Below are 140,348 nucleotides of genomic sequence, written 5' to 3'. Positions count from 1 at the left end.
TTAGCTATCATTTCCCTCATAAAGGAAAGCAAGGTGGCTCTGACACTGAACCTGCTCTTTGTGATGACTTATTTAGCTTCCTTGAAGAATTTGCTTTTAGTTGTTGTTTTGTCTATGCACAAAGAAGGCCATATGGAAAGTGGTTCCTCTTTCCTAACACACAGTGCGTTAACAGTGGTAAGTACCTGTGTCTGTGCCCAGCAGGGTCCAGCAGAGAAGAGGAAAAGGCTAGAGAATAAAAATGATGGAAGAAACCTAGGCTTGGGGTGGTTTCGGTCCTGCTATGAATTAGTGCTCCTGTATGCGACTTTGTATTGATGTATCTGTCAGTCTGCCTTCAATGACACATCTTTCTGTGTCACAGGAAGTGGTGTCATTTGCAAATTCAGTTCCTTTTATGTCCATAAAGATTTTAATAAATGAATTTGGAACCAGGAGGAGATGAAACTCAGGCAGAAGTTGTGAGTTGTGATTCTGTCCCCAGCATTTTTCTAGACAGTAGCCAGAGACAAGTAACAGAGAGCCGCCCTTATTTCCCAAGACCTCAGCCTTCCCAAGGCTCCAGAAGAACCAGCGTGGCATACGCCCAAACCAAGCTGCGTGGCATACTCAGGGGACACAAGACTGTAAAGGAGAGCTTCAATTCCTAGGCTCAGCAGAGTGGCCTAGGTCTCAGTTGATATAGCTCCAAAAATCTAAGACCTAGATTCCATTCAGATAAGTAGCAGCCAGAGGCTGTAAGTTCAGAATTTGAACAGTCTTGGGGGCGGGGAGTCAGAGTATATTGACGCTATTGCTTCTGGGCAAATAGATTTCAGTATCAGGTTCACACCTTCCTTATTTAGAACCCGGAGAGAGCACGATACAGTGACAAATACGTGGTCGTGGTATCAGGCAAACCTTGGTTCAGATCATGTCTCTGCTGCCTGCCAGCCTTGTGACCTTGGGAAAATCATTTAACCTCTCTGAACTTCAGATTTCTCGTTTAGAGCAGTAGTTCTCCACTAGGAGGGATTTTGCCCCCACCCCCACCCCGGGAACATTTGGTGACATTTAGGACAAGGGGTGAGAAGTGCTTAGTGGGAACGGCAGAGGATACTGTTCAACATCCTACAATGCACAGATAGCACCCCCACAGCAAAGAACTATCTGGCCCCAAATGTCGATAGAGCTGAGGTTGAGAAAATCTTAGTTTAGAGATAACATATGCAAAATGTCTGGCATAAAACAGGTAGGCGCTGCCTCAGGCATTACCAAATCATGCATTCAGTGTGGCTAATTGAAAACCAAATTGTAGGGAAGCAAGGATCATGCAAGTCTATCTGAGGTTCAGGAAAAGTCCCCAGTGGTGGTACCAGAGGCCCACTGAACCAGTTACGGCCGTTGTGGCAAACAGGTTCAAAGTGGGGGCTCTGGAGCCAGTCTGCCCACGTCCAAACTCTGCCTCTGCCATGCACTGCACGTATAACCTTGGGCAAGTCACTTAACCACAGTCTTATCCCCACTTAACCGGGGATAATAACGATATACCGGCCTCACAAAGGATGGGTCTGCATAGATAGCAACCTGCTCACCTAATATTTTCTCTTGTTACAAGGGGAATAAATACAGAGCCAGTGCCCAGAGGAGCCCTGGTTTTAATAAGAAACTCTGAATTTTTTGATAGGAAGTATGGAGAGGAAAATAAACCAAACATAAAATGGGTAATTGACACAGCAATAGAAAGTTCATCAACCCACTAAGGACCCACTATGAGCGGCTGGGCAAGGTGCCAGATGTTTATAAATATCATCTCACTGAATCCCCTCGACAGCTCTTTGAAACGGCTTCTATTAACCTATTTTGATCTTTTTTTACCGACATGGAAATAGGCTCTAAGCAATTAAAGTACTTTGCCCAAACTCTCCCAGCCATAGGGGTAGAGCTGGGGTTTGGAATCTAGGGATGACTCCAGCCTGTGTTTTGGTGAGCCGAAATTCACAAACACTTAACTCGGGGCAATTCCAGGATGTACAACATTCAACCAGCTGGGATTCTCTGTATACAGGAAAGGAAGCAAAATGTAAAGCCAGGCATCTATCTCTAGTACTGGCTGGGACTGATGGCCCAGGGCATGTAGGGACGAGGAAAGAGGAGCAGGACACCAGTGACAGGTGCAGTCCTTGCTTTTCTCCAGGGATAACTGCTACATCCAGAGAGCCACCTTGCATCACCACTGCAGCCTGAAGCCGCTTCTGGGAACATTTCCTGGTAACGGCTTAGGTCTGGCAGGTTGGGTTACTCAGCGTTGGTGCTTTCTGCCACGAGGAGATATTTTCTAGAGGATTCCTGAGATGCTCCTCCCCTCACTAAATGTTTCATGAGGCTAGTGCTGTGTGTGTGTGTGTGTGTGTGTGTGTGTGCATGAGTGCATGTGTGCGTTTTATGTGTGTGTAGTGGGATGACAGGATAGCCTGGGACTGAGGAGCCAGCAGAACCAGGAAAAGGTTCCCGGTAGAAGCTGTGGCCCTTCCTCTAAACAAACAGCTGTGTTTGGAGAAAGATGGAAATAGTGCCTAAAAATAGCCAAGAGGCCTGAGTATATCCCAAGACTGGCAGTACTAAGGGGTCTCACACACTGACGCTCAGGACCGAGGCTGTGAAGTAGGTGTTGTTTTGTGGATCTCTGCTTTTCCTGAGGGTCCCCTTCACTCTGTCTGGTGCTGGAAGGCATCGCACCTGCTCGCGTCCAGAGAGCCATCTGGGCAGACCTCCCCAGCCGCTCGCCAAACTCTGGGCCCCGTTCACCCAGCAGAAACTGAGGAGGAGCAAAGCACAGGACACAGGGCCTCATATCATCCTGTGCCCTGTGTGTTCTGTGGAGGGCTGTGTTCTTCCCCTGGGCAGAAATGCTCTCCCAAGTTCACTAACCTGGTTGTTTAAATATAGGAGAGGAAACAGATGCTGGCTGGGCGGAAGTCTCTTGAAGACGGGGTTTTGGCGGTGGCTTGCTAGAGCTGATAAGGACACGGGGTGTGCTCCCAGATGGGCCTCTGCCAATTCGCTTTTGGGTCTTTCTGAGGCTGCCCTGAGCCACCACCATCAGAACATGGCTCCTCTCCAAGCTCCTCCTCATGGCTGACATGGAGAGGAGGGTTATTTTTAAACTGGTCTTTGTGACTTCCTCTTGGCCTTCCTCCTTGCTCTCCTCTCTCCAAGGCCCTAAGAGCAGCTTCCTGGCCAAGCCAACTAGAACTCCAGTGATGGGGATGTGTGCAGGGTCCTGGGAGGCAAGGGCTGGCTGTGCAGGGCAGGGACCCAGCCCAGGGGGGTGCCAGGGCAGGCGGGAATACTGGGGGTACAGGATACACCCAGCAGGGGTCATGTGGAACCCACAGTTCCTGGACTCTCCAGGGCCACGTAGATGGGTACCAATGCCCTGAGCCAGGGCATCACCCCGCTGATCCCACCAGGGGACTAACCCTTCCTGGTCTGGGCTGGGCTGGGCTGACCAGGCCAGCGCACCCCTGCAGTCTGCAGGGAATGCCCCTCCAGCGGCCCTTGGCTCGCAGAGTTCTGGCAGAGCACGTCTGGCCGGCTGTACCACCAGCATCCTCAAATTGTGTCGTGGCTGAGTCATAGTGACAGCCCCACCCCAGCACCCCCCGTGGAAAAGGAGGGGAGCTCTGCTGCTAGCATGGGGACCTCTGGGGGCTGCTTGGGAACCACATCCCTGCACAGAGGCCCTGGGGCTCTGTGGCTGCTGCCCCTGGCTCCCTCTAGCTCCCACACCCACAGCCAGGCAGCCCAGGTACAGCCACGGAGCCCAGCAGCTGCCCCACAGTGGGCCTGTTGCCTCTGGCCCAAGCCACAGTTCCTCCCAGGGGGCTCCTTCCTCATGTCTGCTGGGAGGAGACTGACAGCACTCTCAGCTGCCCCCAGGAAACCCACAGCACCTGTCCTCTCCCCACTTCTTGGCCTGGCCGCACAGCCAGGACCTGAAAACACCTCTCAGCTGGTGACTCCTTCATCCAAGAAGCAGGGCTGAGGACAGGCATGTAACAGTTTGGGAAACTGATGGTTCCTCTCCAAGACACAGGGGAGCCGAGGCTCAGTCCTTCCTCTCGGGGACTGCTGGTTCTGCAGCCCCTTGTGAAACCAGGCGGGAAGAGCCAGGCTGTGTCCCATGGGCCAGCATCCATGTGATGCTCAGAAAGGCCTTTCCAGGTGAGAGTCTGGGTCGAGAACTAGGCCTTCACTCTGGGTTAGAGTCTGGGTCAAGAACTAGGCCTTGACTCTGGAGATTCCCTCTTTCGGGGAAGAGGGGCCCCCGGGGGCATCTGTCTGTTGAATTCAGAATTCTAGACGCTCAACCTCTGTCACTCATCTGTGGAGACTGGCAAAACCCAGCCCCCGGGGCTGAGGCGGGCCGGGCAGCATGGTGGCTGGGCCAGTGACCACCGAGGGGGACGCTGGCTCCGCGTTCACAAACAGGGCCATCCTGGGAAAGATGCTTCACCTTCCTAAATATCAACTTCCCCACCCTGCGAACAACAGATGTGATGAAAATGATGGGCGCTATGATACGGCCATGGCAAGGGTCAAGCGAGGTAACTAGGCGTCGTGCCCAGAGAAGCCCACAGGAGGGCTGTCGTACCGCTGCACAGGAAAGCCCCCAGCGTGGCTCCTGGCACACGGTCCGTGATGGATACTTGTTACTGTTTTCCCTTCCTTTCTTCCTCCTCAACCTGACCTGAGGGGAGGTGACATGGAAAAGTGTGTGTGTGTGTGTGTGTGTGTGTGTGTGTGTGTGCACGCGCGTGCCCGCCCACACTGCACACACACTCGCGGTGTGTGGGGCCGGTGGCGGGTGCTCGTCACTTATCACACCTGCTGCCTCTGTGGGCCCTTGGTGTCACCTGTGGAACAGGGAGTTGGACCCACTGGTTTCCAAGATCCATCCACGAAAGGGTGGATCCACGAAAGGGTGGGCATGTGGTCTCTTCATTCCGTTACCACCCAGCAGAGTCGGGGCCTTCCTTCCACCACGGCCTGGTGGCCTGTTTGCCCTTCTCTGATGCGTGTGCCCTCAAGTCCATGCATCTTCCTCCCACGGCCTCTCCTCCCGTGTCCCCACACCCCCACCCCAGCCAGCAGCTGCCCTGGCCTCCCTGCAGATGTTTCCAGTTTACAGATTGCATGGAGGGCACGTTGGTCATTTGTTCCATTTGCTCAGAAACAACAGCCAGCATTATTGGCAGGAAATGCAGAGGTCGTGCCAAACTGCAGGATGACACAAAATGCCCTAGTCATGGGCACTGGGCGCGCTGGGGGTGGGGGGAGGGAAGGAGCGCAAGCTGGATTGTCTCGCCGTGACCTGGAGCTCTGTTGTCGCGGTCACTGAAGCAAGGTCCGGCTCCCCTCCGGGAATGGCCCGAGCGGCCCGTTGACTCATCGTGGAGGGACAAGGACAGAGCGAGATGCTATCTTGGATGCTGGGAGCAATCGGGGCTCGGCTCCACAGCCCGGCCCTGAGGCTGAACCTCGACCAAGAACAAATTCTATTTCTTTGTTCCTGCGAAATCAGGAAAGATTGCAGGGGTAATGAAAGATTAGATGATGTTTGGTGTTGAAGGTCGAGAGCAAACACAAATAAATGTAATGCAAACTAAATTGTGGGCCTCACGGGCCCCGGATGTTTGCCATGCAGCTATTCTGGCCAGAGCCGGCTGTGTGTTCAGCAACCCTCACACCCTGCTCAGGCGGGGGCCCCTTCATAGCAGCAAGTAGTGCCAGAATGAATGGCACACGAGAAATGGGCACTATGATTATTGCTCAGCGTCATCTGGCTCTCCAGACCCAGGCTGGAAGAGTTTCGCTTGCAGCAAATTGGGAGCCCAAGCGGCTTTCAGGGGGTAGTGAGCTGGCAGGCTGCCTTTCCCCAGGCCCAGAGGAGTCATGGGTGGGACTGCTGGTGAACCCACCGGGCAGGCCTACTGATGCTTTCCTGGGTAAGCAGGTGCCACCTCCAGTGTAGACAAACCACTCAGAATGGCATAAGCAAGGGACTTCCTGGCAAGTGTGAAGAAGGGAGAGAGAGGTGTTGTAGCCTCTGGAAATCTCCTTTGCACACTTCTCATTTCTGAAGCCTGGGACACATCAGGCGGAATTGGAACGGAGAAGAGCCCCTTCAGTGAGATACTGAGCATCCGCACTGGAGAAACACAGGATCCACGGGGCACATCCTTAATGGATTCCCAATAACCCTGTATCTCACAGTTTGTGGCAGGGTGGTAGGTATGGAATGTGGGGTTTTTTTAATGTTTTTTTTTTTTTTTTTTTTTTTTTGAGAGAGAGACAGAGAGACAGAGCACGAGCTGGGGGAGGGCAGAGAAAGAGGGAGACACAGAATCCGAAGCAGGATCCAGGCTCTGAGCCGTCAGCACAGAGCCCGACATGGGGCTCGAACCCATGAACTGTGAGATCATGACCTGAGCCGAAGTCAGATGCTTAACTGACTGAGCCACCCAGGCACCCCAGTAGGTATGGAATGTTCTAATTCAGTGTTTACCAGGTACCTCCTAAGTGGAGCTCCCGTCTGGGTGCTGGAGAGGCCCTGACAGTAAAACAGCTCCCCCCACCCCACGTCCCGGAGTCCTCACGCACACTGGGCAGAGAGTGGAGAGCCAGCACCATGGACCAGTTTCCGTGACACCTGCTGTGCCTATGTCACTTCACTTGGTCTTCACTCAAGTGTCTTTGTTACCTATCAAAGGGGCAATTGGAGACACAGAGAATAAACAATTTGTGCAACATCATCCATGTAGAAACAGAACTGACAACAAGAAAGACGGGTGTAGTTTGAAGCACATGGCTGGCACTGATAGCATGCAGGCAGGAGCGCGGCGGAAAGGGCCTGCCCCTGTGTGAAGAGGTGTCTGGCTGTGGCTGAACACCCATTGGGTGCATCTGGGGTGCTCTGGTGTGGAAAGGCACTGTCAGTGTGGGACAATGTAACTTACAGCACCCACTATTCCCCCGCTGGCGAGGACTGACAGGAAGACCGTCAGGAGTCAAGCACAGTGAAAGACCAACCCACCCGTGGGCTTGGTTGGAGGCTCCCAGGCTGTGTGGCTGGGGATTCGGAGAGTTGTGGACCAGGATGACCGAAGAGCCAGCAAAACGGAACAGGCATACAGCCCCTCCAACAAGTCACTGAGAGAATCAGCCCTGAAGAATCACAGGAACTGGGGAGGGCATTTTTATGGATTCCCAACCGTAAAGGTCCCTAACCATTTCCTGGCTGCTTCTCCAGGTCTGACCTTGAACTAGCCACTCCGGGCATCAGTTTCCCACAGTGCTCCATCCCTCCCCAAATCCCCGTGTCCTGGGACCCCTACACTGAGCACAGCGATCCGGGGCCCGTCCCCCGACTTCCTGAGTCCTGTTACATCATGTGTCAGAATGAAGTGGCCAGCCAGGGCCAGAGGGGGCTCTGGGTCCTGCAGACAGAGCAGTGACAAGTAAGGAGGGGATGAACTAGTTCTGATGTGAAGGGGAAATGAGCAGAGTGAGACAATGAAAAACACGTGTGTGAGCTTGTGTGTACGTGTGTGTGTGTGTGTGTGAGAGGACACACCTTAGATCTACCACAGAGATGAGAGAATGACACAGGCCGTTGCACGTACAAATGCAGAAACCACAAAACGCAATGCAAATATCAGACATTCTCTCCGAAGGTCCCTTTCACTAGAGCTAACTGGTCACACTCTATTTTCTATCTGTACTGGTTTGAGACTGAAGTTAGATGCCAAGAAAACTATTTCTGCTGAGGAGGAGGGCTCCCTGTGTGCCTCCTGATTCCTCACTGGACGTTGAGAGGTGCGGTCAGCACTCTTGCAGGGCGAGGAGAAGACAGGCTCGAGACTAACACGTTCTATGTGCCGCGAGGATTTATCCCAGGTCTCGTTTGGGCCAGGTTCTATTTTAGGCTCTTGGTACTTTGGGGGGAAGGGGAGTGGGAAGGAGATCTAAAGATGAGGAAGGCATCATTTCTTACAGAGTTTGCTTAAGGAGTTCACTAGCTAGTGGGAGAAGCAGTCATGTAAATGAAATAACTACAAATGGTGTGATACAGGCTCGAATAGAGAAACGTGTCAGCTGGCTTGAGCGTACAGAGGAGGAAGCTATTAACTCAGTCTGGTAGTGACTTCAATCCTTTGTGGAAGTGGGTGGGGTGTACATAAATAAAAAAAAAGTCTACCTGGGAGAATCATAATATTAGACCCTGTACAGCACCATTCCTAAGGGAGTGTTTACTAGATAGCATTTGCTGGAGAGCGATGCTTCAAGAGTTGTACTGAAACCTTTTCTCCAAGAGCTCAACTAACCCCAGGGAGCATTTTCAGCCCCATCATTTTTTTTTCCCTTTTGTCCAAACCGATCATCTAAAATAATTGCGGGGGCGCCTGGGTGGCTCAGTCAGTTAAGTGTCTGACTTCTGCTCAGGTCATGATCTCGTGGTTCACGAGTTCGACCCCCACGTCGGGCTCTGTGCTGACAGCTCAGAGGGTGGAGCCTGTTTCAGATCCTCTGTCTCTCTCTCTCTCTGTCCATCCATCCATCCATCCATCCCTCTCTCTCTCACACACAAAATATAAATAGACATTAAAAAAGTAAGTGAAAATAAACTAGGATTGTGGACCACTTGTTGAGGAAAAGAACCTCACTCCAAAGTCACGGAGGGACTGGCGAGCATCTTTGTACAACAGCCCGGAATAATCACCCTGCAGACCTGCCTCCGAAATGAACGCCAGTGCTCCTTCTAATGTTCTACGTGTTTATTATTAATACTTAGCCTACTTCCAAACAGGATGGGAGGTCGCTCCCAGTAAACGAACAGGGTGTGACAGAATCACTCCCACACGGGGAGCCCAGGGATGACGTGGAACCTCAAGATGCCCCGGGAAACCACAGCAAAGCATGGTCATGGAGACAATACCAGCTCCAGCCTCTTCGCTGCCCCTGCACACCTGAGTTACACAAAGCTCCCCCAGTGGGCAGTTACACAAAGCAAGCTAGTTTATTAAGAAAAGCCCCCTCCAGGGGCGCCTGGGTGGCTCAGTCGGTTGAGCGGCTGACTTCAGCTCAGGTCATGATCTTGCGGTCCGTGAGTTCGAGCCCCGCGTCGGGCTCTGTGCTGACAGCTCAGAGCCTGGAGCCTGTTTCAGATTCTGTGTCTCCCTCTCTCTGACCCTGCCCCATTCATGCTCTGTCTCTCTCTGTCTCAAAAATAAATAAACGTTAAAAAAAAATTAAAAAAAAAAAAAAAGAAAGAAAAGCCCCCTCCTGGCTAGCACTCAACTCCTCAGGGAAATTTACCCTAAGAAACTTTCTACAAGGAACAGGGCAGCAGACCATCCCCCTCAGTCATGACGAAATGCTGAGACATACTTCTTATGACAGCTTTCTATATTTACCTTTAATAAGCAGCGGAGAGAATCAGGTTATCTGGGAAGGCGTTTAGCAAGGAACGAACGTAATATGGTTTCACGACGCTGCTGTCTGATCGTGGGCTGGGTGCAAGAGAGGCACACGGAGAACGCAGAGGAAGAGAGGTCGGCTGACCACAGCGGTCCCGAACCACCGTCTTCTAAGCGGAGCTGGCGGGGGGTGGGAGCCAGACGGTTGGTGTGATAACACACTGCCCCTGATAGCTGTCCTGACCTAGGACACGAGACTTACCCCATTGGGACACTGAAGAATTTCTGCCTCAGATGACAAACTGGGTTTTGGCATAACTGATACGGTATTCTTCTCGTGGGGTTCACTGGGAAGAGCCAAGGCTTTGAAGCCAAGACAGACTTGGGTCCGGGCCATGGCCCTGTCGTTCACTGGCTTTGCTGCTCAGGTGGCTCACTGGCCAAGTCACTCAGGTGTCACTGCGCCTTAGTTTCCTCCTCTGTGCAATGGATCGAACAGTACTTACCTCCAGGACGGCTATAGAATCGTCAGCGACACCTGGCAAAGTGCCCAGCCCATGGTGGTTGGCGTTGTCTCCATGGCAGCTGTCATGAGAATAAATACGAAAGGCCTTGTGGAGTAGGAGGGGGAAGACACACGTCAGCAGGAAAGGGAGGTTGCTCATCTCCTGCCATGGCAGGAGGGTTTGCACCCGATTCGTTAAGGAGTGGCGCCACATTTGTTCGGTGGAAGGTTAAAAAAAAAAAAAAAAGAGAGGGGTGGGGGGCAGGATACGGCCCCTCTGTAAACATTTAGGATCAGAGTTCGTTCCTGCACGTTCTGGTGTGTAGATAAAGGGCTTAGGGGTTGACACCAGGATGTACAGTTGGCTTCTGAGTCCTGCCCGCTTTGGGACTTGGGGGTGACATCCTGCGTGGGTGATTAGAAGAAGCCGGGGGCTGAGTTGCGAAGACACCCAGAATGTTTTGAGAAGTCACGGGACAGGAGGCTCACCAGCAAAGGCCAGCAAAACTGCCCACAGAAGGGAGACGACTGGTCAGAGCCTGGCAGGTGCCAAGGGAGGGACCAGTGATATAGGTATGGCGGGGAGCAAAACATCCCAGCGGGACCTCACCTAACAAGCCCTCTCCCAGTCTTCACTGTCCTCTCCTGAGGTGAGGAGGCTGGTGAGAGGCTCCTGTCCCTGAGTCCCCTCTGATGTTGGTACAGGGACAGTCCTGAGCAGACCTCTCCAGCCTCCGGGCCTCAGTTTCTTCTGCTGTGGGCAGAGATGAGTAAGATGGGCCTCTCGGGTGGTGGTTTTGCTAACTGAGTGAAGCAGAGTGTGTGAGCGGCGTCGTGCACTCTACAGAAAAACACAGATACTGTTTTTCTTGGAATACTCACAAGCTTGAATAAGTGAGTCAAGAGCATTGAATTTAGTGCGGCCCAGAAATATTCCATGGGATCAGGTTGAACTTAGGCAGTTGGCAATCTATCCCTGTCTCCTTTGCCCTTCATTCTCGATTCCTTCGTGTTCGGCACCATCTGAGGTCGCTCTAAGCAGCGCTGAAAGGGGGTGCCACCAACTCCTCCCAGCTTCTCGCTCAGCCTGCGGTCTGGGAGGCAGTGGGAACGTGCTGCCACCTGGTGGTCACTGCTGAGCACAGAGCCCCTGCCGACGCTCGGGAATAAGCCTTGTGGACACTTGAAACTGGTGCGGGGAAGCCTCTGCCCTCGCTAAGACTCTTGTAGTATGAGCATCTCCTTGCTTTCTGAGAGCCTAGAATCTGGAACAAGTTTAGAGTTAGCTGAACCCTTCCCTGGACTCTCCATTAGGGCCTGGAGGCCTCCTGACACACGAGGTGCGGTGGGGTGTCTGGAGGGTGGGGCGTGCACCCCCAAGGAGTTTCCCTTTGTTGAGCAGGATTTCCTGTTGCTCAGAGTGAAGGGACCTTGACCTCCCTCTGCCCCTTGTACTGGTTCTGAGTATCCCGAACTCGGGCCACAGTTCTGGCTCCTTGGCCAAGCCGGTGTGGCTCAGGTCAATGGGCCCTAGTAGGAAGCCCCCTGGGGACAGTGCCTCCAGATCAGCCCCTAGAGGAAGGCTTCTGGAAAGGCCCAGTCTCCTCCTCCTGTGCTGACCGAGAGCAGGGAAGGGAGGGGTGCTGGGAGAGGCCACCTTCTTGGCCACCTCACTCTTTTTAAGCCTCCACTGATGGCTAGCAAGCAAGAAGCTTTATAAAAATATAAGGTTTTGGGGAAGTGGTGATGGGGCCAAGAGGAAGCGGACAAACTGATTTTGTGCAATTCTGCAGGCAGCAGTGGAGTCCATGTGAGCCAACCCCAGGCGCCTCCCAGCTGCTTGACATCCTGTCTCAGCAGCCTCCTGGACCAGTTTCTAGGACTCCAGAGGGTCCCCCCCACCCCCGGGCTCCTGCTCAGACAGCATCTTGCTGTGAGTGCAGGGTGGTTGCTGGGGCTTCTCAGGCTTGTCTAGGAAGCTGCAAAGGAGCAGATGAACATCTGTCTGACCAGCCTCTCCTGACATTAAACAGAACCCCAAAGGCAAGGTTGCAGCCCTGTGGCTGAGCTGTGTCCAGGGGTGTCAGGCCAGGGTTTGGGACAGGTGAGGCCTTTCCCTAGGACTCAGATGCTTTTCCTGTGGTTCAGGTTGATGGATTCCCTCCCCGATCCTTGCCTCCTCCATGGAGTCCATGTTCTTTTAATAAAACCAAAACAGACATGGCCCTTCTTTTAGATGGGGAGATTCCCTGAGCCACATCTCACTTATAATTTATTATTTAAAAAAATTTTGGTCGGGGGGGGGGAAATGGGTGGCTCAGTCAGTTAGATGTCTGACTTCAGCTCATGTCATGACCGGTTTGTGAGTTCGAGCCCCACATCAGGCTCAGAACCTGGAGTCTGCTTCAGATTCTGTGTCTCCCTCTCTCTCTGTCCCTCCCCTGCTCACACTCTGTCTCTCACTCTTTCTCAAAAATAACTATTAAAAAATGTAAAAAAAAAATTTTTTTTTGGCACTCTGGTCCAACAAAAGGTTTTCTTTCTATTCCAGATCTCCCCCTGAAGCCCTGCCAAGTGCCCTGCTCATTCTTTCAGAGCAGGTACCAGACCTACACTATGTTGGTGCTCTGTTCCCATGATCTTGGTCGCCTCTTTCTTCTCTGACGCGGGGCTTGAATTCGCGAATCACGAGATCACGACCTGAACCAAAGTGGGACGCTTAACCTACTGAGCCACCCAGACCCCCCAAATTACTTCTCCTTTCTGAGCCTCAGTTTGTTCAGCTGTGATTATAGTCAACATTTCATCAGAGAGCATTGAATGAGACCATGAAAGTAAAACCCTCACCGTGGCAGGTGGTATGAGGGAACATGCTCAACCGGTCCTAGCTGATTCTATGCTTAGTGCCAAGCTGATGCCCCCCGGTTCACTGAGGAGCTTTCCTATTCATTCATTTATCAGAAATATACTTGAGCACCTGCAACCTGCCAGCCGTGGTGGTGGGGCTAGAAATGATGAGTGGAGACCCCTATGCTCCAGGGGCGTAGATAGCAGGGGAGGGGCTTATAAACACAGCATGGTGAGGGGATGTCTGGGAAATTCTCTTTAGGGTCCTGTTCGAGAATAGTCTTGAAGGAAAAGTGCTTGTGTTCTAGGTGGACACAGGGAGAAGGGCTTTCTAAGCTGGGCACACGTGGGGGAGGAAGAGAAATCATGGCGGTGCTTGTGGTTTTGGAGAAGAGGGGGATCCAGGCACCAGGAGGCTGCAGGGGGCTGGGAGACCCCACCTCGAAGGGTCTCGTTTGTCATTCCAAAGGGGCCGGACTTGATCCTGAGGGCTGCATAGAGGCTGTGGGGAGACTTGCTTCTGGAGATGGCTCAGGGGGCTGAGACGGCGTGTCCATGAGAGATGAGGGAAGTTACCCAAGAGCAGCTGTGGGGCGTGTGGGGGGAGGGGGGACAAGATGACCATCTGTCCTGGCCTCTCTGTCTTCTTTTCCAGCCTGCTCTCTCTTCTTTTCCAGGTTGCCTTCTGGCACTCGGTCTGGAGTGAGAAGTTGGCTCAGGACCCAATACTAGGCAAAAATGCTAAGTAATGTGGAAACCTCTCTCCTCATCCCTCCAGTCACCCCCCTGAGCACGGATGGGTTCAGCCTTCCCTTGGTTCCTGGACAGGAAATGTCCAGAGAATTCAGGAGACACAATTCCCAGGTGGGAAAAGGGGTCTAGGTCAAGGTGTCTCAGGTGCGGCCCCAGCCTCTCCTTTTCCCCCTAGATTATTCTCTCCCAGGCTATTCTGCACCCACCACACTGCTCTTGTTACAGGTGCAGGGACACAAAGCCCTCTCCGTGGCTTCTCTAACACGGCCGAGATGGGCTGGTTAGAAAAGGACTCACTCAGGTCCTAAGGGAGGATGAAAGGGGTAAAGATCAGGTTTCCAGCTCTAGCTGTGGAATCCATCCCCAAAACCTTGCTCCACTTTCTGTGGCTGGATCCGTGGCTCAGGTACTTTCCTGGCCTCTGCCACCTTCTCCCTCCCCCAGCTTCTGGCTCATAATGACACAGCCCCCCTCACACCTCTCTCTCTAAATGTGGAAGCTGTCTGTTGCCTGACCAGCTCTCGAACGTGGAGCAAGGCAGACCTGGGTGGCCAAGCACCTCCCTGGAAACCGCTCCCTTACTATACATTCGCCCCAATGTAGCAATATGACTGGTCCCTACCCCAGAGTGTCTTGCTCTCACATATTGGCTGTTTGGTCCTACCGGGTGGCAAGGGGCTAGCAGAGAGGGTACTTTTTTTTTTTTTTTTTTTTTTTTACACCCTGTCACCAAAATTCAACCATTGCTTTAGGGCAAGAGCGACTTCTTTCGGTAGCACGCAGCCTCCTAGAACTTGCTGTCTGTGACTTCCTCCCCTGAAGCAGAGATAAAGAAAGCAGTTGCAGTAGATACTCTTGTGAGAAGCTGCGCTGGAGGCTGGCGAAGCTTCTCAAGTTCCCACGGTGCAGGGATGTGGGCATGGTTAACACTGGAAAACGTTGGAAAGGCGGCGGGCGATGCTGCTGGAGAGGGCTGCTGCCCCTTAATGTCTGGGGGGTTGGGCCAGGGTGAAGTGGCAAGTCCAGGAGGCATGGGCAAGGTTATTCAGACTTGGGCCAACTTGAGATGGGGGGAGGGGGTGTGGGGGGAGCAGAGGGTCACATGGAAATGCCACGGCCCCGAGGCGTCTCACCGGTGCCCTGGAAAGGATGTGAGCAACACTGTTGTCGGTGTTGAATTTTAGTTCTGGCTGCGTGTAGATTGGGGTTACTTAAAGCAAATATTATAAACCTTCCGATCCACTGTGTGAGCTCGGGTCCACCCATCCCTTCTTGCTGTGTCTCTAAATAACCCCAGTGGGCAGGACTGGACCTTAAATAACAATTGCATTTAAGTGTCTGATTTCCAGAAGCTTCAGACCAGGTGATGAGCAACTTCCAGGGAAGCAGTTTGGTTCCTCTTTTCATGCAGGTGGAGGTGGGCGAGTGGGAGAGGTATGCTGTGTGATTATGTACACGTGTGGCCCTTTCTCTCCTTTCTGCCTGGCCGGTCATCCTGTTGTCCTGTTGTTCCTCAAAGAGATTTGTCACAGGGGTGGTTGCTGGTGTGAGGGCATGTGAGACATTGGTGGGCATGTGGGCTGACAGGGGGAAATGTGGAGTCAGCAGATGTGATGCTTGTGGGAGGTGCTGAGTGTTTTTGCCCTTCTGAGCAGGGGATCTTAGCTTGTCTTCTGGCAACGGGTCTCTCTCTCTCTCTCATATGAGGGAGACCGACAGTGCAAGTGGGGGAGGGACAGAGAGAGAGGGAGACACAGAATCCGAAACAGGCTCCAGGCTCCGAGCTGGCAGCACAGAGCCCGACGCGGGGCTCCAACTCACCGACTGCAAGATCATGACCTAAGCTAAAGTCAGACGCTTAACCCACTGAGCCAGGAGCCTGGGCAAAGGATCTTTGATACAAAAGCTGGGTCCCAGCTGGCCTCAGTGCTTGCTGTCTGCACTGTCTTAGTCTGTTCAAGCTACTGTAACAGAATACTGCAGACTGGGTGGCTTATAAGCCATAGAAATTCTGCTCTGGAGGCTGGGAGGTTCAAGATCAAGACACCGGCAGATTTGGTGTCCGGCGAGAGCTAGCTTCCTGGTTCATGAATGGCAGAGGGAGTGAAGGAGCTCTTTGGGGTGTCTCTTATAAGACACTGATCCCATGCCTGAGGGCTCTATCCCCAAGACCTAGGCACCTCCTAAAGACCCCACCTCCTAATACCATCACTTTGAAGATCAGATCTCAACATATACATTTTGCAGGGACACAAACAGTCAGTCTATAGCATACGCTAATAAAAACCCAAAACAATAAATTCTGGCTAAGGCTGCCACCACAATCTATTTCTTGTTCCCCTGTGGCTCTCGTTTGCTTCCTTGTCACGGGATCTTTCTGCTAAGTCAGCAGAAAGCCAGAATAGAAGAGTCTGTGTTTCCACTGCTCTCCCACCCGGCACTACACTCCTATCCGGTCCCCCAGTGAATGAATTCAGAGCCTTCTCCCAGCCATTCACACCCCTCCTCTTCTCTTTCTATCTTCTGGCTGAACGTCCCTGGTCTCTGCTTCCTCTTGGCCCATCTTACTTCCTGAAACACCCCTGAAGAGGGCTGCTTATCTCGATGGAGCTCAAGTGGCCCCCTGGGGGCAGGAGGCAGAGGTCTTGAGCGTGTCTGTCTGGGGAACTAAGAGCCGCAGCACTTTCAGATTCAGCCCACAGAGAACTGTCCTCCACGCTTCCGGGAGCCCAGGGATGTGTGGCCCACAAAGAGGCAAGAAGTGATTGCCCCTAGATGGGCTCTCTCTAAGAAAAGGTGGGGGCGTCTCCAAGGGAGTGTCCCATCGGAGAAGAGAAGGAATGAGCGAGTTGTGAGTTTCAGACTGCTGCTGCTGCCCCTGAACCTCAAGTGAGGTGCCTGGCAAGAGCTCGACTCACCGGGCTGCACGGATCCCGTCAGCACGCCTGCTACTAGGGAGGCTCCTTGGCGAGAGCAAGATGGCTGTCAACAGCACTGCCCTGTTGTTGGCCAACGTGACCTACATCACCGTGGAGATTCTCATCGGGCTCTGTGCCATAGTGGGCAATGTGCTGGTCATCTGGGTGGTCAAGCTGAACCCCAGCCTGCAGACCACCACCTTCTATTTCATCGTCTCCCTGGCCCTGGCTGACATTGCCGTTGGGGTGCTGGTCATGCCTTTGGCCATTGTCATCAGCCTGGGTATCACAATCCACTTTTATAACTGCCTCTTCATGACCTGCCTACTGCTGATCTTCACCCATGCCTCCATCATGTCCTTGCTAGCCATTGCTGTGGACCGATACCTGCGGGTCAAGCTCACAGTCAGGTAAGAGGGGAGGTGTGATGGAGGCGCCTGGGACATGGGGCTACAAAATTCAGATCCCAGACGAGTTGTCAGTGAAAACAAATCCAGACTGGCCTCTGAACTTGAAAGAGGGCACTACATTTCTTTGCACCATTTGATGTGTGAGGGGCTTAACGACGCTGAGCTGGGACTCTGGAACAGAGAGGAATGCTCGATCTTTCTCCACTGACTGTGGGCGTGTATGCTCGGGCCCCCGGGCCAGCTAAGGATGATGAAAGCTTGATGCGTCTTTAATTAGTAAAAACTGTTCTTGAGTTTTAGAAATGTTGGAAACCTACCAGATAAAATAAGGAGCGAACAGAAAAGAATAGGCGGGGATAAATGGATGGTTCTGTTCTTTGCAGATGTAGGTTATTTTAAAGTTACTTTAACTTTGCTTCCTCTTCCATGTAGAGACGGGGATCAAAACGTTCTCCACTGCAGAAAGCAGTAACAACCTTTCCTGTGACCATGTGAATAGAATAGGCCCACCAGTGGAGACATCTCATTCCCCAAGAGTCCTGAATAGCAATTGTCTCATATTCCTCCTGTCTGGTCTTGGGGAAGAGACGTGGGGAGAAACCTGCAAATCTGCAAACAAGCCAGGGGTCAAAGCCCAGATCTTGAGCTCTGAGCTGGGGCAAGTTGTTTAACTTTCTCAGCTTTGGTTCCTCGTCTTTCCACGGTGGTTAACTTTGGAACTCTGAACTCAGACTTACCTCGTTTCCATTTTTACCTCTGCCGCTTTCAGCTCGTGCAGGTTACTTGCCCGTTTCTTGTTTTCACCTATAAAGTGGGGACAGTGACTACAACTTCCTCATGAAATCCCATAGGTCAGGGTGCCCTGGGTGGCTCAGTCGGTTAAGCATCTGACTCTTGGTTTTGTCTCAGGTCATGATCTCACAGTTTGTGAGTCAGAGCCCCCATCAGGCTCTGTGCTGCCAGATGCGGAGCCGGCTTGGGATTCTCTGTCTCCCTCTCTCTCTGCTCCTCCTTCGCTTGCACTCTTTCTCTCTCAAAATAAATAAACTTAAAAAAAATATATCTTTCTAAAAAAACGAAATGCCTGCCCAGTCCGTGCTCGATCAATGGTAGTTCAAACGACTGTTATCCTCACCCGTCACCAGCAATGAAATGGACATTATCATAGAGATAGCTTTTATTTGTTGTGAGGTTTTTTTCATTTTATTTTTTTAATGTTTATTTATCTTTGAGAGAGACACAAAGCACAAGTGGGGGAAGGGTCAGAGAGAGAGGGAGACACAGAATCCGAAGCAGGCTCCAGGCTCCGAGCTGTCAGCACAGTCCGACGCGGGGCTCTAACCCACGAACTGTTGAGATCATGACCTTAGCCAAAGTCGGACGCTTAACTGACTAAGCCACCCAGGTGCCCCTGTTGTGAAATTTAATTGAGCTAAAGTCTCCTGAGGACACAGTCAGTGCTTAACACAATCAGTTTCCTTCTCATAGTCTGTGTGGAATGTTGTCAGGAAGGATGCTGGAAGGAGAGATGGTGACTCTTGTTGGATGAGTCGTTTTAGGTCCTGGAAGCACTTGAACCTGAACTCCACAACTCCACAGACCCATGTGACTCAAACACCAAGTGTGGATGCCATTGCAAAGAGAGAAGCAGGGGCAGGCACGGATGGGGGGGAGTGTGGGAGAGGCAAAGTGTAATTCCTGGACCAAACAAAACATGGCCGGAAACGCGCTTTGAGGAGATAATTTCTCACCAAGTAGGCGATGCCAGGAGACTTAGAAAACTCTTATCCTCCCAGGAATCAAAGAGTTCTTGAGCTGCGAGTGTGGCAACATATTTCTAATCCATTCTAGATGGTATTTCTTTTTTTTTTAATTTTTTTAAACATTTTATTATTTATTTTTGAGACAGAGAGAGAGCATGAACAGGGAGGGTCAGAGAAAGAGGGAGACACAGAACCTGAAACAGGCTTCAGGCTCTGAGCTGTCAGCACAGAGCCCGACGTGGGGCTCGAACCCACAGACCATGAGATCATGACCTGAGCCGAAGTCGGACGCTTAACCGACTGAGCCACCCAGGCGCCCCGTGGTATTTCTTGAAAAAAACAAAAAACAAAAAAGAAGTCCCTGGAGAAATTTGCAGGAATGCCAGCACTCTCCAGCCTCATCTTCCCCTCCCCCACTCCGTTAGCAATTCCTACCGTGAACTCACCCATTCTCTTCCATTCAAACAGATACAGGAGGATCACCACTCAAAGAAGAATCTGGTTGGCCCTGGGCCTTTGCTGGCTGGTGTCATTCCTGGTGGGACTGACCCCCATGTTTGGCTGGAACATGAAACTGACCTCCGAGGACTACAGAAATGTCACCTCCCTTTCATGCCAGTTCCGTTCTGTCATGACGATGGACTACATGGTCTACTTCAGCTTCTTCACGTGGATTTTAATCCCCCTGGTTATTATGTGCGCCATCTATCTTGACATATTCTATGTCATTCGGAACAAACTCAATCAGAGCTTCTCGAGCTCCAAAGAGACAGGCACGTTTTACGGACGGGAGTTCAAGACGGCCAAGTCTCTGTTTCTGGTTCTCTTCCTGTTTGCTTTGTCCTGGCTGCCTTTATCCATCATCAACTGTATCACCTACTTCCATGGTGAGGTGCCGCAAATTATACTTTACTTGGGCATTTTGCTCTCCCATGCTAACTCCATGATGAACCCTATTGTCTATGCTTACAAAATAAAGAAGTTCAAGGAAACCTATGTTTTGATCTTCAAAACCTGTATGATCTGCCAGTCCTCTGATTCCTTGGACCCAAGCACTGATCAGACTTCTGAGTAGTTATCCGTGAAAGACCCCTCTTCACCCCATTGACCTTCGGATTCGGCATCAGTAAACACTTGAAGAACCACCCATCTGAGCCAAAGGCTTTCATGTCCTTAATTCCTTCTACTGAGTGGGGAGCATTTGACTGGCTGCCCCCAGTGGTACCTCCCCTAACACCCCCTTTCTATTATCCAATTTTTTCCTTGTCTTTCTTTGATTCTATGTTCTGGACGACTGACTTGAAGAAAGCGTTCTACTGTTACTACTGCCTCCTGTTTGGGAAGGAGGAGAAGTCAAGGTATCTGAAGGATGCTTTGTTGACTTACTGATGAAAGGTCCCGATCTGGATGTGTGTGGTGGTGACTCAGTTCCTTTCTGTCGTGGAACCAAGCAGAGACACCTACACCATCAGATGCCAGGGAGATGGTGGGAGCAGAGTTTAACAAACGGGGATTTAAACTGCTGAATTCACCAGTATTTGAGTAAATGTATTTGAGTAAATAAAAGATGACGGCTAACTGTTGTGTAGCTCTCTGCTGGGGGTCAGGGTCACTTGGGGTTGCAGACCCCAGCTGGCTGCTCATGGCGCTCAACCTGCTTGCCATGTTCACCTGTTTGGACTCTGGGGCCCTCACTTCTTGCCTAGAATACCCTGTTCCTTTTTCCTGGGCTGATTGGAGCATTTGCCAACTTTATGAACCATTCATCAATTGTTAGAGAAGGGTCAAAAGAGGCAAAAAGAGAGAGAGAGAGAGAGAGAGAGAGAGAGAGAGAGACAGGATAGCTATTCTTTGCTGAGCACTTTCTATGCACTACGTACTTTGCATACATTTGTCCGGACTCCCTCTGGGGTAGGTCCCACCATTACTATAATCTAAACTGTGCAGAAGAAAATGGAAGAACAGAGAGGTTAAATAACTTGTCTATAGTCAAACAGTTAACAAGTAGTAGAGCCAGGATTGAAACTCAGCCCTGCCTTCTGGGAGATCCCAAGCTCCTCTCCACCTATTCTCAGACACGAAGAGGGGCTTGTAACTTCTCCAAAGTCCAAACTTTCAAGTTCATCTAAGGTACAATCAGCAGACACATGGATACAAACTACAGCTTGAATGCTTGAGCACGGCCGTACTCAGGTACGCCAGGCGGGGACAGAGTTCCAGCCACACCTTTCAAACACTGAGCGTGGCTCTGGAGATTCAAGGGCACATCTCTGGTGTGGTCCGTGCACACTTGCAGCTGTGGACTTTCCCCAGACAATGAATATATAAACTTGATGAGAGCAGCAAGATGGGATTTCAATAAACCACTTCCAAGAGAATAAGTATACTGAAAATGGTTTATTATTATCATCATTATTATTAGTTCTTAGCCGATTCTGTAAGTTTATCCCGACCGCAATCTTGGGCCAGGGCACGATAACCATATTTATCTAGTTAACATTTCATTTCAGTAAAGGTCCCCGCTTGTCTCCCCCTATCACCCCAGGAAGAAGAACACTGTCTGGGAAGTTGAAAAACTTCCGTCTACTTTCCTACTAGCCCCAAACTGAGCTGGTCACCCACCCACCCACTTCCCTGCACCGCTCACAATCTATCTTAAAGGCAAATGGCTGGACCGCGGCGCCACTGTCCCCGGAAGTGTGGGAGGCTACCTTCAGCCCAGCAGCCTCCCCTTCAACATTTGGGGATCTATTTTCTTTAAAAATCCAAGCGCCAGCCCCAAAACTTCCACCAAATTTCCCCCTAAATGGCGTCCCCTTGTTTGATTTAAGGCTTTGCCCCCTGAATTAGTTTTTGTGCTGAGTTAAAACGCCCCTCCAGGATGAGGCCCCGGGTTTACTGTGGGATTTTCTGGTGACCCTGTTGCATTCTGCTGGCCAGAAACCACCTCCGCCCCGTCGGACCCTTGAGGGAAGGGCTGATCAGTTTTCAGTCCCAGACACAGGTGCTTCCTAATTTACAAACAATCTGTAACATTGTAGTAGCAACACTTCACACCTACTGTTTTTGAAACTTGAGGGGTGCCTGGGTGGCTCAGTCGGTTAAGTGGCCGGCTTCGGCTCAGGTCATGATCTCGCGGTCCGTGAGTTCGAGCCCCGCGTCAGGCTCTGTGCTGACAGCTCAGAGCCTGGAGCCTGTTTCAGATTCTGTGTCTCCCTCTCTCTGACCCTCCCCGTTCATGCTCTGTCTCTCCCTGTCTCAAAAATAAATAAAATGTTAAAAAAAAATTAAAAAAAAAAAAAGAAAGAAACTTCATTTAAGGGGACTACTTCCCTCAAAACAAAGCAGCAATCTGTCCTGGGTCATCGCTGTGGGAAGATGAGTTTTCTGAGTTTCAGAAAAAACAAACTTTTCTTCTTTCTTCTCCCTTTCTCCTCCTCCCCACTCCCCCGCTCTGAAGTCCACTGCTTAGCAGATCCACTGAGGGTTTGCAGGGAGTTCAATTTTTTTAAAATAATTTTTCTATGTTTATTTATTTTTGAAAGCCAGAGAGAGAGAGAGGGCTCGAGCACAAGTGGGGGAGGGGCAGAGAGAGAGAGAGAGAGAGAGAGAGGAAGACAGAATCCAAAGCAGGCTCTAGACTCTGAGCTGTCAGCACAGACCCCGATGTGGGGCTCAAACTCACGAACCTCGAGATCATGACCTGAGCTAAGTCGGATGCTTAACCGACCGGGCCACCCAGGCGCCCCAGGAGTTGCTTTTTTTTTTATGTTTTGTTTTGCTTTGTTTCAGTGAAATGGGAATGTCCTGAGCTAAGATGTTCCACCAGCCCAGAAGAAGCCCTTAAAATGAGAATGCCTGTTCGAGAGGACTCAGAAAAGATGAACTAAGAATCCCTGGTGAGGGGCTCGGGTAGAAGTGGTGAGCTCCACCCTGGTTTCAGGTTTAGAGATTAGTGTCACCGGCGCTTCCTCCAGGCTGTCTCCCGGCTAGCTCCCTTCAGCTGAACAGTTGAGGGTGGCTGTTGGGCTTTTGTTCACAAGGAATAAGGAAAAAAAGACTACCCAGACGAGACCAAAGTTTGCTTCCTCCTCCTCCATATGAATTCGTTGGAATGAAGGTAGGCGCTGAGTAGCTGGGTTTATTAACCCATTTATTATTATTATTATTATTATTATTAAGTCAACTGTGGAAATAAGCTAGGACCAGATGGGAACAGGCAAAAGCTATCCCAAGCTTGCAGTAGCCAGGGAGTCAGTCACTGCTACTTGGATTTCGGCAGAGACTTAAAGGCGTGCAGAGGAGGGGGGCAGGCTCTACAGGGGAAACTGGGAGGCTTTAGTTGTGCCCTGCCTAGAGGCTGCTGGCCCCGGGGAAGCTGTGGGCGGGCTAAGTAGCAGTGGGCATCCTGTGGGATTGGTTAGGAGAGCATATTTGGCTTTCTCTGGTTGGTCCCAAGTTGGAAGCAGGACAAGAATTTGGGAAGCTGTCAGTTATCCCTGGCCATTTGGGGTTGATGGTCACGGGGATTATCGATTGGCGTTCTGGACTTCTGCTAGAGATTACGGTCTGACTTCCTACCAACTGGACTTCTGGCGGGCCGGCTTCCCCGGCCAGTTACTGTAGATAAGATGCTGGTTTCCCTGGCCAGAAATTCTGTCCAGATGTCTATTGTCATATGTGATCTGGCCATTGCCCGCTGGTGTATTCAGTTTCTTACAACCAGATGCGTATTTTCTAGAGAAACTCTGCCCTTTGATGCCACGCCGGGTGTGGTGGGAATGGGAAAACAGGCTGCCTCTTGCCCTGACCACTCAGGTGATATGTGTAGGTCACGTCCCCTTGTAAAACGTAAAGTATCTATAATTTTGCAGTGTTGTTACTGTTGAGGAAGAAGAAGAGTGTGATGGAAAGAACTCTGTGTGTGTGTGTGTGTGTGTGTGTGTTTTCCTCCAGATTTAGCATCAGATTATCATGGCTGTACTTGGGCATGTGAACTTGAGGCAGTTTCCTAAAACTGAACCTTGTAATATCTGTGTCAGAGTTGGTTTGTTTGTTTGTTTGTTTGTTTTACTTTTTATTATGGAACACTTCAGGCACACAAAAGTGGAGAGACCAGAAAAATGACCCCTCCGATATCTATTATGCTGCTTTAATAATGGTCCACTTACAGCCAATCTTGTTCCCTCTATGCCCCTACCCACCTGCTTGCCCTACCCTGACTATCTTGAAATTTGGGGACATCAATTAATTTCCTCTGCAAACATTTCAGGTTTTATTTGTAAAAGGTAGTTTTTAAATGATCAGTGGGCTTCTGCTTCTTACCCATTCATCTTCTTAGTTTGCCCATCTAAGGAGCAAAAATTAATTCTGCCCTTATGAGGCACCAGGAGAACTAACTGCACCACCTGGGAGTCAGGATACTGATAAGACACATCCGTCCATTCTCTATAACTCCGGGCCTCTCATTTGCTTTAGAACGTCACCTTTTCATGACTTGCGCACTTCACTGACGTCTGGGCACAATCCATTTCTCCTTCTGTTGGTGCTTTTCTTTGGTTTCACGGCACTTTCTCCGAGCCATTCCCAGTGCACGATTTGCACGCAGCTTTCTCAGAAATAATACTGATTTTAAAAAATATGACCACACAAATTATCAATTGCTATCTAATTTTCATTGGTTTTCTTGATCACACAGGCCAGCCCTGATTCGGTTGAAGAGGGAACAACAGCATGAATGCCGGGAGCCATCGGAGAGGCTGGTTCTTGACGATGTCAGGATCCCCTCTGAAACAACGTAACCATAATTTCTTAGCATCATCAACTATGGAGCCACTGTCTAGACTTTTCTCAACTGTTTGCTTCAATCAGGATCCAAATAAGTTCCCTATATTGTAATTTGTCATTATTTCTCTTAAGCCCCTTTTAAACTATAGATTCCTCCTTCCTTTCTTCCTTTTTTTTTTTTTTTCCTCCACCTTGCGGTTCATGTGTTGAACTCGTAGAGGTTTGATGAGGAGTAAATGAGGCAATATGGGTAACACAACCAACATGGTGCAGGTGAAACTCGGCCTAGAGCTGGCCGACATGCTGACTTCGTGTGGATGAGAGAGAGGTCCCCCTGCCTCACAAGAGGACATGATTGAACACCCTGGACGCTCATCCACCTCTGGCCATTGATGGGAGGTGTTGGCTCCGGGGTGTGATAAGTAGTGCTCGGTCTAAATTCACCTGGGAGGCGGTTCCACAATTCAAACCCTAAAAGTCGTTGGTCAGGGGGCACCTGGATGGCTCCGTCAGTTACGCCTCTGACTTCAGCTCAGGTCATGATCTCGTAGATCATGGGTTCGAGCCCTGTGTCAGGCTCTCCACTGCCAGCACAGAGCCCGCTTCAGATCCTTGGTATCCCTCTGTCTGCCACTCCGCCTCGAGTGCACGTGTGTGCTCTCTCTCTCGCTCGCTCGCTCAAAAATAAATAAAAATCAAAATCAGTGGTCAGACCAGGAGTCCCAAAAAGAACCAAGAGAAGCTTCTACCTCTGCACGGACAGATACCCTTGGTTTGCCTCAGCTCTGCCTGGCAAGCTCTCAAGAGTTCTGGAGGCTGCAGCCCTGCCTGCCGATACTCAGACACTCACACCGACACCACTCCATGCTCCAGACACCAGGCACAGCTCATAACAGCTTCGTGCATTGCCCCTGACCCCGCTCCCTGGGTGAGGCTTCATGGTCCACGCGGGAGTCAGGGGAGGTAATTTCCTTACTGGTCTTCCTCTCAACTAGACGAGAACGTGCCTCTGAGCGTGTCATCCTCTGGCAATAACCCAGTCCACTGGCGGGACAGGGCACAGTTGGACACCTGAATGTGTGTCCGTGCTGATGTGTGTGCCTGTGCTGGTCTGCATGTGTATAAGGCTTTGTTGTAGCAGGGTGGATTTATCCAGGAGGGGACTCTCCATTGCTGTTTTGGGAGTGCCAGAAGCCCACAATTTTTTTCAGTTGCCCATATTGTTATAAAAGTAAGTTTATGTCCACGAACGGCATCCCTCTGATGAGGTACCCTTGTGCAGTACACAACCTGGATAGCTATACATAGTAGCACTGCTTGGATTGACTGGTCATTTTGCCCTGGTCTCTTCAAACAGGATCAAACCAGCTTAAGCTCAAAGATATCTGTTTTCTTTAAACAGATCCAGGATTCCTGAAACCCTGGGGCGTATCTTACCATTCCAGGTGAAGGTTCACTTCCTTCCAGTCATGGGGCTCTTCATTCTGCTTTTCTTGACTGTCTTTTCAGGTAAGATATGGGGAAAGAACATCTGTAGCCTCCAAACTTCCCAGACACCTTGCATTTCCTTCTCCCCTCCTGCTTAGTGGCTCGAACCACCCAAGAAGTGGGATGGGAAAATAAAAGGAGAAAAGAGATCCTGTCCAAATTCATCCTTGCTCTTTGCTCTGCTAAGAGGGTTGTGAGGAATTTGAAAGCCTCAGCGAAAATGTGGGGCTCTGTACTCTCCCTTTCAGTGTAAGGTCCCCTTCCCTCCCCCTTCTCTTCGTCAAAGTGTTTGAGCACATGGACGAGACTGGGACTTTCCACTGTCTGCCGGTGCCTGAGCCTGAAGGTGGGACTCGGGGGACCAGTCCTGGCTCTGCTGCCCCCCACCCCACCCCCCGGCGTGCTGACCTTGACGGCTGTTGTGCCTCTCCCTGGGTCAGGGTCCAGCCCTGTAAGCTGAGCATCACCCCATCTTCCTTGTGGGGTTGATAGGAAAACAAGATATCAAGTCACATCAGTTGACATCAGCGACGTGAGCCTGCCATGCGGGCTGGTTGTTGGCGGCATCTGAGGGGACCTAGCTGAGAGATGCCTGCTGCTCCCATCTCTGCTCCTCATTCAGGTCCTTCCCCAGCCACCTTCTAGGGGGACACGGAGTACATGACTTCCTCACTACACAACACGCTGAGATGATGGGGCTGCCCGCGCAGGTCTTGTCCGGAGGGAATAGGAAGCTCTCGGCTCCTAAGAACAGAACGTGACTCCCTCTGTTCCCAGCCCTCTGCAGCCCGCAGAAGCCTCCACACCTTCTCGGTTTCTTCCTGAGGGGTCCACAGTGGCATGGACACAGGGGATCTGCTAACAGTGATCCTCGGGCTCTTCCAGCCCCCCAACAAGCAATGGGGAGAGGCCTCCTAATTTCTTGATCCTCCGGCCTCAGGCCAGGGGACAGGACTTCTCCAAGGTTGCTACATTAGCTTGCTAGGCCCGCCGTAACAAACGCCACAGACTGGCTGGCCGAAACCACAGAGGTTGATTTCTTCACATTTCCAGAGGCTGGATAGTCCAAGATCAAGGTGTGGGCGGGTTTGCCTTCTGCTGAGACCTCTCTCCTTGGCTTGCAGAGGGCTGCCTTCTCACTGTGTCCTCACAGGACTTTCCCTCGACCTGTTGTCTGTGTCCTAAACTCCTTTTTCTTTTTCTTTTTTTAAATTTTTTAATGTTTTATTTATTTTTGAGAGAGAGAGAGAGAGAAAGACAGAGTGCGCAAGCAGGGAGGGGCAGAGACAGAGGGAGACACAGAACCTGAAGCAGGCTCGAGGCTCTGAGCCATCAGCACACAACTTTGCTGATAGTGGGACTTGAACTCACGAACCGTGAGATCATGACCTGAGCCGAAGTCGGATGCTCAACTGACTGAGCCACTCAGGCGCCCCCTACACTCCTTTTTCATAAGGACACCAGTCAGGTTGCATTAGGGGCCATTCTTAATGACCCCCTTTTAACTTAATTACCTCCTTAAAGGCTCAATCCGTCACATTCTGAGGTACTAGAGTGAACACTTCAATGTGTGAGTTTTAGCGGGACCTCTTTCTGCCCAAAGCAGTTGCTAACCCAGAATAAGCAAAATAAAAAATCAGCCTCCAGTGCTTAAACTGATTTTGCTCCAGTGCGGCGGGAGCTGCAACATATTTAAAAGGACGATGGTGTGTGTATGTGTGTGTGTGTGTGTGTGTGTGCATGTGTGTCATGCCCTGAGGGACACAGGAAGCAAGCTCATCATCACTCTGTCCTGCCTGACCAAGGAGGATATAGGCTGGTACCCGTGTGGCATCCAGTGGGACTTTGCCAGGGACGACTTGGATTTTACAGAGCTGGTTGTGACTGACGACAGAGGAGGCCTCGCCAGTGATTTTTGGTCTGGGAAAGGTAGGGACCCTGTCAGGGGTCTAGTCAGGGGTAACCCGCAGTTGTGCATGTTTGTTGGTGTGGTACATACTCGCTGAGGCCAGTGAGCACCAGGTCAGGCCCCCCTTAGGTTCCTTGGGGTACCCTGGTATCTCCTTCTCTCCAAGGTAGGGTCGTTGCTGATGGTGCCGGGGATTAACTTGGAATTTGGGGAAGAAGAGGGTGGGTGGGTGCAGGGGTGCTCTTGGAACCTCCCTTCCCTCGCAGCGATCTGGCTCACGGCATTTGGAGAGGCTCACGGGGACTAACAGGTGGGAGAGCTTTGTGTTGCTGGCCAGGAAAGGCTCAGGAGTTCTCATTACACGTCTGTGCTCTGTGGCCAACCTAGTAGGTCTAGAATCTTGAAGATCCATTTCTTGAGAGGTGAGTGAAGCTGTAAAAAATGACCCAGGTGTCTGGAAGAGGACCTTCAAAGACCATCTGCTAACTAGTTTCATCATCCACAGGCGTAACTATCACGGCCAAACTGGTTAGGAGTGCAGTTTACACGGGGAGGCCACTGGGTGGGTGTACATTGAACTTGAGCCTGTGGTGGGAGGAGGCCTGTCTAAGCCGGTCAACTGCTCCTTTGGGCCAGGGCTGAGACAGAACTCTCCAGATGCTCACCTAAATTCTTCTGTCCAATGCTCTTTTTTTTAAAGATTTAAAACCTCTTTTTAAATCAGAAAGCCTCTGCTCAGGCAAAGAGCTTATGGAAAGTACCAGCCTTCCTCTTTTTCCTTCTGTGGCTTCTCAGTGTTTCCATTTCTAGAAGGGATGCCTTTCTATCATAATCCAGAACGTAATGCCAGTAGGAAAACAAACCGAGGACTTAAGGGAAGCTATAGGAAGCCTCCTGGGACTAGAGAATCTTGCTCACACTTGACCAACTAGTAATTTGTTTAGGAAGCATCTTATTGAATGTGTGGCATCCTTCACTCCTAAAATGTTTCTACTGCACTGTTTTAGGCTCGGGATGAAAGAGGCCTCGCTTAAATGTGCTCCTTAGTTTCAGTGAAACAAAGACCCCTGCCCCTCCCCAACGAGATTTGCCAGAGACGGCAGTGTGGGTGGGCCATGGCAGAACTTCCCCCATTGGGTTTCAGTGGCTGCCACGAGCACAGTGTGGCAATGATGCCACCTATCGATCCGTTCCTTAAGGATTGGACTGGCCCTCTTGTGCCTCAGGTATCATAGCCTTCAGCCCGGGACTCTCTAACCATGGGCCACATCTAGTCCACACAGGGCTTTGGTGCACCTCTGGAAAGGTGGCCCTTCCTCGAGGTGCCTGGAGCCCAGTGGCAGGGCATATGGCTTGGCCAGCAGAGGGTGGGCTGGATTTCAGCTCCTACCTGTTCCCTCCAGCCTGTGCCCTGTGCAGGGCGCATTTATACAGCTCCTCCCTGTGCCTCTGCTAGACCCAGCAGAGTTGCCCAGAGCACTCGTTCTCTGGGGATTGAATGACGGGCAGAGATGCAGAGATGCCGAAGGCAAAGGGCAGGCCTGGGGGCTGGCCTCACTTGACCCCCAACCAGTCCTTTCTGCTGCAGACCTATCAGGCGACAGGAACCGGAGCTGCAGGGCTTCCAATGTGGCGCACAAGGCCAACCCTCCAGGTGAGTCGGACCTTGGGGAGGACAGGCCGGTGTTGGGGGGTTGGGGGGGAGGCAGGCGAGGATAACACAGCGTGACAACTGATTTGCACCTGCTGCTCTTTAGCCGCATGTCGTTGGTTCTCGTTCTCCACCTGAACTGTGTAGCTTCAATGTGACCACGTGGTTTCTTTCAGAAAAATCTAGTTTAGGACTCTTGAACGTAAATAGCAAAAATACCCTCTCATGATGTTAATTGAAAAGGAGGATCTACCCTAAGGGGAGAGCAGTGTTGCATGCATGAAGGGTGAGACATGGCACCCTCAGCAATGGTCCGGAATGTCTTTGGGACTTTGTCTCTGATCCACTGCTCTCGTGTGTGTTTGCTTCCTCTCTCTCTCTCTCTCTCTCTCTGCACTGCCCTTTTCTGTTTCGTCGCAGCCACTTCTAGCTCCGGAGTTTATGTCTCCCCTGTTCAAGAGGCCATCCAGTCTGAACACTGGATCCTCCTGCTCTGGGTCCGTGTTAGTTTCTGAGGCAAGGGCTCAGCCCTGCTTGGTCAGACCGCCAGCCCGGGGCCAAACAGGCGTGGGCTGGAGAACACGGGCACTCTGAAGAGACGTGGTGACCAGGAGCTACTGGGACTAGGTGGGGTGGGGGCAGGGCAGAGGGACAGATCCCAGGAATGGGGATCCTGAGCACGGAAATGAAAGGTGGTTTCTTTTCAGTCGACATGAAGTCTGTCTGTGATTCCTTCCGGGATGTCCATTCTCATAATCTGCATACTGATCACAGGCTTGGGGATAATCTCTATAATTAGTCACTTGTCCGAAAGGCGGAGAAGCCAGAGGAATAGAAGGGGTAAGTGGCCACTGGGGGTGGGGATTAAGGAAAATGAAAGGGCCAAGGAACAGCTTTCACATGAGTGAACGTGCCCTTCATCTGTTGCCTGGACCCATGGAGGCCAATGCAGTCAGCCCCATAGACAGGGGTAGATTCTGCTTCATGGTGACAAAAGCCCCATGAGAGGTCACAGAGAGGACACAGTAGCCTTGGTAAGTGGAGGTATGTGTAGACTAGGGAGGAGGGAGGCCCTGAGATGGTCACACCACGGGTCCCAGTGTGTGCGAGGGCCACCTGCCCCCCAGCACGCAAACTTTGGGAGGCAGCCTTACTCTTTGAAACTTTTTGTTCATCTGGAGGGACTTACCAAAGGACCTCTGGGGCCACTGGGTAAGCAGACATAGAAAAGTCTCCTTGAGAAGGGTCAGGAGCAGAAGAGGACAGGCCCATGGCCTCAACTGTAGTCTTAAGCCAAGGGAGGAACAGCCCTTAAACTTTGTGTCTCCTTCTGCCCTTGGGCAATTACAGGTAAAGGCCCAGCTAGAAGCCAGAGAACCAGTCAAGCTCCTTCTGTGATCCCCACACCTCTGGTAAGTTCCTTCCTTGGCTCTTCCTGGGCCCTGCGCCCCACAGCCACCTGACTTAGGGATCTCCCTTCCTAGACAAAGAACAGGAAGTTTGTTCAGCAGGGACTGTGTGGATCTGGGCACCTTTCCTTTGGGGCAGCATCAGAAAAACCAAAATTCTTTTTTTTTTTTTTTTTTTTAATTTTTTTTTTTTTTCAACGTTTATTTACTTTTGGGACAGAGAGAGACAGAGCATGAACCGGGGAGGGGCAGAGAGAGAGGGAGACACAGAATCGAAACCGGCTCCAGGCTCTGAGCCATCAGCCCAGAGCCTGACGTGGGGCTCGAACTCACAGACCGCGAGATCGTGACCTGGCTGAAGTCGGACGCTTAACCGACTGCGCCACCCAGGCGCCCCAGAAAAACCAAAATTCTTAAGGCAACCATGTGGTGGTTCTGCTAACCCCTCAAGTGGACACAGGCTAGAAAGAACATCGTATACAAGTGCCACTGCTTGGCCAGTAGGGTTTCTTTATTTTAATTTTCTTTATGTTTATGCTCAGAAGACACAGAAGTACCTTGGGCAGTGGAGAGACTGTAGGCATAGGTACAAAATAGACTCCCCCCTCCTGTGGGTGTGGAAGTGCAGAAAAACATTTCAGAGAATGACGGAAAACAGAGGCGCGCACACGCACACACGTGCACGTGTGGCAACGCCTGTTACGGAAGCACAAGGGTAACGCCAGGGGAATCTGAGAGTCACAGTTAAGGCTGTGAGGTCTCCTAGTCTCTCGGTGATAACGTGGCCCCAGGTGGAGCAGGAGCCCTAAGAAATCAAAGCCATGGCTCCGTTTTGTCCTCTTAGAGCTTTGGGAACCATGGAGGTGAAGAATATAGACAAGGCAACATCTTTCTCAGTTCTACCCAAGACTGCTCCCTTCGGGACCCAATTGTATTCTAGGTTTTTTGCTAAGACAGACAACGTCACCGCCTTAAGGCATGATCTTGGGTAACTTGTCGTTTCTCTGGGCCTGTTTTCTTCTCTAGCGATTGAGGACTCCATTCTCATACTCCCCACGAGCTTTTAATTCCTACATTCATTCATTCTTTCAAACACAAGGACCGTGCTAGATGCTGGGGATACAAAGATGAGCGAAAGACATAGCATCTGTCTTCATGGCACTTATAAGGTAGAGTGGGAGGAAGACAAACTATCACACAGATGAAAAATGTGTCAGCTAGCATAAGGACGGTACGGGAGAAGCACATGGTGTCGTGGAAGTTGAGGCAACGGAATCCAACCCCCTTCCCTTGTAGCCAGGGGCGGTGCAACCTGTTTCAGCCCCAGCCTGCTTCCTCACACTCAGCCAGTTGAAACATGGCAGCTGGAATCAAGGGCCCTTCTGGCTTTGATGTTCCTGGGCTTTGAAGGGGTCCGGTTGCATTATATCACCGAAGCTCGGTGGGAGGTGAATGCAGGCCCCATGTGCCAAGCATCCCTACTCACTGACCAATGGGCTTTGAAGTAATGACAGCTGATTTCTTCCCTGAAGACATACTTTGGTGTTTGGGCCCCGTAAAGCCACCAGGAGAGAGTTTGCAACTTCTGTGGCAGAAACCACTCGGCAGAGGTAGGCAACACATCTCAACTCCATTTCCTTTGTCTATTCCCCACAAAGTAGACGACTCTTTGAAGCCCTCCTCCTGGTGTCCTGGCTCCAAAGAAAATGGCTCGTCCTGAACAGACATGACTGAAGATCTCTTTCATTTAGTTTATAAATAAAGTGATGCTGCCATCGTCACCGTGACGACCGGCCCACACCTTGGGGATGGATTGTGATCTCTCAGGTGTTCCGAAGGGCCCCCCCCCCGCCCCAGGTTGCCGGCGCTGGCTTGCAGCTAGGTAAGAACAGTATTAGCCACGGGAGCTGTGCTAGGCCATGCCAGAGCAAGGCTGTTGCCGCGGTCGACAATATCTCAAGATCTTAGTTTCCACACCCTCAGCTAGCTGCCAGGTGAAGAGAGGGCAGCATCTTGGTCAGGGGATCAGGAGATCCCTTGTGTTTTATTGGTTCGCCCATGAACTCCTCACTGGTGTTGAATAAACTCTGAGGCATGACTAACGTCTCCTGGGATATCACTGGAAATGGATTTCTGGGAAAGTTTAAACTATGATATTGCAATATCTGCTTCTACATTGGTATTACACGCTGTCCTACCCCCATGAGGCGAAATCAGCATTTCTCAGATCTTCTTGGTGAAAAGGTGGTCCTCTGTGGGAAACCGCCACCAGACTGAACGGATGCTGCTTGTGACACTCGGTGAGAAGCCGAGGTGTGGTGGGTGAAATATTCGGTCAAACCAGGAAACACAAATCAAGACCGAGGCATCGGCAGCCGTGGGTGCAAGTGAAGCTATACTGTCATTAACAGCAGAATTACCTAAGCTCTCAGTCTGTGCCTTCTCTCCCCATATAAAGTCTTTTCCTGCAATTTCAGGGGGTTCCCAGGGGCTCCCCATCACCGCCTCTGCTGCCCTCATAAAAACCCCGCTCTTCTGGTATCTTGCAGTAGGGTGCCGGCCAGTGTCAGCGCTCAGGGTAATCAGCAGTCCTGAGGTCAGCGTGGGGCGGGAGCAGGGAGAATGGCTCGTGCCACGATTCTGCACGTGCCCTGCATATTTAGGTCCAGGCTTTCATGGTGTCTTCCACCCAAACCCCTGTGTCGGTGGGGAGCTCAATGCTACCCACAAGCCCGATGAGAAGGGGCAGGGGTGTGGGGACCATCCGTTTCCTGCCATCCTCCCTGTGTCCTTGTGGCCAGACCCCCTCCCTCCCAGAGTCTCAGAGCAAACAGCGTCAAAAGTGTTGCCTTTTCCCTCATCTACAAAACAACTCCAGGCCCTCCTCCGTGGCCACGTTCAAGCACAAGCCTGCCGATTCTACAAATAGCAATCCAGTCTGGGCCCCGTGGGGCCATCTTACTGCACGAGGCAAGACAGCAGGCATCAATCTTCCGTGACAGATGAAGACATCTATCGCTATTCTTGGAAGATGTATACTTATGAATCTGGAGAGCCATTTCCCTGAGAATCCTACAGGTTGGCTCTGACTCCATGAACCAGGGTTCTAGAGCCTTTTTTTTCCCTCCCGTCCCTGGCACTGACTTTTGAATCTCTGGTCAATTACTTAATGGCTCATTTCATCCAGCAAGACCAGGTGCACACCAGTTTTCACGACAGGGAGACAGAACCCAAAACTTTGTAAACGTACGGCTCTGCTACTAAAAATGGGGAAGCTTCAAGAAAAAAGCAAGAGCAATTAATGTGATACTTCATGTCCAAGTGGGTGGCCCTGGGACAATGCTTACTCCTCCTCTTGGAGCCACGTAAAAAGCACTGGCTCTCGACTGGAAAGCTGAGGTGGCTTCTAGTTTCACAGGTCTGTAGAATTGTTTGCTGTCAGCCCCGAGTTTGGGAACGGGTGACAGCTAGAGAGACCTCCCTGAGGTGCTCCCCACAGCCAACGACAGAAGGGCCTTGGCTGCCCTCCCGGGGCTGGCCACTCTGCTGTGCTGTGGTCTCTGCACAAGACTCGTCCCCAAACCGTCTTTCTCCTCGGTTTGTTTGCTCCCAAACTGGGCCCGCTCTTCCACTGCCTTCTCAAAATCCAGCTGTCAATGGATGCTAAGGTGGCTCAGGTGAAGCGTTCGACTTCGTTGTTTGTGAGTTCGAGCCCCGAATCAGGCTCTATACGCTGACAGCGTGGAGCCTGCTTCAGATCCTGTCTCCCTTGCTCTCTGCCCCTCCCTCTCTCTCTTTCTTAAAAATAAATAAACACTGATTTTTAAAAATCCAGCTCTCTGGGGCGCCTGGGTGGCGCAGTCGGTTGAGCGTCCGACTTCAGCCAGGTCACGATCTCGCAGTCCGTGAGTTCGAGCCCCGCGTCAGGCTCTGGGCTGATGGCTCGGAGCCTGGAGCCTGTTTCCGATTCTGTGTCTCCCTCTCTCTCTGCCCCTCCCCCGTTCATGCTCTGTCTCTCTCTGTCCCAAAAATAAATAAACGTTGAAAAAAAAAAAAATTAAAAAAAAAAATAAAAAAATAAATAAAAATAAATAAAAATAAAATAAATAAATAAATAAATAAATAAATAAATAAATAAAAATCCAGCTCTCAGGAGCCACTGCTCCATCTCAGAATGCACACGCTCTCGATTAGGTCACCCGACTTTCCCTTGCTAGTTTCTCTGCCATTCTACCTGCTCTGGGTGGGCCAGCTTAGCGTGCAGGCAAGATGCCAGGAATCGGAAGTTGGAAGACTTGGATTTAAATGTTGCTCTGCCGCTTACTAGATGCGAGACATTGGCCAAACTGATTTCTTTGAATGTTAATTTTCCTACCTCAGTTTCTTAAAAATATTACCTAATGTATTTTTTAAAGCTTATTTAAGAGAGAGAAAGAGAGCAAGGGAGGGGCAGAGAGAGAGGGAGAGAGAGACAATCCCAAGCAGGTTCTGCAATGTCAGTGCAGAGCCCGATGCAGGGCTCAAGCTCATGAAATGTGAGATCATGACCTGAGCCAAAACCAAGGGTCAGATGCTTAACTGACTGAGCCCCCCAGGCACCCCTTACCTAATGTTTTTTTAAAAGAGATTTGTGGAGGCTGCTTGCCTCCCATTCTTGCTTCCTTTGCTGCAGACTGAGCTCCATTAGGGTAACACTCCTCAATGATACCCCAACAGAGAAGAAGTGACCTATCTGATGTGAGTCTATGGGTGGGATGCTGGGTGTACCCGCTCTGCCCTTCCTCTTCTTTTTTTCTTTTAATTTTTTAAGTTTATTCTTGAGAGATAGAGAGAGACAGAGAATGAGCGGGGGTCGGCGGGGGGGAGAGAGGGGGAAACACAGAATCCAAAGCAGGCTCCAGGCTCTGAGCTGTCAGCACAGAGCCTGACACGGGGCTCAAACCCACAAACCGCGAGATCATGACCTGAGCCGAAGCCGGACGCTTAACTGACCTAGCCACCGAGGCTCCCCTTCCTCTTCCTTTTTTAACCAGCAAGGGAAAGTCTGGGTTCAGCTTTCAAAGAGCACATGATCTCTTCTGCAACTCCTCGGGGCAGCTGAGCCACTGGTTGGGATGTGGGGAGGGGAGGGGACTTGCCCAATTCTCTGACGACACACTTTCTCTGTGTTCTCCAGTGCTACGTTTGTAATAAAGATGGTACTTTGTTCTTTCTCTGCTGAGTCCTCTTGTTTCTCGGTTCAGAATTCAGGTGGAGACGGGAGCACTGGGTATCAGGTCCCCTGAAGATCCTCATCAAGGTAAATGAAGAACTTCAAAAGTCACAGAAAGGATCGGGCACCTGGGTGGCTCAGTCGGTTAAGCATCCGTCTTTGGCTCAGGGCATGATCTCGAGGTTCAAAGGTTTAAGCCCCACATCAGGCTCTGTGCTGAAACCTAGCTTGGAGCCTGGAGTCTGCTTCGGCTTCTGTGTCTCCCTCTCTCTGCCCCTCCCCTGCTCATGCTCTGTCTCTCTCTCTCTCTCTCTCTCTCAAAAATAAATAAAAACATTAAAAAAAAAGTTACCGAAAGGCTTTTAAGGGACAATACCTCCTCCCACCCTAACCCCTCGGTCCCTCAGTTATCAAGCTCCCAGGGGAGCAATCACTAAGACCAGTTCATGGTATTTTCTTGCAGAGACTAAATGTGCACAAATACAGGTACACACCCATGCAGGCACACATGTGCACACACACACACACACACACACACACACACACGTTTTCTACTGGATGTGGATAGAGTGTATTCAGAATTCTGTTCTGCAGCTGGCACTTTTCATCTAACATAACTTGGAAATCCTTTTTTTCTTCGAACACAGAGTGGCTTCCTTCTGTTTAAATTTTTTTTTTTTTTTTCAACGTTTATTTATTTTCGGGACAGAGAGAGACAGAGCATGAACGGGGGAGGGGCAGAGAGAGAGGGAAACACAGAATCGGAAACAGGCTCCAGGCTCTGAGCCATCAGCCCAGAGCCCGACGCGGGGCTCGAACTCACGGACCGCGAGATCGTGACCTGGCTGAAGTCGGACGCTTAACCGACTGCGCCACCCAGGCGCCCCGCTTCCTTCTGTTTAATGGCTACGTTGCACTCCATTAGCCAGTCCGCTCTTCAACAGACACTGAGGGTTTTCTCCATCTCTCACTGTTTCAGATCGTTGATGATAATGGAAAAACGGGCAAACTCTGGAGCCAGCCTCCATAGGTGTGAGCCCCAGCACCCCTACTTACTTAGCAGTGTGAACTCGGGCAAGTTACTGAGCCTCTCGGAGCCTCCCTTTCTGTTCTAAAACGGGAACAGTAAAACAGTCACCTCCTAGTATTTTGTGAGGTTTCCATGAACACGTGCCAAACACTTAGAATACACTTCGAGTATAACAAGCCTTGCTAAGTGTTAGGCGATCTTATGAACTGCGATTTCAACTACGTAGGCGACTTTCCATAGGATGTGTACGCAGCAATAGATTTTTTTTTTTAATATAAAATTTTTTGTCAAATTAGTTTCCATACAACACCCGGTGCTCATCCCAACAGGTGCCCTGCTCAATGCCCCTCACCCGCTTCGCAGCAGCAGATTTTAAAACGTCACCAGCTCTTGCCAAATTGCCTCCGTAGCAATTGCATGTGTGCCTTGGGTCTCCACAGTCCTGCCCAAGCTGTTTGTTAGCAAACTTTCTGAAGGTCGCCAACCTCACTGACAGAAAAGATCTAATTGTAGTTGCAACTACTGTTTCTCTCATTACGAGTAAACTTGCGTACCGCTTCATATGTTTAAATAAGCCACTTACATTTCCTTTTCTGTGACCAACAGACCTATCCTTGGTCTTCTATTTTCTACTGAGTTGCTGATTTCTTCCCTGTTGACTTAATATATTAGGAGCCCTAATATATTCCGGAGCTCTTAATATATTAAGAAAATTAGCCTTTTGGCTATAAGGTGCTTTGCAAATATTTTCCAAGCTTGGCATTTTGAAGAGTATTTTGTAAGCCCAGTTAATCAGTCTTTTCTGGTTTGTTGGCTCCAGGTCATATATTTGAGGCATGCACCACTATGTTTTAAAAATTCTCCTATATATTCTTCTGGTACTTTAAAATTTTTTATTTATTACTTTAATTTTTTTAAATGTTTATTTATTTTGAGAGAGAGAGAGCGTGCGCCTGTGTGCGAGCAGGGGAGGAGCAGAGAGAGGAAGAGAGAGAATCCCAAGCAGCCTCCACATGGTTAGCACGGAGCCCAATGTAGGGCTCAAGCCCACGAACCGTGAGATCATGTCCTGAGCTGAAATCAAGAGTTGGACCCTCAACCGATGAGGCCACCTAGGCGCCCCTCTTCTAATACTTTTATAATGTTTTTACAGTTAAATTTTTGATGTATCTTGAATTTATTATGATTTAAGAAGGGAGGTGTAGATTCTGGTCTTTCATCCATATGGCTACCTACCTTTCTAAACACCGTTTATGAATTAACCAATTTCCCCCAAATGATTGGATACGCTATCTTCGTCATACTCTAAATTTCTTCATGGATTTTGATCTTTTTTTAGTCTTTTTACTCTATCCCATTTGTTTATTCATGAACCAGGAACATGTTTTAGTCCGTCATGCTTGATAAAATAATACTTTTAGTTAGCCGTGAGGACTAGCCTTCCCAGATTACTTTTATTTGCTTCTTTGTATAGATTTTCCTGGATTTACTTTCTTGTTTATTATCTATACAGGAACCTCACTGAGTGAAAAATAACCTTATTGGTATTTTTACTGGGATTATATATGGGATTATCCATTAGGATTTAGGGGAGTTAACATTTAATCCTTAGTTCCACGTAATATTGCTTGGCATATCTTTTATGCTATAGCAAGAAGGTGATTTGAATAGCACTTTACACAACAGGGACCTTGTATTTATGTAAAACTCTGGAACGTATGAAGTACCTAAGTAGATGCCATCTCACTTATTCTCACACTAAGAGGTAAGTGTTATTCTGTTTTCAAGATGAAGCAGTTGAAGCTTTAAAAAGTTTAACAACACACTTGGGGCACTTGGGCGGCTCAGTCCGTTAAGCATCCAACATGGGCTCAGGTCATGATCTCAGGGTTCATGAGTTCGAGCCCCAGGTTGGGCTCTATGCCAATAGCTCCGAGCTTAGAACCTGCTTCAGATTCTGTGTCTCCCTCTCTCTCTGCCCCTCCCCTGCTCACGTTCTGTCTCTCTCTCTTTCAAACATAAACATTTTAAAAAATCGAAAAAAAAAAAAGTTTCACACACTTACTCAAAAGAATGCAGCTAGTTGGTGCAGAGCTTGAGACCTGTGCCCCAATCAATCCTGAACTTGATCTAGAGTCCCGTCACCTCTGTTAGGCTTCTGGCTGTGCATGAGCTCTGCGTCTTTGGAGGTGACGGGGACAGACAAATGCATGATGCAGGAGGGGCCGGCTTTGCAGGGGGTTTGCTTTTATTCGTAATTCTTGCTAACTTGCCCAGTTGGTTGACTTCTCCCAAACTGATCAGCAGCCCTGAGTGAACACTCTTTGTGCCCTGAGCTCTGTACTACCACACTCGTTGAAAGGGGACGAGCGAGGCAGTCTCAGCCCTTGAGGGGCTATCAGACTGTCCGTTCAAGCGGCCGGGCCAGCAATCTTTTCTCAGGCCAAGGGAAAGATGGGCCCTTGGTCTTCAAACATGCTGGCTAACATGGCCAGATCACACCCCAACAACTCCAACTGTAGTCTGGTCAGGCTGTGGTCCCAAATTTGTCCAAAGGGAAAGTGATATATAAAGACGGAGCTGAGATAAGAGGGACTGGTGTCAAGCCTCACTGGAAAGGTCGGGTGAGTTTGTCACTTTGATCTGAGAGTAAACAACCGGATCCAAGCCTGCAGAAGGTTTCTCAGTCAGGTGATGATTCTTTTCTGTGATTTGGAAAGTCATGCTAGCATAGGTGAGTGCTTCCTCTGGGGATGAAAGCTGCAGAGGAAGGAGGAGGAGGCAGAGGAGTGAGTGAGTTGGATTTGGAGGAAGGTGTCTCTTTAGAAGCCATTTGGAAGCTGTGGTCACAGAGGACCAAAGAGATCAGAAGAACCCTTCCAAGATGCACTTGCCCAGGGTCCCGGATCATCTTACCTTGGCCGGAGGATCTTGGCCAGAGTGAGGATCGAAGGGAGGATCCAGGGCGCAGGGACTAGAGTGACCTGCCTCAGGTGCCAGGAAAGAGAGGGACAAGTCTCAGCAATGGGGTCTGGAAGAATGCGAAGGCTTTCCCTGCAGGCTGGGGTGAAGGCTGGGTGTTGGAGGTGGGAAGCGTGGAGGGTGGGAGGGCAGGTGGAGAAGTTTGGGGATTCAGGTCCTCAGTCTGCAGACAGGGTGAGCTCCCTGGGTTCTGCTCCCCCCTCAGAGCCACATCTGTTCTCGATGGCTGGGCAGTGAGAGCCGTGCCGTCTCTCAGAGACCACTTACGTTTCCTGTAGCTCTTTATGACGAAGAAGATAAGGGCCAACAGCAGCAGCGTGAGCAGGACCCCGGCAAAAAAGGCCAAGAGCAAATACTGTATGCTGTTTTGGCAAAGAAAGGGAGGAGACGGACCACTGGACTTTCTGAAGGCCTTTGCCAGAGGCCAGAAGGTCCTCTTTCCCACCCGTGCATAAATCCCTGCTATAGCTGCCATGTTGGTTAGGTGACTTTCACTCTTACCCACTGCTTTTCAGCTTTTTGCTTTTGGGTTCCAGAACTATTTGAGGCCTCAGTGGAAACTGTGGGCTCTCTTCCCTCCCTAAAATCTTCATAGGTACCCCCCCCCCCACCCCAGAGCAGATTTCATCTATCCGCCCAGGGGATTCATGGATCTCTTGAGGGATCTCCCCTCCCCGGGCAACCTGGGGTTAAGAACCACACTCTGAAAATAAAAACACCAGTTCAGTTCTTCAGCTGTTTCTGGTCCCTTTTCCCCAGACCGCCCTCCTAAGTTCCTCCTAAGTCACCCTCCCAAGCTGGCAACACAAAATCCAGGGCCTTGGTGTACCAGACGAAATGGGTGGAGCACTTACTTGGTGCGCTCCCAGAAGGAGAACGGAGGTGTTGGGGCTACGGTGTTGGTGCTTTGTCCGTCTGTGAGAGAACAGAAAGGGGATTAGTGTCCCTGTCCCGTCTCATGAATGTCCCCAGGCGCCCCTCCCTATCCAAGCAACCCGTGGAGATAAATGCTGGGGGTGCTACACTCTGCAATAGGGGAGGGGTGCCTGAGCGGCTTAAGTGTCCGACTTTTGGTTTCAGCTCAGGTCACGATCTCACAGTTCAGGAGCTCAAGCCCCGCGTCCGGCTGAGCGCAGAGCCTGCTTGGGATTCTGTGTCTCCCTATCTCTCTGCCCCTCCCCTGCTGATGTTCTCTCCCTGTCTCTCAAAAATAAATAAACATTAAAAAAAAAAAAAAAAAAAAAGAAGAGAACAGTGTTTCCTAGATCCTCGATCCTTTCATGTGAAAATTAGAGTTGGAACTTAAAAAACAATCAGCTAGGGGCACCTGGGTGGCTCAGTTGGTTAAGCTTCCGACTTCTGGTCATGACTCACAGTTTGTGAGTTCGAGCCCCGCGTCAGGCTCTGTGCTGACAGCTCGGAGCCTGGAGCCTGCTTCAGATTCTGTCTCCCTCTCTCTCTGCCCCTCTGCCCCTCATGCTGTCTCTCTTTCTCTCTCTCAAAAATAAACATTAAAAAAACAAACAAAAACCCCATCAGCTAAACCAATGAAAGAGAAGCCTAGCGTTTTTGCAGTCCCATGTGTCCCTTTGACAAACAAACAAACAAACAAACAAACCTCTCCTGTGGCCCCTCAAAGATTTAATAGGACCCCTAGGAGATATGCTCCCTGGGACTTAAGCCAACAATCTCAAGGCCAGGGAGTAGAGAACCAAAAGCAAAACCAGAACTAGCATTTCCCAATGTTTTGGGGAACTTGGCCTTGTAAACTGCTACCTATTTTAATTTGTTCCTTTGTTTGCAGGGCAGCTTTTCACAGTGACTAGCCAAAGGCAGCGACAGGGCAGGGTGTTAGTGCCTGCACCATAAATAGGGGACCAGGAAGGGAAGGGAAGTGTATTGCCATAAACTACCCAGCCCGTCTGGTACTGAGCACAGAGACATGCTTTACTCAAATTGGGAGGACCAGATTGTTCTCTCTGGTTCCCCTTTTCTCTCTTCCTGTCATTAGATTCTGCGTCAAGGTAAAATTGATGGTGGTGATGCCAGTCCAGGTTAACTCAGCAGTGGGGCAGGTAACGGTTCCTGCCCTGGACTTACTGTTGTTGCATTCAGGTTTGGAATGACCTCCTCCCATGCCGTCTTCCCCTGAGAATAAAAAAGGTTTGTCTTAGAAAGCCTGGAAAGGAAAGGCAACAAAGGGGCAAACTCTGAGAGTGTGATTTTAATATCAGAGCGGTAGCAATGAGAGAGAGGCAAGTCAGGGTGGATGTTCTGGTGAGGCCAGGGGTCACAGACTTCATATGGTATGGTTACCACACCTCAGCAACTAGTCCTCAGCTTTGCACGTCCGGAATTAATCTTAGCGGGGCGCCAAGAATAGGCTGATTGGTCCAGAACTGACTCACAAGCAAGTAACTCACAGGAGACTGATGTAGACACTGAAACGACATAAGGAACATGTTGTATCACTAGTGTGTTCTATCAGAACATATAAAAAAGTCAGTTAAAACCAGTTTTTCTTGGTAAACATTGAATCGAACTAAGGATGGGAGAAGATGAAAGCATGACTTTAAGACTGAACGTCACATAGGTCTGATGTATTTGCCTCACTCCTCCCTGGCGGTGCTGGGTAAGCTTGGACCCATTTTTTCTTCAAGGTCCTTCCTCTAGGCTGTATCAGAGCTTTTATTCTGTCCACATATTGTCTTTCCAAGTATGTCAGTGTCCTTATCTAGGCTATGGTTCTGCTTGTTATGTGAAACTTTCTGTATTTTCTCTTTTATTTATTTGTACTAAAAAGATAAAGTACCTAAAGGCAGCGGAGTAAAATAACCCCAAATCCCACTACCAATTATTAATATTTTAGTGTATTCTTTTTAGTTATACTTCCATGCATTTCCCTAAAATCTGGTTGAGCCTTCTTCATGTCTCCTTTTTTGTTATTTTTACTAAGTTTTTTTTTTAATCATAAACATCCCTCCCATGCCACTCAACACTCTCCATAAGCATTTTTAGTGGTGATAGGCCTTTCTGCTACAGCTATGTACTATAGTGTGCTTAACCAGTTTCTTCGCTGATAAAAATGGTTTCCACCTCTATTTATATAAAATAATAAAACAATTTTAGAAGACCACAGTTCTACTTCATATTGAGACATGCCCTGACAAGAATTTTGGCTCTCCTTATACCTGCTGTACTTTAAGGTCATGTATTTAGACAACAAATGTCATCAATTATTTGTGTTTAATTGTTCAGCTTTCAAAAGTGAATGAATTTCCTAGTCCTTGAACATGGGGAGGGGCGGGAGAAGGATACCTCACCGCCATGTACCAGTTACAACCGCAACAGCAACATTAAGTGCCTTACAGTTGGCCAAATAATGTAACCTAGGGTAATAAGAAAAGTGCCCACAGGAAAATTTGGTGAGAATTCTGAGACACGAGATACAGGAAGCCCACCATTACAGCAGAATCACCGGTGATAACAATTTTTCTAGCATTTGTTGCTCCTTTTCTAATTTAAAAGTCAACAGTGCTCTTTGTAGAGCACCATAAAATATTTAGTACAGAGTGTTTTCGAAATATCGAAATATGTGTCTGCCCTAAAAAGACTCTGATCCCCTAGGAATTTATACTGAACCTTACCACTGGGGAGACGAGAGGGAGAGGATCCGGATCCGTAGGATTCTGTAAAATCTTAATCTTCACTTGAATGGCTCTCAATTTACCACCATCGCAAAGAAATGTCACTGTTGCCACCTTTAAAATATTTTGGGCCACCCCACCCTGAAAGACAAAACCCTGACACACAGTGCTGCAGGGAAATAACTACTTACAGATTCAGGCCAAGAAAAGCAGGAAACACATTTCCATTTGAAAACAACACTCCAAACAAACATTTGACAGAGCATAAATTAAAATAGAAACAGCTATCTACTTTCCCACATTTTCCCCCCCGGGGAAGACTCTTACTGATTGCCACAAAATCTACCAGCTAACTGCAGCTACTCAAAATACAACCCTTCCCCCACCAAATAAAATTAAACAGTAGAAAAAAAAAAAAAAGGATAGCAACCACTAAAAATTAGATGACATTTTCTTTTGGTGAATGATTATTTCATCTAGATTAAAAGCATGGGAGCAAAGGCATTACCTTCTAAGAAAAAGTCCGGTCACAAGACGCCAATCGTGTAAGACTGAACTTTTCACTTGCTTCCGTGACTTAGTACTACTTTTCAGAAATGACGAAACGATTACTGCTATTGCCGCCATCAGGCTGTGTGTCGCAAAGATCTTATCTGAACCTGAGGGCAGACTTCCTCTTTGAGGCCAACACTATATATATATATATATATATATATATATATATATATATATATATATACCTATATATATATATATATATATATATACACACACACACACTTTTAACTGTTTTTTATAAAAGCATGTATTTTTGAATCCCATAGACAGCTTCTTTTGTATCTTTTGACACACGAACACCAGAATGTAGGGGGTTAAGACAAGTTTATTTCTAATGAAGTGTTTCTTATGTATGTAACCACCATGCTAGATAAGGTGGAGGTCACAGCAGGATGATATTATCGCTGCCACCAAGCATCTTAAAATCTCGTTTGTTCTAACCAGAAAGATGAGGTCGATAAGGAGAAACGGAGAGCACTATCAAGGGTGAAGGGCCGACTGGCTGGGCACACATGAAATGTGTTGACAGTTATGGCGATCCCTTCAAAGGGAAGACGAATCATTTATTTCTTTTTAAAGTTCATTTTTTTATTTTGAGAGAGAGAGAGAGAGCACAAGCGGGGAGAGGCAGAGAGGGAGGGAGAGAGAAAGGATCCCAAGCAGGCTCTGCACTGTCAGCGCGGAGCCAGATGCAGGGCTGGAACTCACAAATCGTGACACCATGACCTGAGTGGAAACCAAGAGTCAGATGCTTAACCGACTGAGCCATCCAGGCACCCCACGAATTATTTCTTTATAAACATGTATTCATAACATAATGTTAATAAAGTACCCTGTCTCTTTTTTTTTTTAATTTTATGTTTATTTTTGAGAGAGAGCACAAGTGGGGGAGGGGCAGAGACAGAGAGAGAGGCACAGATTCTGGAACAGGCTCCAGGCTCTGAGCTGTCAGCACAGAGCCCGATGTGGGGCTTAAACCTATGAACCGAGAGATCATGACCTAAGCCAAAGTCGGATGCTCAACCAACTGAGCCACCTAGGCACCTCTAAAGTACTCTCTGCCTCTTAAAAGGGGTAGTAAAAAGTAGAGGGAAGATGAATTTAGAAAAATAAACATAGGGATCTAGAAATATTATCCAAAATGGAATTTATGAAAGATGTACTATTATTAATTCACAGATATTTAAGAAACTTGGAACATGGCAATTTCTAAGAACACCATCAAGGTCCTGGTCACTCTTGTGTTTTGTGTTTGACATTATAAGAAAACAACACCTTCAGAGTGAAATCTGATATTTAAAGGGTTCAAGAAGTGTGAAAAAAGAAAATAGCTCCTGAAATTATTATTTTTTTAGGTATCTTTTTTTTTTTTTTTTACAAAAGAATGTCCTCAATTTTGGAGTTTATGGAAAATAAAGCAAGAATTCTCATGCTTACGAGGCTAAAGCAATCAAAGAGAGGGCTCAGTGGATTATCCTCTTAGTATAACTCAAAGAAACTATTGAAATAGAGGAAAAACACCTTTAAAAAAATTTTTTTTAATGCTCATTTAAAAAAAATTTTTTTTACATTTATTTATTTTTGAGAAACAGAGTGAGACAAAGCGTGAGAAGGGGAGGGGGAGAGAAGCAGACACAGAATCTGAAGCAGGCTCCAGGCTCTGAGCGAGCGGTCAGCACAGAGCCTGATGTGGGGCTCGAACCACAAACTGTGAGATCATGACCTGAGCTGAAGTCAGATGCTCAACCGACTGAGCCACCCAGTTGCCCCTTAATGTTCATTTTTGAGAGACAGACAGAACGCAAGTGGGGGTGAGGCAGAGAGAGAGACACACACAGAATCCGAAGCAGGCTCTAGGCTCTGAGCTATCAGCGCGGAGCCCGACGCGGGGCTAGAACTCACAAACCGTGAGACCATGACCTGAGCCAGAGTCAGACGCCCAACCAACCGAGTCACCCAGGTGCCCCAAAAAACACGTTTAACTTGGAATTACTATCTCTGGATTGTTAATCAAGAAATGCACACTATTTTTTTTTTTTTTTTTTGGTATAGTATTTGAAAACAATAAACATTTGATAGTTTGGAAAGATATATAAAATATTAATACGTATAATCACTAACGAAAAAATAGTGAACTGGGTGCAGTGGATATTTCAGAGAACAGGGCAGAAAATCTCGTGAGGCCTACCATCTAACTGAGAAGAGAGATGGTAAGAAAACAACAGACTGATTACAGATTGTGTTGAGGGCCATGAAGGAAAGAAGCCGAGTACCATGCTAGAGAGTAACTGATGGGAGAATGTCATTAGATGAAATGGATGACCGGGGATGGTCTGTCCAAAGAGCAAGCACTGAGGACAAGAGGACGGGAAAGATGGTTCCAGGCAGAGGGCAGAGCAACTTGTGGGCCTGGAGAAAGGAAGAGCTGGCGGAACGGGCAGAGCTGGTGAAATCAGGCCAGGCTTTGCACAGGTACGCCTGGAGCTGGGGCTCTGGGGCCTAGATGGGGTTTGATGGAGGGGGCAGAAACGAACCGGAACCGTGTATAAAGAGTGCCCCAGGCCTGGGACTGGTTGCTGGAATTCAGGGGATGTGTTTCTGGGATATCAGCAAGGTTCCAAAGTGGGGCATTTGGAAGGAGGGGGAAGTAGGAAATAGTTCCACAGATCTGAGCCAGACTGTGGGGGTCTTTGAATCCAAGCAAAATACATATTTTAAGTAATAATAAGGAACCACTATAGGTTTTTGACTTGGGATATAATACGATAAACATGGTCTTTAAGGAAGATTGTGCCACCTCATCTAGGATAAATTATGGGTAGAGAAAGAGACAAGGAAGTCAGCTAGGGGAATATGGCAATATTTTAGGTATTTAATAGGCACATGAGCATTGGGGATGGGGAGGAACCCGCCTTCCAGGTGTAAGGAGACTGGAAGTTGTAAACGTTGGGACCTGGATACAGGGAATGAAATGAGTGATTATGTCAAGGTTTTGAATCTCGGTGGCTGAGAGAATTCATTTTTTTCATTCGCTCCAAAATCATTTGTTGAACATTTACTGTGTGCCATGTACTTACATCCTGAGGACATAATGGTGAGCCCAAAACAGCCTTTTCATGTCTTCGTAGAACTTTCAGGCTAGTAAAAGAGGCCTATACCACACAAGGAAATGATAAATTGCAATAATTCCATACGCTGTGAAGGTGCAGGATCCCCACTGTATATGCCTATGATATATACAGGGAACCAGGGAAGGCTTCCTGGAGGAAAAGCAAGCCAAAATTCTAAGTGTGAGTTGGGGTTCCACTAGGCCAAGATGAGACAAAGGATCAGAGGGAACAGAATGTTAAAATTCAAAAGCCCTGTGCCAGAAAGGAGGGTAGGAAGTTCAAAAAGGAAAAACAAGACTCCTATGACAACAGCCTAAAGCAAGGAAGCCTGTGACTCTGGGGTTGGGGGGTGGGGTGTGGAGCACGGCGGTGGGGAGGGGGGGATTTGAAGAGGCAGGAAGGGGTGGGTTCCCTCAGAGCTTTTGTTTTTATTGTAAGATAATTAGGTTGATCTACACTAGAGGTATATAAGCAAGGGTGACACGATCAGACTTGCGTTCTCAATCACTCAACCTGGGGGAGAGGAGCAAACTAGAAGACAGTGGATTAAGTATGAAAGGACAGGCTGTGAGGTTACTGCAGTGACCCAGCGGAGGGATGGATAATAGTAACTCGGGCTAGGGCAGTAGCAGTAGAGAGATGGAGAGGCGTAAGTGAATTTGAGAGATATCCAGGAGGGTGGTGGCAAAAACAAGGAAGGGCAAAGTCAGACTGTGAGCAAAGTTGTTACCAAAGGGCTGACAGAGGAAGAAGAGCCAGAAAGGGAAACAGCAGTAGCTCAAGACTTAAAGTAACGAATTTATTTATTTATTTATTTACTTACTTACTTATTTATTTATGAGAGTCAATGGGGGAGGGGCAGAGAGAGAGGGAGTCAGAGGATCCGAGGCAGGCTCCACACCCCATCAGCCTGAGCTGAAGTTGGATGCTGAGCCACCCAGGCGCCCTGAGATTAGAGTGATGATTTAATTAATTAATTAGACATTGACCGAGCGCCTACTATGGCCCTGCCAAGTTCTGGAGTCGACAGTAAAATGCACTGCCAAGTTCTGGAGTCGACAGTAAAATGAAACATGGTAGATGCTATGCTGGTATCTGCACAGGATGGAATGGGACCCAAGAGAGAAAAGGCCCAGCTTACAAAATAAGGAAGAAAAGTGAGTGTCACCAGAAGCATCATAGAGGAGATGATGTATGAGCTGCGTCTGGAAAGATGAATCACATTTTCTAGGCAGGCAGAGGAAGGAAGCGTATTCCAGGTAGGGGGACTGCATGAGCAAAGACATGCTTTGTCACGCTGGTTACGGTCCAGGAAATGCAAGTGTTTTACGTGGCTGGTGCAGTGGGGAATGAGGCTCAGGTGCGGATGGGGAACAGAAGAGGACAGGCTGGAGACGAAGGGCAAGACCAGGTGATGGAGGACCCTACACAAACCTTACCTTACAGGAAATGGAGACACTGCTGAAGAGGAATCACATGGTCACATTTAGGTGTAGGCAACAGAGCGCTGGAGGGCCTGATTGGGATCCAGGAAGTGGGCGCAAGTCCTCTGCCACTGCAGAGCTCTGGCCAGAGGAAATGAGCACGGGGAGGAAGAGATAGGGCAGATAGACGGGATTATTTATCAGTTGTGAGAGGAAGGCACGGGAGAGGAGCTCAGGGTAATTCCCAGATTTCTGCCTTGTATCCCTGATTAATAGCGCAAATATAGAAGAAAGGGGTGTGGGAGTGGGGGAATAACGCATCACTCTCGGACACGTTGACTTTAGGGTGGCCAGGGAACATGAGGTAGTTGGATGCACAGGTCTAGGGCTCGTGAAAGAGATCTAGATTTGTGTGGACAGTACTAGTTCTCACCCACAACCGGTTCTCTTCTCCTGGCCCAGAGCCTCACCTGTAGTTGGGTGGTGCCATGTCACTAGTTCTGGCCAACAGCCCATGAATGAAAGTGATGTATTCCCTTCTAGTTGAAGCATTTACTTGCTTAAGTAAGACCTCCTCTGACCCCTTCTCCTGCAGGGTGATCGTGGAGATTTTGTGGTGAGAAGGTAAGGCTGAAAGCTCTAAAGCTGGATCACTATGTCATCATGTGGAGGGCAGTTTCTCTGGAGGGTCGCTTGGACCTGCGGTCGATTCTTTAGGAGCAAAAAAATAAGCTTTTCCATATTGACGCTACGGAAATTTTGGGATGCGGACTTCAAGCTGTAATCATCAAGACAGTATGGTCCTGGCACAAGAACAGACACTCAGGTCAATGGAACAGAATAGAGAACCCAGAAATGCACCCACAAACGTATGGCCAACTAATCTTCGACAAAACAGGAAAGAATATCCAATGGAATAAAGACAGTCTCTTTAGCAAGCGGTGCTGGGAAAACTGGACAGCAACATGCAGAAGAATGAACCTGGTCCACTTTCTTACATCATACACAAAAATAAACTCAAAATGGATGGAAGACCTAAATGTAAGACAGGAAGCCATCAAAATCCTCGAGGAGAAAGCAGGAAAAAACCTCTTCGACCTTGGCCGCAGCAACTTACTCAACACGTCTCCGGAGGCAAGGGCAACAAAAGAAATGAACTATTGGGACCTCATCAAAATAAAAAACTTCTGCACAGTGAAGGAAACAATCAGCAAAACTAAAAGGCAACTGACGGAATGGGAGAAGATATTTGCGAATGACATACCAGATAAAGGGTTAGTATCCAAAATCTATAAAGAATTTATCAAACTCAACACCCAAAAACCAAATAATCCAGTGAAGAAATGGGCAAAAGACATGGAGATTTTGGGATAGTTCTTATCTCACATGTGTTATTAGAAGCCAGGAAGGAAAGGAAGGAAGGAAGGAAGGAAGGAAGGAAGGAAGGAAGGAAGAAAGGAAGGAAGGAAGGAAAGCAGGAAAACTGTGGCCAACAGTGCCAGATGCTGCTGAGAGGGAGGTGCAGTAACATGAGGGCTGGAAAGAGTGGATTGGATTAGGAAATTAAGAGATCATGATCTCTTCTGTGAATGTAGCTTAGGGTTGGCAGTGACGGGAAATAAGACTTCAGCGGGTTGCACAGTTGAACAGAAATCCCGGGACATAGAGCAGATTGGATCTTTAAAGAGAGCCTCTTGTTAAAGAACACCAATAAGTGCTGGATAAAACATTTTAAACACCATCATTTAAAAATGCATGGCTGAACTAGATGTTGGAAATCCTCAAAGGTAGAAAGGAAGCCTGCTGGGTGAGAGCTGGAGCTGGTGTTTGCTTGGGGAATAGCTGGTAATCTTTGTTGAGCCAGAGCTAGGGTTGAAATGCCATGTGCATAAGATCTGGAAACCAACTCTAAAGCCTGCACAAAGGTGGGAATCTGCATCGGACCCTCTGAAAGGGGACCCACAGTGGGTAAATGAGGAAAAGTCATGCCACAGATGGAAATGGTAGGGATCCTTGTACCAGCTTTCAACAGCAGCATAACAAATGGTCACACATTTAGAGGCTTAAGAGAGTGCACATTTATTATCTCAAAGGATCTGTGGGTTCCAGGCTTGGGTACAGCTTAACTGGGTTCTCTGCTTCAGGCTCTCACCAGGGTGCAGTTCAAGTATTGGCTGGGGTCTTGGTTTCATCAGAGGCTTGGCTGGGGGGGAAGATCCACTTTGAAACTCCATTTGTTGGATGAATTCATTTTCTTTTGGCTGTAAGACCGAGGGGGCCCCAGCTTGTCACTGACTCTCTGTTGGAGTCTGCCCTCAGGTCCTAGAAGCTGTCTGCAGTTCTCTGCCGTTGGCCCTGTTCATAGGTAGTTCAAAACACAATCTCCTGCTTCTTTAAGGCCAGCAGGAGAGTCTTACTAGGCTGCTGGGATGGTCTTACACAGAGTAATGTAGCAGTGGGAGTGACTTCTCATCACCTTTGGCCACATAAAGTAACCCAATCAAGGGAGGGACACCCCACCACCTTTGCTATATTGTATTGATTAGATCCAAGGCACAGATTAAATCTGCGCTCAGGGGAAGGGATTTCACCCAGGTAACACCAGGGGGCGGACACTGTGCCTCAGTGTAGAATCCTGCCTACAACGCTGGCTTATTCCAATCTTGGTTCTGGGCAAGAGGAGGGCAAAGAGAAAAACAAAACTTCTTTGAGGATCCTCTAACTGCAAACCCAACTTCAGCAAGTTTTGGGCCAGATTTTGCACTCTGCGGTTCTATATCTTCTATCATTCATTTTACAATACTTTTTAATTTCCTTTCTGATTTCTTTGATGCATGGATTATTTAGAAAGGTGTTTCTTAATTTCAAAATTATATGTAGATCTCCTTATCTTTTTGTTAACAACTTGTAAGCATAATTTTTCTGTGGTCAGCAAAAATACTGGGCACGATTTCAATCCTTTAAAATCTGTTGAGACATGCATCATGCATATTATATGGTCAAGTCTTACATACTATTTCGTATGTACTTGAGAAAAATTGTACAGCCTGCGGTTATTTTCTGTACCTCTATTAAGTCGTTTGTGTTTGTGTTTGTTCAGACTCTATATCCTAACTGCTTCCTAATTCTTTAGTTACTGATGTAATTATGAATCTCTCTCTATATATATATGAATGTATATATATGTATACTTTTTTTTTGAGAGAGAGAGCATGCACACGAGTAGAGGGGCAGAGGCAGAGGGAGGGAGAAAATCTCAAGCAATCTTCATGCCCAGCGAGGAGCCTGACACAGGGCTCAGTCTTGCCACTGTGAGGTCATGACTTGAGAGCCTAAATCAAGAGTGGGATGCAAACCATTGAGCCACTAGGGCGCTCCCGAATTTGTCTATTTCTACATAAAAATATTTTAATCTCCAAAGGTTTTATATTTATAATATTCATTTAGGTTTACTCACATATTTAACAGCTATGTTTTTCTTCCTTTTCCCTTGTGTTTCTGGCATGTTCTATGGGATCATTTTCCTTGTCTTAAGAAGAATAGCTTTTAGTCTTTTAATGAAGTGCTACTTACTGGTTGCTAACTCATTTTTAGTTCTCTTGAAATCTCTTTCATTCTTTTTTTAAATTTTTTTTTTTCAACATTTATTTATTTTTGGGACAGAGAGAGACAGAGCATGAACGGGGGAGGGGCAGAGAGAGAGGGAGACACAGAATCGGAAACAGGCTCCAGGCTCTGAGCCATCAGCCCAGAGCCTGACGCGGGGCTCGAACTCACGGACCGCGAGATCGTGACCTGGCTGAAGTCGGACGCTTAACCGACTGCGCCACCCAGGCGCCCCTCTCTTTCATTCTTAAAAGAAGATATTTTTGCTGCTATAGAATTCTAGTTAGGTACTTTCCCCCCACACACTGATCATTTCCTTTCACAATCTTCTGGCCATAAGCTCTTTAAATATCCCTTCTGCCTCGTCTTCTCTCATTTTCTTTTGGGACTCCAACCGCATATTTAGACCTTATTGTATCTTCTCTCCTACTCTCCCTTTTGTGTTTTTCATCTTTTTGTCTCTCTTCTTCATTCTGGATGTTCTCTTTTTGGTTATTTCCAGTTCATAATTGCTCCTTTCTAATCTGCTATACAAAATGGCCAATTGAGCTAATTTCTGTATATTTTTTCAGTTCTAGAATTTATGTTTCAAAACTTGTTTAAGAGAGTGTCTCGTTCTCTGTCCACATTTGTTTTAAGTAGGCTCCACACCCAACGTGGGACTTGAACTCACAACCCTGAGATCAAGAGTCAGATGCTCTACTGACTGAGCCAGCCAAGCACCCCTCTGTCAACATTTTCGGACTGACTTTTATCTCCTTCACTACAATAAGCATAATTAGCTTATGGCTTGTTTAGTCCTGGCTTACGGTATCTTACCTTCTAATTATCTGATTACCTCTTCCTCTAAAATTGGGTTTGAAAAATCATTTGCAGAAGAAAGAGAAGACTAGGATCATGTTTTCTTCCTCCAAACGAGGTTTCGTGGGTTTTTTTGGCCAGAGACCTGGGGGCATCGGCAATCTGGGATCACCTTAATCCGAGTTCAGGGCTGAGTTCACTGAGTGGGTCCACTCACAGCAAGGCATTGTCAAGTGTAAGGACTGGTGTTTTCTGGCTTCACCTGTGCTCTGAGCGCGGCTGACTGTGTGCACAGTATGTGGTGATGGTGGGCAGTGGTGATGTTTACTTGCGTTTCATCCTCGATGGGTCCTGGGCTCCATCTTTCATTCCTCAAGCTACCAGAGGCCGGCGAAGCCACCAGAAGCATAGCGTAGTCTCTTGGCTATCTCCAGATTGGCAAATGCTCCCAGGGCAGAAGTGGTCCCGAGGGCTACGCTCACCTCTCTGAATTTCCACCATCTCTCGGTTCTTGGCCTGACGATTTCTCATTATCTTGTGGTGCTTTCGTACCCCTAAGATAGGTTTTCTGTTTCGCTCAGATGTTAAAAATTTCTTCAGTCAGACAGTTGGTCTGAATTACCTTGTCTACCACTAGTGGAAGCCAAAGTTTCAAGATTTTGCAGTTTAATTGTATTTGAATCCCAACAGCAAAGCTCCAGGAGTCCACATCTTAATTGTACTTCGTGCTTCAACAGCAAACAGAAAATTTAAGGTACATTTTATAATACTAATAAAGGACAGAAAGTGTTTAAAATAAGTGTTATAAAAGAGGTATAGGACCTTAACAGAGAACATCAAAAAAAATTTAAGGGAAAACACAAGACCTAATATATGGAAAAACAATCCTTAATTTAATTACTTCCTTTAGTGTCATTTATCTTGTTCCTCTATCTCCTTCATTTCCTGGAACTGGAATTTATATCTTAAGCCTTGATAGATTCAAGTTAAATATTTTTAGCTAGATTAACATCGCAGGTGACATTGTCTAGTTTGTATTTAGTCCCATCAGGAAACATTTCTGGTTATCTCACCATGCGTGTTGCTAAGAATAACCACTGAATTAGGGTGACTGACTTGACTGGAATGGTCTTCCGATTATTATTAGTTATTGTTGATAATAAATTTTCTTATGGTCATCATCACATTTATAACAAAAGTAAAGGATCTAACAACAGTTCCCTTTTCTCACTGACATTGTAATCTATTTCTTTTGCTAACACAAAAATACTTCAAGTTCAACTGGACTTTTTCATATCACGTATTTAAAAAATAATCACCCTACTCTAACTTGCAGACTGCACAGCCAATCACCACGCGGCCAGTTTGCAAGTACTAAACCACATCTACCACATAGAAATAAACGTCTGGTAATTTGAAGGTGGAGATCTGGAGCTGTAGTCTGTGGAGTTTTACCTCCAGGAACCCTGTTCAGCTTATCACCTCCTCTCTTTCCTGGCTGGCTTCACTTTGGGCCGTGACACCACAGTCCTGGGGCACAGGTAAATAAATTCCTCCATCCGTGGCCTCTTGCCCAAGAGAAGCAGCATGTGCTCCTATAACTGGCTACGGCTAAGGTCTAGGTTGGCAGAGCACTGTCTTGGCAATGTTTCAGTGTTGCTGAGTGCAGGACGTCACTCATCCGGCTCTCTGGTTCTGGGGACTATGGGGCATGCTTTCAGATTCTGCTCAGATCAGGTGGCCCTGTGAGAAACCCAGATGCTGTTCTCAGCCTGAAATCATTGGCCTGAGGCCTCTAACAGCCCGGCTGCTCCACGTATTAAGGAAAGCTGTATCTCCTGGCGTATTTGCCATTCGTGGTAACCTCTCTGGGAAGCTCTAAGTTTGTGCCAACGCTGCAAACTGGAAAGGTTTAGACGTCTGAGGAACAGCAAAGAAAGGGTAGCCAAAGCAGAATGAACAAGGAGTGGTAGATGAGGTCCGAGAGGCTGCTGGGGATCAGATCATACAGTATCTTGTAAGTAATGGTGAGGACTAGATTCTACTTAAGTGTGATGAGGCATTACAGTTTTATGCAGGGGAGTGATGGGTTTAGACTTACATTTGATAAAGCTCACTTTGGCTACGGAGGCTTGTTAAGAGGTGCAAGTGTGGCAACAGAGAATTGTAGTAGCCCAAAGTGTAGTAGCCGAAGCGGCAGCTTAGATTAAGCAGTGGGAGGAGTGGCCAGATCTGAGAGAAGTTTGAGAGTAGAGGTAACAAGACTTGCTGATGGATTGGATAGGGAAAGTGAGTGGAACTTAAGATTGATTCCTAGTTTTTGGCCTGAGCAGCTTGGGTGAATGGTAGTGCCATTATCTGAGGGAAGGGCAGGCTGTGGGCAGAGACTGAGAGATCTATTTTTGACTTCAGTTTGAGATGCCTTTAAGTTGTTCATTGGGCATGTAGACAGTATGAGGGAGGGTGAGTAGCGTTCTGGAAATTATTCCATGAAGGTCCATTTCCTCACTGCCTTTAGTCCTTTACCACCGCTGTGATCTTCTGTCCCCACCATTCAACCAAAACTAGACAGGGCCACCAGAGACTTCCAAGTGATGAACTCTGATGGGCGTTAAGTCCTCTTAATCTCCCTGAAAAAGTGGCTCTTCTGACACAGAACTCGCCACCGTCCTGATTTTATTCTATTGTCTCCTGGTTTTCCTCCAGTAAGTGGCTATTCTTTCTTTGGCAGAATCCTCCTTATCTACCATTTCTCAAACACCGATGTTCTTTCATGGCTCTACACTGAGCCTTATTCTTCCCTGAATCACAGTTTATCCTGTATTCCAAATCACAGTGAGGATATCTCCCTTTCACTTCTCTTTCAAGCAAGAAAGCTGTGACGCACGTTTTTCCCTTCTTCCATATTCTCTACACTCAATCCCACTGTTACCTTTAGTGTTTCTCAATTCCTTTCCGTCCACACTGCCAAGGCCTTAGAAGTCTTCAATGTCTTTTCGCTAGAACGTTCCAGCAGCCGAACAAGCTTTGCCTCTCCAAACTGTCCTCTACTGTTGATAGTGACTTTTCTGAAATGAAAGTTAGCATTCCTCTGCTTAAAACCTTTCACTGGCTTCCCTCTCCTCGGAAAAAAAATCCAACTTCTAAGCACAGCTTTAAGAACTCTAATATAACTCCTACTCATAGTTCATTCAAGTTCTTCAGTTTTAAGAATGCTGCTCTTTTACATTAGCTTCTCTACAATCATGAATGCTGCTCCTTCCTTCTGGACTTGAATCCCTCACTCTTCTGGCCAACTTCCTCTTTCAAATGCCAGCTCAGCCTTTCTTTTCTGACTTGTCACCTTTCTGCTGTCTCCACGTTTTTTTTTATTTTTTAAAAATGTTTGTTTTTGAGACAGAGAGATACAGAGCATGAATGGGGGAGGGTCAGAGAGAGGGAGATACAGAATCTGAAGCAGGCTCCAGGCTCTGAGCTGTCAGCACAGAGCCCGACGCGGGGCTTGAACTTGCAGTGTGAGATCATGACCCGAGCCGAAGTCGGATGCTTAACTGAGCCACCCAGGCGCCCCATGCTGTCTCCATGTTTTATTGGAGGTTCATTGAACTTCCTGGGATTAGAGTTTTTGCTTTCTTTATTCAGGGTAACATTTATTAACAGGATAGTTATTGTGGTGGTTCTTAATGTGTCAAGTGGGTTAGGCTGAACTACTTTCCAGAATTCTCTTCCCTGAATGTTTTGCTTAGAGTGAGCCATTTGATTCTTGAGCAATTTCAGAGGGCAGGTGTGAAGCAGCAACTGCCCAGTGGCTCGTATATGTTGCTGATCTGTGGCTCAGCAGCTGCAGCTGGGCCTTCCCCACCTTTCCCGCATCACCCTTTAGCTTTTCTAACCTTTGGACAAGGTATGTGTGAAAAAGGACCCGGGCTTTTTGAGGAAATCATACCATCAAAGTCAGAGGTAATAAAAACGGACAAGGGTTTCAGTCTGTGCTTGCAATTTCTACTTGTTCCTGTGTCTCCCACTTTACATCCACCTTGCCTTCTTTACTGCCCGCTCTGTGGACTTCAAGCTCCTGCATCAGAAACCAAGGTAAAAAAAGACTTTCAGAGACCAGCTTAACCAGCTCCCACAACAGCAGTCAAATTCCTTACAAACATATATCCTAGTTCTGCTTCTCTGAACGCTGATAGTTATATACAAGAAAAACGATGAGGCTAGTGAGACTATCTAAAATGGTACTTGTCATTATACTCTCAAAGTACCTGTGCTAAAGGCTCTATTGTTCACATATTCTTACTGCCTTTCCAAAGATTTTTTTACTTTTTGATAGGGGATTTTCTCTCTGTATTATCAGTACAGGATGGTGCTTAGCACCAACTAGGTTCTTATAAATCCTTTGCTAAATGAATAATTTGAAACACCTCTGTTGACCCTACCAAAATCTCTTTAAGTAACAATAAGGGTATCAATCTAATTTATATAGTAAATGAATATATTATCCATCAATAAATACTGAACTGATATCTATTGTTTCATAAATTAAAATCCTAAGAAGTCAATGAAAATAGCAATTATCCATATGGTACATATTTTCAAATATTTCCTATTATGTAAGCTGTCCTGTGTACAAGGACATCCTTATACAAGTATGGGAGAATTAAAAGCAGACAAACCTATAGAAGGGAAGATTTTTTAAATTTATTTGCTGGATTCTTTAGAATAATTTTATGACACATTGGATCCATATTTTCTGTAGACGTATTACTAAAATAACAAAGTCAATAATGTGACTTGATACACAAGATTTCCTTTAGTTATTTTAAGAATACTAAAAAAGCTTTAAGTTTCCAATAGCCTGTCAGTTGGCCAGGAATAGCTTACACTAAATTATCAGTTCAATGACATGTTTGATTTTTACCCATATGACAAATGTTGAAATATTTTAGAATATTACACAACTTGAAAAACCTAGTCTCAACTGTCACTTTAATGCAAGATGGTAGAATTAATTACAAATTTAAACTCTAACTTGGTAATCTTTAGTCAGGCAACAAATTTTATTAAAAGCAAACTGCTTATTCAAAAGTGATCATGGAACAACTCAAAATACAGAGCAAGAAGGATGAAAAACATCTCACTGGCCAACAGGCTGTTTTCATTCTTATGTGAAATTCAAACTTCACTTTTGGGAAAGGTTAAGTGTAACTTCAGTAGACAGCAATACAGAAAGACTATGCCACATCGATGAGTCTCCTTGGTCAACTGCTTCTAGCTGTCTCCACAGAGATAGATGCATTTACAAAACTGGCTGTGCTTGAGCCTTCTTTGCAAGGAGCTTCAGATCTGCAATGCACTTGGCAATTGTCTCCTTCTCCTGTGATAAAGAAAAGAGCAATCTGTTTAGACATCTCCAAATCACGGAAGGATATAAACGTTGTAATTCTAAAGGATACCTCCTACAAGATCTTGAGGCTCCTACAGAATCTCAAGATGGATTACTGGCTTGATATGATAGACTAGGAATTCTTTATGTGACATAGGGGAGATACAATTTATTTAAAGCAAATCCCAGAAACTAGTTAAAATCCCCTGGCTCACAGCTTTTATGAGTGAAACCTACATAGAATTTGAAGCCAGACATTCCTGTAACGACGTGTCACCGATGTTACACAGCTAACAGTTGCTTGAAAACTACCAACCTAACATTAGTAACACAGAAATGTTAAAAATGAGAATAATTTTGTCTCTTTTCTATATTGTTTTCCCCGTTTCTTAAATAAACGTGTTACTTTTACACAAGACAATTTATTGAGAAAAAAAATCATTAAATGTTGATAGACCCTGTTTTTCTAGTCCTTGAGTGTTATACAGAAAATGACTAGAAATGCCTACATATACTATATATTTGGGAAAGAAAAAATCAAGTAAAAAAAAAAAAAAAGAATATAAACTTTAAAAAGGAAATCAAATTTAGGTAAATAATAAAAACGTTTCTTTTCCATTCATGACCAGTGATTTAAGTGGCAAGGAAGAGGAAGTGGAGTAGAGATCATGGAATGAGGAAATGGAAGGGACTCAGAAATAGCTTTATTCAGTCTGCTGTACAGAAAAATGAAATCTGTTGGTTAACGTTTCCCAAATGATGGAACCTGAATACAAGTCTGCCACAAGCCGTGCCAACTACCTCCCGCTGTCTCTGATACTGAGAGATTCTCTGATACCAAGTTCTGAGTGAAGAGGAAAGCCACCAAGGCAGGTGGGCAGCGTCCTCCAAGTTACCACTACCCAGAGAAACGAAACAGGGCGACCCCATCGTCTGGAGCCTAAAGACTCCCCACCAGTGGGGCGCCTGGGTGGCTCAGTGGGTTAAGCGTCTGACTTCGGCTCAGGTCATGATCTCACGGTCTGTGAGTTCGAGCTCTGCGTCGGGCTCTGTGCTGACAGTGCAGAGCCTGGAGCCTGTTTCAGATTCTATGTCTCCCTCTCTCTCTCTCTGACCCTCCCCCACTCATGCTCTGTCTCTCTGTCTCAAAAATAAATAAACGTTAAAAAAAAAAAAAAAAGACTCCCCATCAGCAATTCCTAGCCTAACAGCGCATCAGCAGAGGCTCGTCAGAAATTAATACAGCTCCAGAAGTTTCAGAACATCATGTACCTGCTGTGCAGAGATGCTCTGCACCACATGCTTCTCCACCCAGTTTATCATGTGCTCTTGTTCCTTTCGACGCATCATGTTCTGCACAGAGATGTGATAGTCCAGGCGATTCTTTACCTCCTTGTATACTCTATGCAGCCGTTCCCGGTAAGTAAGTTCCAGTGCCATAGCAATGTTATTCTGAGGCAAAATTAAGAATTGATGAAAACTGTTTGCATAGTTGAAGGATCATTTCCACTCTGCGGATTCTGCCAGTCAGAACACCCCACCACTTTCTTGTACTTTACACAAAATTATTTTATTTAATATGAGTAAGAGACACATGTGATAAAAAATTCTAATAGCATATTTACAGTAAAAGTATGTTTCAAAGTATATACAGTAAGTTTCCTCCAGTCCCCCCACAGGCCACCATCTTCCTGTATATCCTGTATTTCCTCCCAGAAACATTCAATAAACAAAATACAGGTAAAGGCAGGCGCACGCACGCGCACACACCCACACATCCCTTTTACTAATTATGACACGTAGATCCACCTCAATTTTAAGTTACATTGAATTCTACCATACTGGTGGTTCCATAATGCAGTTTAATTAACTAAGCTCTATGAATAGATTAGACTGCTTCCCGTTTTTTTCTACTACAAATATTGCTGCATCTGCTGCGTATGTCTGCACTTGTGTGTCAGTCCCTATTGTAATAATAACATCTGTTGAGTACCTACTATGTTCTAAACACTGTGTGTCAATTCAATGAAATCTTATCATCACACCATGGGACAGTTACTATTACTATATCCATTTTATGGTAAACAAACTGAGGCAGAAGCTAAGGAACTTGTCCAAGGTTACAGAGCTAATAAACTGTGAAGCCAAGATCTGAATACAAGGAGCCAGGCTCTAAAGCCCATGCTCTTAAACTGATCAATACTGTCAAATTCCATATAAACTTGTACTACTTCATTCTCCTACTGGCAACACAAACCCTGACCAATGATGTTTAGAAAACCTTTTACTTCATGCTATTCTCATAAGCAGAAAAAATGAACTTTGTCATTATCTAAGGAGAAAATTTACATCTTTAGGAACCATTTACATTTAGTCACTTATCAGTGGTCCATGTCCTATGCCTAGTGTTCTACTTGGATATTGGTCTCCCCTAAGGTAACTACCCTTTTGTGTCACATGGAACACACACAGTCTTCCCAGTTGGTCATTTAACTTTGTTTATGCTAATTTGTACATGTAAAATTTTTATGAGATCAATTGAACAACTTTTCCTCTTATAATTTCTGGAGTTTTGCAGTTTTTCTATTTTTATTCTCTTTCAAGTTTTTATTTAAATTCCAGTAAATATGCAGCATATTAGTTTCAGGTGTACAATACAGGGATTCAACACTTCCGCACATTATCCGGTGCTCATCACAAGTGCCCTCCTTAATCCCCATCACCTAGTTCACCCAACCCCCTGCCCCCTCCTCTCCAGTAACCACCAGTTTGTTTTCTACAGTTAAGTGTCTGTTTCTTGGTTTGTCTCTCTCTTGCTCTTTTCCCCCTTTGCTCATTTGTTTTGTTTCTTAAATCCCACAAGTGAAATCATACAGGCTGTCTTTCTCTGACTTATTTCATTTAGCATACTACTATCAACTCTATCCACATCGTTGCAAATGGCAAGATTGCATTCTTTTTTTTTTATGGCCGAATAGTATTCCATTGTGTATATATACATCTTTTTTATCCATGGGTTTTTTTTAAACTGAGGTATAATTTAATTTTTATAAACTGAAGTGTAATTTCAAGTATATAACATAAATTCAGTATTTTGCATTCATTGTGAAATGGTCACCGGAGTAAGTGTAGTTAACATCTGTCACCACACAGAAGATCCTGATTTTGTTATCTTTATTAGAAAGGCCTTGCCAACTCCAAAGGAATTGTATTTTTTTTCATGTTCTCTTTTTCCACGTTTACGGTTTCATTCCTTAGAAAGACCTTTAATTCATTTGAAATTTTAGTAGAAAGTAAAAGGTAGGAAGCCAACCTCATGTCTACACAGGGGCCCAATTCTCTCCCCTCCATGACAAAACTGGCACGTCTAAATTGCCTTAGCGTTTAGACCTTCTCTTCCGTGGCACCACCCTGACCTTCTTTTCATGCAATGCACATACTATGTATAGTTTCTTATAATCTTATAATGGGTTTTCATATTTGGCAGGATAGTTTCTCACTACTTCTCTTTTCCAAAATATTCCTGGGTATTCTGCTTCTATTAATAATCAATTTGTCCAAGCCCTAACATCCCCTACCCTCAGGCTATCAGTATTTTCTTTATAAGAATGTGTTAAATTTAGAGATTAAAGCAGGGAGAGTGTATCTCTCTATAATATTGAGTCTTCCAATCTAAGAACAAGGTTCTTAGAACCTTAAACCACATGAGCATTTTCTATTTTTTGAAGTAAAAAGTTTGTACTTTTACAGCGAGGTGTACTCGATGCATCGCTTCCTAGATGGTTTATCTTCTTCCACTGTATTTTCTGACTGACTGTTATTTGTATACGGAGGGCACTGATTTTGTTTCTTAGTAACGTTGCACCCAAACAGCTGACTGAATTTGATCATTAAAATCTTTTAACATTTATTTATTTATTTTGAGAGAAAGAGAGCACATGCACAAGCAGGGGAAGGGCAGAGAGGAGAGACAGAATCCCAAGCAGGATCCACACCATCAGCGCAGAGCCCGATGTAGGAGTCGAACTCACAAACTGTAAGATCGTGACCTGAGTCAAGATCAAAAAGTAGGATGCTTAACTGACTATGCCACCCAGGCACCCCGAATTTCGTTATTAAAAGAGTTATGTTGATTCTCTTAGGTTTTCTAGGTATATAATTAGGTAAGCTTTAAATTATGATAACTGCCTCTGCTAAATTACAGATCTTTTATTCCTTTCTCTTCTCTAATACCACCTACTACCTCTAGATTAAGATCAAATCAACAACAGTGACAGGGACATTGTTATCTTTTAGTCTGTAGTGTGAATCCTTACAGATCTGCCTGTTACACAGAGACATTAATCTCAAGTAGGCCCTTAATACCTCTAAGTACATTTCTTTAGTCCATTCATCTTCCTGGCCTTCTTTCTCCTAATCTCTGGTACCTCCTTGACTACTTTCACTCTCAGCAAATGACCTTCATCCTGCTTCACTGAGAAAAGGGGAGCAGTAAGAGAACTTCCACAAACTTCTACCACCACATAACCTAGTACACCTGAATCCATACTCGTGTACTTGCCTTCCTTTCTGTAACTGCGGCTGAACCGTGGATGCAGCCCATCCCCCTGCACACTATGTCCCAAGCCCTCTGGCCTACTAAAGGACATCACTCCAGCAAACCTCTCTCCCCTTTTCTTGCATCAGTTTTTCTCTCTCTCCTAAATTCTATCAGACACTAACATGTAATCATACTTTCCATCTTTTAAAAATCTCGATTCCTACATCCTCCCCTGCTAGCTGCTAATTTCTCTGCTCACTATTACAGTAAAACTCCTTGACATTTTTGACAGTTGTCCTTACTGACTCCACTTTCTTCTTTCCACTTTTTCTTCAACCTACTCCAATCACTTTACTAAAATAGCCCTTACCAAGGTTACCAACAACCTCCGTGTTGCTAAATGTACAGCAAATTCTTAGGCCCTTTATTTCCTCACCATAACTAGGATGACTACAGATTGAAAACTGTCCTTGTTTTCACCTGTTTTTTGTTTTTTTCTTTTCATCATGTTCTAGTCTTGTAATTTTAAGTACCATCTGTCAGCTCATGACCTCCCCAATCTCCAGCCTAGAATCCTCCCCATAAATTCCAGACTCCTACATCCAATGGTCTGTACCTAACAACTGTACTTCGCTAACTTGTAGGCATTTCAAACCAGTGCTACAAGACTGAAGGCTATTTGCCAACAAAGCAATCAGAGTGACAAAGTGGGATTTGTATTACTCCTCTACTTAAACGCTTCAATGACTTTCTCATTCAGAGGACAAAGTCCATAGAGAAGCCTAAAAACTTTACCTGATCCAGCCCCTGACCACTATCTACTTTGCTACATTTTCTCCTCCTCACTTATTCCTCTTCAGCTACACTGGTGTCCTCACTCTTCCTGGACTACACCAGACAAGTTTCCAGGTGTAGGCCCTTGTGATTTTTCTTCCCTCTGCTGCAACGCTATTTTCCCAGAAGTCCACATAGCTTGTACCATCACTTCTTCAGGTCTCTGTTCAAGTATCACATTAGAGATCTTTCTAGACTGCCTGATAAAAATAACTCCCCCCTTGTAAATCTCTTTTCCTCTAATTAGTTCCTTTTAACTCTATTCCTTTCCTACCTAATTGTTCTACATCTCACTTATTACCAGTTGGCATTCCCATCTGCTCAATTATTGTTTTTCTATCATTCTCTCAACCCCTGGCTAGAAAGCAGACTCCATGAAGGCAGACTTTCTTTTATTCCCAACACCTGCCTTGACGATCAGGAGCTATTAAGTATTTCATAAACAGAAATGTAGTGACTACCTATTTGAGTCTTATGAAAAAGCTATATCTTCAAAAGTCAGATTTTATTTCATTCTCTGGTTGAAATCTAAATTATGTATAGAAAGGTTTTAAAGTTTTCTGAGGTTTTTAAACATTTACGTGCTTGAGAATCCTTATGAATCAGTTTTTAAAAACACAGATTCTGCTTCCAGTCTTTGACTGGGTCCAAAAACCTGCACCAAAGACGACTGACACATGTGGAGACCACACTAAGAAATACTGGCCTACATCCTTAATATTTTAGATACTTGTATCTCATTTTTCATTTCATACATGCTTCTGTAACATAAAATATCAATATAAGGCCACGTCACTGTAAATATCAGGCATAAAGCACTGGGCTCAGAGGAGATAACAATATGATTGTTAAAACAAAAATACTTGAACATGTTCCAAAAATGTTCCAGAAACTAAGTAGTTTAGCATCTAATGATGCCTTGACCGTAGTAAAAAGTTCCACTGTTTTCTGAATTTGCTTTGTAAACTGGAATATAAGGTATCAGATTTCCTCACGGCAAGCATATATGAAACACAGAGCATGTACTTTGCCTATGGCCTTAGAGAGCGAATACCATTTTTTAGTCAGCTATAATTTAATAACTACTTTCCTTCTGTGTGGATCCAAAATATGTTCTTTTATAACTTTTAATTTTAGAGTAGTAATTCTAATTATTTATCCATTTGACAGATACTGAATATCTAAATAGCTGTAATTGCCAACCCCCACTCAAATCTCTTTTCTTAATAAAACATGTTCAACATATTCAACCATTCCTCATAAGAGATTCTCATTTTTGTTTTAAATGCACACAAACGAGTAACCATTCTCCTTAGAAGGTTCTGAAACCTACCCTCTGGACATCAAAAAGGTAATGGCGCTTTTGAACCAGTGCTTGCTGGGACTTCTCCATATCAATTGCATCCTGGATCTGCTTGATGGAAGCCTGTTTCACCTCTTCTAGTTGGGCAATTTTTTGCTGCAATTATAATTTTACAACAAAGATCAATGAAAGCATAAAGGATAACAAGAATAACTTCATTTCATGCTTCTTCAAAGTTATATTCTTCATTTGTGAAAACACCCACAAAGAGACATACAGATACAGGAAAAAATGCACAAATTCTTAAAAATAATTGCCCACAATAGTTACACAACATCCTGTTGAATGAACAAAACTGGAAAAACTGGAGAAAGTTTGGTAGATTTAAAAAAATTTATCTCAAATTAGTAACTAGCATTAACACAACTTTTATCATTATAATTAAATTCACTTCTTGTTAATTAACATTAACATCAGAAACATCACTTGACGGCATTGATGCTTTCAATTTTTTTTAATGTTTATTTATTTTTGAGAGAGAGAAAGAGAGAGCAAGCACAGAGCCTGACGCAGGGTTTGAAGTCATGAACTGTGAGAACATGACCGGAGCCAAAGTTGGATGCTTAACCGACTGAGCCACCCAGGCGCCCAGCATTGATGCTTTCAGCACAATCTAAATTGAGAAATAAGGTTTATGATTCTTACCTCATTGAGTTTATCAGCAAATTCTCCAACAGAGGCACCATATTTTTTAATTACATAGATAAGCAATCCTATTGTTGATACGGCAGTAAAGGTCTCTGCAGTGATCACATATATTTCTTTGGACAGAAAATATAAGATAAGCCCAGTTCCAAGCACATAGGGTCCTAAAAGAAAGAAAAGTTATTTTATGATGGATATACTGTATCTGAAAGGGAAGACAAAAACCTCTGCATTTTATTAGTTAAAGGTATTATATAATGATTTAAGACAACTGGATTTAAAGATGACCCTGCCCTGAGGAGCCACATGGTAGAGTTGAAAGAATAAGGATGTGGACTCCAGGAAATCTGACTCTATAACACGTAAGAAATATTAATAATCTCTGAATTTAGTTTCCTCATCTGTAAAATGGGAATGGTACCTTCTTCACAGGGTGGATGAAACTGAGAAATAATGTATGTAAAGTGCCTAGCACAACTGCTTAACAAACCTAAACGTCAGGTTACTTCCAGAAGTAATTTGTGCGGCAAAATATACTATTTCTTTATATTGAATAGGAAACAGACACTGGAAATAAGCAAAAAGAACCCAATATAAAAGCTGTATGAATTAAATAAATTGCAGGATTCGCAATTCTTACAGCACCTAATTGCAATGCTACAAACATAGCTATCTTTTTCTTTAACCAGGACATGAGTTCTGAAAGGACACAAAAGCATGATGTATGTCTCTTTAGGATCTTCTGCTATGCCTCAAAACATGCGAGACAAGGACAAAGCAGGCTTTAGGGCAGCATTTTACAGTTTTTCTGAGCAACACTAGTACCAAAAAATGTTAGGATAAATTATGAAAATAAAAGGGTTATAGTCTAAAATGTATTTTATCCATTTTCCTGAAAAAACTTTCAACAGTTCCTTTTTTAACAAAAATGTGCCTCCAATATATAAATTTTATTTTTTTTAGGTTTATTTATTTTGAGAGAGAGTGTGCATGCATGCCCACGTGGGACAGAAAAAGAGGGAGAGAGAATCCCAAGCAGGCTCTTCACTGTCAGCAGGGAGCTCCTAGAAACAGTGAGATCATAACCTCAGCAGAAATCAAGAGTTAGACGCTTAACTGACTGAAGCACTCAGATGCCACTCCAGTATACAAACTTTAAATCTGACTGTGAATCAGAAATTTTATTTTATCTAATGTTTTTCTTATTTTTGAGAGCGCACAAGTGGGGGAGGGGCAGAGAGAAAGGGACATAGGATCTTAGGCGGGCTCTGCGCTGACAGCAGTGAGCCCAATGTTCGGCTTGAACTCATGAACTATGAGATCATGAAATGAGCTGAAGCTGGATGCTCAACCAACTGAGCTACCCAGGTGCCCTGAGTGCAAATCAAAAATTTTAAGTATGAATTTGCGAAAAAGCCTATTCATATGTAATGTTTTTTATCACCTATGGGGATCTGAGGACCCTAATGTTTCTTGCAAATTCAGGTACAGAAATGCTATTTCAGGCCACTCCCTGGAGGGTTAAAACAAAACAAAACAAACAAACAAAAAAACCCAAAAAACTTTGGTTTCCTATGTTCCACAGTCACACCAGTAGTCGTAGCAAGAAAGGTACTGCAGTGAAAGTAAAAAAGTAAAAGTAAACACTGAATCGGAGACCCTGGGTTAAGTCCAACTCAGTCACTAAAGACAGAACAAATGTCAGCAAATTCTTTATTTGCTAGTTCTTCTGTGAAATAAAAAGTTCTTACAGGACTGTTGTTAAGGATTAAATAACGTAAGTGAAAGAATACTGCATTATAAAAATGTAAGATCTCAGAATAGTTTATGCCTTTTTAAAAGGGAAAAACCTAATATGGCCCAATTTCTGTTTTAATTCTTATATATACAATTTAATAATCTCTATGATCTTACCTAGCTTTATTTCAATCCATAGTTCTTCCACTAACTGACAATACCTTATACAACTACTCATTTCTTTACTGTCTGTCCTGTAACAGAACACGTGTTCCATGATGGCAGGCACCTTAGCTTGCCCCTGTATGCCTAGAAGAATGCCCTGCATAGGGCAGGCATTTAATAAATGTGGTGTATCAACAAATGGCACAACGCTATAAAATCAAGTTAAAATCCCTAACACATTTACTCCAAAGACAAGTTAGAGCAACCAAATCAAAAGTGTTACATTGAATCACTTCCACAATTTACTTTTGACTTCATTTTTGGGGTATATATGGAAGAGGTAAGAGGCCACTAAAATCCTAGGTACACATAAACCATACCATGTAAACATACTATCGAACACTGGGCAAATGCTTACCTGTTACGCCAGTTTTGGGATAAAGGAACTGGAAGAACTCCTCAGGGATCAGCCCAAAACGAACTTTTCCTCCATATTCAGGAAGAGGTGGTACAGGGGCAAGGCTTGGCTGCCCTGTGTGAAAGATCCTTGTTGCCTGCAATACCCTTCGGGTAGCAATTATACAAATTTAAAGCCTATTCTTTAAAAAGAACACAATGTACGCACAATTAGTAGAAACAATGAATGGGGATGAGGACAGAGGCGGTTTCCCACTGTCATAATGGAAAGGGAACAGACCAGGAACGGGAAAGGGAGGGTTCAATAATTAGCTGTGTGACAAAGGTGAATGACTAAAAGATTTGTTTTGTTTTTTAAAATGTTTGTTTATTTTTGAGAGAGAGAGCATGCAAGTGGGGTAGGGGCAGAGAGAGAGACTGAGGCTCTGAAGTGGGCTCTGCGCTGACAGCAGTGAGCCTGACATACGGCTCTAACTGATGAACCATGAGATCATGACCTGAGCCAAAGTTAAGATGCTTAACTGACTGAGGCACCCAGGTACCCTGACTGGAAGTTTTATGTAATTATCCACCCAAACCAGAAGCCCTTCTGTAGGTCTTAAAGGTCATCTGTCTAGCACTTTGTATGTCTATTACTGGAACTGAAAACATAACACAGACCCTGCAGCCAGATTATCTGGGTTTAAATCCTAGACGTGCCACTAGACTTTGAGCAAGATTAAGCTTCTGTAATCAGATTTCTCTCCGTAAAGTGGGAATAAAGAACATGCTTTTATAGGGTTGCTGTGAGGATTTTATGTAAAGTCTTAGAATGGTGCTAAGCATACGGTAAAGTTCTATGTAAGCGATTAGCTATTACAGTACAGGTCCACTGTGTTGAGAGCCCCTTGATGGCAAGGACTTTGGCCCTTCTGAATATGCTCTGCGATGGTGTGCTAACTAATCATGGTGTGAAACAGGCCTTTTCAGTGTCGGACAGATTATGTTGGTCTTTAAGCTGAACTGCTGTGTACAAACTCGAGACCTCTATCCATTAGTTCTAATGTTATTATTTTTTTTTAATTTTTTTTAACGTTTATTTATTTTTCAGACAGAGAGAGACAGAGCATGAACGGGGGAGGGTCAGAGAGAGGGAGACACAGAATCCGAAACAGGCTCCAGGCTCTGAGCGGTCAGCACAGAGCCCGACGCGGGGCTCGAACTCACGAACCGTGAGATCATGACCTGAGCTGAAGTCAGTCGCTTAACCGACTGAGCCACCCAGGCGCCCCTCTAGTGTTATTTTTCTATGTAACACACATAACGCTCGTGCATCTGGGTTAAACATCTTCAGTTCTCTCACAATCCTAACTGTCCCCCACAAGGAGCTGTCTGGTTTTATTTACTAAAAGGAGGTATACAGAACTGAACATAATACTCTAAATACAGCTTGATCAATTCATTCATTCTCCAAATATACATGGAAGACCTGCAAATGCCATTACTGGGCTTGAATCACTGTACTATTACCATGGGTTTGTAAACTATGGTCATATTCCAACAGCTCAAGGTTGCATTTTTAGAAGTTACAGTATATTGGTATTTCATTAAAATTCTGATGAAATAAAATCCTCTAGTCTTTTTATATATGCTGTCAGCTCCGTCTCCTTCAAATTCCCAACATGTTTTTGTCCCCCACCCCCCTGCTCTGCCTCTATCTCTTTGCAACGTAGGCGTTTATACTATTTCATTGATGTTGGTTTGCTGCTTGTCTTTTGAATATTTCTCCTCTCAATGTCTTGGCTAGCCCACCAACTTTTGAAATCTGAGAATCATGCTCAAGATTCTTTCATTTAAATGAGGGTTTCTCAACCTCACCACTACTGACTTTCTGGACTATTGTCAATTTTTTTGTTGCTGTGGAAGGCTGTTCTGTGCATTGTAGAGTGATTAGCAGTACCCCCAAGGCCTTTATACACAAGATGCCAATTAGCATCCCCTCTCCCACCCAGTGGTGACAACCGAAAATGTCTTCAGACATTGCCAAAATGTCCCCTGGAGAGCAATACTACTCCAGGACGAGAACCAGATTTAAATCAGTGGTTTAAATCTTGAACTATAGAAGTTGCTCCAACAAGTTCTTGAACTATTTAAACTTGCTTGTTTAAACTATAAAACTTGCTTCAGACCAACTCAAATTCTCTCCCCAACTGCCTTAGTTCAAGCCCTCATTATCTCTGGCCTAAACCAGTTAACAATCCCAAACCTGGTCTCCCTGCTTCTCGACAAATATACCTCTTAAACTTAGCTCCTCCCCGCTACTGCCAATGTTTTTAAAATGCAAATTTGACTTTAAACCTCTTCAATAGGCTCTCCTGCCTACAGAAAACAAACTCCTTAATATAGCATACACGATTCAGCACCTGTCAGATTTTATATCATCTTCCTTCATTCTCCTACCCTCTAGCCATATGGAACTACTCAGAGCTCTCAAAAACAAACAAAAAAACCAAAAACATGCCTCATGCTGCTCCTTCTGCCTGGTATGTCTTTCACTAAACGGCTGCCAAGCCCAAGCAGCCTTCACAACATTTCAAGCATATCCTTTATAAAGACCTCCCCAATCTCACATTCAGTCATCCTTATGTCAGGTGTTGGCAGTACAGCAATGAGCAGACAAGGTCCCAGCCTTCACATTCTAGTGGGGTTGTGGAACGTATGAGTGTGTAGGTCCACATACAATTTCAGGCACTGAAAGTCTATGAAGAAAAATGGGGTGGGGTAAGGTAAGGAGCTAGGGAGCAATGCAGTGCAAAAGGCTTTTTTGGTAGGAGGTCAGACGCCACATGAGTCAATGACCTGGGGAAAAGAGAGAACAAGTACAAAGACCCGAGGCAACAGTAAGCTTGGCAATTTTCAAAGGAACAGCGAGAAGGCCAGCATGGCTGGAGAGTGTGCTAAAAAGAGAATATAAAGAGATAAATCAAGAGGGAGGATGAGATCAATTCATGTTGGATCTTCTGCGTTATGGTAACTCTGAATTTTATTTCAGTGGGATGGGGAGCTCTGGAGGGTTTTGTTGGGATTGGGGGGGGGTGGGGGTCATGTAATCCTTAAGGCTACTGTGAGAACAGGTTGTAACAGGACAAGAACGGAGATGCAACAAGACTAGTTAAGAGAGTACTGAAATAGACCAGGTGAAAGTTGACAGTGGTTCATACTTCAGTAGCAGTGGTAGTGAAAAAAACAAGAGTCCAGATAAAATCTGGAGGAAGAGCCTTGTTAAATGAATTAAATATGGAATGTGGAAGGAGAAATCAAGGATGTTCCCTATATCTTATATACAGTTATTTTATTTATGACTTCTATTACAATTACTTGTTAACTTGTCCGTATGGAATCTTTTTTTTTTTCTGATAAGCTAGAAGCAATTATAGCCTCACTTTATTGCACACAAAAATGACAGATGGATTAAAGCCATTTTTTCAAGGCACAAATAGCTATCAAATCTGGCAAGATTTAGGACTAGGTCGGGAAGCAAAAAGAAATTCCAAAGAAAACTGACATGTTTTACGAAACATGAGTGACAGACGGTAACACTAATCACATACTATGTATCAAGCACTGTTCTTAGAGTTTCACAGGAACCAAGTCTCTTAGTTCTCATAACCCACAATGTACTATTATCTCCATTTTGCAGATGAGGAAATTGCAGTCACACAGCATTACAAGTGGAGGAACCAGGTGTATCATGTTCTAGCTTTAGAGTCTTTGCTCTAAACCACTACTCTCTACCACTGCCTTCTCTAGAAGACTGAGCTCCACAAAACCAAGTTAGTTAGCCTTCCTCATTTTTCTATCTTTGGTTATGTAGGTAGGAAGACATTTACTGAACAAATGATTTCTCTGACTCTTAAGATTTGGTAGTAAAAGTTGGAATCTGGGAGAGACTGAAAACAACATTCTTCTTTTATTTAATAGAACTCGTTTTTGGATATGCAATCTATCAACTCCAATTCCGGCTGTGGACTGTGGCAGCTACCTCTAGCTGAAGGTCAGAAGGGAAAGGGGCGGGGCTTAGAAGACACCAAACACCAGTTTCCAGCTTAGTTAGAACACATCGCTTAGCCTATTAATCTTTGCCGTGAGATGACACAATGTTCCAGGCGGTTAGACCAACACAAATGTTTGAATGAGGCTTTAAGCTTTTCAAAATTACCTAAAGAGGGTAACTTCAGGCCTAAAGCTAAAAGGGGGTTACAGAGAAATGAAACGAGGTGATAAAACAAGGACGAAGGGCAGTATTACACCTCTCCTACTTACCCTGGACCGAGGAAGGCTGCGTTCTTCAGACGGGGGGCTACACAGAAACAAGGCGCAGGTCAGCAAAGTCAAGGTGAAATCTCGTCTGCCCCTCCCTCGGTCCCCGCGAGGCCCGCCCACTAAGACCATGGACTCTTCTTTCCTGTCCCCCGGGACTCCCACGCTCCCCTTACGAGAGACGTAATTCATTTCTCACTCAGGCCCCAAGTCTTGCTGCGTCTTTCTACACCCCATTTCCTCCCACCCCTCCCATGGAATCCTAGGCGCATTCCTTTGCAATCATCCTGATAGCCCGGACTAGGGTCTAGACCGCTCACCCGCTGCAGCGGCCGCAGAAAGCACCACCCGGGACAGCATAGTCAGCGAGGGTCCACGCAGCACTCTCCGCGTCCTAGTGACCCGGGCAAGAGACACTGTCAGGGGCGGGAGCAAGATGGTCGCTCACAAGTCTCGCGAGAACACAACGTTGCGTCCTCTGGCCATTAGCTGGCCTCGGATTTTTTTCTCGCGATAAGAGGCACGGAACGCGGAGACCCTTTTGCCAGAGCGCAGCCGGCTGCGGAAGAGAACCGTACAAGCAATTCTCGCGAGATGTAGAGTGACCGTAGCTTGTGGAGAGGGGCGGAGGCCCAGAGGGGCACCACGTGGGGACTGCCGGAGCTGTCTCGGGCGGGCGTTCAGTTCGGGTCTAGGTTGGAGTTGGAACCGTGGAGATGCGAAAGGAAACGCCGCCCCCACTAGTGCCCTCGGCGGCCCGCGAGTGGAACCTTCCCCCTAATGCGCCCGCTTGTATGGAACGACAGTTGGAGGCTGCGCGGTATCGTTCTGGTGAGCCAAGATCCCGGGCCTGGGAGCTCCCTGATCCTGCCGGGGATGCCCTTTCCCAGGACTGGCCTTTCCAGCGCTCCTCCCCGCCCCGCACGCCTTCCTGACCCCCGCCTCGAGTCGCCTAGTTCAGTCCCCAATCTTAACCCCGCGTTCCTGAGCTCAGACCCGGCCCGCGTGCTGTTCAGTGTGGTCACCATGGAGACGAGCCCTTCCACTCGTCCCGTGCTGACAGCTTGTACTTCCCTTAGATGGGGCGCTCCTGCTCGGGGCCTCCAGCCTGAGTGGCCGCTGCTGGGCTGGCTCCCTCTGGTTGTTCAAGGACCCTTGTGCCGCCCCCAACGAAGGCTTCTGTTCCGCTGGAGTACAGACGGAGGCCGGAGTGGCCGACCTCACTTGGGTTGGGGACAGAGGTATCCTAGTGGCTTCCGATTCAGGTGAGTCACTTTCTCCTCGACCCCACAGGTGAAATAGATGATGGGATACTGGTAGGGCTGGACTCAATCTTTAATGTTCCATAATCAGTGCTTGGCGGGGCTTGAGGGTATTGGCCAAAGGAGAGCTCTTGTGTAGTGGGAAAATACCTTTCGAGACTCTAAATTGCATGGGGGGAATTTCTAACAAACTTAAGGAATGGATAAGAACCATTTTTATGTTTCCAGTAACCTTCCCAGTATCTCTCCTCAAATCCAGACAATCTTGATCTTAAAGATGATGCTTAAGTCAGTTTGTGTTGTCTCTTTCCATTTCTTCCCATTTTCTTATTTTTAAATGTCTTTATTTTGCTTCCTTTGTTTTGAAAGTCAGGTTCAGCAATGGAGTCTTTGACATTAAAAAAAAATCAGTATTTGGGTGTTGGAAGGCAAGCACAGAACTGGGGCATTAAAAACTGAGCCTCTCTGACAGTTGAGCATGAGCACTACATATTCAAGACAACTTTTGGGGTGTTTTCTGTACTTAATCTGTCCCTGTGCAAGACATTCAGTTATTCAGCATATTTTTAAAGATGCTGTGAGACATTTATGCAAGTTGTTCAACAAATACTAATGTTCAAGCAATTGGGAAGATTTAACCACACTGGGCTCTGTGCTACACAGATTGTGGAGACCTTAGCCTTGTCTCCTGGGACTTATTTTCCAGTGTTTTCTCACTGGAAGCCAGATAATGAATTCTGCCAGTCATTCCACCTTTCCTTGTCTTTCTAGAAGTTTTCCCCACCTCGTTTTCTGGATTGTTAACTAAGAAAACAGTCATGCCAGCATAAAGCCAGATGGCTTGGAAATTAGCTAAATCCTCTGATGATAATGGATTTTGCTTTTATAGCAATAGCTTACTTTGTTAGTTTAGTGACAATGGATTCACTTGAATCTTAGACGTGAGTTACTGTCTTGGTGTTGTCCATGCTCATTTCCCTCAACCTTCACCCCACTCCCAACAGGTGCTGTTGAATTGTGGGAGCTGGATGAGAATGAGACACTCATTGTCAGCAAGTTCTGCAAGTATGAGCATGATGACATCGTGTCTACAGTCAGTGTCCTCAGCTCTGGCACACAAGCTGTCAGCGGTAGCAAAGACTTCTGGTGGGTCCTTGTGTTCATCGCTCCTGTATTTTAGACCTCTGCTGGGTTCCTTTACTATCTTATTAGCCTCATCGAGTAACGTTTTGGGCTTATTGTAAGAACCCGGTGATTAATTATGATTAAGATTTTCTTAGAGATATTGCAATCTATTGTGAATAGACCTTAGTAGCAGCCCAGTAAGCAATGACATAGGACATGTCAAAGGAAGTTCTTGTTTGAACACGTGTTTTTATGTGGATAGTATAGGTCAAAATTAAGACTCTGTTTCCTTTTGCTTCTTAGTATCAAGGTTTGGGACCTTGCCCAGCAGATGGTACTGAATTCATACCGGGGTGAGTACACATTCTTTTCAGTCTGGCCTTAGCTGTTTTGTTGTTATTCTCCCCTTGGGCTCATTGACTTTGGATGTTAGGGGCAGCAGTTCCTTGCCCTCTGCCTGATGGTTTTCTTCCAAAACTATAGTCAGGCCCCAGTATCTATCCCTAGCCTTTTCTGAATTTCCCTGTTTCTGGTAATGGCCCCACCATCTTCTTGGCCACAGGGGACTCCACCTCTCAGTCCTGTTCCCACCTCCTGCTTCCTCACTATTAGTGGGTCCCCAAGTTCTTTGGAACCTTTTTCCCCTTGGTCAGGGATCTTCCTTTCCATTTCTTTCTTTTTTTGTTTGTTTGGTTTTTTTTTGTTTGTTTATTTTTGAGAGACAGAGTGTGAGTGGAGAATGGGGAGAGAGAGAGGGAGACACAGAATCCGAAGCAGGCTCCAGGCTCTGAGCTGTGAGCAGAGCCCAATGTGGGGCTTGAATCCACAGACCGTGAGATCATGACCTGAGCTGAAGTCGATGCTTAACCGACTGAGCCACCCAGGCGCCCTCTTGCTTTCCATTTCTGATGCGTTTTGTTTTCAGCTTTACCTCGCATGTGGTGATACTCACCTCATCTCTCCACCTGTAGTCCCTCATCTTTTGTGGTTTCTGTGGCTTGTGGATTAACATCCCATTTTCTTGTCCTGGCATTCAAGCCCTTCTGTCACTTTCCCTTCAAACATACTGCTCTAATTAAACCCAAGCATAGTAGATCCTTGGCCTTCTCCAACTATAAACCTGAGACTTGGGAATCTTGAGCTTTTGAGTATTCACTTCCACAAAAGTTTTGTTTTTCTGGTGAGAACCATCACTTCGTATTGTTACTTTTTCTGCTTACTTTCATTAATAGCAGTACTAGTTGACTTTGTTCTGAGAGCCATTCTTCATGAAGATGACATCTTCGCGAAGATAACGCATAGAGCATTAATGTGTGTGTGGCTAAGAGATGTTCATTCAATGGCTAAGGGCCTTTCCCTGCCAATTCTAACTTGGGAGTGCATGATTCACTATGTGCCAAAGCAAAATCAAACTCATACACATCCTGGACCTTCAGGGTCCAAGACTCGTAAACAAACAATGTTAAAATGCTGGTGCTGGAGTCTATTACGTGTGCCTTTTGTTTCTTAGGCCCACGAGGGGTTTTCCTGGTCTGTGCTAACTCTTTCAGTACTTCCTCTGTTCAGCTTTTTTCATTAGTTCTTTGTATTTTTGTCTGAATTGCAAATCCCCTGAGGGCAGAGGCACTACGTAGTATCTTTTTTTTAATATAATTTATTGTCAGTTTAGCTAACATAAAGTGTATGTAGTGTGCTCGGTTTTGGGGGTAGATTCCCGTGATTCATCGCTTACGTACGGCACCCAGTGCTCATCCCAACAAGTGCCCTCCTCAGTGCCCATCACCCATTCTCCACAGTGTGGAAGTTCCTCAAAAAGTTAAGATAGAACTACCCTGCGTCTTCTTTATCTTTTATACTTTCCCATGGTGCTTGTGTCTGAGCTTTGCTTTCACTTGAGCAATCCTTTGTCATTGTGTTGGCTTTCTCTGGATTCTAGGGCAAGGAAAGAACTATGGAAGGTGGTTTGATTACATTCTCCTGTCTTGGGGCAGAGTCATATTCAGACCACTTCAGGTAATCTGCTCAGATGCCATTATATAGGTGCTTTCCACAGCCTGTAATTAACACATAGCAGCAATCTTCAGAATTTTTAGCATGTCGGCCTGAAAATTTTTCAAAAAATTACCCTCTCACACATTTTCATATTGGCAACTAATTTAAGTTTAAACAGTTGCAAAGGAAGTAATTTCTGGTCATTTATTGTGTACTGGTTTCAAGGATATGTTTGTCAAAATGTTGGACTTGGAGATTAAGCCTCTTCAATATGCAGAATATCTACCGAATAACCTAACTGGCTAAAAACCAATCAGCACTGTTATGCCAGCTGGCCAAGTTAGACTTCACTTCCTGTCAGAAAAAGTCCGACTTCGTTTTTAGGTTCAGTTAGACTTGTCAGATGTGTCCTTACCGCAAGCGTTTGCCATATTTTTCAAAATTGTCATTGTTAGGCAGAAACAGAGATAAGTCCCAGAGCCACCCTGGTGCTCGTGTGTTGTGGTTTGTGGTCCGGTGAAACGGGGCCAGCCCCTCCACTGGATTTTACCCAGGTGCTCTTTCGTTTACTCTCTGGTTCTTAGGGAAAAGCCCCTTTTGGGGTTTTGTACCCCTGTGGGTTTTGTACCCCTAGGCATCGTGCCATGGTGAGGTGTGGGACGGCCGAGAGGTACGTGTGCCTTCTACGCCTGGGAAAACGGGAATGTGAGAGTGGAGGGAGGCAAGGGGCACAGGCAGACTGCGGCAGCTTCTCGGTTCGATTTCAGGAAAGAGAACATCGGAAAAGTTTACTTCCCTAAAAGTAGCAGCGTCTAGAAGTCCCTTGAAAGGCTCTGTGTTACCTGGAGGTGTGTGTGTGCTACACAGCAGAATACAGTTGCTGTTCTGGGGTGTACATTCCTTCATGCTTCTTGCTCAGCCCCTAATTCCTCTTTCTTGTCTTTACTAATTCATTTTTCTCCCCCAAGCCTTTTTAGGTTCTGTAACTCCACCAACATTTTCTCCGGGGTTTTGTCTAATCCAAAATCTCTCACAGAACGGGTTAAGTCGCATCCTGAGACCAGGCCTGTTTCTCACACCTCCCTCGGTAGTATCTGGGCTGCTCGGTAGTAATGCATCCAGCTTCTGCTCTGTCCTACTTCACTTTCTCTCTCCTTCACAGCTCACTCCGGGCAGGTCACCTGTGTCGCCGCCTCTCCCCACAAGGATTCCGTGTTCCTTTCATGCAGTGAGGTGAGATACAGCCTCTCCTTCCCTCCCCACTTCCTAACCACACTCAAACCTCTGGCCACAAGTCTAGAGTGGACACCTGGCCGGCAGCTGCTTTGGGGATTGTGAAGCCTTTTTCCCATCCCTCCTCCTTCTAGGACAACAGAATTTTACTCTGGGATACCCGCTGTCCCAAGCCAGCATCACAGATGGGTGAGTCTGAGAGCCGGTGGTGGGAGGGTATACTAGCAACCCACCTGGCAGAGGCTTCCTTGGCGAGAGACAAAGGCACAGTCACCAGATCCTCAGTCATTGTGACATAGGGGATGTAATCACTCTCTTTCCCTCTGAGGTTCTATTGATTCCATTTTGTGCAGTGGGGACCAAAAGGAAGGGTAGGCTTGTGGGTGGCCGATTCCGTTCCTGGGACGGGTGGACAGAGGGGCCAGAATTGTTCTCTTCATGCTTTATGCCTGAAACTTGGCCTGTGACTCGGGTCCGTCCAGAAAGGGCAGGAGGCTGAGGGATCAATGAGGTTTTGAGGGTCAAGGGCAAGGACACAACTGTCTTCACAGGGTTTGGGAAGGCGAATAAAGGTGGTGCTGGGACTTAGAGTGACTTCGTTTGAGAAGCTTCTTCACAGAGCTAGGCTCTGAGTCTTATTTCAGAGCCCTCTTCTCTCTGCAGGCTGCACTGCCTCTGGCTACCTACCTACCTCCTTGGCTTGGCATCCTCAGCAGAGTGAAGTCTTTGTCTTTGGTAAGCCTGTCACACCGCATTTTTATGCCAGGAAGGGGGAGGACGAGGGCACGCTGACCCTGTAACGCACAAGGCTCCAGCTGCACAATCTCAGCAGTGCGCTTGGGCATCACCTATATTATGCCAGTGATAAGGCGGGATGATCCAGAAGTGGTTTTCGTTTGGCTTTGGGGAAAAAAAAACATGACGACTTTTTTCCTGGTACATTTGATTGCTGATTGTGCGTTCCAGCTCCTGTATTCCGGGCTTGGCTGAAAGTCGGTGGAGTACAAAACAAGTGGATTGCTATATAGGGACTTCTGTTGCAGAATAGGGCTCACTCTCGTGCTCTTGTGGTGATGAGGCTGTGCATGTGGTGACACAGTCTGTGGTTGAAATAATAACTACCTCATTCATTAATTTTCAACAACCACCAGTGATTAACGATCCCTACTTTACAAAAGAAGAAACTGATGCTCAGAATGGTTAGCTTGTGCAAGCTTGAGGAACTAGCATTCAGATCCAGGTCTGGCTGACGCCAGGGCCCATGCTCTTACCCACTGTGATGGGCTCCCTCTTTTCTCTAGGTGATGAGAGTGGGACCATCTCCCTTGTGGACACCAAGAGTGCAAGGTGTGCCCTCAGCTCAGCTGTGCACTCCCAGTGTGTCACTGGACTGGTGTTCTCCCCACACAGGTACTGTCCTTTGTTCCCAGGGGCCTGGTGGGTGTGAATGGGAACTGCACACGGGGAGTTCTTATGTTTGCAAAGCATTAGCTGATTAGGTCATTCCTTAAAGCAGACGGTGCTCGAATTAAGGTTTCAAAACACGAAAGATCTCTTAAGACCATAGTCCTTTTTTGGGTAGCATGGTCTTGTGTTCACATGGCTAAAATATGGTCTTGTTCCTGCACAACGCCCAAAATGATGAATATCGTGGGCTTCTGGGACTGTGTGGTTGGGAAAGCCTGTGTTTCTGAACACAGCTGAAGCTGCAGGGAGGGCCTAGATGGGGTGGTTAGTTGCCAGGATGACGGTCAACCCCGGCTTGCTCCATTTCCCTCATCCTTCCCTGCAACTTGTAATGTGGACTTGAGTGGTAGCCAGACCTTAACCTGAGGTGGGGATCAGGCCACCTCCTCTGGGTTACTTTGGGGTGGGGGTTGAGGGCAAACCAGGTAGGATTTGTCTTGGAACCATGGCTTTACCTCTCATAACCGCCCCCCACCCCCTTGCTCTCCTAGCTCTCCCTTCCTGGCCTCTGTCAGTGAGGACTGCTCACTTGCTGTGCTGGACTCGGGCCTTTCTGAGGTGTAAGTGTGAAGTGGGGTCCTGTGACCGGGAATCGGGGACAAGAGTGGAGGGTGGCTGGGTTCTTTCTGTCTCCATGCACTGTCTCTCTCAAGGGGGCTGGGTGATGGGAGCAGGCTGACACCAACCGGCTCCCCGTCCCCAGTGCTGGCTCACAACTGGCCCTGGTAGAGGAGGGGTATGGTGGTCGGTGGGATTTCCAAGTCTGGTGTTCCAGCTGTCTCCCAGAAGGGGGCAGTCTACCCTTTTCACGCAAAGAACACGTATATGAAATGCAACCTGCTGTGCAGTGAAAGGCACCAGAGTCCCTGAATTATACTGCCTTCTTTGCCATGATGTGCTCTCTGATCCTGGCCCATGTTACTACCCTTGCTCTAGCCACCATTTCTTCATGAAGTTAGGGTGCTGGATTGAAGGGTCGATGAAGTTCTCTGGATGATTACACTCTATCCTGGTGACAAGGCCACACATCTGGTGAAGTTTGTATAACACATCCCAAAAAGGTGCCCTGGATGTGTTAGATTCTCTCTTTTCTCCAAGCCTGCTTTCTCCTCGTTCTCACTGTGCCCAGACTTTCCTTTTTTCTCTTCTAGGTTTAGAAGCCGAGCCCACAGAGACTTTGTGAGAGATGCTACGTGGTCCCCGCTCAATCACTCCCTCCTTACCACAGTGGGTTGGGACCATCAGGTCACCCACCACATCGTGCCCACGGAGCCTCTCCCAGCCCTTGGACCTAAGAGTGTTGCTGAGTAGATAAGACAAAAAACAAATCCCCCATGAGTAACCACTCCCTTTGCCCTGCCCTCTCAGTCTGTGAGACCACACAGGAGCCTTATACACTATGTTGATACACTAGATCTGGGCAGTTAATAGGCATTGTCTCTTAGCCCAAGGAAGGCTGGATTCTGGGATCCTGTAGTCCTAGGGAAGAAAAACTTTCCTAAAATTGGATATGTATGTGTGTCTGAGTGTGTGTGTAGATGCATAGTTTTTGGTGGTGGGGGGGAATTAAAATCCATCTTATGTCTTTCCCAAGTCCTTCCCCCACCAAAAAAAAACAAAAACCAAAAAACCCCCAAAAAGTTCACAAAAGGGTTTTATGCTTCCTATGCAGCTGTGCATGAGGAATTGGCCGTGGCTAGATGGAATGTGGGATGTGGGCATCCCTGGATTCTTGGAAGCAGCTTATATACTACTCATGGAGATAGAAGCAACTTTATTTTTTATAAAACTTAATCTACCTTTCTCATGGGCAATGCTTCCATCCACAAAACTCTTGCCCGACTCACCTTGAGGAAGAGCCAGAACACTCATCATAATTTTGCACATCTCCTTGCCGTGAAACTGACTCAAAAATAGATTTTTTGGCTGGTGCCTGTGTAATGCTCCCCACCCCTCGTGGAGTTGTGTGTATGAAAGATGAGTGTTTTCCTGTCGTAGATTCCATGGAAAAAGTTGGGGGGTGGTACAGAGCTTAAAGGCATTTCGATTAAGTGAAAAACTGACCCAGGCTTGCAGAGAAACATGTGCCACATCCCCCACCCCCAAACAGCTTGGGGCCTGACCTCTCCTGGCCTCTGGATCCCTTTCTCTGGATATAGGAAGTCTGAATGCTGTTTTTGTGGACTCCGAAGATTTTAAATGCAGCATCAGAGAATCAGAAATACTGGTTGGTGAAATAAAAAGTTTAGGCTTTGCTGGCCTGTCTTTTGAAGCGTGTGTTATGTGCAGTTGGACACATCTCACTTACGTGAGGCATCAGGGTGTTCGTCTTCTAGCCCGTTGTCTGTGTGCTTCCCCAGCCCTTAGAGCAGCTAGTTGGAACTTAAAGGATGGGCTGGCTACCACCATAAATCATGGTCAATTACGGATTATGAAACTCAATACAATCAATTATGTACTTTAGTGCTTTGCAAGTTTAGCTCAGCTAAAATCACATGAAACTGAGGTAGTTTGAAGGCATATGGACGAAATATAAATAAAGCTCCCATGCTGCACCCTTGCCAAGCATGAGCTCTTGTCACAATAACCCCCAAGTAAAAACAGTGGAATTTGTAGTCCTGTGCTGTACTGGGTTTGGGGTAGGTGGGAAGAAACCCTTCACCGTTCTTAACTACAGCTTCTTGGAAGGTAATAGGGTGGGTGGGTAGAAACATTTTAAGTTCTTCTCAGAGGTAAACTTCACAAAGTTGTGATGGCCTAGAGAAAGGAGGGGTGAGGCGGGTAGGAACTAAATTTGCCTAGTCCTTTTCCTGGTGAACTCAGCCATGGTGGAGAGGAGAGCAGTGGAGATGAGAACCCAAGGAAATGTCCACCTGTATCAGGGTGTTTAAAATGACAGGAAAGAAAGAAAACCTAGGTTTTGAAGAACCACATTATTGTTTAAAAAAAAAAGGGGGGGGGGCACCTGGGTGGCTCAGTCGGTTAAGCATCTGACTTCGGCTCAGGTCATGATCTCACGGTTCGTGAGTTCGAGCCCCACGTCGGGCTCTGTGCTGACAGCGCAGAGCCTGGAGCCTGCTTCACATTCTGTGTCTCCCTCTCTGCCCCTTCCCTGCTCATGCTGTGTCTCTCTCTGTCTCAAAAATAAACATTTAAAAAAAAATTGGTTTAGATTCTGATCTGTGCTGATGAGAGTGATCACATCTGTTGATTGCCACTGAGACATTTGCAAACCTAATCAAAATCACCACCACCCCCCCCCCCCCGGGCTGTGTGTGTGTGTTACAGTGAGCAAACAATGAGAAATGTGATATTACACGTAGGGTTATTCACTTGGGTCCTGGATGTGGGAATGGTTTCAGTAGCATGAGCATAGACTTACTGGTGAGTTTGATTTCCAACCGGTCATTTTACTTTGCTTAAAACTGTGGGCATTTATGTTGCATTTAATTTCACTGGTTCAGATGTCTAATGCTGGAATGAATCCATTTCCCTGACTTCATTGTTCTTACTCTGAAGCCCATCAGCCTGACTCACTCTATTCCACTGCTAATCCCCAGTCCGTGGTTACAGGAAGCTTGCTCCTTGGGTAGTGAGTGCCCAGAGCCGAATGCTGAAGGCGGCTCAAGTATGGTTTCAGGTGGCACCAGACATTGCTCTGGTTCCCAAGGTCTCTCTCCTGCCCCACAGGACAGGAGGTCAGCTCTTTAATAAATAGCTACATAGGCATTTCATGCTGACTCCCCATGTTACAGCAGCAGAAATACCCAAACAGTACTACCTTCATCAAATATTCTTTTTTGAACTGCCTCAGTGTTTATATGAAATTAGAGGTTTGGGAATAATCCACATTTTCTAGTACCCGTTAGTATTTTAAAAATCCTCACGCACGGGGGCACCTGGGTGGCTCAGTCACTTGAGCATCCGACTTTGGCTCAGGTCATGATCTCGCAGCAGTCTGTGAGTTCAAGACGTGCGTCGGGCTCTGTGCTGATAGCTCAGAGCCTGGAGCCTGCTTCGGATTCTGTGTCTCTCTCTCTCTGCCCCTCCCTGCTCATGCTCTGTCTCTCTCTCTCTCTGTCAAAAATAAATAAACATTAAAAAAAATTTTTTTTAAATCCTCATGCACAACGAAAAATAATCATTTATCTTGAATATTGGGAAACACTGCTCTGTCTAGCCACTTTATTGTTAAAAACATTTTTTTTTAAGTTAACTCCACGCCACTCGTGGGACTTGAACTCACAACCCCCAGATCAAGAGTCACATGCTTGCGGGGCGCCTGGGTGACTTGGTCGGTTGAGCGTCCGACTTCGGCTCAGGTCATGATCTCATGGTCCGTGAGTTCGAGCCCTGCGTTGGGCTCTGTGCTGACCGCTCAGAGCCTGGAGCCTGTTTCGGATTCTGTGTCTCCCTCTCTCTCTGCCCCTCCCCTGTTCATTCTCTGTCTCTCTCTGTCTCAAAAATAAATAAACGTTAAAAAAAAAAAAAAAAAAAAGAGTCACATGCTCGTGATCTGAGCCAGCCAGGCACCCTCATCCCATTCATTTTAAAGATGTAAAATGGTTAAGATCTTTCAAGTTTGCACCAATCCATAGTCAACACTCTGGGATCTTGGATTCATTCAATCAATTGATTTTGTTCAAGTCATACTTGTCCAATTTATCCACATGAGTATCACAAAAGTTTGGCCAAATGCTTTGCTAAAACCGAGGTATTTTGGCTCTGATCTTGCCTTCGTCTACTTGGGTATTGTAAAATCTGGGAGGGGGTGTGCTGCCGTAGGCATTTCTTCAGTAAGCCAACTAAAAGACGTTTGTAAATGTTTTCCCATGAGAACAGGCTAGGCACCAGGGAGGAGTATTTTCAAGTATCCGGGTGGGTGTGTAAAATAACAATGGTATTTTTTGACAGCAAAATGTCAAGGATTGAGAGCAGACAGAGCGACATGGCATACTGACTTTCAACAGAACCCTCACTCGGCATTTACTATTCATCATCTGCTATACACATGGAGTCATAGTTCCTACCCTTGGCGTGATCGTCCCTGAATGAAGCAGAGGTCCCTCCCGGGCATCCATCGTTACATCGTGGTGTTCTTTGCATCCATAGCAAAGGAATCAATGCATCCATAGCAAAGGCATGGAATCAATGGTTAGGTCTGAGATCCCGCCTTGTCCACTGCAGCAGAATAGGATCCCAGAGGACTGACCCAGGTACAGATGAGGGTGGTGCAGATTGGCAGGCAGACTGAGCTCTGTGCTGGGGACAGCATTAGGAGCTAGTGCTTCCTGGAGGGAGTCGGGATGGAAAGGCACAAACCTAGTGGGAAATCTCAGTGATACGGAATCTGGGGGACAGGAGGTGGCAGGAGGGAGGCTCAGAATTAGAGAGAGGCATGCATCCACATCAGGGAGGTCTTAAAAGATAGCCAGCAAAGGGGCGCCTGGGTGGCGCAGTCAGTTAAGCGTCCGACTTCAGCCAGGTCACGATCTCGCGGTCCGTGAGTTCGAGCCCCGCGTCGGGCTCTGGGCTGACGGCTCAGAGCCTGGAGCCTGTTTCCGATTCTGTGTCTCCCTCTCTCTCTGCCCCTCCCCCATTCATGCTCTGTCTCTCTCTGTCCCAAAAATAAATAAACGTTGAAAAAAAAAAAATAGCCAGCAAAGGCCCCAGGTGCCTGGCAAGACTGAGTCAGGACCCAGGCCCTGGGAAACAACTGTAGTGCCTACAGTTTACAGAACAGGAAGAAAAATGAATGCGGAGACCCATTAACAAGAATTAGGGGGCCTGGGCTAGAAATTGGGAAACAAGGAAGAGCATGGTCCTTAGTGTTAGAAACCACACCAGGGGTAATGTAGCCAGTGGTGCAAGTTGTTGCCCATCCTAATCCAGTGTTGCCCTCAGGAGGCTTAATTATTTCCTGATTCAGGTTACTGTTAGCCCAAGGAATGGAGGGTGGCATTGAGCAGGTAGGTGGGACTCCAGTGGCCCCAGTGATGGTACAGAGTAAGTCTGTTTGGTGATAAAACTCACATTTTCCCCACTGCACCTATCCAAGAGAGATGAGAGAGATGCATACATCTCCAAGAGAGAGACATACACTCGGGGTTGTGAACAATCTGTTCACTGGACTAGAAGCTCCCTGAGAGCAGAAACTGTCTTGATCACCATTGCATCTAGAGTGCCTAGCAGGGCCTGGCACATGCTCAACAAGTATTTGTTGAGTACTTAAGGCAAGGCAAAGATGGATGAGTAAGTGGAGACACTCTCTTTTAGGTAGGGTATTCCATCAGGCTTACCTAGAGTTTTACTGAAATATTCCTTGCCTACACATCCTATAACATCTATTGTTTTTATTCCATGATATCCAAGCAGTCTTCTTTTTTTTAAATTTTTTTTTAAAGTTTATTCACTTTTGAGAAAGAGAGCGAGACAGAGCATAAGCAGGGGAGGGGCGGAGAGAGAGAGAGAGAGAGAGAGAGAGAGAGAGAGAGAGAGACACAGAATCCGAAGCAGGGTCCAGGCTCTGAGCTGTCAGCACAGAGCCCCAGGTGGGACTCAAACTCACGAACCGTGAGATCATGACCCGAGCTGAAGTCGGACGCCCAACCGACTGAGCCACCCACGTGCCCCCAAGCAATCTTCTGATTAAAAAATTGATCTTCCTGGTTTCTTCATACTGGAAGTGAAACTAATTTAACCACTAGTCATTGTATTTTGCCGTGTCATTTATTATATTGACATCTGGTTAGTACCTTGGTGAAGTGTGGATGAGGTGAGCAGTGTCAGTCTCTGAGAAGATGAGCATCCGATTGCTGGTCCTCCATGATCGAGATTCAGATCGTGAAATATGGGACCTACTCATGCTTTGAGATCCTCCGTAGCAGACAAAGAAAACTGGCGGATCATAAAAGCATCTGGCTACAGATCTATTTTTGTTTATCCTTCATATTGTTGTTATTGTATTTTTAAAATATTGGCTTTCAGGTATCCAGAATTGTATTCCTTATATTCCTTAGGTTCATAACACGTTCTCAGCGTTGGCTCGTGTACTGGCTCAAACACCGTTGACCCGCACGAAAACTCAGATTTTTGTCTTCTCTTGAGAAACTGAGGGATCTTCCAACACTGGGTCTATTTCACTACATGGCAGCCGTGAGTGGTTACTCAGAACAGCTGCCTCTGTTCATACCCATCTCTAGTGTCTCCTGACCAAGAGGCTTCATGTTAGTTGGCGTATGTCACTCGGCTCGGACTGCTATCCTTCTAATAAAGTGGAGAGTGAGCTATTTTATTGAGCCCGCTTCACCCATTTACATTACCTGCCTGGCGAGTCTTGGATGGGAGTTTGAGAACCCCGCTCTGCTGGGCAACTGTTCTGGCATCCTTAGTAACAGCTACCGTTCGCTGAGCCCTTATTACGAGCAAAGCCCTGAACTAACAATGTTTTGTACGTCATCTCGTTGACTCCTACCTATAAAACCGTATGAGCTGTTTTACGAGTGCGGAAGCTGAAGCTCAAAAAGCTAAGCAACACGGAGGTTCAAACCTTACCGTGCCTAGGTCCAAGGCTGGGACTTTTAAACTTTATATTCCACCCCTTCCCCAACTAATAATCCGGTAACAATGGAATGACTGCCTCCATATAGTGTGTACTCCTCATACTCAGTCCCTGTGGCGCGAATCCCAGGAACTGGGCTGAGCGCTGCCCTGCCCTCGCCATGGCCCGTGGCGGACACCCACCGTGTGCCAGGGTCAGACCCAGCTGCTGCTTTGTTGGTTTTGAGGGAGGACGGGAGGCTGCTGGCATCACTGTGGCTCTGATGGAGGACGGGAGGCGCTGGGGTCACTGTGACGTGGCAGCAGCCCATTCATCACCGCCCCTGGTTTTGTGTGTGTGTAGCCAGGCTATGTCAGCACTGTCTCAGGGCTGTGCCCGGGGAAGTTCCTATAAAGGCACTCGAGCCCTAGCCTTGTAGCTCTCAGATCTTTGAGATGGGGAGGCTGTTGCTGTGGGTTGGTGAGTGTGGCAGTTCCCAGCCCCTGAAAGGTCACTCAGTCCAGCAGACAGCAATGTTCAAGGCCTCTTGAGCTCCTGAGAAGCAGCCTAGGACTCGAGATGGTGGGGGGGGGGGGAGGGACAGCTTAGGTGGAGGTGGGATGGGACATGGGGAAGGCACAGAGGAGCCCAGGCAGGAGTCATCTGAGCAGTGGTTCTCAAATCCAGCTGCCCATTAAATATCTTTATGCCCAGTTCCACCTTGGACCAGTGAAATCTGAATCTCCAGGGGAGGAGCCAGAGTATCACTTTTTATACTTGCAGCCAAGGTGACAACCACTGGCCTACGGCTTTCGCTGACTTCTAAGTCATCGCTGTCCCTGTGCCGAGCCTGTGTGTATCCACATGGTGTTGGTTGGGGTTAAATAGGAGCTTTGATAGATTTGGCTCCACTGGTTCAACTTAGAGAAGAGGAAACAGGTGAAGGGAGGCTGTCTCCATTTGTGCATCTGTGTCTGGCTCTGGGGCACGGGTGGTGGGTGCCCGGGAGGACTGGAGGGTGGCCGGGGCAGGTCACTCGGGGCATGTGAATCAGAGCGTGATTCCACCCTTTGTTTCCTACAGGGCTGGTTCTTGTGCTGAGGCACCACGATGGTAAGGAGAGTGTGTCCTTCTCTCTGGAGCCAGGGAGCTCCCCCGGCTGAGGAGTGCTCTGTGTTGAGTGTCTCCCGCAGCCCCTCCCTGCCCTGGCCCCTGTGTCAGGGACCATCCATCCACTACAGTTGAGCAGAAGATTTTCAGTCACCTGCCACTTGTCACTCTGCGTTGGCAGGATCCAGACTTGAGGATCCATCCTATCAGGATTTTATAAGGCGTTCTTTCCCCCCTGGGGCCTCAGCGGTTGGGGTGAAGGGGGAATCAGACCTCAGTCTAGCTTTGGGGTGTGTTTGTATGTGGGGGTTACGGTGGCCTGGCCTCTCGGGCTGTGTTCACACCGCTCCGTGGAAGCTGAGCTCCACCCTCTCCCTGGGTCTCTGCCAACTAACGCACGTTCTCCCTTGCCAGGCACCGCCCACAAACTGGTGTGTTATTTTGCCGGCTGGGCGCAGAGTCGACCTGGCCCTGCCTCGATCTTGCCCCGTGACCTGGACCCCTTCCTCTGTACCCATCTGATATTTGCCTTCGCCTCAATGAACAACAATCGCATCGTTGCTAAGGATTTCCGGGATGAGAAAATTATCTACCCAGAGTTCAACAAGCTCAAGGAGAAGTGTGTTCCGATGGCCTGTGGGGATCGGATTTTCAGATTTTACAAACAGAAGAAAATTAAGCCTATTTTCTCTTGTGACTTATCAACTTTCTTCTGATTCTTCGGGTCCTAGTCTCCTCTCACAGGGGGCTCGGGATCATCTCTGCCTGAGAATTCCCTGAGGAATAACACCCTGAGCTCATTCTTGCCTCCTTGCCTTTGTTGCCTCTGCCTGGTAACCCTCAGCTCACCCTTCAAGCCAGAGGGAAGGAGTTCATGTACTAATGCTATTAAAATGCTTCGGGGAGGGGGGTGGGGCGCGTGGGTGGCTCAGTCAGTTAAGCCTCTGATTTCAGCTCTGGTCATGATCTCATGGTTTGTGAGTTTGAGCCCCACATCAGGCTCCACACTCACAGCGTGGAGCCTGCTTGGGATTCTCTCTCTCTCCCTCTCTGTCTCTGCCCTTCCCCAACTTGAGCTTTCTCTCTCTCTCTCAAAATAAATAATAAACTTAAAAAAAATTTTAAAAGTGCAAAAAAAAAAATGCTTCAAGGAGGGTCCGCATATCACAGATGCTTCACAAATGCTAGTGTCTTTATTACCATTTGTCACCTGCACCCCACCCCCCCAGGACAGTGAGGTCCCCGAGGAAAGGGGCAGTGTCTCCTGTATATTTGCGTACCAGTGGTTAGGTGAGTGCCTTGAGCAGAAGTGGTGCTCAGTAAGTGCTTGCATTCCTGTCCCCAGCTCTCTTGGGTTCTCTCCCTGTCCAAGGAGAGGTCTGTCACTGCGCTAATAGTTATAGATGGCCAGGGTATAAATCCCACATCACTAGATCACAAGCTCCCTGTGAGTAGGGAGCTTGTCTGTCTTGTTCTCTGTTGTATCACAGTCAAGCACCTAAGGCAATCAACGGCACATAGTAATTACTCAATAAATATTTGTTGACTAAGAAAACAGTGAAGAGAAACATCTTGAGACTAGTTCTTTTCCTTCGCACAAGAGCATCATGAGATGTGGGGGAGTTTGGTGGACTTTGGACAGCCTGGGAGGTCGGGTTGTGATGATGCATGGGTTGAATGTTCTCCCCTCCTTTCCTTTCTTTTCTTCCCTGTTCTCTGCTCTGCACTTCTCTGCCCCTCCCTCCACCTGATTTCCCCTTTCACTCTCTCCCCCCCTAACTTTCTGCTGTTCCCCAGGGACCCACTGGAGTGGGGACCCAGCTTACCTCCCTCTATCCCGCATCACAGGAACAGGAAGCTGAAAACACTGCTGTCCATTGGTGGGTGGAACTTTGGCACAACCAGGTGACACTTTGGGGCCCCTCCCTGCTGCTTCAATTCCCCATCCCTGGGTATTTGGCCCCCAAGGGCTGGGAGGGGCTTTTAAGAAGGGTTGGGAGTTTCAAAGACCTGCCTTTCTTTCTTCCAGCCCGTGTCTGCGGGCCAGCTGCCAGGTGCAAACCAAGGGGCTTTGTGGGGGTTGTGGTTCTGAGAAAAGCCTTCCTTGCTTCACCCTGGGTCTCCTGCAGGTTCACCACCATGCTTTCCACATCGGCCAACCGGGAAAGGTTTATTGATTCAGTTACATCCCTCCTGAGGACACATAACTTTGATGGTCTGGACCTCTTCTTCCTGTACCCTGGAGTAAGAGGCAGTCCCATGAGGGACCGATGGACTTTTCTCCTCTTAATTGAAGTAAGGCCAAGTCTGGAAGCTCCAGAATCCAGAAATGATTCTACTTTTATCATATCTGGGCTCGGGGTGTAGGAGGAGCAGAAGGCCAGGTGGGGGCAGGGGCAGGAGAGCAGTAGCAGAATGTTCTTTTACTGCCATCCTAGAAGGGTCTGGCAAAAAGAGCAGGAGTCCTCGTAGTGGCTCTTTTTCACTGTCACACCCAGGTCCTGCTCCAGCACTGCAGCCCAAGTGATGCCTCCTCCGTGCAGCTTCCTGGCCTCCCACAGGCAGCCTGTGCTCCCCCTGCCCGGCCAGCCCTCTATTAAGTCACTTACCACATTGGCTCAAGGCCGCCTCCGTCACGAGCCTGGGGCAGGGGCTGTGTCTGACTCACCTCTGTGTCCCTAGAGCCTGGCTCAAGGGGCTCTGTAAATAAAGGTATCCTGGATGATTCTTTCCCTGACTGCTCTGTCTGGATCTGTGCGTCTGCCTTTTTTGGCAGGAGCTCCTGTTTGCCTTCCAGAAGGAGGCACAGCTTACCAGGCGTCCCAAGCTGCTGCTCTCTGCCGCTGTCTCTGGGGATGAACAAATCATCAAAACAGCTTATGAAGTGCTCCTTCTGGGAAGGTGAGTGGGTGCTGCCTGGGGGGCAGGAGGGAAGGAGGCACGTCATGCTCAGAACCCTGGCGTGGCACAAACACTCTGCCTGTGAGCTCTCCATGTGCAAGTGCTATTTGGGGGGGCCGGCAGAGGAACATAGGTGGGGACAGGGATCAGCCCCACATACCCTGGGCTTTCTTTAGGAGACCAGACGGAGCTGTAGGACCAGTGCCCACAGTCACATCATCTCGGGCAGAGCCTTCTGCAAAGCTGTTTGCTGAGTCTCGAAGGAGAGAATACCAGGGGCCTGGCCTCTGCCGTCCCAGAGTACAGCTGTAGACATACACTGTGGGGCACACGGCAGGCATCAGAGAGCCAGATGAGTTAGCAGCCACTGACACAAAAACAGAAATAGGCATGCCCAACCAGGCCTAGTTTTCAGAGCGCGGGTCTCTGTAAAAAAGTTACAAAGCTAAACAAAGAACTGCTCATAACTCACTCTCTCTGGACACGCCAGTTCTGGGCTAATTTTCTTGAGCCTCAAGAATCGAGTGTTGACAGAGGAGCCACTGAGGCTAACAGAGACCAAAATAGAAGATGGCGTGGTTCGGTGTGTGATTACACCAGGGAGCCTGGTTTCAGTGTGGGGACAAAAGGGAGGGACCCCATGGGACATAGAGTTTGTCAGCATTGGTCTCAATGGCCGGGCAGGCCAGCTGGGTGACTTGAGGCCAGTCAGTTAACCTCGGAGTCTCAACGGCTTCAGCTCTAAAACGGAGAGAGCGATGGTACTGAGGCCAGAGGCCAGATCAAAATTAAATGCTGGCATTTTTGTGCACTGGTGCACTGCTGACCTGGTAAGTACTTGGTTACACTTGGTCATCCTGAGAGTGTCCTGGAAGAGATGGTTTCACTGTGTCTTGAACAGCGGAAGCATGGAAGCTGTGTAGCTGCTGTGGGGAGTACCGCCTTCCTCATGACAACTTACGCGACCTCGGTTGGCACTTGTGTCAGGCGTGAATGTGTTTTTTGGTCCAACTCCCGTCTACTTCCATGGAAACTCTCAGGATGGCCTTGGTCTTCATGCACGGCTGTCCCTAGCCAGCATTTTGCTGCGGTGACACATCTCGAGTGGCTGGCACAGATGGGCAGGCACCCCAGGCCGAAACGGGGGAGAAGCTGGAGTGGCCAGTACACAACCAGTCAGCTGGTTAGTCCTCTGGCGACCTGACTCGAAAATCTGCTTAGCCCAAGCTTCCTATCTCCTCCTTCTGCCCTTGCAGGCTCCTGGATTTCATCAGCGTCTTGTCTTATGACTTTCATGGAAGCTGGGAAAAGTTCACAGGACACAATAGTCCCCTGTTCTCTCTGCCTGGAGACCCCAAATCTTCGGTAAGGAAAGATCTCGAGGGGCCCCGACACCTGCCCCTGAGCCCAGGCCATTGGCCGTCAGTAACAAGGAGGGGTTTGTGTTCTTCCCACCTGCAGGCACATGCCATGAAATACTGGCGGAATCTGGGGGCACCCCCAGAGAAGCTCCTCATGGGGCTCCCCACCTATGGACGGACCTTTAACCTCCTCAAGGCCTCTAATAATGGGCTACAGGCTGAAGCTAAGGGTGTTGCGCTTTCAGGAAAGTACACCAAGCAAGATGGCTTCTTGGCTTATTATGAGGTGACAGGAATAGAGACCTCTGTCTATTAGTCAGGTCTCCATCCTCTGTTGGGGCAAGAGCAAAGACAACAGGGCAAAGGCCAGGGTGATGGCGGGAGGACAAAGAGGTAGTTTACTAGCGCAAGAGAAATCCACTATATAAAGAGAATCTTAAATGTTATACAAGTCAATCCTGACTTACTATCTGGCCTAAATAAAAACTATTAGTACCTGAAATAGATATAATTTCAAACATTTGCAAAAGTAAAAGAATAGTATCACCTCCTCCCCTCCTCTGCCACTACCACCTACCCCTCACCAGCTTCAATCTCTAACCGCTCTTGGCCCATCTTGTTTCATGTCCGCTCCCTGACTCCCTCCCTCCCGCTACGAGATTATGTTGAAGCAGTTCCAAGACCTCCTCTACTACAGATTCTTTCCTCTTACCCCGATTCCACTCCCTGAATCCCCATCTCAACATAGCTTGCTATGGAAAGAGTGGAGGAAAGAGACTTGGACCCAAGGGAATATAAAACATAAGAGAGGACAATAAGAGGCACAGGGTGTGTGGCTTAGGGATCTGGAAAGGTCTCATGGAGCAGGTAGCTTTAGAGCAGGGCTTTGGAGCACAGGAATGATCCTGATGGGCAGGAATGACAGGAGGGAAGGGCCCCGCAGGCCAAGGATGGTGGGTACGGAGGCACATGGTGTGCATGGGTGCCTTAGGTAGGAGTGGAGGCACAGTGCTCTGCACTGACTGGGTAGAAATGTTTTCCTGCTAATCCAGTGAAGCGTGGTTATGAGTGATGGCATAGTTGAAATAATGGTCTTGAAAGACATTATAGACCGAAGACATGTTTGATAGACAGAACCTTTAAAGAACAGAAAGGAAGGAAGGAAGAAAAGAAAGAAAGAAAGAAAGAAAGAAAGAAAGAAAGAAAGAAAGAAAGAAAGAAAGAAAGAGGAAGAAAGAAAAGAAAGAAAAGAAAGAAAGAAAGAAAAGCCTCAGACATTGGCTTCTGCAACCAGCTTGAATACTTCTGCTTCTTCGTGGCGTATGGTTTCTAGCACAATGCCGGGCACCTAGCCAAACTCACATGCTTGACTGATTGTAACAACCCAGTTCTCCTTACTTGTGAGAAACCTGAAATTTATTAGAGATTCACAAGCTAGTTTGATGGCCTCCAAGACGGGGCCCCTTTATGCTGATTTCTAAAGAAGACAGGAGAGGTTTGTTTATGGGAACTCTCTGAAAAAGATACAGGTTTGGTCAAGGGTCAGATAGGTTACCATTAGTAGTTTGATATTGGCATTATTTAGCAAACCCTGATTTGATTTTTAAGGATGTCAGCCACTCCTTGTTTCTCTCTTTCTTTCCATCACGGACATTAGAGAAAGGAACATATTTTAATACGAATTTGCTCAGAAAAGAGAGGAGGTCCTTTGTGAGTGGCTTTCCCCTCCCTCTTTGGTTTGCCTCTTCTCATTCCCTGGCAAGGGATTCTTGGATTCTTTGTCACTGGGAAAAGAGCAGTTTGCCTGCTGGTGCTTCTCTCCATGGACTTCCCGGAACTAACCTGGTGATCCTCCTGGCAGATTTGCTCCTTCGTCCAGAAAGCGACGAAGCGCTGGATTGACTATCAGCATGTCCCATACGCCTACAAGGGGAATGTGTGGGTTGGCTATGATGATGTCCTCAGCTTCAGTCACAAGGTAAGACATTGGTCCTTTCTTGCTCCAGCATATAGTTTCCCTCTGGCTTCCGTGAAGCTCTTATCTGTACGATGTGTGTGTGTGTGTGTGTGTGTGTGTGTGTGTGTGTGTTTACTGGGTGGAGGTGAAAAGGTGAGATTTACTAGATCAGGTGAGTTTCAGGCATACCTGACCTAACTGGGGTTTCCTAAATCCATCTATCCAATCCTCTTCTTCTTCCTTTTTTTTTTTTTTAACTTTTATTCAGTTTTGAGAGACAGAGAGAGACAGGGCATGAACAGGGGAGGGACAGGGAGAAAGGGAGACACAAAATCTAAAGCAGGCTCCAGGCTCCGAGTTGTGAGCACAGAGCCCTATGCGGGGCACGAACTCACCAACGGTGAGATCATGACCTGAGCCAAAGTTGGACACTTAACCAACTTAAATTTTTATTTTTAAGAGAGAGATAGAGAGCAAGTGGGGGCACGACAGAGAGAGAGGGAGACAGAATCCCAAGCAGGCTCTGCATTGTCAGCACAGAGCCCCATGTGGGGCTCAAGCTCATAAACTGAGAGATCATGACCTGAGCCGAAATCAAGAGTCAGATGCTTAACTGACTGAGCCACCCAGGCGCCCCCTGCCCCAACCCTCTTCTTTGGAAGAAAAGGAGTCACGGTTTTGAGGGGAGAAATGACTTCTCTCAGTTTATGCAGATTTTTGGCAACAGTTTCTTCTTTTCTGCTTGGGCCAGATAAGTTCACAACAGCTAAATACCAATATGAGGTAGAACTTGCTAAGTGCCCCGTGAATATCACTGAGATGTGTGTCAGGAGTAGGGAAGTCAAGGAGGGCTTCCTCAGGGAGGTGAGCGGCAGGAGATAATGACATGGGGTCAGAGGGTGCTGAAAGCTCATTCAAAGTAGGTTCAAAGAAAAATTTGGGTGGGGCAGAGAAGTTTTGTAAAGCGTAAGAGAAGGCAGTAAAGTGCAGGTCAGTTTATAGAGGGACTTGAACGCTGGCAAAGACGTTTGGACCTCTTCTTTGCAGGCATTTTAAGGCAAAATCAGGTTTCCGTGCAGGTACATGACCTGCAAGTTTGAAACCTTTAGAGCCTAACGGTGAGCACCTCCTCTCCCCACGCAAGCAATGTTAAATGAAGTCGAGCCTGGCAGGTCTTTTTTATAGTGAATTAAAACAGAAATGACATGCTTTGGTGATTTCTGAACCTGCCTCTGCTTTGGAATCACCTGAGACTTGATAAATGTAGAAAGATGTGGCTCCACCCCTGAATATTCAGCAGGTCTTAGAAAGAATCTGGGAACTGTTTTTACTATGTTTCCATGTGATCCTGCTGTAACGGGTTTGGCATTTTGGAAGCTCTGAGAGAGACTCGGAAGTGTGCCGGTGACATACTGAGGGTTGGACCAGGTGGTTGGAAGTGGAGGTAGGGTCTGAATGAGAAATTGTCAGCACTTGGCAACTGCCTGGATATCGGGTCTCATTAGAGAGAAGTCACTGTCTCCTCTACTATAGGTGACGCAGAAGCGACAGGTGTTGGCTGTTCTTTGGGGGAAGTTTGGGGTAGAAAGCACAAGGTGATAGGGCAGCATTCGTGAAGACCCACCACGTACCTCCTCTGTGCACAGCACTGGGGGAGGCCCGCTGTGCAGAGAGAGGTGCAGAGTATGGCTTTCAGCCTCCAGGATCTTACTCCAGTTTGGGAACAGAGGACACACACAGAAAAATCCAGTGACTCAGTGGAATTACCCAGTTGGATGGAATTCAATATATGATCCACAGGGCATGGGGGAAGGCATTGGCCTGTGTGTCTGGGGAAGCCTGAGACCAGCAGGGATGGTGTTCTCGCGTTGAGGGGCAGTTACTGTGCCTTGCAGAACTAGAGGGGAACAGAGCCCCGTGGGAGGGTGGTTAAGGGATTTCATCACAGAATCCCAGAGCTGGAAGAAGCCTCAGAGGTCATCATCGGGAGATAATTATCCCTGGATTTCTCAGCGTTTCTGCGCTGTCTGGGCATTCTGAGCAAAAGAAACAGAGCAGCTATAATAAAAGTAGAAAGCTGCCTTCCCCTCTTCCCCCCAGAGCCTTTGCTGACTTTCAGAGATTGTAGAAGTCCCCTCCCCAGAGGGGACTTGTCTACATCCCAGTGAAGCTCTCAAACCGTCCAGAGGGGAGAAGGGTCCGATTTGCCAGCTGTCTCACATGAGCTCAAGGCTCATAGTTTCAGGATCCCTCTCCTGTGCCGCACACCTCACTGCACGTACAGGTGTATATCTGGCTTTCGCCATGTCATTCTTTGGGCAGCTAGGCCATGGGGAGCAAAGTCAAAGTGCTGTTGTGATTGGTCTTTTGCCATGAGTAATAATGGTCTGTCCTCTGATCCAGAGATCATGTGTGCGCACACGTAAACTGGCAAGCTAACTTGGTTTGTAAGCAGAGTAAAATCTCAGAATCCTGACAATTTCAGCTTATCTATAATTGGGTTCCTCCTTCTTCTTAGTTTACATTTGGGGAAAGTAAATCTCAGAAAGGAGCCCATTGATTTGGCCAAGTCATGTAGTTATTTGGATGTGATGGAGTCTGTCTTTCCCATCAGCCATGACAGAGAATACTAGCAAAGTAATAATAGGACTCGGATTTGGGTCTAAACCCTGCCATTTAGTTATAGGTGAGGGTTTTTTTTTAATGATTTGTAAAAAATATTTTATTTTATTTTATTTTATTTTATTTTATTTTATTTTATTTTATTTTATAAAGAGAGATGCAGAGGTGGGATGGGGGGAGGAGAGAGAGAGAGAGAGAGAGAGAGAGAGAATCCCGATCCATGCTGGGCATAGAGCCTGACTTGGGGCTCAATCCCATGACCCTGGGTTCATGACCTGAGCTAAAATAAGAGTCAGACACTCAACTAACTGGACCACCCAGGCACCCCTATATCTGAAGTTTTAAAAATCATGGACAAAAGCCTCTCTTTTCTTATCTGTGGAAAGGTGACAGTATTACCTGCTTTATCTTTTCTTTATAGTGTCACTGTGATATATGGTATGAGGAAGTGGTTTTAAAATAATATAGCAACATCTGTGTTTCAGCATAATGACAATAATGATTGGCACTGGGACCCTGGTGAGACAGTTTTCATTATGTGCAAGGTTTTGATCCAAATATTTTACATGTAGGAATTCTTTTTTAAAAAATCGTCTTCCATTGTGGTTTATATACACAATGCAATACTACTCGGCAATGAGAAAGAATGAAATATGGCCCTTTGTAGCAACGTGGATGGAACTGGAGAGTGTTACGCTAAGTGAAATAAGTCATATAGAGAAAGACAGATACCGTATGTTTTCACTCTTAGGTGGATCCTGAGAAACTTACCAGAAGACCATGGGGGAGGGGAAGGAAAAAAAAAAGTTAGAGGGAGGGAGGCAAACATAAGAGACTTTTAAAAACTGAGAATAAACTGAGAGTTGATGGGAAGTGGGAGGGAGGGGAGGGTGGGTGATGGGCATTGAGGAGGGCACCTGTTGGGATGAGCACTGGGTGTTGTATGGAAACCAATTTGACAATAAATTTCATATAAAAAAATCGTCTTTAAAATTGTGGTGAAATATACATAAACATAAAATTTGCCATTTGGCCCATTTTTAAGTGTCCAGTTCAGCAGCATTAAGTGCAGTCACATTGTTTTGTAACTATCACCACCTTCTATCTATCTCCAGAACTTTTCTTTTAGAGAGAGAGAGAGAGAGCAAGCAGGGGAAAGGGACTGAGGGGGAGAGAGAGAGAGAGAGAAAGAGAGAGAGAGAGAGAAAGAGAGAGAGAGAGAGAGAGAGAGAGAGAGAGAGAGAGAGAGAGAGAATCTTAAGCAGGCTTCATGGTCAGTACAGAGCCCAATGGCCCTGGGATCATGACCTGCCCCGAAATCATGAGTCGGACACTGAACCAACTGAGCCACCCTGGTGCCCCTATCTCCAGAACTGTTTCATCTTCCCAAACTGAAACCCCATTCGCTTCTCCCTCACCCCCGATAGTGACCACCACTATGCTTTCCATTTATGGGAATGTGACTCCTCTACCTCCTACGAGTGGAATCTTACAATATTTGTCCTGTTGTGCTGGGCTTATTTGGCTCAGCATAATGTCTCCAAGCTCCATCCATGCTGTAGCATTTGCATGAAGGGATTCTTTGGTTCCTAAAAAATATCGGAAATGTTATCCCTTTTTTTTTTTTACAAATGAGGCAAAGGTTTGTGTGACCTTTTCAAGATCCCTTAGCTAATAAGTGGTAAAGGCTAGATTCAAATACAGGCTATAACTACCAACCATGCTACTGTAGTGTTTCCTGAGGGTCTGTCTTCAGTGTTTTGCCATTGTACCCAGTCTGGGGGATGGCCAGCACAGCAGGTTGACTGACTACTCCTTTTTCAGGCAAGGTTCATAAAAGGAGAGAATTTTGGGGGAGCCATGGTGTGGACGTTGGACCTGGATGACGTTAAGGGCACTTTCTGTGGCACTGGCCCTTTCCCCCTTGTCTCCAAGTTGCGTAGTTTCCTGGCGCAAGCTGGTAAGTACCTATGGCTTGGAAGTGGGGTTGGGAGCTGTATAACGAGGCTCTTTTAGATCTGCAGGCTTCGGTGAGACAGCATGGCACCGAACCTCTTTGATAGTAGAGACTGCCCTGGTAGTTAGGAGATGGAATCCAGCATGCTACAGCTACAGCATCCTTTGAGATGATTCATAAGTATCATTTTAGGGACAAGGACACTGGGGCTCAGAAAGGCAATACTGCTAGTCAAGGGCAGAGATGGGACTTCAACCCAATTCTTTACAAAATGCTGTCAGGAGTGGCCTCCTTGCCCTCCATGTTGTTCCTGGTGCCTTCTACCATGGGGGACACAGGAGGTTTCTGTTATTAGGCCTTGGGGGGCAGCAAGGTCTTGCCGAAGGTGCCATCAGTAAGGTCAAAGTGAGGCCTTAAGCATAGAAAACTGGCAGGCTTTTGGGGTCGTTCCCCAGAAATGTAAATGTGCTGAGTGCCCATAGGTGCCTGGGATCATATCAACATGATGAGGTGAGGAAGCAGGGCTTCAGTGTGGTGGGATTTTATCTATGCCCTCAAGTCAGTGCATTATGAAATCCTTCACTTCTGGATTTTGGGAGCACATACTTCAGCCCTGGAGTGGTCGTAGTCCTGCCAGCAATTAACAGGATGGGGAGGAGGCGGTAGGACTCTCATCCTGCTCCGATGGTTTCCTCTAGAGTTCAGCTCAACTCCTTCACCAAAATTTTGGCTCTCAACTGCTATGAATTCTTTAAGAACTGACCCCGAAAGTCCGACTGGAACCAATGATATGGGGCTTTTGTCCTCAGAAGGAAAGTCTATGGCTTCTAACACCCATAGGAAGTCTGCAGATACGACTAGAGGCCACCAAAGTGGGATTGTGACCCCTACGAGTGAAACTGTGTCCTTTGGAAAGCACACTGTGGCTGTGGAAATGAAGACTGAGACCCTTAGAGACGCTATGACACACGGAGAGATGAGTATGGTTTCTATGCATGGTCAGACTAAGTCCCCTGGAGAGAAGATCATGCCCCTTGGAAAGAGAGCTGTAGCCCCTGGAATGATGACTACCCCCTCCAGAAATATTACAGTCACTCCTGACAGGCAGACCAAGACTCTTAGAAGAGAGCCCACCACTTCTGAGGTGGACACAGACCACCATGTTTGTCTTCAGACAGAAGCCGAAAACAGGAGGCCATCCTCTGGCCCTGTCATCTAGCCCCAGGACACATTCCTCTTGCTTTGGACAACCCCTGTGTTCCCATTAATGGGAACGAGTCCTCTGTCAGTTCGATGACCCTTCCAACAAGTGCTCTCTCTCTGTAAAGAAACAAAACCCAGAAAACGCTGCTGTGTGTCAAGGAGCCTAAGCTCTGTTGAAGGCAGAAGCTGGGGAAAGGCCTTGTCTTTTCTTGTAGATCCCCTGACAGGAGCTGCTCTTACCCAGACATTCATAAACCATTCATGGTTATGAGCAGGCCCCAAAGCCACAGGGAGTTCGTCTCTTTTCTGTTGAATAAACTGGAAACACAAGGATCCATCTGAGTTCCCTGGAGTTCTTTTCTTGAAATGACCTGAGCAATGCAATTGTCAGCTGTGCCTTTCAAGTTCACGTTCCCCTACTGCTGTTTTTGGAAGGAGGGAGTTTGGGTCTAGCCCATGCTGATGTTTTCCAGTGTGGATTGTGTTGCTTCCCTCTCTGCCTTGAACAATACTCACTTTGCTGGTGGTCAGAGCCAGAATCTCTTCCAGGGCGGTTTCCCACAATCCTCTTATGTCACACCGGTGTAACATCTCCTCCCATTAATACATCAGAACTACTCTTTGCCAAGGTCACTGGTGATGCCCACGTTGTTAAATACAGAGTTCAAGTGTCACTTCTGATTCTCCTTGATGCAGCAGCAGCACTGGCACACTTGGTCACTTTGTCCTCCCTGATCCTCTTTCTTTCTTTCTTTCTTTCTTTCTTTCTTTCTTTCTTTCTTTAATGTTTATTTATGTTTGGGAGAGTGAGTGTGCGAGCGAGTGGGGGAGGGGCAGAGAGAGAGGGAGACAGAGGATCTGAAGTGGGCTCTGCGCTGAGAGCAGAGAGCCTGAAGTGGGGCTCAAACTCACCAACTGTGAGATCATGACCTGCACCGAAGTCGGACCCTTAACAGACTGAGCCACCTTGTGCCCCAGTGACACACTTCCTTAACTATGCTTCCGGGTTTTGATTTTACCTGACTGGTCATTCCTTCACAGCGTTCTGTGCTGATTTCTCCTCTTATCCCTGATCTCTTAATGTTGGGGAGCTCCAAGTCTCTTCCCTGGGTCCCTTTTCTTCTGTATTTACATTCACACCCTCTTGGTGTTGTCCTCTAAGCACATCATTTAAACAGCATCTGTATTATTGTCAAGAGAACAAAAGTGCAGAGAAACGTCCGTAGTACACTATCTTCCACGTAAGGAAAAAGGGGACATAAGAAAACACACGTCTGCTCGTTTGTGCACAGGGTAATAGAAAGTAACAGAAAGATTACGGAAGGAAAGAAACAGAATAGTGACAGAAAGGATAAACACGGAAATAATGAAATCGGTACTGGCAGGAGTGGAGGGAGGGTGGTGTGGAGAGAATGGGAGATCAGGAACGGGGTACAAAGGGTTGGGGGGGGCGGGTTGCCACTTACCTGAGTACGCGTGTTTGTGTCATTCTGACTTTTTGAACCATGAGAGTGTTTCACATCCCACAAATAAATAAAATCAAGGATGGTGGTGGTGGAGCTAGAGCAACTCAAAATTAAAGCACAAACGGCAACAAATGTATTTAGCCGTATTAAAAATGCACCAACAGCGTAATCACATTGAAGGAATTAGGGAAGAAAAGAGCTAGCCTTAGTCACTTTGGAAAATGGAATTTTGCCTCCTTATTGAAAAGCTAAAGAGGAACCATGGACAAATACTGGCCTCCAGCAAATTTTCTTTTGACACGTATATAAGGTAGCAATTCTGAAACTGCTTTCTATGCATTCCAGAATTAAACACAGAAGGAAATCCACCGTGGGTAAGAAGGACCATGTTTCTCACTGCCGGAGAAAGTAGTTACAAATAGGAAAACAGAAAAGGCTAGAAAGAACCCTGTGGCGTTAGGGTCAGAAGTATCAGTACGAAATCATGATTTCAAACTATATATGGATTGGTTGATATAGAAATATGTGTATCCATACATATATTTCCTGCTTGGACCACTAGAAGGGGCTACAGCAGTGACATCCGAATAGGCCCCATACCTTGAGGAGAAGGTGCCCAAACACCCCTGGACTAACTGGGGAAGGAGGCCTGTGTATACTGCTCCCGTCTCCCCTCTCCTGATGGATGATTCTGAGTGGTGATTCCGAGGGGAGGCCGCTGGGCTGAGGACAGTGGGTGAGGTTTCAAGACCAGGCTTCTACAAGACTTGACTCGCAGGTGGGAGAGAGAAAAGTACTCAAGTGTGATGTACCTCTGGGAGCAGCCAGTGGCTGGTCTATGCTTCACCATTTCATCTCATGCTGAGGAAACAGACTCTGAGAGCTCATGTACTACTATCTCACTGCAAAGAAGCCTTGGTAAGTGCTGTAAGGGAGCCTGGAGTAAGGAATGGCAGCTGGCCAGAGGCACAGATGTGCGGTCAAGTCCCAGGAACACCTGGCAAGGTTTGACGCGGATGGGCAAGGGGGCAGGACACGAGCTCCACGGGCATGACTAATGAGCGGGCACCGGTTGTCTCCGCACAGGAAGGTGATCTGTGGACACCATGTTAGGAGCTGTTGTCACTTTCTCATTTGACTTTGAAGAGTTACATAAAAGGTTCCCAAACCCTGTTTTTGTTGAGTTAGGAATATTGCCACCAGGGGGCAGCAGCATACAGGGTTACATTTTCTCTGCAGGTGGGAAGAAAAACTAGGAGAGTAGAAAAAAAGCAGTTAGAATACCTCTGTACAGAAAAATGAAATCAAATATAAATCTGTCATTGTCGTTAAAGTCGATACATTTGGGGCACCTGGGTGGCTTAGTCGGTTAAGCGTCGGACTCTGGATTTTGGTTCAGGTCATGATCTCATGGTTCGTGAGGTTGAAACCCATGTCTGGCTCTGTGCTGTCAGCACAGGACCTGCTTGAGATTCTCTTTCCCTTCCTCTCTCCCTCTGCCCCTCCCTCGCTCGTGCTCTACTCTCTCTCTCTCTCAAAAATACATAAATACATAAATAAAGAAACAAACAACAACAAAATACAGTTGATGCTTTTGTGCACATTGAAGCAGAGAGAGCATGAGCGCCCTGAGCTTGGAGGAGGGGCTGTGCTGAGATACAGGTTGAGTTCTGAGACACAGGTTGAGTCCAGACAAACCAGACTTGAAATCCCAGCTCTGATTAACTATGTGATCATGGGGTAGTTAAATCAGCTTCTAAGGTTGTTACAATGGTTAAATGAAACATGTATCTGGCACAAAGCCAATAAGTGGGAGTTATTGATATAAGCATATCTTCTGTAGAGCTTCAAGTTTCCATTTAAGTATTTCTTGGAGCGCCTGGGTGGCTCAGTCAGTTAAGTGTCCAACTTTGGCCCAGATCATGATCTCGTGGTTGATGAGTTCAAGCCCCACGCCAAGCTCTGTGCTGAGAGCTCAGAGCCTGGAGCCTGCTTCAGAGTCTGTGTGTCCCTCTTTCTGTCCCTCACCCACTCACACCCTGTACCTCTCTCTCTCAAAAATAAAGAAACATTAAAAATTTTTTAAAGAATTTCTTTGTATAAAGAAAGAAATATTAAATTAGAAACTCTTTAGGTTTTGTGCATAGCTCAAAGTGTTCAGGAGTAGATTCATGACAAAGTTCCAATAATCTCTCATGCTGCTACAACTTTATGTAGGGAATCATTCTATAAACTGGCTACTCTTACCACATGCTTCTAAAACACTACAATCTAGAAGCTAGTAAAGTGTTACAAATAGGAAAACAAATAGGTACAAATACCTACAAATAGGTAAAGTGTGTATAGACGGTATCAAGTGGGTCATTTCCAGGATTAAAAAAAAATTAATGGTTCCTTAACTCTTTATGGAATATAGCCCATATTGCTTAGCATGGCATACCGGGTCTGCCTCACCATCTGGTCACGTCTGTGTAGACACCTAGTGCTGTGCTCCAGGAGTTTGATCCGGGTGCTCCAAGGTGTGCTCCATCAGTATGGAGCATGATAACAAATAGTTCAATGGACTAGAAGTTAAAATACTGTGGATACTGAACACACACTGCTTTAATACAGTTTTGCAGAATCAAGAGTATTCCAATTTTAGCATTACAGGCCTTTCCACTGCGCTGGGTCCTGAGTAGAAAATAATTTCCAGAGCGACAGTTAGCATGATGAGGACCGCTCAGCCCCAGTGCAGGTTCTTGGGCTGGGTCCTGGCTTCCGAGGAGCCATGTTGAAAATTGCTCTTCTGGCCACGCTGGTCACGATGTTCTCTGATTTCATCACATCACTTCACTCCTGGGTGCCGCTGTCCAGGCTTTGCTTCTGCCGCCAGTGGATTTTCCACTTTCCTTACTTTCTCAACTACCATCTGGCAAGATCCTTCCTCAAATGTTACCTCTTCTCTGAAGGCTTTTCCATCCTTCCAGAAGCTATCACTCCTTGTCTCTGCTTGCTTTATCATACTGTTCTTCTCCCTCTTGTTCACTCAACACATATGTGAATGCTAGGGTGTCAGTCATTTGACAGGATGCCGACTTTGCATACAAGGACCATTTCTGATTTTATTTTGTGCTCCCAGAGCTTAGTACAGAGGTGAGCACAGATAGATATTCCATAAGTGTTGGCTGATTGTGAACTAAGAAATAGAAAATAAAGATCAGTGTCATGGACTGTGAGAATCGCATTCAGGAGACTATAGATGAGTCTGATGAGAGGAACAAGAAGGAAAAGGGGAAGAAGTGGAGAGTCTATTGTAAATCTCCCAAAAGCCCATGGACTTTGGAGTCAAAGCACAAATTGTTCCATTGTTTTGGCAGAAGTTGCCAGCACCCATTTCCCAGTAGATGTGGGCACCAGGATCCTTTGTCCCCAGTGCATTTCATATTTGTTATCACATCCTAATCTGTGGATTCGATCAGCAAATCCACTAATTGCTTTTTAAGTTGACTACAGAGTGGATAAAAAAGGCCATGATACTTACCAGAGGGAAAAACAAACAGAATCCATGGACTTGTAGGGGCACAAGCTGGTACAAATGTTAAGAAACTCACGTGCTTTCAGATGAAAAGAGCAGGGAGATCAGGGTATAAAAGAGAGATCCAATCTCCCTGTGTGTGTCCCATCCCTTGGGTCTGCCACTGTGTCCTACGTGTCTCTGAAATCACGTAGCGTTGAAATCAACGCCATGAAGATCCTGGTCTTGTTGTTGGTTTGTCTACACCTCTCACAGGGTGTGGAAAGGTTTGTATGGGGATTCAGCTTCAGCCCTGAGGGAGCATCAGAAGCTGTGGTAGAGCGAAGGCCTCCCATACAGATCTTATGGAGAGGCAGTCAGATCATAGTTTGGTACCATGAACTGAAAAACCCAGGGAGCCAAGACTTACAATGGATGGTGTGTGTGTGTGTGTGTGTGTGTGTGTGTTTGTGTGTGTGTGTGTGTGTGTGTGTGTGTGTGTGATTAAAGGTGGGTTGGTGTTTTGTTGGACAAGAAGGAAGGATGTACAATATCTATAAAGCTTAGAGGAAGGACTGGGAAGGAACAGATATTTATTCTGTGTAAACAATATGTAAGCAGAAAACCCCAAATACATATTGCAGTGCATTTTCATGCTGGAAATGCTGGAGTGACTGCAGTGGTCAGAACTCACTAAAATCCAGGAGGATTTCTTATAAGAGGCTCTTCTTGGGTAGAGTATAAGAAGGTTTGAAAACCCACATCAGATCAATGAAGGCATTGCTTTCATGGGGAAGGTGAAGGTCACTCCTTTTGTTTGCCCTATTCTCTACAGAATCATTCTGAAGAAAGGCAAGTCCATCCGCCAGGTGATGGAAGAGCAGGGTGTACTACAGACTTTCCTGAAGAACCACCCAAAGGTTGATCCAGCTGCCAAGTATCTTTTCAATAATGATGCTGTTGCTTATGAGCCCTTCACCAACTACCTGAATGTAAGTGAGGGTCAAGGTGGTGTCTATAAACCTTGGCTGAAAACCATTCTCAGATACGCATTTAGACCTCTCATTAGCTCTGATTTTGGACTTTTTACTAAACCCAAGTCTCTCCTTCCTCAGGAAGGTATCCGGAGAAGTTATGAGTTGGTACCATTTAACACTATCACATTCCCTCTCCTTCCTTCTTTCCTGTCATTACTGGCTCACTCTCTAAAGCTCCATTTACATGGTTAGGAGATTCCGAATGACCATGTTCCAGTCAATTGAGCAATCAAAAGGAAGTCCTAGTGATGAGCTGTAGGGGAAAGAGGGAAAGCACAGGCAAAGTAGCCAGGCAAAATCTCCAGTAGCTCCAGATGCTATGCAGCTCCCCATTTGGGAACATACACTGGAGCTCAGAGCAAGTATTTGCATGTTCTTGAGACTGCAGTGTCTGCTCAGGGCATCTCAACACACTGGTGTCCTATGGACTGTCTTTAGTGAGATGTTACATGAGTGTCAGATCTAGAAGCCACTTCAGGAATCTCCTATCTCAAGTCCCACTTTTATAGATGGTGGATGAAGAGGCAGGGCAGTGACATGACTGGCTAAAATTCACTTAGAACTCAAACTATGTCTCAGTGAAGTTCTCTTCTTGCTTTTATTTTCTTTTTTTTTTTAACGTTTATTTATTTTTGAGACAGAGAGAGACAGAACATGAACGGGGGAGGGGCAGAGAGAGAGGGAGACACAGAACTGGAAGCAGGCTCCAGGCTCTGAGCCATCAGCCCAGAGCCTGACGCGGAGCTCGAACTCACGGACTGTGAGATCGTGACCTGAGCTGAAGTCGGATGCTTAACCAACTGAGCCACCCAGGCGCCCCTCTTCTTGCTTTTCTAGCCACCTTTCTTTTTTTATTTCTGGCACCTTGGCTACTAAGTGACCAAGGGAGGAGAATGGTGTGGAAATATCTAACACCGGAAGAGAAAGAGGTGTGTGTGTGTGTGTGTGTGTGTGTGTGTGTGTGTGTGTGAGAGAGAGAGAGAGAGAGAGAGAGAGAGACAGAGACAGAGAAACAGAGAGAGACAGAGAGAGAGAGAGATGGGGAAGGTGATGGGCACTGGGAATGGAGAAAAAAGTGATTGCTTCTCCAGCTTTGCATGTTCTGACATAGAACAGCAAATCCATGGAGGTATCACCTTATTGCAAAGGAGAAAACACATTTGGAAGGAGAGATTGTCTTGCCAGACTAATTCTCACCTGGTCAAAGTCTTGCATATAAGGACAAAAATGGAGAATATCGAGGGGCTCTGGCTCCAGAAGTGACAGAGAATTTCTGGAAAGAGAAGAATATAATTTGGCCACAGTGTGGCTTCTAGTGAGTCAACTTCATCTCAATCTTTAGGACATGGCTTGGCTGCTTAATACACTGGGGTAACAAACTTTTCTTTGCAGTCCTACTACTTTGGAGAGATCAGCATTGGGACACCACCACAAAATTTCCTGGTCCTCTTTGACACGGGTTCATCCAACCTGTGGGTGCCCTCCACCTACTGCAAGAGCCAGGCCTGTTGTGAGTATACCACCATCACCACCCACCCACAGATAGGAGCAGAGGGCGATGCAGAATCGGGATTAAGCACAAGCCCATCATCCAAGTCGAGAGTTCTTGGTGCATATCCATGATCTCAGCCTCCTTAAATTCAGAACATCTGGAAATCTTGCTCTTGGTCTGTATTTCACAAGTGCTGCATCTCTAGAAAGCGAAAGAAGTAGACCAGGGCTTCCATTCCTTTCTCTATTGATCCCTTTCCTCAGCTCTCTCCTGTGGGCCCCAATTCCTGGCACTTTTGAGTTGACCCATGCTTCAGGAAATGGTAGGTTGGAAGGAATTGGGGCAACATCTGTTTCCCAAGGGGGCAGACTTTTCTGGGTTCTATTGATTGCTTTCAGCCCAGAGTCTGAGGCTGAAGCCCAATCCCAGGCTTGGTCTGAGGGTCCCAGGCCATCAAGGATAAGTGTCCTCCGTGTATTTTGCAAAATGTGTTGACACTAACATTGCATTGTCTCTTTGCACAGCCAATCACAACACGTTCAACCCCAGCATGTCTTCCACCTACCAAAACAATGGGCAAACCTATACACTATACTATGGAAGTGGCAGCCTGACTGTGCTCCTGGGATATGACACTGTGACTGTAAGTGCTGTTCTCATCTTTCTGTGGGTCTGCCATTTGGCTCCCCTTTTCTAGACTCTTAAGCTGTCAGAGATATCAAAGGTTGTTAATTAGGTACAAATTTCTAAAAGCTGACTCTTGGAAAGAGTGCCACAGGCCATCTAATTAAACCTTTGTCCCAAGACAGGAATTGCCCCACAGCAGTCCTGACCTCTGCAGGCTCTTTTCGTTGTGCCTCCCCCGTGACTTTGCTCCTTGGTCTTATCTGCCCTCCTCAACCACCTGGAGCACATCTGCTTCCTCCTCCACAGGACTTCACTCTGGGTATTTGAAGACCTTCCTTTCACACTTTTCTTTACATCAAACACACGCTGTTCCTATGTCATTTGTGCACACAGATTGTTCGATATAAAACCAAGCACTGTCCTTTCACTGTCCATGGAAGTGGAAACTCTAACTCCAAAAAACAATGGCCTCTACTTCTCCAATACCCACACTCTTCTTTCCAAGACATGCATGTTTGGCTGATGCTGTTGTCCCTTCTTTTCCATGCTAGGACTGAGCCAACTCAATGAAAGAAGCCATTTTCTTCTCCCTAAAAAAGGGTCTAGGTTCCATTCCCCGGACACCTAAGTCTGGGAAAGATTTGTCTACCCTGAATTGTTAATCTTTTCTTTTCACTTGTCTCAGGTTCAGAACATCGTCATCCATAACCAGGAGTTTGGTCTGAGTGAGATTGAACCTAGCAACCCCTTCTACTATGCAAACTTTGATGGTATCCTGGGAATGGCCTACCCCAACCTGGCGGTGGGTAATAGCCCAACAGTCATGGAGAGCATGATGCAGCAGGGCCAGCTCACCAGTCCCATCTTCAGTTTCTACTTCTCTCGGTGAGCATCTTTGCCCTGTAGGGCTTAGCAAATGAGGCACCGTGGGGGCTTTTATTTTACTTTATTAATTTTTTAAACATTTATTTATTGTTGAGAGACAGAGTGCAAGTAGGGGAGGGGCAGAGAGAGAGGGAGACACAGAATCCAAAGCAGGCTCCGGGCTCTGAGCTGTTAGCACAGAGCCTAACGTGGGACTCAAACTCGTGAACATGAGATCATGACCTGAGCTGAAGTTGGATGCCCAACCGACTGAGCCACCAGGCACCACAAGATGACTGTTTTCTTAAAAATGGACTATAATCCCTCAACATTTAATAAGTAAATGTGGAGATTGTTGTATTAGAGTCACAAAATTCAGAGCTTATAGGACCAGCCACATGATCATTTCTTAATACAATAAGTATAAATATAGAATAAAGAGAACTATAACGAAATGATATTTATAAGAACATATCTGGCTCCAAAAAGAGTTCTTGTAGTCATCACTCCACAGGACATCTCAAAAATCTTGTTTTTAGCTCCATTTTTCCAGAAAGGAAATGCAGGCTCAGACAGGTGGTCACTGTTGAGCATGACTGACACTGATAGGGGTGAAGCCATGACTCAAATGCAAATACCTTGGTCACAAATCCAGTACTTTTCTTACTCTGCTGGCCTTGAACTCTTGTGGCAAACTTTACTTACTGCTTCATCTTCCTAACCACATGATCCCCAGTGGACCTGAGTCCAAATGTTCAATGACTGGCAGGCCCAGGTTAGGGAACAGAAGAGGCCTGAATCCTCTTAACACCGTCTAGTTACCAACCTGAGCACGACAGGAGCATCCCCATCACCGCCCACTTGAGATCTCTGTCTGTCAGGCCCCCTCCAGGTACTCTCTGAGGGGTTTCTTCTTGTTCTCACTTTGTCCTCAGGAGGGTGTCCCTGGGAGGCTTTTAGAGTTTGTTTTCACAGGCCTGGTTTCCAATCCCATCGCCTCTTTTATGAGCATAGTCTGTGTTTCCAGTTCTCTGGTACGCTGGGTGTTCCTCCGAGGAGGCTCCTCTCCCTTATTTCTTAAGCCTGGCGGAGCCTGAAGAGCAGGTCAGAGGATGGTACCCCTCTTCCTCTGGTCCCACTGTGTCTGGAGGAGAGAGGGACAGTGAGAGGGGAAGGAGGGGCTGCCTGGCCATGTGTGTTGTGGGAACTCATGCTCTTCTCCTCTTCTCCCTAGCCAACCAACCTATGAGTATGGTGGAGAGCTCATCCTGGGAGGAATGAACAGCCAATTTTATTCTGGTGAGATCGTCTGGACTCCTGTCACTCGGGAACTGTACTGGCAGGTTGCCATCGATGAGTAAGTACAGAGGAAAGTTCCTATGGATTATGGGCACCCCTAGAGTGTCCCTCCAGTGTGACTCTATTTCCTGTTCTTGCCATGGCATAAATCCCTTAAAGAGAATCAGCAAACCCTCAGGCTGATTATTCCTGGAGCTCAGTAGACTTTGGCATCTAGCTCTCGACTGAACTTTTTGACTTGGTCACTGAGCCTTGCCCTGTCAGCAGGTTGGTCATTCCTAGGTCTCTGTGAATCTACATCTTTGTTCCTGGAAGCTTCCTTATCCCAATTAACATAGTCTTTACCGCTTCCTTCATCAGGAAATGTAATAGCTGTCATGGGTGTTTTCTATGTGCCCAATGTGCTAAATATTTATTTAATATGTTATTGCATGTAATCTCCACTACAACACTATAAGGTGGTCAGCAGTATATTTCTTTGCATAGATAAAGAAATCAAGGCTCAGAGGTTAAGTGACTTATCCAAAGTCACACATTTCACACATTTCAAAATTTGAGCCCAAGCATATTTGATCCCCTAACCCACGATCATGAATCAGTTACTTCTACACCCCAAGCCTTCAGGAAATGTCCATCACTGCCCGATAAAGATACATGTCTTTGGCCAGTAGTCGAGACCATCCAACAGCTGAGCCCTACCTATCAGGACACCTTCCCATCACTTCCGGATGTGCAGCACGGACCTGACCATGTCCTTGCACCTCGCCATGACTTTCTTGCTTCTTCTCTTTTGACTATAACACTTGAAGTGGTCCTCGTGTCCTTGCACATCCTTCTGAGCCCAGATGAATTATTACCTCCCTTGAAAAGGCCTCTCAGGGGCCCAGTCTCTCTTTCAATCCCATAGTCTTACCAGCTTGCATCTCCTCATCTTTGGGTATGTCACAGTGCAACCAGCCCAATGTGAAGAGTAGAGAGAGAGGTAATTGGTTGGGTGTCTTATTCACCATTACATCCAAGTACCTTGGTTCACCAACAGTATCCAAAAGATACATGGACTGAAGAGGAAGGGTAGAGAAAGAGCCAGCGACTGAATCACATAGGACCACATTACGGAGATTACCAGCTACTGCATTAAGTGGTAGCTTAATGTACGGTGTTGTCTCATGTCTCTTAGAAGGTACTCTTTAAAAACAGTGAATACAATCTGCTCCTGTTTGTATCACGATAATTCTTGCAAGAATGTCTTGCACATATTAGATGCCCAAGTGATTTATGAAGTGATTCCCAGCTTTGGCACTGTGTGGACCTCACATAGGTAGATATAGAAAGGTAAGACACAGAAAAAGGAAGATAAGATAAAGGAAGAGAAGCCCTGCCTCCCCAGGCCTCTCAGTCAGAGCTGGAAGGGTTACCAGACCAAGAAGGCACAGCAACATTATAAGGGCAGCTGTGTCGTGGGGTGGCCAGGCTTCCTAGAAGAGGCAGAATGTCGGAGCTCCGAGGTTGGGGAGATTAGGGTGAACATGGCACAGGCATGTGACAGTAGGCCACTGATTTCTCTTGTACTGGTGTTCCTCTCAGGTTTCTCGTCGGGAACCAGCCCACCGGCTTGTGCTCCCAGGGCTGCCAGGCCATTGTGGACACAGGGACCTACGTGCTGGCTGTGCCCCAGCAGTACATGAACTCCTTCCTGCAGGCAACAGGAGCCGAGGTGTCTCAGTATGGTGATGTGAGTAACCAGAAGCCAAGGATTTCTCTACACACTGATGCAGCCTCAGCACAGGAAGAGGGGTTTGGGTGGCGGGCTAAACCCCTGGCAGGACAGATTAAGTGGGGACACAGCATGGCCTTTCAGGCATGAACCCTCAAAGCAAGGAGGGGTAAGGGGAGGGAGTAACACCAACCAGACTGTGAGTATGGGCTGAATGGTTGTCAGGAGGGACGGCTGTTCCATTGCAGCCCTAGGAGCACATTTCACCTTGGTGTGGCCAGTGTCATTTGACGTGTGCCAATAGAGCCAGGCATATCACATTTCCCCATTCCACTGAGATTTCTTTTTACCTAGAAATACTCCTTTGGTTCTTATCTGAGCAGCCTCCCATCCCCACCCCTGCTCTCCTTGTACACACTTCTGCAGTTTGCTCCTCCAGCATGCAAGAGTCTCGTTTAGTCAGACCAAATCTTGGCTCCTCAGGGTGTGTGTGTGTGTGTGTGTGTGTGTGTGTGATGAGTATGTGGACAGGTGCACACAAGCAGGGATATGAATTGTGTGAGAGCATGCTTTTACAGGCTGGGCCTGTGTTTCTTCTCTGTAAGTTGCACTTTCTGAAGGTAGAAATCTGTTCTGGAATGAGTCTAACTCCTTACGGCCATACCAACACATCCCAAACCTGAGATGTGCTCAGGGAGACCCAGGAAAGCAGAGCACCTGGTCAGTGTTGTGCCTGGGAATCGGGCTTTGCCTTCCATGCTCTCAAACAGCCTCTGCTGGAAGGTCAGGAAGGAAGTCTCACAGGGGAAGGGGACTGGGGCCCTTTGTCTGGGCCCCCCGTCTCCTGGCACGCTACAGCTCTGCCTCTCCTCTCTCTCAGTTTGTGGTCAACTGCAACTCCATACAGAGCATGCCCACCATCACCTTCGTCATCAGCGGGTCTCCTTTACCTCTGCCTCCCTCTGCCTATGTCCTCAACGTACGTATGCACTCCGGGCTCCATGGACATGGGATTGGATGGGCCCAAACAGCTGTTCCGTGTCCCAGCTCATGTCTGGACACCTATGGGGAGTCACCAGTAGCAGGGCTGAGGGTGAACAAGAAGCCAGAGACCCTGCAGGTGTCATGGAATATAGGGTGGGAACTTCCTGTGGGGAAAGGCTTTTATATGCAAAAATGTTATATCCGTATGTCTTTTGTCTCTTTAGAACAATGGCTACTGCACCCTTGGGATTGAGGCCACCTACCTGCCCTCCCCCAGTGGGCAGCCCCTGTGGACTCTGGGAGATGTCTTCCTCAAGGAATATTACACTATCTATGACATGGGCAACAATAGAATGGGCTTTGCCCTCTCTGTCTAGACAGGTGAGAGGCAACTGTCTCCACCCTCACTGCAGGACTCTGGGATTACCCTACAGTTTCTCTGGGCTGACCGCAGCATTTTAGACTAATCTGACCCTTCTGTGCACTAGAGTCTTACTTCCTGCAACTAATAAATCAAGAATCTCCAAATGTCTTTGTTGCTCCTTCCAAATGTCTTCTTTGCCTTATGTTTGTAGTAGTTTATTCTAAATTGAAAATTAGCGCCCGCTCGTTGGGAAATCTGTAAATTGACCAATGGGAGAGAACATGGAGCAGAGATCTGTGAGTGAGGACCCACTGCACAGACCTTAAGGACGCAACAGTCCCTTCATGATGAACGCTGGCTGGAGGTGACCAGCTCTCCCAGCACTCTCCCTTCCAACACATTCTTCTTTGCATTCTTAGACAAGAACGTGAACCAGAGTAGTCTCTGACTCAAGAATTTTAGAGAAGAAAAGGAAACTTTAGAGAACATTTCCAACTGGTGCTCTGAGAACAAATCTGATCAGAAAATGTGGTTCTTTTTGAAGGGAGCAGCACAGTTTTAGCGAATATTTTCTGGTATTTTCATGGACATTATCCTCCCTATGGTGCTTTCAGGCTGCTCACATACGCACTTTACCTGCCTGGGCCTGACTGCTTTTGAGTTTAGAAACCCCATCTCATTTTACAGTGGAAGAAAGTGAGGTGTGGACAGGTAGTCATACAGTTAGTGTAAAATCAGATCCAGATTCAAGGTATTAAATACTTTTATTGTGCTGCCACGTGATGAAGTCTGCTATGTACAAGCCATGGACACATGCAATTATAAATGAGGCGTGGCGTTGTCTCCCTAGGGATTTTCTTTTTTTTTTTTTTTTTTAATTTTTTTTTTTAACGTTTATTTATTTTTGGGACAGAGACAGAGCATGAGCGGGGGAGGGGCAGAAAGAGAGGGAGACACAGAATCAGAAGCAGGCTCCAGGCTCTGAGCCATCAGCCCAGAGCCTGACGCGGGGCTCGAACTCACGAACCGCGAGATCGTGACCTGAGCTGAAGTCGGACGCTCAACGGACTGAGCCACCCAGGCGCCCCTCCCTAGGGATTTTCTATCAAGTAGAGCCTCTGGCTCCAGAGCGGTTTTCTGATGGAAGTAAGACCAGTAGCTGAACTTGCCCTCCACGGTAGGTTATGAGCAATCATCTGCAGTGGGTTCTTCGACCACAGTAATGCTGCCTTTGGGGAGCTAAGAACTGGTGTGGCTCTGGGACTCAAAATTGTTTCCAGAAATGTAATTAGAAAGATGTATCTGGGAAGAAAGATGCAAAGAATTCTCAGTCCAGATGTGCATGGGTGGTGGTGGTGGACGGAGGTGTGCCTTTCTCCACAGCATCGCATCGTTCCCCTCTACCGACATATGATGTTGTTGATCTAATGGAACTGACTAATGTAAGCACTTTGGCCATTCCTTTTCCTTTTTGTTGTGTTTCTCTTATAAGAGATACAGCCTTTTCTTTTTCAATTTTTTTTTGCCAAAGGGACGGATCTCAGTTCAGCTACAATTCACCTACATCCTCACTATCTGTCCTGTCAGCTACTGTTCCTGCCTCAGTATCACCTCTATTCATTCTCTAGTGGTTAGCCTCAATGATATAAAGCCATGATCTTTCGTTAGTGGTAAAATTTCTGGAACGTTCTCAATCCTGAGATACAGAAAATCCAAGTTATCATGAGTAACCTGAAATTCATCAGCAGGGGACCATCCGTAGCCACTGGGAACATATGGCATTGGTAATGAGGGCAGCTGAGGATCAGGACGATTCTTGTTAGGGTGTGGAATTAAGGTAGCAGTAGAATGTGCTAGTTTAGAATGGATCCATCACTAACTTTCCAGAAATTAGAATTCTTCGTGGGAAACAGTTGTCATTTTTATCATCTATTTGTTTGCTCTCACTCCATTCCTAGGTCTTTGAGAAGGGGGGTTGGCTTATAGTCTTACCTCACCAAATTGGCCTATTGTCACATCCCCAGCCCCAAAACCAGAGGGAGAACTGGCATCCCCAGAGTGTTTCTGTTGCTCCTTTCCTGGTAGCCCACGGAAAAGTCCCAGGGCACAGAGATGGCGAGTTTCAAGACTTCCAACTCCTACCTTCTGGTCTTCCCGTCCGGGTGTAGCTAGGAAACTTGTGTGTTACTTTACCAACGGGTCCCAGTACCCAGATCCTGCCAAATGCGTGCCAGAGAACGTGGAACTGTGCCTGTGTATAGACCTCACCTATGCCTTCACTGCTTGATCAATCACAAGATCATGCCCTGCGAGTGGAATGATGATGTCCTATTTCCCAGTTCCAGGCCCCCGAGCAGCAGTCAGTACTTTGTTCTGAAATACCTGGGAGAGTTACAGGACAGACACCCTGGGTGGACTTGAAATCCAAAGGTAGTATTGGGGACTACCTCCCCACTCAGGACTAAAGTATACAGTATAGAAAGGGTGGCTCTGGAGGAGAGGAAAGAAAATGTCAAGCTACCTTGACAAAAATAAAAATGACATCCTTTTCCTCGGCAGTAATTTTATCTTCTAGAAAAATTGGCTTCTTTGCTCTAATCCTCTATTTCTCATTCCCTACTCTTACTTCTAAACTGGAAGCTCCTGTTGTGCTCTGGTCTGTGTCCCTCTGAAGCTCCTTAGCCAAGGGCAGTGAGCAAAAGAAAGTCCAGAATTGCCAGAGGGACTCAAAAGGAAAGTAACTTCAAAGACTGACTGAAATTCACCTCACTTAAGGAACTTTCTAGAAGAATTGCCTTCCTCCTGAGATCAGAATGGGACAAGTCAATCCCATTTGGAAGATCCCATTTTCCGTTTTCTAATAGGTGATGCATTTGACAATTTTGGGGGCTTGTGGGAAGGGGGAGAAACAGTAACCTCCAGAGTCTCATGGATGTCTTTGGATAAATGTCCACCATTCCCTCCATGAGGCTGTCTCCAGGTAGAAAGCAAGGTTCTCTACAAGATCCCATACACATGTTGTATTAAGTGGAAGGCTCTCTTCCACTCAGTCTGGCCTCTTTCCCTCTGCTCCAGAAAGGATGAGTGGGTGTTCCAATCTGAATGGCTGGCATAAAGTTGATCCTTGGAGAAGCAGGAAGAAGATCCCAAGAGAAGATTTCCTGGGGACATGATTCTGTCCTTTTGGTGCCAGAACCATGAGTCTGAGAGAAGACCATTTTGACTCTGGTGGCAGTTTCCTCATGCCTGGCTAAAATGGACTTCACTCTGTCATTTCTCTGTCCTTCCTCATTAAGAATGAAAACCTGGTTATGCTTTTGATGGTTAGCTTGTGGGACTTCAACACCCAGAAATAAGAACCTCTTCTTTTTTTATGGGGAGTTGGCCTAGGGACTGATCTCAGGAAGATGAGGCTGAAGCACTTTGAAGGTGAAGAAAATTGTGGTTGAAGGTGGCACAAAAGATCCCAGAAGTGTATTAGCAGGAGATTTTCCAGAATAGGGAAAAAGCTAGAATTGGGAAATGAGACATTTATTTATCTTCAAATAAGAGCTGAATGGAGTCCATAGTTTTTATTCCTAGGATCATAGGATGCGGGAAGGCAGAGAACTAGAGGTAGAGAACCAATAGGAAGGGCTGCTCTGTGGAAGGAGTCTGTAACCTACACAAGACCTACACATAGCACATGCTTAATGTTTATCTACAATGCTCCAATTTATTTCAGTGAGTGTTTACTGAACATATATTGTGTGCTGAGGACTATGGCAGGCACTGAGGATCCAGATCTGGGATACACAAGGATGAAGGGGCTATAAAAGAGGAACTCTTGAGAATATGATGTATCCTCCTATTTCAACAAAATAAAGAAGATGGATAGAGGGATATTGCCAGCCTGGGGAATTAATGAAGGATATTAGATATCATCGAGATATCTCAAGGATATTAAATATTTATTGAGTAGCATAAGACACCTTTTAAGACACTGTAAAAAAATGGATGAATAAAAGTCCCAGGATGAATAAAAGTCCCAGGAAGCTTCTCACAGCGGAGAGACAAACATATACACACCCAACTGAATAGTGCAGTGGGCAAATGCCATGATGGAGCATGCACGATGTGATAAGAAATGGTGAGAAAGTAATGGCAAATTCTGCCTTTCTGGAAGGACATTGCAAGAGAAGGCACCTGTGTGAGCGAAGGCATAGAAGTTTGAGAGTATAGAGTGTTGGTGGAACTCTGAGCAATCAAGTAGCAGGAAAACCAGATCTTAAAAGTAGGAAAAGAGAAAGAGGGAGGGAAGAATTAACGAACATGCTGTGAATGGACGAGATGCCATTTTTTTTTCTTTGTTGATGAATTATAATGCCCTTCCTAAAGGGATTTGGGAGTTGAGGAGAGAACATGAAATGTGACTGGTGAGTGGTTGCAAGACTTGCAAGGGATGGTTTATCAGCAAGCCCTAAACACCAGTCGAGTTTTGTTGCTCTCCGGGCTCTACAGGAGGATTTTTATGATATCAGATCGTGGGGAGTAAAGGCTGGAGATGAGGTGGATTTAAAGACAGAGATTCATATGCTGCTGATGGTTCCTCTAGTATTTCTTGGAGCTCAGAGAAAGAAGGAAGGGGAAAGGTGATGGCATCTGAATGCCAGCAAGGATCATGCCTTCTCCAGGGTCACCACCAAGGTGGCCACAACAGGCAACCATATGATTCTCATTGACTCAGTGATCCAGCATCTCCAGCTATATGAGTTCAATGGCATTGACATTGACTTTGGGTACCCACAGTCCTGGGCAGCCCATCTGAGAACTAGCAATTCTTTACCATCCTCATCAAGGTAAAGACCTGCAGGTGCATTCATATAGCCCAGGACCTATGGGGGTTTCCCACCCTTGACAGATTTCCATGTTTAAACAAAAGGGAAAAAGAAGATACAGGAATCCATAATTGTTGAAAATCTACAATGTGCCAGACACTGTGGCATGCACTGTGTATATGGGACTTTATTTGATATTCATAACATTAAATGGAAGTATGTACTTTATATCAAACCAGAGAGGAGAAGTAATCATAACTAGAAAGTAGTGGAGATCTCTGAAACTTCTTTCCCTACAAGACACCGCTTCAGTGAGGAAGCAGGGGAAAATATTACAGACAATTTAAGTTTCAAGCCTTAGCTCACTCACTTATACACACATATACATCGTGAACACATACATTCTAGTACATGCAAGATTTTTTTCTTCCATCAAATATTGATATATTTTTAAATTAAAATTTGGCCATTTATTAACACTTTTTCCTACAATTATTGCTACCTGTAATCATCAATACTGTCCTAGCTTGCAACAGGAAATATAGCGGCTTTTGAAGCTAAGGCCCAAGCCACAGGCCACCCCCCTCTGCTGATCTTGGCAGCCATACCTGCAGGCAAAGGAACCATGGATGTAGGTTTCAGAATTGCCAATATCAGAGCATGAGTCAGGCATGGGAACAATACCCCAAGGCCTGAAGGGCACGTCTTATTCCAAGGCTGGAGTTAAACCTACGGACCTTTGGAGCTACATTCAGACTAAAGTTAATGTAGTGTGAACATCTTTGCTTGGTGTTTGTGGGATGCCACTCCCCGTTTTTCTCCTCAGCGTTCTTGACTGGCAGCTGCTGTTTTCTAACCACTCTGGTCTCTGGCTTAGGACCTAGAAGGTGTTCTATATGTTCTATGCTGCTTGAGGCTCCCCAGTGGGCTGCATAAATGCACGTGGGCTTAGCTACTGTGTCGATCCTCTAGCGAGAAGAAGGCATGCCACTAGTGAGAGCAGAGGAGGAGAGGTAGGGAAAGTTTTTACTCGGCGTGCAACCAAGCCTGTTGTCAATTCCTGCCCCCAATTTTTTTGCCTATCTACTCACACTAGGGCATGGAGGAGTGAAGAGAATCTGGCTCCAGGGTATTCTCCTCCAGGTTCCAACAATAGCTAGTACATCAGCCTGCCAAGCTATCCACTGCATGAGGAACCAGAGAGGCCTCTGAGGACCCACAGCATCGTTACCCAGAGCGCAAGAGAGCTTGTTGGATGGACACTGTGTTCTTTGGAGATTTCTGGGAATAGTGAAGTCTTATTTCATTCCTGAAAAAAGTTCAATTCATTGTCTGTGAGAACTGAGTTAACAGATAATCAAAATGCTTGGTTTAAAAAAAATGTGGTCAGGGAATCGTGTATAAATACTTCTGACAGCATAGACTTTTGTGGAGGTTGGGACACTATCACAGGAGGCAACAGCCCTCAGCACCAGGGTTCTGCTGACCATGGAGAGGTTATCTATGTCAACACTGTAAAGCAGGCATCTTGGGTTAGGACTGGGAATCAGACACGGGAGGAAGGTGGAAGGGAATGGGCTTGAAGCCTTAAGCTAAATGTCCCCCCAGTAACTGGCCATGAAATATTGGTGAGACAGTGGAGTTCCTGCTGAGAAGCTCATCATGGGGGTCCCCACATATGGATGGAAATTGTGCCTACTTCTTTGGATGTGTCTGTTGGAGGACCCTCCTCAGAATCTGGGTCTATCAGACCCTACACCCAGGGGGACTGGCTAATGGGCCAGCTATGAGGTAACCCCTCCCCACCACCACCGTCCCCAGAAGAGGCTTAGGGGAGACTCTGGCCAGTTGGTGAGTGGCATTAGACAACTTCTAAGTTCCTTCCAGTTGTAAAAGAACTCTTGCTACATTGATTGCCCATGTCTTCTGTATACCCCAAATGGAGATGAAAAGCATTCCCCAGGGAGAGATAAAACATCTTGGCAAATGACAGGGTCTTGCTATGTGTGACCCAACCTCAGTTTGACTTATATGAGAAGTAAACTCCTTTTTAAAAAAATTTTACTTTTTAATTTACCACCAAGTTAGTTAGCATATAGTGCAATAATGATTTCAGGGTAGAATCCAGTGATTCATCCTCTACATATAACACCCAGTGCTCATCCCGAGTGTCCTCCTTAATGTGCCTTGACCATTTAGCCCATCCCCCCACCCATGACCCTTCCAGCAACCCTCACTTTGTTTTCTATATTTAAGAGTTTCCTGTGTTTTATCCCCCTCCCTGTTTTTATATTGTTTTTGCTTCCCTTCCCTTATGTTCATCTGTTTTGTATCTTAAAGTCCTCACATGAGTGAAGTCATATGATATTTGTCTTTCTCTGACTAATTTCATTTAGCCTAATACACTCTAGTTCCATCCATGTTGCAAATGGCAAGATCTCATTCTTTTTGATTGCTGAGTAATACTCCATTGTGCATATATACCACATCTTCTGTATCCATTCATACATCAATGGACATTTGAGCTCTTTCCTTACTTTGGCTATTGTCTATAGTGCTGCTATAAACATTGGGGTGCATGTGCCTCTTTGAAACAGCACACCTGCGTCCTTTGGATAAATACCTAGTAGTTCAATTGCTGGGTCGTAGGATAGTTTTATTTTTAATTTTTTGAGGAACCTCCATCCTGTTTTCCAGAGTGACTGCACCAGTTGGCATTCCCACCAACTCTGCAAAAGGGTTCCTCTTTCTCTGCATCCTCACCAACATCTGTCATTGTCTAACCTGTTAATTTTAGTCATTTGACAGGTGTAAGGTGATATCTCATTGTGGTTTTGATTTGTATTTCCCTGATGATGTGTGATGTTGAGCATTTTTTCACGTGTCTGTTAGCCATATGGATGTCTTCTTTGGAAAATTGTCTGTTCATGTCTTTTGCCCATTTCTTCATTGGATTATTTGTTTTTTCCGTATTGAGTTTGATAAGTTCTTTATAGATTTTGGATATTAACCCTTTATCTGATATGTCATTTACAAATATCTTCTCCCATTCCATCAGTTGCCTTTTAGTTTTGCTGATTGTTTCCTTTGCTGTGCAGAAGCTTTTTATCTTGATGAGGTCCCAATAGTTCATTTTTGCTTTTGTTTCCTTTGCCTCCAGAGACATGTTGAGTAAGAAGTTGCTGCGGCCAAGGTCAAAGAGGTTTTTGCCTGCTTTCTCCTTGAAGGTTTTGATAGCTTCCTGTCTTACATTTAGGTCTTTCTCCATTTTGAGTTTACTTTTGTGTATAGTGTAAGAAAGCGATACAGCTTCATTCTTCTCCATGTCGCTGTCCAGTTTTCCCAACACCATTTGCTGAAGACCCTGTCTTTATTCCATTGTATATTCTTTCCTGCTCTGTCAAAGATTAGTTGGCCATATGTTTGTGGGCCTATTTGTGGGTTCTCTATTCTGTTCCATTGATCTGTGTGTCTGTTTTTGTGCCAGTACCATACTGTCTTCATGATTCCAGCTTTGTAATACAGCATGAAGTCCGGAAATGTGATGCCTCCAGCTTTGGTTTTCTTGTTCAGGATTGCTTTGGCTATTTGGGGTCTTTTCTGGTTCCATATAAATTTTAGGATTGTTTTTTGTAGCTCTGTGAAGAATGCTGGTGTTATTTTGATAGGGATTGCATTGAATATGTAGATTACTTTGGGTAGTATCAACATTTTAACAATATTTGTTCTTCCAATCCATGAACATGGAATATTTTTCCATTTTTTTGTGTCTTCTTCAATTTCCTTCATAAACTTTCTATAAGCTACTCCAGCTTTCTTTTGTTGACCATTAGCATGATAGATGGTTCTCCATCCCCTTACTTTCAATCTGAAGGTGTCTTTACGTCTAAAGTGGGTCTCTTGCAAACAGCATATAAATGGGTCTTATTTTCTTATCCATTCTGTCACCCTATGTCTTTTGATTGGAATATTTAGTTCATTTACATTTATATTGAGTACTTAAAGATATGAATATATTGCCATTGTGTTGCCTATAGATTTGGAGTTTCTGGTGGTGTTCTCTGGCCCTTTCTAGTCTTTGTTACTTTTGGGGTTTTTTTTTTGTTTCATCTTTTCTCCCCTCAGAGAGTCCCCCCTTAAAATTTCTTGCAGGGCTGGTTTAGTGGTCACAAACTCCTTTAGTTTTTGTTTGTCTGGGAAACTCTTTATCTCTCCTTGTATCTTGAATGACAGCCTTGCTGAATAAAGAGTCCTTGGCTGCATAATTTTCTGATTCAGCACGTTGAATACATCCTACCTCTCCTTTCTGGCCTGCCATGTTTCTGTGGATAGGTCTGCTGTGAACCTGATATGTCTTCCCTTACAGGTTAATGACTTTCTTCCCCTTCTACTTTCATAATTCTTTCCTTGTCTGTGTATTTTGTGAATTTGACTATGATATGCCTTGTTGATGGTTGGTTTTTGTTAAATCTAATGGGAGTTCTCTGTGCTTCTTGGATTTGGATGTCTGTGTCTTTCCCCAGGTTAGGAAAGTTTTCTGCTATGATTTGCTCCCTCTTCATCTTCTGGGACTGCTACGATTCAGATGTATTCCTTTTTTTTTTTTTTTTTTTCAACATTTATTTATTTTTGGGACAGAGAGAGACAGAGCATGAACGGGGGAGGGGCAGAGAGAGAGGGAGACACAGAATCGGAAACAGGCTCCAGGCTCTGAGCCATCAGCCCAGAGCCCGACGCGGGGCTCGAACTCACGGACCGCGAGATCGTGACCTGGCTGAAGTCGACGCTTAACCGACTGCGCCACCCAGGCGCCCCCAGATGTATTCCTTTTTAATGAGTCACTGAGTTCTCTAATTCTTATATTGTGCTCTTTTGCCTTAGTTTCCCTCTTTTTTTCTGCTTCATTATTTTCCTTGTTTGTCTTCTATATTGCTGATTCACTGCTCTCTGTTCATCCATTCTTGCTGTTGTGGCATCTATTTGAGATTGCATCTTAGTTATGGCATTTTTAATTTCATCCTGACTAGATTTTACTTCTTTTATCTCTGCAGAAAGGGATCCTATGCTTTTTTCAACCCCAGCCAGTATTCTTATTATCATGATTCCAAATTCTAGTTCAGGCATCTTGTTTATATCTGTGTTGAGTAAGTCCCTGGCTGTCATTTCTTCCTATTCTTTCTTCTGGGGTGAATTCCTTTGTTTTTGTCATTTTGGAGGAATAAAAAGAATTAATAAAATAGAAAATAAAAATTAAAAAATTAAAAGCAACATGAAGAAATCAAATAAAGAAAGCTAGATCTTAGGTGTGTTTTGGTCTGGTTGTTGGAAGAAACTTGATAGAAGAGAGAGAAAAAATAATGAAAGGAAAAAAAAAAGTAAGAAAATGTTTAAAAATTTAAAAAGATGCACACAATAACATAGAATAAAATGAAATGAAGAAAGTAAAATAGAATTAAAAAGTTTACAAAAAATAAAAATATAGTAAAAAATTAATAAAAAGATTAAAAAAGGAATGTAAAATTTTTTTTTCTCTTTTCATATCCAAGAATAAGAGAGGGAAAAGAAAAAACAAAACAAAACAAAACAAAAGGAACAGATGGACCAGCGAGCAGAATGAAATCTGAATGAAATAACATCAAGTTTCCCCTAGAAGTCTAACTATGAAGCCCTTTATAGTCTGTACATGAGGCAGGAGGGGAGATTTGTGGTGGTCCTCTAAGTCCTGAATTCGGTTGGCTCAGTTGGACCAGGCTTGGTGTAATGGCTCTATTCTCCACTAGGTGGCACTACTTAGCTTACTGGGGTGAATCAGTGTGGCATGCATGCGCATGTGCATGTACGTGCACGTGCGGGAGAGGTGAAAATGGTTTCACCCAGCTTCCCAGTCTCTGGTATCAGAATTCTGTGCTCTCACAGACCAGCAATCAAGCACTCCTCCTTTGACTCCAGCTTCTGTCCACTCACCGCTTCTACACTGTCCAGGTGCAAGCTGTCAGCCTGCCAGGCAGCACCTCCCTCTTGAATTCTATCTCATTTGGGGCTGTGTTTCCAAACCCCTCACCTCTGAGAGCCTTGTGGCTCGGGCTCACTCTGACCCTCTGGGGGATGATGTCGCCAAGCAATGGCCAGGTGCCGGCTTGCCTCCCCCCGGGAACGTTTGTGCAGTTGTGCTGTTGCAGAGGCTCCTCAGCGACTGTGGCCGGGTGCCTGCCTGCCCCAGGGAAAGTTCATGGGATCATGAGGCGGTGGAAGTTCAGAGCTTATGGCAAAACACAACACACAGCCGGGGCGGTTTCACCGCATCTTTGTTCCAATACCAGCAAACGTGGCTGTTCTCCGGGGTCTGCTGGGACCTTTGCCTGTGGGAGGCCTTACGGCCTCTACGGGATGCTTTCCTAGCGGGGGAACCGCTTCTCCCGTGTGGCCTGTGGACGCCTCAGACCTCGCTGCCTGCTCCTGGGGATTCGCCCTTCCCACCAGAGCTCCGCCAGGTATCGAGCTGTGGAGTTTCAGACTCTGCGTTCCCCTGTTTATAGAGTCCTAATGGTATTGAAACGCTCTCCTCCTTTCTCCGTTTCTTGTTCAGTCGCTTGTGGGTGTTTCCACTCTCTCTCTTTCTCTGTGGGGGGAGTGCTATTTTGTGGGGGGAGTGCTTTTCCTGCACTCTCCCCGCTTTCTCTCTTCTCTCTCCACAAAAACAGCTCCCTACCCTCCACGGCTTCTCTCTTCCCCAGTTCACCTCTCTGCACCGCGTACCTGCCGAGTTCTGTGGCTCAAGTTATGCAGATTGTTGTGTAAATCCTCAGATCAATTTTCTAAGTGTGCAAATGGCTTGGTGCTCATCTAGTTGCATTTCAGGGACGAGAGAAGGTGAGAACTTCCATGCTGCTCTGCCATCTTGGTCCCTCCTCTTGAATTGAGAAGTAAACTTCTAAGAATAAGAGTTTAGGGGTGCCTAAGTGGCTTCGTCGGTAACTAATCTGACTCTTGCTTTTGGCTCAGGTCATGGTCTCGCGGTTTGTGGGATTGGGCCCCACATCAGGCTCTGCACTGACAGCATGGAGCCTGCTTGGGATTCTTTCTCTCCCTCTCTCTCTGCTCTTCTGTTTGCATGTTCTCTCTCTCTCTCTCTCTCTCTCTCTCTCTCTCTCTCTCTCCATATGTTAAACTAGCATTCTCTTTACTTTAAACAAAGGGTCCCATGGTAATCTGCAACTCTCCTCTAATCTTAGTGAATATGGTTCCCCTCCCTCTAATATGGCTGGGCTTGAACTGATGAAGAAGAGAAGACCTTTCTTTTTGTAAATTTTTTATTTAATTTTTTAAATTTTTAACTTTTTAAAAATACAATTTATTGTCAAGTTAATTAATGTACATCGTATACAGTGTGCTCTTGGTTTCAGGGATAGATTCCCATGATTCATCGCTTACATTCAACACCCAGTGCTCATCCCAACAAGCGCCCTCCTCAATGCCCATCACCCATTTTCCCCTCTCTCCTGCCCCCCCGCCCCCTTCAACCCTCAGTTTGTTCTCTGTATTTAAGATTCTCTTATGGGTTTGCCTCCCTCTCTGTTTTTTTCCCCTTCCCTCCTCCCATGGTCTTCTGTTAAGTTTAAGAGAAGACTTTTCTAGTTTCCCATGTGTAGATGTGTCCTCCAAATTTTCATAAGCTGCCACTAGTGGTGTTTCCATTGTTAAATGCTCCAGAGCTCCCAAGCCCACACCTCCCAGCACATCCTCTGAAGGCAAAGCTGATGGGATTAATGGGGACCCAAGGGATCCACCCAGGTTTCCTGAGTGTGCTAATGCTAACACTGTGTCCAAAAGAGGTTTGGAGGGCCTCATATTTGACCAAAGCTGCTCACACTGTAACTGGCCTTGAACACAAAGAATGGGGTTGAGGGGTGCCTGGCTGACTCAGTCAGAAGAACCTGCAATTACTGATCTTGGGGTCATGAGTTCAAACCCCATGTTGGCTAGAGATTTTTTAAATTAATAAAAACTTAACAAAAAAAAAGAATGAAGCTCTGAGGGGATGAAGACTTCCTGTATTTTGTTTCAACTGAATAAATATATGAAATGTGATGTTGCTTTGCTAATCATTCTTATCATTCTCTTTCCTTTAATATTACTGTTTAGAAAGTCATTTTCATGTTGGACTCCCCATGGAGAGAATTAAGCAGACATGATCTCTTTTGTTTATAGACCTGCACCTTGAAAGAGAACGTGCTCACAAATAGGAAATACATTTTAAAGAAGTAAATTGTCAGCCCACTTAGAGTGAACTCAAGCAAAAAACTTGAGGCAAAAAACTACTTTTATTTTTATCTTAGTCATTATTTCTCAAACTGAGCTCGTTTCACTTCCTGCGGAATCAGCTCTTCTACAAAACTTCTCAAAACTCTTCTCCCAGTCACTCATGGCTGCAAACTCGTCGATCATATTCTCCAACTCAGCTAGAGGTCTTCCTAGAACACATTTTGTCCATTTGCAGAGATTAGGTAACTGACCTATTCTCAACGATATTAACATTGGTTCTGGTCACTAAAAATTTCCTCAATATTTATTTATTTATTTATTTATTTATGTATTTATTTATTTAGAGAGATGTGGGAGGGGCGGGGGTGGGGGGAGAGAGAAACACGAACTGTGAGATCATGACCTGAGCCAAAACCAAGAGGCTGATGCTTAACCGACTGAGCCACCCAGGGGCCCCTCAATATTGTTTTATAAATGCTTTCCTATGGCTCTTGCACACTCCCCAACCTTTCACCAGAGAACCAGTGAACAATAGAAAAATGTTTACATGTAGGGTGACAGCTGTGAAATTCTCTGTTACTTTATCCCCATATAAGGGGCCAGAACAGTGAGCTGCACTGTCTTCCTCTCCAGGATTGTTGGAAACCCATTTCTCCTGCTATACTACAGGTTCACATTAATTTGCTCATCTTGGAAAATTAGTTTCCAGAGGCTTTGCATGAAGAAAGATCTTCATTCTGAGTCTTCAAGAGCAATTTAAAAAATTAACTCTTCCAATTATATCACTAAATCCAGAGATCCTCTAACCATGCATCTTAATGATCGTACTAGCTACCGGGTATTCTTTGTTTCTCTATGTAAATAACTACACATGATTTTACATATGTTAACACAGTTGAATTTCCACAACGACCTTGTAGAAAAGATATTATTGTTTGCATTTTATAAATGAAACTGAATGTTGGAGAGATTAAGTAATTTGGCCAAGATCACATCTCTAGTACATGACAGAGCAGGTGTGCAAACAGCTTTCTGATTCGAAGCCCAGAATCTCTGTCACAAGGACTCAGATTCAGTATTGGGGCTGAGTGGCACCCGTACTTTCTGATGTGCCTGATTTCCAGGGTATTGCTCCTATACTAGTCTTAAAATTTCTTTTTTTTATTTTAGAGAGAGAGAGAGCATGAGTGAGCAGGAGAAAGGAGCAGGGGGGCAGGAGAGAGGAGCAGGGGAGAGGGGTAGAGAGAGAATCTTAAGGAGGGTCCATGCTTAGTGCAGATCCCAACGCGGGGCTCGATCTCATGACTCTAGGATCATGACCTGAACGAAAATCAAGAGTCAGATGCTCAACCAACTGAGCCACCCAGGCACCCCTACTCTTCTACTATTCTAGTGAAGAACTCACTCCAGCCTTACCTAAATGTGGAATTGGGGTGTTGTTTTCTTTCCGCAGGTTACCACGGATACAAAATTGATTCATATCATAAACAGACACTACCATACTTTTATGCAAATACACAAAAAGATTTAGGTGAGCGTTAGGTGAGTTTTAGGAAAATAGGAACTAATGAGATTGACATAAGAAGTAGAAAACCTAAATAGACCAATAACCTTTGGAGATACTGAAAGTGACATTAAAAGTTTCACTAAAAGCCACCAGAGCCAGACAGACTTATCAGAATTTACAAAACAATTAAGCAACCCCAGAGCATAAGAAAAGCTTCCCAATTCATTTACCTTTCATTTAAACCTGAGGAAGATAAAGAATCAGCAAATATTTAATGAGTATCTATCATTTTCCAGGCAGTTTGCTGGGCTGTGGGGATCAGAGGCAAATAAAATATAAATTCCTTCTCTGTGGCTCTTGCAATTTCTTAGAAATAAATCATGTCCCTAGATGGGAAAACTCAGTATTATAATATCAGTTTTCACATATTAATCTCTGTCTTTATTTAAAATCCCAAAGGATGTGTGTGTGTTTATTTGATAAACTGATTATAAATTTCATCAAGAAAAAGCATTAGTGAAAACGATCAAGCAAATATTCTTAAAAAGCAAAAGTAGTAAAGACATGTCCATGAGATCACAAATGTTACATTAAGGGTTTTTGCATTTGTGGGAAATTATAGAAAGTTCAGAAATACTTTTGAATTTATTGAAATCTATTTGGTTCTTTCCTTCAGGCTACTGGGTTCCCTTAAACGATGTGCGTTGTCCTTTTCCCATCTGTCAATGGGTATGCCTGACTCAGTGCTTTATAGGTCAGACTTTTGGGGCCTTCAGGCAGTGACGGAAGTATGAGGTGGTCTTTAAGTTGAGTGTTTCTCCTCCAAGGGATCAGAAAGATTTCCAGGCCAATTTTCAGGGTAGTCTAAAATGGAAAAAATAAAATTTTTCTCTCAAGGGAATTGAATGTATCTTAGATGTTAGATAAGTTGTAAGGTATGAGAATTTGGGGGATCCTGAGGATCAATTTTTGTATAAATATAATATTATAATATATAAGGTATAAGATAATATATAATATGTAAGACTCTGCTAATTTTCCAAAAAGATCTCGGGCTGAGTTATCTGCCCTCTGTATACCAATGTCTCTCTTAACCTACCAAAGAAGAATGAGTGAGGTGTTAAACACCATTAAATGTAAAAGATGCAGATTTGCCCACTGCTTAGGGATTAATTCAGTTGATGGAGGCTCTACAGATATAGGCTGCAGGCAGGCGAGTCCTGTCCTGAGTTGTAAGTATGTGCACAGTGGACAGTAAAGCATCTGGATGGAGCCAAGTCAGCAAACTGAGGAAGTGAGACCAATCGGGGCCTCTGCCAACAAGGTGGGTCTGAGGCAGGAATCAGGTCTAAAGAAAGGAGAATGATACAACTCAGGATTTATCGAGCACTTTCCATGTGCCGGGCACATGTGCCTGGAAAGCACTGGCTAAGTCGATAAAATATAAAAACCCTACTAAGAAAGTCTAGTTGGGTGGGTCAGACACTTGGGAGGCTGTTGGCAAGGAGCCCAGGTCAAGCTGGTGCCCTTGCCGAGTGTTCCCATGGCACCCTGCAATATCACGATCTTCCTCACTAGTCTTTGAATTCTTGGAGGACAGGGGATGGTGTCTCAATTTTTGAATCACCAGTATTTAGCACAAAACCTCCATACAGTGGGTGTTCAAAAACTACGTGTTCCAAATGGCCTTCGGTGCTCCTTGCCTGCTGGTATTCATGCCCCTGTGTAGTTCCTCCCCACTCTGAGTAAGACCGGCTGGTGTAACTACTAGAAAGCTGTAGCTATGTTGGAGTGGGACTTCCATCGAGTTCTTTCTTGGATCACTTATTCTGAGAGAAACAGCTGCCCTAGGATCCCTAAAGAAAGGTCCACAGAGAGATACTGAGACCTCCTGCCAACAGCCAGCACCAGCATGCCAGTCATGTGAGTGAGTCAACTTCAAAATGGATCCTTTGGACTCAGTCAAGCCTTCAGTGACTGTTCCAGCCGATATCTTGTCTGCAACCTACAGTTCTTATGACAGAATCCAATACAGAACCACTCAGCCGAGCTGCTCCTTCATTACAGAAACCGTATGAAATAATAAATATTTCTTATTGTTTTAATAGCTAAGTTTTAGGATAATTTGTTATACGGCAATAGATAATGAATACAGTCAGGAATATCTTGGTGGTTGATTGCCCAACACCAGGACTGTTGAAGGTGAAATATTCATTCATCCAACCCACTTTTGTCAAATGCCTAGTCTGTGTCGAGTTCTAGGGATCCAAAGATGAACTTGGCTCTGGGCATATGAATCAGCCCCTTCCAGAGAAAGCTGAAATGCACCGAGCAAATTCTTGGCTCAGCCTGAGGATCTGCTTTCAGGCCAAGCTGGCAGCTGCCCGGCACCTGTGCCCACTCTTATCTGCCTGCTTGGTTTAATCCCAGTTCCAAGGAAGCACAGCTGCTGGCAGTGATAAATCAATGCCCTCGGGGGCATCAAGGTGAGAAAAAACAAGCCCCGGCGCCTGTGAGCACTGACCCCCCTCCCCACCAGCCCATTTTGCCCTCCCCCCGATCTGTTTTTCCTAGGGAGTCAGGCTCTACCCAAATTAGGTCACAATGCTCCTTATACCCATCCCAGAATGAGGAGAAGGGGGCATAGGTACAAGGTCCACGTTTCTCTGGTGGCAAGTGCCCTCTCCTTACCCCCACCCTGGGCTGGAATAAGAGAAGAGGCTTGGCAGCTGCAGCATCCTGTGGCTGCCCTGTCCTCCTCCAGAGCTGTGGCAATAAAAGCACAAGGAGACAGGGGGGAAAGATGAGCAGGGCTAATCGTGCCCTTTCCCTGAACTGAATGCCCTCCAGGACCTTTGCTGCTGGCCTTGAACGTAGGGCCCAGTCCTGCAGAAGGAAAATGACGTGCCTTAATTAAATGTTTCAGTGTCTTGACTCAGCCCTTTACATGCTTTCCTGGCCCTGGGCCTGGGCTAGGGACCCTGATTTCCAGCACAGTGCCCTTCCTTCTCTCCCTGGGCTTCCATATCCCTAAGGGGACTTGGCCTCAGTGCTGAGTTAATGCCTCCACTTGTAAGCAGTTGTATCAGAGTAGCCAGGCCTGGGTTGGTGAGGAGGTTCTTTTGGATTTCTCTCCCCACTGGGGGTCAGTGCCTGTTCTTATGAATCTGGAATGGGTGGCGATATGAACATGAAGGCCTTGGGGACCTGTGGTCATGATGTGGCAGCTATGTGGCTCCCACATGATAAACACGTCTTCTTATATAGGGCTGAGCCAGGAGGCTGATCAGGGCCAAGGGGGCTGATGTGGAGGCATCGTGGGGAGGATTCTGCTCTGAGGCTCTGAGTCTCCCACTCTTTTTGCCCTTCTTCCTTACCTCAGGTGGGAGGGGGAGTTCACTGGAAATGGGGTGAAGGGCAGGCATCTGTTTCCATGAGGCTGCTACATGGGGTCCTCCCTACCCCATGCCCTGGGCTCTGAGCAGAGAAACTTTAAGTCTCGACTTGGAAATGATGAAATGGAGCCCTGAGAAAGGCCACTGATAAATCCAAATGCCCTTGGGCCCTTAACACCCTGGAAGTCTCTTGGGTAGCAGCAGGTCCCAACTGGGAAGCCTGTCTGATGACTTCCTGTTTTTGTTTTTGTTTTTGTTTGTTTTTTTCAGGCATGGCTGTTCTGCTTCAGGTGCACCTGGGTGAGGAATAACACCACCTCCTCTCCCCAGTCCAATGTTCCTGAAAGTCGCTCCACTTCCCCTCCTTTCTTCCAACTCTGCATTCCCTTCTCCTTCCATGAGGAAGTCAGGACTGGAACCACAAGCCATTTTACTGGATTCCAGAATATCAGAGCTGGGAGGGAATGTAGAGCTCATCGATTTCAAAATGCCTCACTTGATAGATGAGAAAACTAAGGCACAGAGAGAGGAAGTGACTTGCCCTTCATACTCAGCATCAGGACTTATCGGTATGTTCTAATGCCAACAACGCTGATGCAATCTCTGTTACTAGCAGTCTATACTTGTCTTTGTGGTGTCTTTTCTCCTCTCAAACATCACCTTCTTCCTGATATCGAGGTGTTGAGCTATGGGTGTGAGACATGAGTAAGGCCCAGAGGCGGGGGGTACTCAGGAAAGAAGAGTGAGGGTAGCATGAGCTTTGGAGTAAGACTGCCTGGAAACAGTGCATGCACAGTACAAATGTGGGGAATAAATGGGCGAGTGAGTTGATATTAATCTTTCAGTCTTGAGAAGTTTTTCCTGAGCCTTAGCTAAAAATGAAGATAATATTTCCCTCATAGGACTATTGCAGGAATTAAAATTTAAGCGAAACAATGTATGTAAACCCTCTAAACAAAGCACCAATCCCATCATATGCCATCTACACAAGGTAGGTGTTTTATTGATAATGAACTTGAACGGTCTGTGAAGTTATTCGTAATACACAAGGAGCATAATTATCCTGGCTACTTGCTTCTGTAATGGCAAATTGATTTTATTTTATGTGTTGGTCTGATTGATTTTTAAGCTGAGTCACAAAAGGTGCTTAGGGCTTGCTCAGATTCTGTTGAAAAAAGTGTCATGACTGTTAAGCAAATTCTCCCATAGGCACGGGAAAAGAGTGCAGCAGTATCTACTGGGGACATGCCAAGCTAACTCTGAGGTAACCCTTTCCCTTGAAGAGGTCATCATCAAGTGAGACCGACAGTGGAACCTTACACTACAGTGACAATTGCTTTCTCCTTGCGGACCCAGCCTAGAAGCCAATGTGCTACTTTACTGACTGGCCCCAGTACTGACCAGAACCAGCCAAGTTCTCCCCAGAGGATGCCGACTCACATCTATGCATACACCTGACGTATGCCCTCACCACGGCGAATGACAAGATCGCCCCCTGTGAATGGAATGATGTTGATGTCCTGTATCCTCAGTACTGAGCCCTGAAAGAATGGTCAGGGGAATTGAACCCACAGTGAATGGGAGACAGGGAGGGATAATGCCGAGCCCAAAGTCAGTCCCTGATTCATTCTCAAATATCATGAGATTCTGGCAGGCAAAGTCCTTTGCAGGTAGTTTCTTCCTGAAAAAGAAGACATAGATGTTTGATACACACAATGGTGTAAACACTAACACGGGCAGGTGGGGAGGAGCCTTGCCTTGGGGGCTTTAGAGGTCATACTTGGCAGCTGCCCATTTCCCACAGTTGAGAATGAAGGGGCAAGAGTCACTTTCCACAGTGTCTGCATCCTACAGGCTCACAGAGATCTCACTTAAATGTGCCTCTTTGTTTCTGCAGTGACAGAGATCTGGTCAACTGGCTGGCCATTGGCAGCGGGAACTTTGGCGCTTGAAAGTAAGAGTATTTCCATGGCCAGGGGATGAGGGTGAAAAGCAAGAGAAAGAGTGCTTGAGGCTGGGGTGGGAAACAGTGGTGCCACAGGACAGCTGGAAATAGATATTGCAGGGGGAAAAGAGGCTGGTGCCTGCAAGGAACCGACGTCTTCTGGTGGTAATGGTCGGCAGCAGCAGACGTGGAGAGATAAGCAACGGTAAATGGAGACTGGGCAGTCAGACACTCAAAGGATTGTAGAAAATGACAAATAGAAGAGAAGGGTCTTGGGGAGGGAGAAGCGCCCCGGCCAAGGAGAATGCAGAGCCCTGGCCTGGGTCATAGGCTTGTCTTCTGGGAAGCAACCGGAAAGGATCGGGAGCCTCATAGGCATGTAGGCTTGGAGTCGGACAAAGGAGATTGTAAGATGAGACCTGACTTGCATGGACAGAGTTGCCCAAGTCAGTGGTAAGTCACTAATCATGAAAATGTTGCATTTCCATGATTATTTTTTTAATTGGATAGCGCAAAATTATTTGACACAGAAAGAAACTTGCCCCTGTCTCTTCTTCCCTTCCCCGGTTCTCCAGAAATAGCCGTCTTGGAAGTGCAGCATTAGAACGAGTTGCAGTGACTGTTTTTATCCTTGTTCTAATGGCTAAGTAAACGTGCTGGCAGTTGCCTATCAACTAGCTGGCTAATTCCCACCTATGGTATTTGACCCATATGTCTTCTGCCCGAAGTATCCATTCCACCAACATAGCTTTTCCTTATCTTGCCCACATATCACTTAAATAAAAAATCTTGAGAGGTTAGGGGCACCTGGGTGGCTCAGTCGGTTAAGCGACCAACTTCGGCTCAGGTCATGATCTCACAGCTTGTGAGTTCGAGCCCTGCGTCCAGCTCTGTGCTGGCAGCTCGGAGCCTGCAGCCTGCTTCCGATTCTGTGTCTCCCTCTCTCTCTGCCCCTTCCCTGCTTGCTCTATGTCTCTCTCTCTTTCTCAAAAATAATAAACATTAAAAAAATTTTTAAAAATATGTATTTTAGGCTATAAAGATACTGACTATGGCAGGGGAACTGAATATCTTAGATATTACAGCACCTTCAAGTATAGGACTCAGAATATATTTAATAGTACATTCTCTGAGGGTCAGAAGGGCTCATTAAATGTATTCACAGACTGTAAATTACACCTTAATTTTGGAAACAGCAAATATTAAAAAATGAACATCTTAGGGGCGCCTGGGTGGCGCAGTCAGTTAAGCGTCCGACTTCAGCCAGGTCACGATCTCGCGGTCCGGGAGTTCGAGCCCTGCGTCAGGCTCTGGGCTGATGGCTCAGAGCCTGGAGCCTGTTTCCGATTCTGTGTCTCCCTCTCTCTCTGCCCCTCCCCCGTTCAGGCTCTGTCTCTCTCTGTCCCAAAAATAAACGTTGAAAAAAAAATTAAAAAAAAAAAATGAACATCTTAGAATCAAAGAATATCTGAACCACTGCCCCTAATAAAAAAAAAATGCACATGCACCTTTGATCTTACAAATAGAGAAATACTATTCAGTGGTATACTGAAGAAAACACATTTAAGTTAAAAACACTTATCCTTTGATTAAACTAATGCTTTTCTTGTTCATCTTAAGTGTAAAAATCCAACAGGGGTTATTATGAAGAGCATAATAAAAACTGATATCAGACACGGCGTGGGAGGATCCCCAAGGGGTGCTCATGTTTTTTTTTTAATTTTTTTAACTTTTAGTTATTTTTGAGACAGAGAGAGACAGACCATGAACAGGGGAGGAGCAGAGAGAGAGGGAGACACAGAATCTGAAACAGGCTCCAGGCTCTGAGCTGTCAGCACAGAGCCCGATGCGGGGCTCGAACTCACGGACCGTGAGATCATGACCTGAGCCGAAGTCGGATGCTTAACCGACCAAGTCACCCAGGCGCCCCGGGGTACTCATGTTAATGCAGACCAACTCTCTGCCTAGATTCACCACCATGGTTTCCAGGTCTGTCAATCACAAAATGCTCATCTGTTCTGTCACTGACTTCCTTTGTCACCCTGCATTTGATGACATTGAATATTCAGTGTGATTTACCATCTTGATTAAGGTCAGAATGGAGCACTCTTTCTGTATCTTCTTATAGAGAAGCTAGTGCCCTTGTGGATTTTCTATAAAAGTTTCATTTCCCCGGGGAAAGTAAAGGGTGCTGCCCTCAGGACACTGGGTAAGGCATTTGGGGTTGCAAGCAACAGAAACACTTTCTGGCTAGCTTAAGCCAAAACAGAATTTATTGGAAGGATACAAGTATCTGTAGGAACCCGAAGAAGGAATCATTAAATTGAGAGAGGGGAACAATTTATTATATCTTTCCTCAGGAAACATTTATCGAGCACCTTCTATAATCCATGCACTATGCAGCACTTTGGAGATAGAGCAGCGAACAAGACAAACATGACGCCTGCTTTTGTGGGGCTTATAGTGGAGAACCCAGAGGGGGAAAAAAAGAAAAGAATAAGAAAAAGAAGAAATAGATGGGATGGTCCGGGGAGTCCTCTCAGAGGCAATGGCATTACCTTTGAGCTGTGATATGAAGAAGTAAATGGAATCAAGCATACAAAGGATAGGAAGAAGAATGTTTGTAGGAAATGGCAACATGGTAACAGCATCCGCAAGGGCCTGGAGGCAGGAAAGGGCTTAGCCCGCCATGCAAAACTGGGAGGAGAGAACTGTAAAAGGGAGGGTGAATTCATAGCAGGCAGGGTCATTTCTAGACTCTCTGCCAGGAGTTCCTGGGCTTTGTCTCCAGGATTATCATTAGACATAACTCAGATTCTAGGATCTTAGAGTCTGTATCTCTTTCATTCAAGGTATACTTCACCAGAACCTATCCTCATGTTTTAGGGACCATTTCTAGAAATTGGGAATTGCTATGAACTAGAAAGTAGCCCAAGAGGCACTTACTTTAGAAAATACACGATGAAGATAGCCACCAAAATCCCTTTCTCTTTTCTTTCCAGGAAATGCTAGAGGCTTTCGAAGAAGAGGCTAAAGAAACAGGATATCCCAGACTGCTTAGCACAGCAGCTGTATCTGCTGACAAGGGAAACATTGATGCAGGAAATGAAATTGCAGAGATTAGGAAGTGAGTGCACTGGGTCTCTCGGGGCCCCCAAATCCTGGAGCAGAGATTCCTAAGCTTTTTAGGTGGAGAACATCCCACCAAGTCGTCCTGTGAACGTTGTAAAAGGAGATTTCGAAATGAAACAAGCAAGCTTAGCTAATAGAGTCTCTTTGGAAAATAGGGTCGGGAGGCTATAAGGGAGGAAGAATTTATGCAAATCATCACCGGAGGAACCATGAACTTCTTGCCAGCTACAAGCCCTCAGGAGCTTGGGCTTAACCTGCCTCCTGACCATGACAACTGAATTGGTCCCATTCTTGACTTGGACAGGAGCCAATGCAGCGTAACAAGTTTCAATCCCTCATCTGCACACTAGCCCAACCAATCCCAGTTAACCGAGTTTCAATTCCTGTTTTGCATGAAGGACCTAAATGACAACTGCTCTCAGGGCCTTTTGCCTTCATAATTCTGCCTGTCCTTTGTCTTCCTCAGAGCACGAGTCGGGTTTCTACCTGAATCCATGTCTCCCAAATTACAATTCTAATTACCCAAATAAATGCCTGTTTGCATAAATTGTCAGTGAATTCTTTCTAGGTCAACAACGTAATGTTGAGAGAGTTGGTACCTTCATCTGCCAAAGAGGTTAGTGACTCTGAAATACGGCGGTGGCCCCTTTAACTTGTCAACATGCTGGACTTTGGGGAGGAGAGGAACAAGGTTCAAGACATGGCAAATACTTATAATAGCAATCCTCATTAGCAATTTCTTTTGAAAGAGGCTGTAAAATGAAGAAAACCGTTATTGACAAAGCAGTAAGAGAGTTACTCACCTGTGATTCCCATGGACCTAGAGACATGTTTTTGAGACACATGTCCTAACACTTCACATTTCCTAACCTTCTGCTTTGAGTTTACCCTGTTTCTTTCAAGAGGTAGAGGAAACATCTTGTTTAGCCATGGGGGGGGGGTCACCGAAGATAAACTGTTCCCTGGAGGCCGTCAGGAAGCACATTGGTGGGACCATATGGATATCTGCTTGACATCATGAATTTCCCCACTGCTACCATTTCTTGCTCCTAAATTGTCTATAAGAAAATGCCCCCAAGATCCTGATGGTTCCAAATGTCTTGTTCCAGGATCCTAGGTGGTTCAGTTGGTTGAGTGTTGGACTCTGGCTCTGACTCATGATCTCACAGTTTGTGAGGCCAAGCCCCATGTCAAGCTCTGTGCTGATAGTTCAGAGCCTGGAGCCTGCTTTGGATTCAGTGTCTCCCTCTCTGTCTGCCCCTCCCCTGCTCATGCTCTCTCTCTCTGTCTCTCTCTCTCTCTCTCAAAAATAAGTAAACATTAAAATTTTTAAAAAGGATCCTTGATTTCATCAGTGTGATGACCTATGACTTCCACGGTAACGGGACAGATGTTCAGGATACAACAGTCCCCTGCACGTGGAATCCAAGGATCAAAGTGGCACCATCATTTCAACTCTGTAACCAAGAAAAGCCTCAAATCATAGGCAGAGGGGATAGAGGGAGGGGATTGGGGAGAGTTTGTTTTTTGGGAAAGCGGCTTTCTCTTGGGGGATTTTGTTAATCCAATGAGACAACGATTGGCAAGGCAATAATGCCTGTAAAACCTTCTTCAGGAATATGTCAAAAAGTACTGCAGAAACAATGGTTTCTCTGCACAGAAGCTCATCTTAGGGTTCCCTATGGGAGGACTTTCTGGCTCAGCACTTCTGATCCTCAGTCTCTGTCCCAGTCTCCGGTCCTTCCGTGTGCGAGGCTGGCTTCTGGACGTACTATGACATAACTGACACGACTAATTCAGGAATTACAATACCCTGAGGAAAACTCTGTCATTCTCTAATCTCTCTCCTCTTGCTATGCTTCTACTCTTGAGATCCAATATCCTGGCCCCTCACAGCTCTGAGCACAAGCAGCCTGGGGAAAATGGCTGTGGAACACTTTTCATTAAAAAAAAAAAAAACGATCTGAATTTCCTTTTTGGGTTTTGAAATGTGTGCTATCATCTTTCCCACAGCCCCAAAGCAAACACTCAATTCTATTCCATCCGTGGAAATCGCTGGAGAAGGATTCCAATAGTCTAGCCCAAGGATGGCAAATAATTGGATCTCCCTTCCAACTTGAATTGATTGCATTCACACTCAAATCCTGGGCTGAAAATTCAGAGACCATTGTCATACTAGTACTAAAGATTTTCTGTAGTCATTGGCACCTTCTCGGGTCTTTGGTATATTCAGACACATGCAGATTTGTCACCTTTCTGCTAATTACTAAGTGGGCACTAATGACCTTTCAATTAAAAGACAAAGTGGACCACACTTAGTGCCGATCCTGAAGGAGTTATTTCAGTCAGTATTGGAGGGAAAGGGCCTCTCAGAACAGAATGTCTAGGTAAGTACTTTGAATGTGGCTGCTGTGAGTTCTGATCTTTATATCCCGAGACTAATTTGGAAGGCTTCAGAGAATCACTCAGATAAGAGAGTAGACTCAATCCACTAGCCTCATGGGGAGGCCTCTGCATACTTCAGGCCTGTCTAAGGAGCCAGTAAAGGAGCTTATTTTGATTCCTGTTGTGTCCCCAGTCCTCGCCACTCAGACTCAACTTATACAAGGACTGACTAATGAAACAGATGATGTAATGGGAAGTGGGGAATTTTTGGTTCTGTGAAATATGCATCAATTGGGAAAGGCAAAGAAATCCAGACTTGGCCAGTCCATGCCAGGAACTCAGAAACTTAGATGCACTCTTAAAACATGTTTTACCCTGCCTTTAAATATCCCTCTGTATGCAGCAAGTTCAAGTAGAAGCCCAAGCAAGCCCAAAACCCATTCCAGTCCTTGATGTGTAGAGGCCAACAGCCCTTCTTCCCAATGCTAGTGGTAGAATACATAAGACTGGAACCTGGGAACGAGAGCGTGAGGACAGGGACCCACGAGTAGGTCGGTAAAGTGGAGCCACCCCACTGAACACTCGGCAGGAACCCCCAGGCCCGTCTACGTACGTACGCACACGACAAACCAGCACATGGAGACAGAGCTCTGCAGCGGTCTTTTTCCTCTCACACGGTAGTTATGAGCCCTCTCCCTCCCCGGGCCCCATGCTGGCAGAGGAGAGAGCACAGCAGTGCAGGGGGAAGAGCGACTCTGTCCTCAGTCCTGGATCTGTGGTCAGGAGGACCGCGTGAACGCAGTCACAGCTCCTCAGTTGTAAAACAGGCTTAGGTAGGCCACGCGGTTCCGGTGCTTTCTGAAGTCCTTGTCAGTGGACAGCTGCAAGGAAGGAGTATTGTCTGGGTCAATATTCTAATGAGAGCCCTCCACCTCTGGTCTTCCTGGCTCCTCGCTGCTGGTGTGGTCCGGCTGAAGCCCACCCCAGAGGAGCCTCGTCTCAGGGATGCTGTCAATGTTTGCATGTACAGCTACTCTCTGTCACCTTCCTCTGCTGCTGTCATGCTAGGAATTGTTTTCTACTTGACAAATCTCTGAGAAGAGCTGGTGAACTTCTCAAACACAAAGATTATGTGTTTAATTCCACCATGTTACTCATAGGTCTAGCTGCCATGA

At 46.4% G+C, this 140,348-nt stretch overlaps 6 protein-coding genes and 4 long non-coding RNA genes across 15 annotated transcripts; 6 read left to right on the top strand and 4 right to left on the bottom strand.

Annotated features, from left to right (window-relative positions):
* Window positions 1-16,005: 16,005 nt before the first annotated feature.
* ADORA3 (adenosine A3 receptor) lies at window positions 16,006-20,235 on the top strand. Its single transcript, XM_045478643.1, has 2 exons — window positions 16,006-16,894; window positions 19,126-20,235. The coding sequence occupies exons 1-2, from the start codon at window positions 16,545-16,547 to the stop codon at window positions 19,730-19,732; spliced, it is 957 nt and encodes a 318-aa protein (XP_045334599.1). The 5' UTR covers window positions 16,006-16,544; the 3' UTR covers window positions 19,733-20,235.
* Window positions 20,236-22,401: 2,166 nt separating this feature from the next.
* LOC123598441 lies at window positions 22,402-24,604 on the top strand. The gene is made up of 2 exons (XR_006712600.1): window positions 22,402-22,777; window positions 24,356-24,604. It is a non-coding gene; the product is annotated as an uncharacterized LOC123598441 (long non-coding RNA).
* Window positions 23,710-26,008, bottom strand: LOC123598442. Its single transcript, XR_006712601.1, has 2 exons — window positions 25,882-26,008; window positions 23,710-24,444 (listed from the first exon to the last, which is right to left on the bottom strand). It is a non-coding gene; the product is annotated as an uncharacterized LOC123598442 (long non-coding RNA).
* Window positions 26,009-27,395: 1,387 nt separating this feature from the next.
* Window positions 27,396-32,409, top strand: LOC123596839 (transmembrane domain-containing protein TMIGD3-like). Its single transcript, XM_045475112.1, has 5 exons — window positions 27,396-27,861; window positions 29,430-29,499; window positions 30,211-30,332; window positions 30,843-30,904; window positions 32,248-32,409. Exons 1-5 carry the CDS (start codon window positions 27,636-27,638, stop codon window positions 32,407-32,409), a joined length of 642 nt encoding a protein of 213 aa, XP_045331068.1. The 5' UTR covers window positions 27,396-27,635.
* Window positions 32,410-39,373: 6,964 nt separating this feature from the next.
* CC1H1orf162 (chromosome C1 C1orf162 homolog) lies at window positions 39,374-44,399 on the bottom strand. Of its 6 annotated transcripts, XM_045478638.1 has the most exons (9): window positions 44,281-44,399; window positions 43,773-43,913; window positions 43,444-43,514; window positions 42,447-42,566; window positions 42,226-42,273; window positions 40,980-41,040; window positions 40,393-40,487; window positions 40,060-40,127; window positions 39,374-39,903 (listed from the first exon to the last, which is right to left on the bottom strand). In XM_045478638.1, the coding sequence occupies exons 5-9, from the start codon at window positions 42,260-42,262 to the stop codon at window positions 39,745-39,747; spliced, it is 420 nt and encodes a 139-aa protein (XP_045334594.1). In that variant the 5' UTR covers window positions 42,263-42,273; window positions 42,447-42,566; window positions 43,444-43,514; window positions 43,773-43,913; window positions 44,281-44,399; the 3' UTR covers window positions 39,374-39,744. The 6 variants fall into 6 exon arrangements, with proteins under 6 accessions (XP_045334594.1, XP_045334593.1, XP_045334592.1 ...); XM_045478637.1 differs by lacking the exon at window positions 43,444-43,514 and having other exon boundaries at window positions 42,226-42,304; XM_045478636.1 differs by lacking the exon at window positions 43,444-43,514.
* An 11,572-nt stretch (window positions 44,400-55,971) lies between these two features.
* On the bottom strand, window positions 55,972-58,089 carry LOC123598438. The gene is made up of 2 exons (XR_006712599.1): window positions 57,218-58,089; window positions 55,972-56,339 (listed from the first exon to the last, which is right to left on the bottom strand). It is a non-coding gene; the product is annotated as an uncharacterized LOC123598438 (long non-coding RNA).
* Window positions 58,090-58,312: 223 nt separating this feature from the next.
* On the bottom strand, window positions 58,313-73,115 carry ATP5PB (ATP synthase peripheral stalk-membrane subunit b). Its single transcript, XM_045478635.1, has 7 exons — window positions 72,978-73,115; window positions 72,661-72,697; window positions 68,360-68,505; window positions 66,040-66,203; window positions 65,365-65,490; window positions 59,930-60,109; window positions 58,313-58,648 (listed from the first exon to the last, which is right to left on the bottom strand). Exons 1-7 carry the CDS (start codon window positions 73,015-73,017, stop codon window positions 58,571-58,573), a joined length of 771 nt encoding a protein of 256 aa, XP_045334591.1. The 5' UTR covers window positions 73,018-73,115; the 3' UTR covers window positions 58,313-58,570.
* Window positions 73,116-73,229: 114 nt separating this feature from the next.
* WDR77 (WD repeat domain 77) lies at window positions 73,230-82,008 on the top strand. Its single transcript, XM_045478634.1, has 10 exons — window positions 73,230-73,488; window positions 73,737-73,922; window positions 74,924-75,065; window positions 75,348-75,397; window positions 78,199-78,269; window positions 78,404-78,458; window positions 78,933-79,004; window positions 79,571-79,679; window positions 80,228-80,296; window positions 80,888-82,008. The coding sequence occupies exons 1-10, from the start codon at window positions 73,374-73,376 to the stop codon at window positions 81,045-81,047; spliced, it is 1,029 nt and encodes a 342-aa protein (XP_045334590.1). The 5' UTR covers window positions 73,230-73,373; the 3' UTR covers window positions 81,048-82,008.
* Window positions 82,009-84,222: 2,214 nt separating this feature from the next.
* Window positions 84,223-87,025, top strand: LOC123598435. The gene is made up of 2 exons (XR_006712598.1): window positions 84,223-84,952; window positions 86,756-87,025. It is a non-coding gene; the product is annotated as an uncharacterized LOC123598435 (long non-coding RNA).
* Window positions 87,026-91,265: 4,240 nt separating this feature from the next.
* Window positions 91,266-113,898, top strand: LOC123598434 (pepsin B-like). The gene is made up of 11 exons (XM_045478632.1): window positions 91,266-91,287; window positions 92,544-92,652; window positions 94,510-94,626; window positions 106,185-106,341; window positions 107,779-107,896; window positions 108,403-108,521; window positions 109,191-109,390; window positions 110,604-110,726; window positions 112,253-112,400; window positions 113,263-113,361; window positions 113,591-113,898. The coding sequence occupies exons 1-11, from the start codon at window positions 91,266-91,268 to the stop codon at window positions 113,741-113,743; spliced, it is 1,365 nt and encodes a 454-aa protein (XP_045334588.1). The 3' UTR covers window positions 113,744-113,898.
* The last annotated feature ends 26,450 nt before the right edge of the window (window positions 113,899-140,348 follow it).

The sequence above is a fragment of the Leopardus geoffroyi genome, chromosome C1, assembly GCF_018350155.1.
Source record: "Leopardus geoffroyi isolate Oge1 chromosome C1, O.geoffroyi_Oge1_pat1.0, whole genome shotgun sequence".
Classification (NCBI taxonomy): Eukaryota; Metazoa; Chordata; class Mammalia; order Carnivora; family Felidae; genus Leopardus; species Leopardus geoffroyi.
The sequence above is the reverse complement of the archived record's forward strand: the minus strand, read 5'-3'. Positions and strand labels throughout refer to the sequence as shown.

Bases quoted from the DNA above. Each gene is read 5' to 3' on its own strand.
- ADORA3 (XM_045478643.1), top strand. From the start codon at position 16,545: ATGGCTGTCAACAGCACTGCCCTGTTGTTGGCCAACGTGACCTACATC. The intron at 16,895-19,125 runs GTAAGAGGGGAG...CCATTCAAACAG, and splicing joins CGGGTCAAGCTCACAGTCAG to ATACAGGAGGATCACCACTC.
- LOC123596839 (XM_045475112.1), top strand. From the start codon at position 27,636: ATGGTGTGTGTATGTGTGTGTGTGTGTGTGTGTGTGCATGTGTGTCAT. The intron at 30,333-30,842 runs GTAAGTGGCCAC...GGGCAATTACAG, and splicing joins AAGCCAGAGGAATAGAAGGG to GTAAAGGCCCAGCTAGAAGC. The intron at 30,905-32,247 runs GTAAGTTCCTTC...CCTCACACTCAG, and splicing joins CTGTGATCCCCACACCTCTG to CCAGTTGAAACATGGCAGCT.
- CC1H1orf162 (XM_045478638.1), bottom strand. From the start codon at position 42,262: ATGGGAGGAGGTCATTCCAAACCTGAATGCAACAACA. The intron at 40,488-40,979 runs GTAAGTGCTCCA...TTGCCAAAACAG, and splicing joins TCCTTCTGGGAGCGCACCAA to CATACAGTATTTGCTCTTGG. The intron at 39,904-40,059 runs GTAAGATGATCC...CTTCCTCTGCAG, and splicing joins GCCAAGATCCTCCGGCCAAG to CTTTCATCCCCAGAGGAAGC.
- ATP5PB (XM_045478635.1), bottom strand. From the start codon at position 73,017: ATGCTGTCCCGGGTGGTGCTTTCTGCGGCCGCTGCAGCGG. The intron at 65,491-66,039 runs GTAAGAATCATA...TTATAATTGCAG, and splicing joins TTGCTGATAAACTCAATGAG to CAAAAAATTGCCCAACTAGA. The intron at 58,649-59,929 runs GTACATGATGTT...TCTTTATCACAG, and splicing joins AGAGCATCTCTGCACAGCAG to GAGAAGGAGACAATTGCCAA.
- WDR77 (XM_045478634.1), top strand. From the start codon at position 73,374: ATGCGAAAGGAAACGCCGCCCCCACTAGTGCCCTCGGCGGCCCGCGAG. The intron at 73,923-74,923 runs GTGAGTCACTTT...CACTCCCAACAG, and splicing joins CCTAGTGGCTTCCGATTCAG to GTGCTGTTGAATTGTGGGAG. The intron at 75,398-78,198 runs GTGAGTACACAT...TCTCCTTCACAG, and splicing joins GGTACTGAATTCATACCGGG to CTCACTCCGGGCAGGTCACC.
- LOC123598434 (XM_045478632.1), top strand. From the start codon at position 91,266: ATGAAGTGCTCCTTCTGGGAAG. The intron at 91,288-92,543 runs GTGAGTGGGTGC...CTGCCCTTGCAG, and splicing joins GAAGTGCTCCTTCTGGGAAG to GCTCCTGGATTTCATCAGCG. The intron at 106,342-107,778 runs GTAAGTGAGGGT...TTTTCTTTGCAG, and splicing joins CCTTCACCAACTACCTGAAT to TCCTACTACTTTGGAGAGAT.